The sequence below is a fragment of the Ixodes scapularis genome, unplaced genomic scaffold (assembly GCF_016920785.2).
Source record: "Ixodes scapularis isolate PalLabHiFi unplaced genomic scaffold, ASM1692078v2 PGA_scaffold9__187_contigs__length_104089568, whole genome shotgun sequence".
Lineage (NCBI taxonomy): Eukaryota > Metazoa > Arthropoda > Arachnida > Ixodida > Ixodidae > Ixodes > Ixodes scapularis.
Window position 1 is genome coordinate 96,034,759 of NW_024609884.1, and position 144,179 is coordinate 96,178,937.

A 144,179-nucleotide genomic window follows, 5' to 3' on the forward strand; every position below is an offset into this window, starting at 1 on the left:
AAAGACCAGTCACGTGATAAATACAGACCACTTTTCCGCGGTGCCCGCGGGCGCCAACTACAAATTCGTTTTGCGCCGTAAATATAGCTCTAAAAATTTTTTTTCTTCGTTGTAAAATCGTTTTATGGCGTCCTTTTTCCATCTAAGTCGTTTAAAAAAAATGTTTTTTTCCTTTGCATGTGTCCTTTAAGGGGTGTCCAAACAGGACACTACAAAACGCAGGGCTCCGACAAATTGGAGTCGAGGCGTTAAGTTGTCAAGTGCCTTGGATCCAGAAATGGAAACCAGTGGTTTCTGGTCAGTTTCGAGTTGGAAACTTGTCCCGACCTGAAAGTCTCAAAATTTTCCACATGCCCAAACCAGGGCGAGGCCTTTCTTTTCAATTTGTGTGTAGCGGCGCTCGGTGTCAGTGATGACTCTCGATGCATAAGCAACAACCTTGAAGTATCCTTGAAGCGGGCGCGTCCGCTTCAATTTTCACGATTTGTCGGAGTCGTGCGTTTTGTAGTGTCCTGTTTGGACACCCCTTAACGATGTTCTTAACTTACGAACTTCTTAGCTAAGAAGCTCTTCGTGAATCTGCACTTCCGAAAGTCGCAGGAAAGGTAAGACAGACGCAGACGATGTTGCGAGCAGACGACGTTGCAAAGGAGCAGACGACGCTGAGATAGGGGGTCGCGATCAGCCAATCAGGGCTCGGCGTTCTGACGTCACCGCTACTTCGTTTCTCATGCGCAGAAGACGAAAATGAGCCCACTTGCGCCATGCTGAAAGCGCCGATGCCGTGTTCGCGCTAACAGTGTCCGACAGTGCACATAAATACACGTACGAAGCGGTTTAAGCACCGTTTTTCACGCCACGAATTCGAAATAAAAACGCAGTAACTGACCAATTATTTCGTCTGCGTAACTGAGAAATGTTCGAATGTACCCAGTACCATAGCCTCCTCTGCTCGACCACGCCCTCTTTCCCCGTATTGTTTTCTTTAACAGTCCGAAATACCTGCAAGGGGAAGAAGGAAGCTGAAGCACCCCCCCCCCCCCCCCCCCTCCCCCTTCGCTACCCTCTTTCCCCCGTTTTTCCTCTTTCGACGCCACTTGTATGGTAGAACGCTCCTCGACCTCGAGTTGTGTCGGCTTTTGTGCTTTTTGCGAGGCGATTCCTCCGTCCCAGAAAATAAACCCCCAGGACAATTATAAACTTCACCGGATCGGATTACTACCAGCGTGCAAGGGGTGGCGAGCTAGTTTGCCAAGTCGCATCAAGGTTTTTCTGAGCCTCAACCTCCTGCTCGCCCCTGGCCGTTTCGAACTGGTTGAGTCTCGTAAAACAGTGGGTTCGTGCAATCACTACTGCGTGATGCAGGTTGAAGACCCCCCCCCCCGGGCTGGCGGTCACAATTCTGCACTGGCAAATATTCTAGCACGTCCGGGACACTCGTCGTCTCATTTAATTGCCTGACCAACTTCGCAGAATCTAGATATCACACCCTAAGTTTTCTAAACTTGATTTTGTGAAAACCAGTGAGTCGTGAAAACGTTATTTGATACTGAAACTGTGGAAAAACTTGAAAATCGGACTTCGAACTTTGAAAACTTGGATTAGAGAAAAAATCAAAATCTTCGAAGTTTTTTTTTTTTTTTTTTTTTTTTTTTTTTTTTTTTTTTTTTTTTGAATTTAACGTTAAAAGAGAATCGAAACTTTCGAACTTTATGCAAAAAGAAATTCGAAATCTTCGAATTGTTCGAACTTCATGTCTATAAAAATTCGAAACGTTCGAAGTTTTCGAATTTTTTTTTACAAAGAATTTCGAAATCTTCGAATTTATCGAACCTGAAGTAAAAAAATATTCGAATATTCGAATTCGAAATTTTAGAAACCGTGAAAGCTTCGAAATTTTCGAATTCGAAACACCGCTGTGGTCAAAAGTTGCGAATTTTTCGAAATCGAACCTCGGTCGGTACGAAAATATCGAAATTTTTCGAATCGAACCTCAGTTCGCTTCGCAAATATCGAAACCTTTCGAAATCGAACCTAGGGTGGTTCGCGACATCCCTAATTCTAAACACCAACTCATGTTTATAAACAAACCGGAGCGCCCCTAGCGGACGCCACCGGTGCCGCGCATGCGCGATGGGGGTGTGGGCAAGAAGCTCGCCGTCGCCCATAAACAAACCATTGAAATGCGATGTTGTCGGCGTCGGTGCGAGTCCCCCTGCCCTTTTTCGCGTTCGCATTGTTGATTCCACGTCTTCCTGGCAAGGTCTGACTACTTCAGCGGCGTCAGCGAAATTACCGAGGCTCGTTACACCGCAAAACTTCGCGTGAATAATGTGACATGCGGCGACTCATACCGCGTGGACGCCGCAGAATGTACGCTAAAGCCTGAGTCGCATGATGAGATTTCGCTCACAATTCTCAGTCCGGACGTCGGTCGGGCTGCAAAAGCGTGAACCGTAGCTGAGATGGTCGACGTCGATGCTGAAAATCTCAAGCGGAATCGGACCAAGTGAATCAGGCATAACAAGTCGGTGATGGCCACTGGTAACAATTATCAATGCATCCTTGTATCTACTGTTTACATCCAGCCTGGTACCAACCTTCAAACTTGAGTCTTTTGAGGCCTGCACTTACTTCTTGTCACAAGTACCGGACCCACGTTTGGTCAACGGGCCGGTGTCGTCTAAAAGAGCAGACGACAAGCAGAAATGTTTGAAAGAGCAGACGGCAGTTTAAACAGTCAAGCGGCCGTTTGAACTTGAAGACGCACTGAGCGTAGTCCGCAGGTGGTCCGTACAACCTCGCGGTTTTCCGCCGTTCACGTTTTGAACAAAACAAATACATTTGATGACCAGAAGTATCCGTGAATTCAATCCAAAGTGCTTCCCGCCCAAGCAATCGTGGTCGGCGGCGTCTGGTTTTCCCTTTTCACGGCACATATCCACCATCTCGGACGAACCGAGCACATGAAAACTGGCCTTCAAACCTTTCTCGACTCTTTTAGTACAGCCCCAGTCGCGGCGTTTTGACGAGAAGGCAGGTTTTTGTCAGGTTCCTTTCAAAACAACACGTCTCGCATGGGGACTTCTGCCCACAGCTCCAGACCGGAAGTGCGACTGACGCGCCACCACCGCGCCATGACGTAACAGAGATGAGTTCGTGTAGACGCGCGCGACGCGTCCTGTGTAGAATTTTCGAGAGGCGTTCACTCGCGCCACCACTGCCACCGCCACAACCTCTACCAGCGCTACGAGCGCCTCATTTTTATGGTTATCGATTTTAGCTGCCGGCCTTGTTTGCGTTGCATCCACTCAATATGGTGGAGGATGGGCGGCATGTGAATGCAAGCGCAGAGTTTATTCACCGTATCAATGCCAAAAACTGCAAAGTTGTCGCATGCTTCGTCGTGACCGGGTTCATTGTCTACCACGGCATCATACACTTGACGTACGGTACGGAGTGTCCCTCACGTTTGCTTGTGTTCTTTTGTGTTTTTTTTTTCCTCTCGTTTCCGAATTTTTTGGGCGCTGCTACCATGTCTGTGGTTTTCTCATTCGTTTCTTTTAGTCACCGACCACCGGTGACTGCTGCCGAAAAGGTAGCGCCAGTTGTGTGCCGTTTGTGGTGCCGAGACGCGTGCATTTACGTAGAAAAGGGCGCGCTCCTCGCGCATTTACGATCACGCTATGGCGCACTGCTGCTTTCGTCTCGCGTAAAGAAAACTTTGGATGTTTGTGGCAGAAACGGAGGTACTTAAGAGGCAGCGCCTCAGCTTTTTTTTTTTTTCCTTCGGTGCAGTGATTGTGGTGGGAACATGTTAATGGCAGATGGTGCTGTTTTTGTATTATGCTGTCCAGCAACTGTGATTCGGAGATTCAACTCGGCCGTCTCTTCATAGTGAACCCCTTTTCTTTCCTAGGCATTGACACCTGCAAGTGGCTCCTGAGTGATGGAAGGTTTCAAGGGTATCATGTGTGGCAGCCCTATGGGTGCATGTTGCACACCTACAGCAATGCGTAAGCACCAAGTTCTCGTTCTATGTTGTTTTCAAGTTCGTTTGGTGCGTTTAGTTGTCTTACCTGCAAGTTGACAGATACCAGGCAGCTTCTGCATTATGTGGTTATTGCTGTGTGGTTAGGATGCTGGAAGGCATGTTTTGAATCGACCAGTGGCGATGCCATCAATTTTGTTCAGGGCGGTCTGGACTTGCGAACAGTTCAAGTGCCTCATTGCGGAGTAATCAAACTCAGACTTGCCACCTCGAATCCCGGCAGTCAAATAAAATGTTCCACCAAGCAAGCTTGTTTGTATATCAGTGAACTTCAATGTATTTTCTGAAACTGAATGTACCAAACTTTTAATGGTTTAAATTTTTTAACAACTCTGCACATGTTTTGCTGGTAGTAACATTGGCATATGTTCCTCATGTCAACTTTTTTTTTAATAAAAAAAGGCTCCGCACTCTGGCCTTTTTTTAGCTTGCCCTTCCCCGCACACCAACCCATACTGACTGTATTCTACGAGGAGGAGATTGTATGATGCACATTAATTCAAAAGACTTTTCGTTAGCCGACACCTGCTCTCGTCTCACATCTAGCTAACATTATTAAGGTAGCAATTTGGGCCAGTTGGTTCATGATCACCTAAAGAAGCGCAAAAAATACAAGGACAAGGAAGTAGACAGACAAGAGCGCTTGTCTGTCTACTTCCTTGTCCTTGTATTTTTTGCGCTCCTTTAGGAGCTAACATTACTTTTGTTTCACATTGAAAAATTGGAGAGTGTATATTTTGGCCCCCTAAACCTTACCTCTGGGTTTTCCACTGGAATTGTTTATGTTTACCATATTTTTGTGAATACAAACAGTTGCCTAGAACTGTTTGCTTCACTTATGCTATTTTATGCCAGTGGATGATATGTTTTGCTGCCTCATTGGACCTGTCATCAATGCAACCAAGCTTGAAAGCTAGAACTTTCACACCCCCCCAACCCAATGCTATGTTTCCTGCACCACCCTAGCAAGGTGTGAACTGTAAAGGGACACTAATAAGGTATTTTTTTCGCTCAAAGTCTGGCTTTCTGTTTTATTTACTGAAACCGTGGGTTGAGTATCTGTTATCCGGCGTTCAGGTGTACTCGTGCTCCTTTCTGTGACCTCATGCTAGTGGGGACATGGTACATGAAATATCTTCAAGTTTGTAGGCGACCTAGGGCACATATCATTAATGAAAAAAATAGAGTTTAAAAATATTAATTTATAACGGCATGTAGCGACCTTTTATGAATTAGTGAAGATTCACTTGCCTTAAAGAGACATTGACAGGGTATTTATGCTCACCAATGCTTTTATTTGTACATGACATATTAGAGCCCAACCACCCAGAACACAATTTGCGACTCAATATTTATTTTCTTTCCGTCAAAAACCAGCGAATAAGAACTGTCCGGTTGGAGTTGCGCTCACTCTCTTCTCGGTATAGACCAGAGGTCTAAACCCATTTGAATGTGGGGGCCAGATAACCAACACTGTAAAGGTCGAGGGCCAACGTAAGACGGGGGGGGGGGGGGGGGTAAAGTGTTTTAAAGTGAAGAGACCTTATGCTCTATGCTTTTCGTAAACTCAGTTTTGCCAATCACATCTTTAGATTTGATTCGTTTATATGACTATTTTTGATCCTGACCTGATGGGATGAAAATAATTAAAATGACACCACCCCGCCAACGTTCTGTCATTTGTAATAAAACAAGAGAGCGAGTAGACTGTCGTCCCCTATGCTGAATTCACTCAGGAATTAAGCAAGCTCAACATGTCTCTAAAAAACAATCGGTAAATTTGACAGTTATTGCTTTCCTGAAGATTTTTATTACAACACTGAACACACACTTGTCTTTCAATTGGTATATTTTTTTAAAGCGAGAATCCCGAGGTCGAAGATTTATCCTTGGCAGTTGCTCCTGCTGAGTGAGAGTCTGCGCGGCTGAGTTGCATCCTTCAACGAAGAGCTCGCGCTAGCAGCCTAATTGTTGTACATTACAAAAAGGTGGGAGGCAACAAATCAAGCAAAACAAAGGGCAAATGAACACAAATAAGAATAAACTATGCGAATACGTTAGAAGAACAGAGCAACAATGAATCGACGAAATGAAATCACTATGGCACTTGCCAATTCTAGGGCTTGAGGCATGGGAACCGGGACTCGTAGCCAGTTGCCAGCGTGCCACGTCCCAGCGAGTCGCGGGCCGGATGCGGCCCGCAGGCTGCGTGTTTGAGAACCGTGGTATAGATGCACACACTGAATAAAGGCCGAGGCTACATCCACGCGCGGGGACGTAACCAAGTCGGGAGAAGATGAGGCTCCATCCGCGCAAAAGGGCACGTGACTTATGAGATAATTTGTTTTTATATACATATGCTTTCTTATAAGTAAATATTGGATATCAAAATAAAGAGGTTATATTTTATGGTTGTGTTGAAGTTAATATATCACGTGACCTTACAAATTCTTAAACAATTTATCAATTTTTACTGCTTTCTAAGACTAAAAGCAAATATTGTGCGTCATAAAAGTAGTATCAATAGGTATCCTTATAGTTATGTTGTTCAGGAGTCACACACGTGTGGGGGGTGTACGTGCCTTCCGTGCATGTGGGCGTGCAGCCATGTGGTGCGGGCTTGGTTGGTTTGTTGCGGCCTCCAAGGCCTTCGCCCATGTGTGCATCGCTGCAGAGGCGAGGTGGTGAGGCTTCGTGGTGTGTGTGGTTGGCTTGGTTCGAGGCGTTTTAGTGTGAGCTTATGTGCATCGAAGGGGACAAGTGCGAGCCCACCGCTCTGTACGTTCTTGACTTGCGCGCACGCTCGCAATCTCACAAAAATTGAGAGAAGGGAAAACATGCATTAGTCCTAGTAATAGCAAACATACTGAGAGCATTCAATCGAGGAAACTGGGTAAAAGATTCCAGAAACAGTTTATTCCATGAGAAATAAAACATTAGCCGATGTACAGAAGCCAGTCGCCCACGAGGTCAGATGAACCCGAAGCCTTTCTTGCGGCAGAACTCCTGGAGAACGCCCACGCAGGAAGTGACATTGCGCGTGGATGGAGCCTTATCTCCTCCCAACTTGGCTACATCCCCGCGCGTGGATATAAGCACTCCCCTGAATAAATCAAAGTCGTGGGTCATCAAAGGCACACACTCAATGTTAGAAATAGAAAAGAAGTATGATGGGGGGGATCGGTGGCCGAGTGGGCTAGCACACACCACCTCACCAGCTACGAGTCTACTTCTGCAACCAACAGTTGTAACGGCAGATATGAAATGTCACATTTTCGTGTAAAATTTAAGAGCCTTATTCTGTGGTTAGAAGTGAAGAGTTTTTAAGTGTGGCCAATATTTTTTCATCTTTGCGGCTGTTGGCTATTGGCATTTGCTTACTGTAGAAAGAGCTGTCAAGTCAGGAAAAGAGATTTGTGAAGTCTGATAGTATGCTTTTGTTGACCTTTCCGGCAGCCATTTTGCCTGGATGAATGCTCGCTACATGCCACTCTACCCCTACTGTCACTACATTTGTCTTCAAATAAGTTGTAGCGGAACATGACTAATTTCCCCCGTCCTGTGTTGAACTAAAACATCTGAGATCAGCTAACACGTTTGAAAAGCCAAAATAATTGCTTCTTTCTTTGACAAGCAAATCTTGTGAGAAGTACTTTGTGCAGCGCATGAATAATGTGCAAAAGGTACTTTTTGCTTGATGTGACAACAACTATAACTGTAAACTTTGGTAAAAAAAAAAAAAAAATTAGGAATCTGCAATACTATGCAGTCCTGCTAAACATACTGTATGTACAATGCTTCTTACCTGTATTGTTTTGTTTTCACAAGCATACCTGATAACAAGTGCAGTCAACCCCGTTTATTACTAACTGTACGAAACTTCCGATACGGATAAAACATTTTGGCGTGCTCGATGTAAGGGTTAATTTGCTGTACCCGAGTTTGTAATCGAGATTGATTGTATTAGGATGATTTGAATAAAAACCTTAAAAATGCAATAGAGTTGCAAACAGTATTACTATACGATTGACTTGGTAGTTGACAGATGTTATCCTTGTGTTTGAAAGAATGACCAATAGGTGGCAGCATGTTGCTGCGACACAGAAGGAAGCAGCGTCAGTGCAAAGATGGCCGCCATTGTCGACATGCATTGCGTTAGAGCAGCGATCTGTGATGCTCTTTTTAAGTAGTGAAGGTGTTAAAGCAGTTATATTTTATCGCAGGATGAAAGTGCTGTACGGTGATCTGCAGCAACTGTATGAGTGGACTAGAGGGTTTAAAAGCGTCGTAACTTCTGTGGAGGATGCCCCCCGACCGGGCCAGGCACACTGTGCAGTGACAAATGAAAAGAGTGCCGCAGCAGAAGCACTTCTGAAGGAAAACAGGCATATTACTGTGGAGGAAATAGCCACTATTTTCAGTGTTGGATAAAGTACATCTAAAAAGTACTTCAAGTAATGTACAATGTAAATGAGAGGTGATGTACCTAGTAAAGCTGCAAGTACACTGGGTGCAATGTACTTGTAAAGTATACTATAAGTCTTTTTCTTTTATTTATTTATTTGAAAATACTTTTAGCCCTCTCTTGAGGGCCATTACTGGGAAAATATCAGTCACTGTAACAACATAAAAAAAAAATGCCAACATAAAACATGGAAGATTCAGCAGATCGACCCTTTTTAAGAACAAGCAATGGCAACGAGGCGGAACCGTAGCATTCTAAACGTATAAAAAATAAACTTATCTTAAACAATCATTACAAAATACAGTTTCAAAACCTGTTGTTTTGAACCATTATTGGTTTAGCAGCTGTGCATCATATCTTAAAACGACACTTACCTAGGCTACACACAAATCATTTTTAAAGAGTTTAACATCTCTGCCACGAATAGCTTCGGCTATAGCGCGCTTCAAATATGGCACAAACGACAATCGTCAAAAACCTCTCGTCCTTCCTCGCTCCTTCGGGAATTTATTCCTTTAAAACGAGGTATGCCAGAACATTGAAATAAATGGCATTGTCTTTCGCAAGGAGTGCGGCACTGCACGTAAAAATTCGAAAGAAAAAAAAACAACTAATGTACCGCACTGCTTGAATCCAAATGAAACCGCCCACTGGTCTTTCGAAGTTCAACGAATTTATGACTTTTCAGAATTTGGAAGTCCGAAAATTTTCGAATTTTCTAGTTAAATAAGTTTGAAAGTTCGAAAATTATTGATTTTCTTTGCATTGGAAGTTCGAAAAGCTTCGAACTTTTTAGTACATGAAGTTTCAAAGTTTGAAAATCATCAAATTTTTTAGTCTATCAAATTCAAAAGTTTGACAAGCATCGAATTTTGTAGCGTAATAAGTTTGAAGGTTAGGAAAAACATTGCATTTCTGAACGTGCGAAGTTCGAAATTTCGAAAAGCCTCGAATGTTTTAGTTTAACAAGTTCGAAAATTCGACTTCCGTAGAATTTCTGATATAGAAAGTTCGAAAATTGGAAAACTTTCAAACCGCTTGATTCGATCATAGAAACTTCAGTTCGAAAGAAGTTTGCGGCATCCCTACTGGGGACATGTCAAGCTGTTTCTAACACTTTTTTTTCCTAGCCTCCACCAACCCTGTATGCTGTTGCTGCTGTTGAAAACATGCTATTATTAAAACGATGAAGAGGTGAAAAGTGAGGTGCGCGAGTGGCTACAGTCACTGCCAAAGAATTCTTATCACAAAATATCTATGCACTTCCGAAGGAGTGGAATATGTGCATTGCACGTCATGAGGACTACGTCGAGAAATGATATACCATGTCTATTATTTTTTATTATTTTTTGTATTTCCTCATTTGCCTCATAATAAATAAGTAAGGTTTTCATTTGAATCATCATTTGAATCACCTTTGTAGTATAAATTCAACTCTGCTGGCAACATGTCTGCTACCTTAAAGGGGTACTCCGCCGTTTTCTTCATAGTCCCCAATTTGCCTAAAAACTTGCTAAAAACAAAAAACAAACATCGCTGAAGTAGTAATCCAAATATTTGGACAAAATAACTTTTTTTCGCGAAGTTACAGAATTTACAATTTCGGTCCTCATCGTGTTTTTCAAAGTGAAAAGCTGTACTGGCAGCATTGAAAAAGTGACGTCATGGGAAGGCAAGGGTTCACTCTTTGGGCTGTAGACTTTGTTCCCAACTGATTCCAAACAGGTTCATGGTGTCAAATGAATGCTTTGGAAGGTCGCTTCAGCTCCCCCGCAGCAGCACGAAACAAATGCTCGGCATAGTTCATTTTTAGACTGCCCACTGAAACCGCTAGCCTGCCATCCCGTGATGTCACAGCAATGAAAAGTGCGGGTATATTCGAATCTTCTTTTTGACGTCATTTTCATTTGCTGATTTCTAAACTATTCTAAATTTTGTGATACTAAATAGCATACCGGAAAGAGTAAAGGATGGCAATTTCGAAAATATAGTTAGAAGTGGGTTGCTAAAAAAATTGCCAGAGTACCCACCTTTAAAGGGACCATGAAAGGATTTTCCAACTTTTTTCAAATGAAGACCCTAATTAATCTTCAATGTTTATGGAACCTAGAGCAGGAATCCGTCTTCATTTTATTGCCTCCAGTTTGCACACAAAAAAAAATAAAAAAGAAAGGTCACATCTGCTTTCCTCTTCCGCTTGACCGGACTCAGCCATCAATATGGGAAATCACATGGCCGTGACATAAAGTATGCCTTTCTACCCAAAACGAAAATTTCCCCAACCAAGCGAGGGAGCCGGGTCGGTCAAGCGTCGCGTTGTGTCGACTTTTCGACTCAAGGACGTCAGAACGACGTCGCCTCGTGAGGTTTTCATGAACGCCAATTGCTTTGTAGAATTCATTGATCCACGATGTTTGTGTGATCAACGCCATGATTATGGATACGTCGGAGCCGAGTGAAGTGCCTTGTTCTGTACGCCCGGATGCCCACATGGCGAAACGAGAACTCTCTGAACGAAGGCTGTAGGAGTTCGGTGCCGGAAGCACCTGGGAAGGAGTGGCGATTAATAAGCACGGAATGGTAGGTTCACATTTCAGCTGCAAACACAAAATGCTAGAAATTAAGTGATATGAGTAATATAAATTACTAATGGAGTTTCTCGTGTAGAAACCTCTCGTGTTCTCGTTAACGCTGGTGCATATGCAACCGGATATTGAACTTTGACGTTTCCGTCGAGAGCATTTATAGACAATTTCATTGTTTGTGAGCACAGCTCGAGTGACACACTGCTCGTATCCAATACGGAAGCTTAATTCAACTGGCGTGCTCGGAAAAAAAATGGGAAAAAAAGACTCCGACACTGTGGATGTTGCGGTTACTTTGCAAGGTGGCGCAAACGGACGCCCATTCCAGAAAGTTTCACCATAACTCCTTTATTAATCCACCCATTCATACACAGCTTCGTTGTGAGCGTTTGAGGGAAAGAGTGTAAGATATAGTCCGCTTTTATTTGCCAAAATATCATGCTAAAAATTTGAATTTAGTCTTCCTAATCTCGCGTGCTAGTTTTCTTTTGATCCCATAAACAATATGCGACCAGTAAAATCTGTCTAAAATCGTTTTATGGTCCCTTTAAGATTATGGTAGACTCTTGTTAGTTACACCCCAATAATTCATTGTCGTGGCTAATTCAAAGTTATCTGAATAGTTTATTGACTGGCTATCGTGTCAATGCTTTTGTAATCGCTCGTATATCTTCTCAAAGTTCAGCAGAGCTCTGAAAGCTATGAGAGCCGTCCCCGGTATCTACCCAGTCAAACCACCTTGGTGGCGCTACGAATGAGACACTTGCCAGAAATACTGTTCTAGAAGAATCCAGGCAGTTTATATTGCTCCTTTCATGGTTGCCAGATCCATAATTGTCGAGCCTCATTATTGATTCTGGAGTGTTAAGCTAGAAGCCAACTCTGGAAAGGTATTTCTGGCTCTGTGACAGGATTTGAATGTAGCATATATACATGCGGTTTGTTTCTTTGCATGCTTATGTTGGTGATTCCTTGTGCAGGCTGTTTTTTAAATATGTTGTTGCCTAGTTTTCGGATAATTGAGACAGAATTGACCACTCCTTCATACTTGAATCAATGAGTGTCTACTGTAATAGGGTAAAGCTAACTGCACTGGCATAAAATGGAAACATTATGACCCCTTGTATGGCATGTGCAAGCGCATCAAACCTTGTGCTTGTTTTTTGATTGAAGAGCCTGCGCTCTCTACTGTTATTTCGCCCTGTCGGTTCTCCAGAACCAACATTTTCAGCTCATTTGGATTGAAGGAACTGACAGATGCATCAGTAATGCCTGCAAGAAACAGTGCATTGCAGGCTTCCCTGCTTGTGTATGGTTCTTTACACTTGGGGCAAGAAGGCACACTTTCCAGGTGGCTGTTTGAGGAAATGCGCATCAGATGGGGAATCTGTTGGCTCTTGCAGGGAATCACGGATGTGCATGCGGTACATTGCCTACTGGGGAGGCAAGAACCATATTGTCTTCATGGGGGACTCCCGCATCCGCCAGCTCTACCTGGCCTTTGTGCATCAGGTGCAGCCGTCATCGTCGCTCCCAGAGGAGGACCTCAAGGAGAACATACACCACAACCTCAAGTTTGTGGACAAGGACCTCAAACTCACAGTGGTGAGACTTATGAGGCCAAACCGAATGATCAGTGAGAGGTGGGGATAGATTAAGAATGCAGCAGACGCTCGTTGCCTTCTGTCGAGCTTTGGCAGCATGTGTGCTGAAGTATTATCAAAGGCAGCATGCTTGCACTGGAGGCAGAGCATCTACTGCATTCTTAATCTGTCGTCGACTGTAGGGTCTTTAGGAACTTTAGACGGTTGTCTTGGCTTGGAATCCAGCTGGCAGTTTTCATTCCTGCTTTCCCCCTTTCCCAATGGCTGCAAACAAGCGAGCCAAATCTAAAGGCACTTCATCGAACAGCCCTGAATGCTGCTTTTCTCTCTCTGAGATTCTCCCATCCCCCCAGAGTCTGGACAATAGGTCCATCGACAACAGCAGAAAAGCCCATTCACACACTTGCATTTGTCTACGATGGAACGAGAAAAGACCGGTTTTTAAGCAGACGGCTTACGACCAGATGTGCGGCCAGTCGTAAGCTGTCACAAGAGGCTTAAAAACTGGTCTTGTCTCAGTCGGTCGTAAGCAGACGGCTTACGACCAGATGTGCGGCCAGTCGTAAGCTGTCACAAGAGGCTTAAAAACTGGTCTTGTCTCAGTCGGTCGTAGTCACACACAAGTGTGTGAACAGGACTTAAAGCAGAAGGGAAAGGCTTGCCATTGAAGATTTTTCAGGGAGGCCTGTGAGTATGAAATATACCATAATAAACAAGATGTGCCAGTCTTAAGATAAACAACAAGCGCTAGTGTTTGTGTGTAGATGTAAATAAAGGGCAAAATGAAAATAAATGCGAAGATGAAAATGTGGAACGTTGACGACATTTTTATGTTGTTGGATCGAAGGTCATGCGAGTTGTTTGCATTTGCTGTCTTTCTGATAGCATAAATGTAACTTGGCCGCCAACATGGCTGCCGCATTTGCCGGGATGGAAAAAAGTGTGGACTTTTGTTTTTAAAAGATCAGATCAGAATTATATGATTTAAATCATATTAATCTGATCTTGAATCACTGTAGCCAGGAAATGTGAGTCTTTATTACTAGATGTAGTTTTAAACATGGCAGATTGATTGGTCAACCTGTCCAGTCACTGAAAACGATACAGAAAAAATAAATACTAAATTTAAAGCACAGTCAACTGTCCAATCACTGAAAACAATACAGAAAAAAAATAAATAATGTAAATTTAAAGCACAGTTAACAACCTTTTATTCTTGTTAGCTCCACCATGCTTGAACAAAAGCTTTATTTACTTTTTCTTTTGCGCTATGATTTGCTTGCAATACAGTGAAACCCGTTTAGAACGAACCCAGGTACAGCGAATTATTGTTAATATCGAACTCGTGGAAAATTTAGATAAAAATGCATGTAAAAAGTACTTTTTATAACGAACACCATATTGGGTATATCAAACTTTTCCCCCGGGAAGGCTTCCAAAAACGTGCAAACAATCGCCTTCTAGCCTGTCCCTTCCCCTCCACAAAAAAATCTAGGAAAGAAAGAAATTCTAAAAGCTCAAGCCGCGAACAAAGTTGACAAAGAGAAGCGATTAAGAAGGGGAGAAAGCACCAAAAAAAAAAACTGCACGCACTGAAAGAAAAAAAAAATTCATCCCAAAGCGGTTGCCTACGAAGAGAAGTTATTCGGAAGGGGAGATAAGCTAAAAAAAACTGCAAGCATGCAAAAAATACAACAAAAAAAGACATTCCAGCGCTTTGTTACAAGGTGAAAGGGAAGAGATGAAAAAGAAAAAGAAGCTCTCGCCTTACAGCGAACGCATCGTGGAAGTTCGTTGTATATGGTTTTTTGCTATATCGAACTACTTGCTATATCGAACTGATTGGAGAGTTTCCTGCTGTTCGTTATAAATGGGTTTGACTGTAGCACATTACATAACTGACCAACCAAGTAGAAAGGTAAAAAAAAGAGCTTGACATTCTGATTTAAGAAAAATGCCGCCTTTTGCTAATGTTCATCATAGTATATAAGTATTTCTTACTTGATTATTCTTTATTTGTATACGAAACAAATGCCCACAGAAAGTGTGAAATGATAAAAGAAACAGTAAACAAATTATTTTCAGGATTAGTATTGTGGGAAAAGTTTGATTTAAAGGGGTACGGAAACGAAATTTTAAGGCTGAGTTTATTGCTTAGGCATATACCACGTCGCATCAGCACCTGAGAAATACCAGTCTTTCGTTTGTAAACACAAGAAAAGTAATTCTAAAAGAAAGGAAACAATTTCCCACTTGCTTCTGGGAAGTGGGAGGCCAAAGCTGTGTTGGGGGATTTGTTACTCCTCCCGCAGTGGCACCACCCTCGGCAGTACACCATACTCATATTGATAACCTAGCCGGGAACGAACTTGGCGAGTTGGCCTGTAGATGGCTTGCGCTGACTCGCGTGACGCACGACTGTTTGGTACCGGCGAATTGTTTCTGCGTTTATTCATCACATTTGCGTGCATGCCACGCTGTTGCGCCAAGAGGGCTGCAGCAACAGCATGCTGAACTGCAAGACGCCGACCCACGGGGTTCCGAAGGATGAGAAATTCTGAAGCGTGTGGATGCGTCTATGGGGCACCGGTGAAAACCGATCACCTTGTATGGCAACCGTTTTCGTGATGAGGACTATGAAAAGCGACCCACTGTCCTCGGGAGTCTGGGTCTTCCTATCAAGAATATTCAGTTGCTACCAGGGGTTGTGCCGACCATTTTTTTTCCCCAGAAAAGCAGAAGAGCTCGACAAACCGCACAAAAAGTGAAGGATAAATAGTAAGTGAGCATGTTGTTAATAAAACACCTAACAGCGCATACCCCCAAGCTGGTGAATCATTATTAAATGCGAGGCATTTCTCGATGACCCAGACCTCCTTCACATTTGTCGGATGGACGGTCGGTCTATTGGGTGCTTCGTACGGTTCTAGCCCGAATCGCCTGTCCGTCAGCATGTGCGAGAGTGACTGCTCGTCCTCTCTGACGTCTACCGAGTCCCCTTGGTAGTCGAAATCCTCGTCCTTTCGAGTTCATAGATCATGGCAGAACGCACTGCGAACTACAAGTGCCGGAATGAATGTCACGACGGTCATCATGCAGCTGTGCAGTCCTCCGCCACTCCGAAACGTGAGATTGTAACACGCAAAAGCCTCCGCGTGGCGGCGCTAATAATCGCGCCAGCCTTTGGATGTGATGATGAGCCTGACGTCACGATTGCAACAAAGTTCCCATGACGCATCGCAACCTCTATGGCTGATTTAAAAAAATATAGCTATCCACTCAAAATACGAATGTGCAATTGTCATTTACAGATATCGCAGGTCGTATTTCACCCATTTCGGAAAGGTTTCCATACATTTTGGTTTTCGTTTCTGTACCTCTTTAAATCATCACAGTAAACAGGTGTGATTTAAATCACAATTTAAATCATGATATAAATCACAATTTAAATCATGATATAAATCACAATTTAAATCATGATATAAATCACAATTTAAATCGTCTTGATTTTTATTTTTCACCATGCTTCTGCCCATATGGTATTGCCTTGTATCGGCCAAACATGTACTCTCTAAAGGGATACTACAACGAAATTCCAGCTCTTATTTTTTGGTCTACGTGTTCAAAGTAGTAGTATCACATCGGACACACACAAGAAAAGGAATTTTAAGACAAATGAAAGGACTAGCAAAGAGCACCTGGTGGATGTCACTAAAGCCTCATTTGTAATGCCCGTCTAGGAACCTTGGCAGGTAGTGACGGTAACTGTCTCGCCTAGGACTATACGTGCTTTGAACCTGACGTCATCCCGACAGTTCTACGGCTAGCACAAGAGAAGAAGGGAGGGAAGAACTCCAAACTTAACGGGACTCTCTTTTGTGTGTCCCAGTTGTCGCTATTCTCCCTCAACAAGAATATAGAATATTAACCCGTCACTCAAAATTCACACAAAAGCGGCTTTGCGGTTATAGTCAGTTACAGGTCAAGAAGGTAGCGGCAAATGCCCCTCAAAGGGAATCAGATATCCCTCCGCCACCTCTGCATCCAATAGCATTCCGCCGCTTCCGTGACGTCGCTGCCAACGCGCGAGGAAGGGCTTGCCTTTCTGTACATATTTGCTTTATCTTTCTACTTTTACTTAGCATTGTGGAAGGCACGAGAGGGAGATTAGAGTTCTCCCCCTCGGATGGAAACAAATACGACTTTCGGGGATTAGCTTCCCCCCCGATGGATACAAAGGCTGCTTTCAGGGGCTCGGTTCCCTCTCTGATAAATACGAAGGTCGCTTTCTTAAAAAGTGGGATTGAGGACAGGTTGGAATCCATTGAAGCGGAACAAGGAGTGTTTTCAGTGAACTCTTTCGACTGCGGAGAGATTCGAAACGGGCGCATCACGCTTGTGGGAGGAGCTTCTCCTACCTTCTTGACTTGTAACCGACTATAGTTGCATTGGCCCGATCGATGGCGTGCTTGACCGCTTCGGTGGCTGGAACGGCTAGGGCGTCCTGAAGCCTCGCCGCAGCTTTGCTCATCCTGAGACAAACTGTGTCATGATTGCGTCGGATGTGATGTGTTTTCCGCTGGCTGCGGGATGGATGGATGGATGTTACTGGCTATACCCTTTGTGGCGGGCGGTAGCTTGCGCCACCTAACCTAAGTCTAATAAAGACAAACATTTGATTCCTGCCGGCCTTCTGAGCCAATTTTCTCCCCCTAACTATCACCAGGTAGTGTGGGATATCACCTGGATGACCTTTGGGGGATCAGGCAAAAAAACTAAAAACATCACCCCCCCCCCTCTTCCCCCCAGCGAGGGAGTCGCCAATTTTCCTCTGGTCAGGCGCCAGCGTGCAGATGCAAGTACCTTACGGGCCACGAACCTTGACCCGGATTGTCGGAAGCTCGAAATGGTTTTTGAAGCCGAGATTCTGTGGACAATGAAGGCTGTGTCGTCTCACTACTCCTACAACTCCTGTCGGGACGTTGCCTGCGTTTTTCAAAGAATGTTTCCCGATAGAGAAGCTCCAGGTGTAGCGAAAAAAGTGTTCTTACTCAGCATGACACTGACTGCGGATGTTTTTTTGCTTCACAAGTGCAGGACCTGGTTAAACAATCGGAACACTTTGTGGTGCTCTTCGATGAAACCATGAACGTGTACCTTCAGAAAAAGCAGCTGGACTATCATGTGCGGCTTCGGAACAATGGTGAAGTGGAAACCAAATACTTACGTCGTCATTTCTAGGTCATAGCAGAGCAGCTGACCTTTTTGAGAAGTTGATGGAGAGCTTTGCGTCTCTTTTGTTAGACAAGGTCACGCAGCTTTCAATGTATTGCCCCAATGTGAATTGGAAACCTTTTCATGACTTCCAGCAGCACTTGAGGAGCCCCTTTCAAGTACACTGTTTAGATGTCGGATTGTGCACAACACATACAAAACAGGGTTGCAAGCTACAAAGTGGCATGTTGTCTGCTTTTTATCTAGCTTGTACTCGCTGTTCCACGATGCACCAGCCCACTGAGAAGATTTTGTCGCGGATTCAGAACGCTGAGTGTTCCCCCTTCCGTTTGTTCCGCACCGTTGGGTGGAGAATGTGCCTGTCCTTGAGAGGGCCCTTTCATTATGGGAGTACCTGGAAAAGTACATTGAAGCCACGAGAAATTGCAAGCTGCCCCTGCCTAAAAGCAGGTCGCACGAAACTATCGGTGCATTCATGAAGGACCAGCTCGGACTCGCAAAACGCCACTTCTCCTTGAATGTTGCTATGATTGTGCAGCCATTCCTCACTCTTTTGCAGAGTGATGCACCCATGACATTTCTCCTGGCAAAAAATCTTGAAAGAGTTCTGAGGACCCTTGTGACAAGGTTTGTGAAGTGTTCTATGATCACCCAAGCCATAAGCATCACCAAGCTGCTACAAATTGATGCCAAGAATCCTGGCAGCTACGCTCAACTGGAAAATCTAAATGTTGATCGTGCAGCAGAGAACATACTAAAAAACAGCAAGGCGAGTCCTAATTGCATCCTTGAGTTTAGATTTGATTGTTTCAAGTTTCTGGTTGAAATGACATTGAAGCTTCTTGAAAAAACTCCTCTTAAGTACCCAATTGTCCGAGGGCTGTCCTGCTTTGATCTCGGAGAAATGTTGAAAACAGAAAAATGCCTCGGGAAGCTCAAAGATGTTTTGAATTGCCTTATCGATGCAAACCGTCTTTCTGAGCACAAGGGAGACCTGGTTTGTGGGCAGTATATAAATTTTTGTCACGAGTTCCGACATGAACTGCAAGGCTACGAAAGAAGTCAAGAGCGTAGTGATAAGTTTTTTGTTTGCCTGACGAAGTAACACTTCCTTTTCCACACTGTGGGAAGCATTAAAGCTTTCCACAGTGTGCTCAATCATGGCCACGCTTCCCTCGAAAAGGGTTTCAGTGTTAACAATTAGATTGCTGTTGAAAACTTGGCAGAGATTTCATGTTTCTCGTCGGATCACCTGCGACGCTATCAAAAACCACGGTGGCCTGCTCAATACTCCACTGTCGAAGGAGGTAAAGTCATCTGTACGCCTAGCAAGGTAGAAGTACGCTGCATACTTGAAAGAGCGCAAGAAAAAAGCATCCAGTGAGTTATGAAGAGAAAAGCAGTTGAAATGGAGCTGGAGGGAATGCATGAGGAGGAAGTTGAAACTCCAGAAAACACTGAAGTGCCTGCTTGAGTTGGCGGATTGCTTGTCAGAAGATGCTGAAGTGAAGAATGACTTGACACTTTTGGTCAAAACCAATAGTTTTTGACAGACAACAAAAGAAAAGGAAGCAGCTATAGCTGCTGTAGAGCGAGAAATCCTTGCCAAAAAGGAGCTTATTTCTTAACTCCTATTTGTGAATAAATTTCTTTGAAGCTTCCTTGAATTTTGTCTTCTGATGTTTTTGAAATCCTTGAAAAGTTCTTGAATTTCGCATAAAAAATCCTGTATGAACTCTGATCATAATGTTTTAAGATTGAAAAAATTATCTGGTTACTCCAAATTGGCATGGAGGCTTTTTTTTTTTAAGTCACAAGTGTTTTTTAGTGGGACAGGCATAGCAATAGGCAGCTGTATGTTCACTTTACTTTTCATTGGTACTAACTTCATAGTAACTTGTCTCACTCAGTGTTAATGACCACACTAAAATAAATGAAGTACATTTCCTCAGCTGCCATTAAAATCTGCTGACATCTTTCCATCCCCATCTCTTATTTTTAAAGGAATGCGGAGTGAAACTCTAAATTGTTTTAAAAATTATTTTTGACTTTGTTCATTATGCGGAGTAATCTTCATTTACTTATTTTTGCTGACAAAAAATTTGTCATGGTGCAGACGAGCTGGTGAATGTTGATCATGATGTAAAATCATGAGTCTGGGAAGGAAATTTGAAAGAAAAAGTGTAAGAAAACAGAAAAAAGGGGACAGGACAAATGTCTGAAACTCTGCTAACAAATTTTATTCTGTCCACAGCTTTTATAGCCACCTCCCAAGGTCACCGCCAACTCCCACTGATACGCTTCTCCCTTTCCACAAAGACCTTCTAAACCCCAAGAGTTCAACATTCTACCCTGTACGTACGTTCTGAACAAAAGAAAACAAACGTCCAAAACCGAATCTAGAACTGCACACTTCATACAATGACCTTTTGAGAAATACAAAAAAACATTCCAGACAAAACTCACACAGAAAAAAAACAGCGTGACAAAATGTTATCATACTAGCGCACACAGATATGCTTCTTCCTTTCCGTTACAACCACAAAGACCTTCTAGTTTCAAGAGTTCACCAATGTACTCTGTAGTGATGTTCTGAACAAAAAACGCAGAAGAAAACAGCAAGCGTCCAATACCTAATGTAGAACCGCACGCTTCATGCAATGTCCTCCTAAAGGGTAACTGCAAGGAAAAAAAGTGTTTTTTTAAACAGCCTAATTGCGACAAACATGTCACAAAACAAATCTTTTGCGAAAACAAAAATATGTTTTAGCAATATTTACGGTACAGGACTTAATGTAGTCGGAGTCACAACCTCTCCACATTTGAAACTCCTGCTCTTTACGACCCGCACACAGGAGAAGTACGCCCTGCCCCTCACTCTTGGATTCTCTTGGATTGACTTGGCTGTTGAGTACGCAGCGTCTTGACTTCCGGCCGCGGATCGGGAAAGGGGGGGGGGGGGGGGGGAGGAGGGAGGAGGGAGGAGGGAGGGAGGGAGGGAGGGAGGGAAGGGAGGGAAGGGAAGGGAAAGTGCTATCGATGTAGGCTGGAAGGTAGAGCCGGTTTGCTTTCGTTGTATTTGTTTGGTTGATGAAAATTTTGGAACAACGCACGTTCAACATGGCGCCGGTATTGTCTTGGTTTGACGGGATGCGAGAAGCCTCCGCGGTTTGCGAGCACATGTATACGAAGACGTGACCTGAGAAGTGCCCCTGAGATGTTCCCGAAAGACGGAAAGTATCATTTGTAATCGTCGTGTGTGCTTTGAAAGCGAAGGGAGTCACAGGGTCCTCAAGCCAGCGTTTGGTGCGGCACCTCGATGCGACAAAGAACTGAAACTTTCGTGGTGTGTGGTGTGGGGCTTGGAAGTAGAAACCCACACTAGCACGGAGCGCAAATTGGTTGTTGTGGGGTTGACGTTCAACAGCTTCAGTCCCGTCGTCGTCAGCTGATCCCGTCCAGCTGGTCCAATAGGACACAGTGAGCTGTGGCAGCGAGCGTTTTTAAAAGTAAATCTTCCTTCGTTTCGAAATGTGGAAGATTCTCAACGCATACCGTGAGTGAAATGCTGCAGGGCGTTTTCAACAAAATTACGTCGTTTTAATTGAACAATAATAATAATAAATAATAATAAATTGTTTTATTTTTCTCGTGCCCACAAACAACCTCTCGGTTTACAGTGTGGTTCACTAAACATACATGGAGTAAACCCTAAAAATACAGGAAACAAGAAAGTTGTATCAATAAAAGTCATGCAACATTATCGTAATGCAAAAATTGATTATTGATAAATTCACAAACATCCAGTCACAAAGATTTAACATAAACTCCTGGATGGATAAAAAGATGTCGAGGTTGAAATTCTTTAAATCAAAAGCAATTTGTAACCTTGACAATGGGTTTACAGTGGACATGCAAGTTGGATAAAAAGTTGAAATGTTTCGACTCGGGCGAGCGGGAACATGAAACTCAATAGTTTGTAATAAAGCCGTCGAATTTACCCTGCCATGAACAACTTTGTGAAGGAATAAAAAATCTCTGTATTGCCTTCTCAAGGCCAATTTATGCAGCGAAAATTTACAAAGCAAAGTTTCGTAGTGATAAAAACATCTCCTTCTAGTGTAGCAGTCATATAAAATTCTTACCATTCGTTTTTGCACATTTTCAATACCTAGCTTTTGCGATAGAGTCAATGAATTCCAAATGATTGAGGCAAATTCCAGTCGCGATCGAACTAGAGACTTAAATAAGAGTAGCAAGCAACGGTGAGTTGAAAATTGACAACAAATTCTTGAAATCATTCCTAACGTCCTCAACGCTGCATTTACGGTAGTGAAGACATGATTGTTGATAGAAAGTGAGCTGTCAATATACACTCCGAGGTTCCTGATAAAGGAGAAAGAAGGAACTAATACGCCATCCAGGTAATATTCAAAACAAATAACATCACGCTTCCTAGATACCATTGATTTGGATTTCAAGGGGTTAAGGAACAAGCTGTTTTCTAAACACCATCTCGAAATACGACTTAGATCTGCTTGGAGAAGAGAGCAGTCAGATAGTGACTTCACAATAGACTCCAAATTGTTGTCCTAAATCTACCGTTTTTATGCTTGTTGTTAGACTGCGTTTGCACAATGACGTGTTTGCACAATGACGCGCACTGCTCGAGTAGATGATTCGGTCCTGCAAACAACCGGTTATACAGAATTTCAGGGAAACTTAAGTCACCACCGATATTTTCCTGTAAATCTCATGCGAGTTTGTAGCGCTCATCATGCGGTGTGAATAATTGGCAAGATTTCCTACCCACCAACAGATGCATGAACTGAGACCATCTTTTACGTAGTGAACAGAGTGCTTTTTTGGGAAGAGGTGTTGGTGCATTTATTATGGTACAATCACTTGAGAGTTCAGAAATTGGGTAGGGTGACCAAGCTTTCCAAACATTGTCTCTTTCCTCTCTGGCACTGCCCCAATTTCCAGTTTTAGTAGGCATACCTACTAGCAGGTATAGCTGCAGTGGAAAAAGAGTAGCACAAGTGACCGATGACCGGAGCGGCAAAATCACGACACGTGGTGCTGTTGCTCCCGATCACGCCGATAGCGAGAGTGCCAGTCACATTTCATTTCTCAACGCAGTGGGCGGCCGGCAGAAAATTGAGGGATAAGATAGCTTTCAAAATGGCGAGTTTTAGGATGGGCTGCTTTCTGCCGGCCACCCCCGTGTTAAGACGTGAAACGTGACTGGCACTCTCGCTATCGGCGCGCTCGGGAAGAATTGTGCCGCGTGTCGCGATTTTGCTGCTCCGGTCGTCAGTCACTTGTGTTACTCTTTTTTCGTTGCGGCTGTACACACTGCTCTAAAGCAGGTAAAAGACTGGGAAGTCGGAAGGTGCGGACTCAGTGTTTCACAAGATGACTGGGGAAGTTCTTTTGCAAGGTATGCGGAATATGCAAACGGTTTTGTTGTGCCCGTCGTTTGCGTCTCTCCAGCAAAACGAATAAGGTGATCTACAAAGATGTAATCACAAGCCAAGATTTACGATAACAGTACAGATTCAATTCAAACAACCTAAGTAAGATGGTTAGGACGCCGAGAAAAAAAAAAAAAAAAAGATATGTCGTCTAAAGCAGAATTTTGACGTCCGAAGGCTTCTGCGGACAGCTGTTACGTAATAACCTGGCCAGGTTTTTTACGTAACAGCTGTGTCTCAGTTGCGGACGTTCGGTGCACCGGGTGCGAATCTCGAAGGCCTCCGGAGTGAAATGATGAGAACATACCTGGACTCGTTTGTCGTTACGCGAACTTCCGATTGCCTGCAGCCAAATAGCATTCAGCTTGTGACCTTTCGGGGCGACATGGCTGCTGGAATGCTCGCTGTCGCGATCACCGATTTCGCAGCCAGGGTTGCCAGGTAGTTTCTAGATCAAACTGCCAAAGGCCAGACGGTGTAGCCCAATGCAAGAGATTGATGTAGCCCAAAAGTAGGCATATTTTGCAGGGCCCAAAAAATTGTGCGCTCGAATGTGCGAGCTCAATTCGAAGGCACTGCGGCTGTACATCTAGGGTTTAGGAGCACCTTGTAAGATCTACGACATCTTGAAATGTATTGAACGTTTTATTTCAAACGCAAAAGCGCAAAAATTTTCCACACATGTTTTTGCAGTCACGTAGCTATGAAACACTCGCTCGTGCCCGGTTGCTCGCCCCATACATGATTTCCTTGTTAAAACGGGCAAAAACTTCTTCAGTAGGGTTGATGTCCTTACAGCACTCGTTCTTCCCAAGGAAAGCAAATTTTACATAAAGAACGCTTTGAAGGGTTGGAAGGGACTTGTTCTTCCTTAGGCCTGACCTTGTGAGGGACACGTGACTGAATACTCTCTCCACGGCGGCATTCGACATGGGCAGTGTCGGGAGCACGATGGCAAGCTTGGATAGCAACGGAAACAGAGCTGCTCCTGCGCATCGATCTTGGCCTTGTTCGGAATATTCATTGTCCCAAATCTGTTATCTTTTTTATGGCTCATTGTGCTTTAAGAAACTTCCATGTTTCGCGGAAAAGCCTCCTTTGTTATATCCGGTACAGCACTCGTTATCGGGCGACATGAAGTTCTGCAGGATGTCTTGAGTTGCCCTTAGTATCATTTTTCCTCGGATGAGGTGCCTCCTTTAAGAGTATGGTGGGAAACTCGAGGAAATAAGAGACGCCAGTGGGAAGCAGAAAGAACTAGGAAGCATAAAATAATAATTAATACAAAAACAATGTCGTCGGAGCTGAATTTAGGTCACGATAGCTCACTTGAGCTAATACGTTCTGGCATCACGCCCACGAATCTTCAAGCAGAAAATCTCTGAAAGCGGGAATCCAGAAAGGGTGGACTGTCGCTTTGTGTCCATGCTGAAGTGTTTTTGTACCTCTACTCTATGCCAAGCAAAAAAAGAAAAAAGTGCCGCATTAGGATTTAAAACAGCCCAAAAATAGCCACCAAGCCAACTGCCAAATTTTGACGCCCAATGGATGACAAAGTAGCCCAATTCGACTATTAATAGCCCAACCTGGTAACCTTGTTCGCAACACTTAGCAACGGCGCCGCTTTACAGGAACCGACATCTCCGAAAAACCAGCATTTGCCCGCGGAAGAAAAAAAAAGCACGCTAAGAAAGCAAAGACGAAGACGAAAGTAACAAACCGTGCTATGAAAGCCAAAACCCCGCGTCGCTTCCTATCGCTAACACTGGTGACAGCTGCTAAACACACACTACTTCACTTCAGGAAGTCTCACTCAAGCACCTGGGTCAACACGAAACACTGATCACTTCGGTGAAACGACTAGTCGAGGTAGGCGAGACAGGTGGGAGCATAGACTTGGGCGGCCATGAGAGAATGGCGAAGCTTTTGTTTGTTATGGTATGAATCGAAATGGAAGTGCCCGTCTTGTAAACCTTTTGTAAAAAATAATAACTCTCATTACATGGGTTATTCTTTAAACGTAAAAATATGCCGCTCAAAAGGAAATTACAGTATAAAGTAAAGGTTTAACAACCAAGACCGAAACTGTCAATCAAACTCTTAGCCAATTAGAAGTATAGCAGCCAATTGGGGCTAAATGTCACGGAACACCAACTTCGTGGCGCGCGATTTAAAACGGATGAAATAGCCGCAAACCAAAATCATTCTAGCGCAATAAATATTGCTGTAAAAAAATTGTTTTCTCGCGCAAAAATTGTTTTTTTGACATGCTTGTCCAAATTAGACTGTTTAAAAAAAACTTTTTTTTTTTCTTTGCAATTAACCCTTAAAAAAATTATATAGAAACGCCGTTCCAAACAAAACACACAAAAATAGAGCGTGAAAAAAATATAATACATTCATATTTTGAGAACATTTTTGATTGGTTTCCTAGCTGCATTGATGATTGACTTACGCAATTGCCCGACGTACTTATTCTAATTGTTTCTTTCACTATACGTTTCATGTCATTAGATTCCCTTCATAGCACTTTTATTCCCGATCAGACGTTCCTGAAGTCAATTCCGAATTTGACACTTTGTTTTTCACGTTCCGTTTGTGCTGAGTTAGTCTATCATTGATGCATCCTTTTTGATGTTTTTCTTTTCAAAATTTTTAGAATTCTATTTTTTGTTACGAGTTACAGCAGAGGACAACTAGCAGAAACCCTTAAAGGGTTACTCCGGCGATTTTTTCATGGTGGCTGATTTGCCTCATGATTGCCTCAACACACCGATAGACATGGCTCTACGAGTTCCCCAGGTATTTTCTGAAAAGAGACAAATATTCGCAAAGTTATTGAATTTTCTAATTTCATTTTCATCGTGTTTCTCAAACCGTTTCTCAATCTGTTTCTCAAACCCCTACTGGTAACATTGAAGTGTGACGACAGAAATGGTACAAAGTGGGCAGTAAGCCATGTTCCCAACTGATTACAAGACGTTTGATGGTGGGAAAAGAATGTTTGGTAACTGATTCACTGAGAAGCACGCAAAAAACACTCGACATACTCTGTTTAAGACTACATGAACGACCTGAAAGTCTGTACCATGTGTGGTGTCACACCACTGAAGAGCGCGCGAAAATTTGAATGCTGGTTTCGGCATCATCTTCATTTCCGGTTTTCTCAATTGCTATTTTGAATTTCGAGAAACTAAATAGCATACCATGACGACTGAAATCCGGGTAGTGTGAAAATGCAATTTGTTTAGGTAGCTCAAAAAACGGCCGGAGTACCTTTTTAACTGAAACTTTCGCAGAGGATCTCGCAAAGAGAGTGAAATGCACCATCACAGTCAAACTAACTGCAAGCCGCTATATTTTTTTAGTTCAGCGCACAATGCATTTACATCTGTGTATTTATATCTCTTGCATCATCTTCATTACGGCCTCATTTTTCTTGACAGGTTCTTAATTACCCCTTTTGGGAGTGACCACTTTACTATTGTTTTAGAGAGTGATATTTGTCTTCCTACCCTTTCAAAAAGAATGCCTTAGTGGTGTAGACTGGTGTGAACTTCATCATGAGACAGAGGGCGAGTAAGGAAGACGAGGGGACACACGAGATGAACCTTGGACAGCATGGCGAGACGGGCTTATGCCACCTCACCCTTATTTCTAATGACGTCCTGTAAATAAACAGTTTATTTGTGTAAACTACAGGTGAAAATTGGATAAGGCAGACTGGCTTTTTGTAAGGTGAATTCCATGCTAGATGCATTCCTGTTTTCCTCAATGACTTGAGAGGAGGCCACTTTATACGTGACAGAGCAGATAACTGCTGCTCAGCACTCCATTCCTCAAACTACCGGTGCCCTGTCACAGAAATGCAAACCTTGGTGGTACAATCGAATCACGTTAATTCAAACTCGAGGGGACCGAAAATTTGTTTGAATAAACCAAAGTTTTAATTACCGGGAGTTTCCTCGCATAGAGACACATAGGATGGGACCTGCATGTTAGTTTGAATTCTCCAGAATTTTGTATTGACGAGATTCGACTGTATAAGCCACCCCACATCGTTTTTGTTTATCTGTCATATGAAACGACTAGTATGCTATAAAATGTGTAATGATTATATTGAGTATAGTGGTTATCAGCAGTATTTTTTTAGCCCATGTAAAAGTCTAATGTACTTGAATGTATATGCATTTTATTGTCTATTTTGTACAATGTTGAGGCACTTTTGTACTAATGTTCACTTGTTTTCATATTTTCTCTAAAAAATACTAAAGTGCTGGTTTTTTTTTAAAGTTTTTATTTATTTATTTTAGGAAACACTGCTGCTTGTATGGGCCCTTCGGACACCCTCAAGCTGTCTTTGACAGATTTTTTTATTTTTTTTTGGTGGGGGGGAACAAATTTGATTGAGGCAAGTTCAGGCATTATCTCTCCTCAAAAAATCTAGTGAAGTTAAAGAAAACAAAAAAATGAAGGCTGCTCGATTCATAGCAAGCAAAGAGGAAGACCTGGATGAAGTATATGTCCTCTCTGAACAGCTTTGTGCCTACTAAGGACGTCTGGGAGAGATTAAGAAAAATTAAGAGGGACTACAGGTTGTTTTTTCTGTTTTTAATCCTCCCTCTGCATCACTGAAAATATGGCTAATGTTCTTGGGAAATACTTTTATTCTGTGTCCAGCTCCTCTGGTCATACCAATTCCTTCAAGCTATTTTAATGACATGCAGAGCAACTTAATATAATTACAACAAGATCAAACACTGCATTTTAAACTTTCTCACAGTGTGAGCTAGAGATGACCCTTCACATCAACAAGCTCTCTGCTCCTGGACCTGATGGACTGCATTACAAAGTGCTGCGTAATCCCTCTGCAGAATTCCTCGAATCCCTTCTTTATTTTTTTCAATTCTTTGTGGAAAAGGGCTTGTTTTCCTTTTCCACATTATCTCTCTTCTGAAGCCAAGTAAAGGTCCATCTCTGTCCTCTTATTGCTAGCCGTGTTTACATGAATGCGACTTGATCGTGTTGAATCCAGTTGTCGCATTCAATGCGGTCATGTAAACGGCATAATGTGCTGAGGAAGCGCATCGCATTCAAGTCGCTAGACAGATGTAGATTGAGACGGCATATGCGCATGCATTCAGCCCATGTAAACGGAGATTGCATCGCATTTTGAAACGGGGAGGATTATGGGATGGCGCTCGCTGCGGGAGCGAGTAAACAACTGAGAACATGGTGGCGGCCAACCTTGTCGGCGGCGGCGGAGAGCGGTTCTGTGTGGCCGCCCGCAGTTCCTCCTGAGAAGAAACACGAGCTTTCATTGCCAAACTAAGGGCCCGTTCACACGATGCATTTTTCTCGCGCATCTAGTGTCGCGAAACGTAGTTTCGCGAAATGGTTGCGCCGTCTGAACGAGTCCGAAAAGGACGCGCGCATCTAAAAAAAGTTGCGCGCACACCTCGCTTCTGGAGGGAGCTTTTGCTGAAACTTTGCCGAGTCCTGTCAATCACTCTGAGGGCACCGCCAATGGCCGCTCAGAAACGCTCTCACGTGGCCTTTGAGGGGGGAGCGAGCTGTTTGAGAAGACCACTTCACTGCCGGTGTTGCAGCCGAGCCAAATCCGAAAAAAACCGAAACCACGAACGATGGATATTGCCGGCGCTTCCGGAAGCACGTCAAGCACCACTGAAAGAAAAGTGGGTAGCATATCGAAAAAAAATCCAGCGATGGACGAAGACGTAATTGGTGATGATGATAATTCGCGTCTATTTTAGTCACAATTAAGAAATAAAACCTTGAGACAAGGAAACAAAAAGGGACGTACACAGTACCGTCTCAAAACCAGCAGAGCGTACAGCTCTCATTTACTCAACACAACAGTCTTCTTCTTTGTCAACCTCCATCCAAATTATACATATTCAACAGTAAATAAAGTAAATGGCAGTAAATGACAATTCAACAACTAGTAAATGACAATTTAAGAGTAAATTAAGTAAATGGAAGTAAATGACAGCTGTATGCTGTGCTGGTTTTAAGACGGTGGTGTGTATGTGCCTTTTTGTTTCCTTGTCTTAAGGTTTTATTTCTTAATTATGATTGTTCACCAGCTCGCCTGCGTTTTGACTCCTAGAATGTGGCGGGAGATGGAGATCACGACGCTGAATGGCTAATGGTGATGATGATGATGTTGGCTTTCAACTGAAGCGCCACTTTATGGTCAACACCCAAACTATTTTCGCGAGTCTCAACGTCATCGTTGTTGCATGTGAAGCGGTACGTGTGAACGAGCACATTTCGCGAAACTTGAGTGTCGCGAAACCGTTGCGTGCCTAAAAGATGCATCGTGTGAACAGACCTTAATTGAGCAGAATATCACTGCGCTACTGGGAGAGGGTGGCCCCCGTCCAACCCTTGCGATACAACTTGCGCGTCCGAGGGAGCTTCTAGAGACTTCGGCGCAAGCACGAATGACGTTGAGAGTTCGGAGCACGGTATGGTAGCGCAGAACGAGCAGCTCCTACCTCGGTGCCGTTCCTGGCTGCGCCGGAGCCTTTCGGCCTCGGGGTCGGGTCGCGATTGGCAAGGTTTGGCAAGGCGAAGCGCAGTGGCGTTCTCAGAGTGGTTGGAAACAATCTCGGCCGCTAGGCCGTGCGCTCGCACGTCACCTCTGATCGTGAGTGGCCCAGCATCCTGACCCAAAGCCCAAAACGCTTAAGTTTTGATGTTTCTTCCGTCTGTCAACTCCTCGCACAGCATCAAAGACAGTGGACACGATCTTAATGCTCACCGAAAGCGTCGAAAGGCCTTCACGTGCTATGCACCGGAAAATGTCACGTGGTGCGGCCGACGCCGGAAACGCAGCTTTAACTTTGAAGTTTGACACGGCGTGGCGCCACCTTCACGCAGGGCTTGGTGCGCATTCATGTAAACGTTGCCGCGTCGGCTTCCTTCGAAGGACGATTGGAGTCGATGGGCTGATGTCATACTCATGTAAACTCGACTACTGTCCGATTGCTTTAGCCAGCTTCTTTGGTAAAACACACGAAAGTCTGATAAACAAGCGGCTGTTTTACATCCTGGAGAACATTTGAGATAACAACCAATGCGGCTTCCGCCAAGGATGATCGACCTTGGATCATTTGGTGCACTTAGAAACTGTTGTGTTTTGTACATATTCTAACATGCTTTATTTAATAACAAGATAAGTGGCCGACGAGGAGTTGGCTTTCATACATAGCTGCCGTTTGTCTCCCGTCCATTGGTTGTGCCGCGCACGGGCTTGGGGCGCGACGGTGACGCAATGGACCGGAGGCGCCATCTCTTAGCAGATTGTGTAGTCGATACACTACACTACTCCGTTTTAAAGGGAAGCTGAAGCGATTTTAAATATGAGAAACAACACCTGAGCCTAGTTAATGAGACCTCAGCCATCACGAATATCGTATTCGTTTGGTCATTTTCTGCGCGGATTAACCGGAAAAGCGCCTTCAAAGTAGCACCGAAGTCACGCCTCTCCGAAGCAGAGGGAAAGGGGAGAGAGAGGAGGAAGCCTGTCAGCCGGCATTATAAAAGGACAAAAGGACCGGCTGGGGGACCCCGCCGCGGATGGCTGCGCTTTCCTCGTAGGCTGCTCTAGTGTCTTTTCGAGCCGTCGTCGTTCTGCCGCTGCATAGCGCTTGCTTTTATCCGTTGACCGGTCATGCTATTGATTCACTCGCCTGACATGTTGATTGTTCTCTTGTTTGGTCACGTGTTTGCAGAATTCTCGTGGAACCGAACCAACTGACTCATGCTGTTGCACGATGCCGTACTCATGTGTAGCCGCCAGCTTTATCGAACAGCACTCGACGCAGTTGTTCTTCCCGCTTACTGTCTTTTCCACTTTGTCACCGAGATTTTAAAGGGGTGGGTGGGTTTGAGCAAATACACCGTTTTTTTGTTCGAAACGTGTTTCGGACGGCGCATATGAAAACTGTGTACGTATGGGGTTTGGGTCTGAAGAAGGCTCGCCTGAACCCGACAATCTGCCGACCATCTTTGAAGGTAAGAAGGCAATTCAGCGCATTAAAAGGCACAAGCAAAAAGGAAACGTAACTAGGTAGGAATTGTAGGTCGACTGTTCTAGAAAAAAGATATTACGTTATTAGAATTGTGCAGTGTGCTAGAAAAGCCGCGATCATTTAGCCGAATAGCGGGTTTCTACTGGCTCTGTGTTAACCGCCTTATATTAGTGTTTTAGCGTTGGTTTCTTATATTGTTGAAGTGACCATATTTTCCGGACAGACTCCGGTGCGGGAAGTCTGGGAAACAAAAGAAAGCAATCTTGTGTAGCCCAAGATTATTTTCTTTTGCTTTTAATCTATTCGGCTACCCAGTCACTTGGGAGAGAAGGGCTTGCTCTAATAAGTGGTCATGCAATTCATAATGCAACTTTCACGGTGCAACTTGTTTTAGCATAAACTTTTTTTTACAGTTGCTGACATTATTTGAGGTCACATATTTTTTTAAATGTAAACATAAATTTTGTTAAATTTTCCTTCCAAAGGTTTATATTCTTACAGGAGAGCTTTGTAGAAATACTAAGCATGTGACCTTCTGTTCTGAATCAATTTCTTTTTTTACAAGTAAGTGTTTTCCGTATAAAGTTTGTCATGCAACAATTCTTTGTGCCGTAGAAATTCGATCGGACGATGATAATGCCTGGTGCTGGTGTGATGCAGTCAACAAATCTTGGTAGAAATATGTGAATGTAGAGGCCCAGGAAGCTTTCACGATTTCGACATCAAATTAATGGCTGCCGGGCACATATCTCTACTTTTCCTAAAGCTATAATGGCGTAATAGTTTGTGGCAAACATACTAAATGCAGCAGAGGGTACCGCTATCACAAGGATGGACCTTCTGCACAGTTATTTGCATAGTGCGCAAGGACATGGCGGTGGCAGAACGACGACCCTGTCTCATCACCCGTTTGATCTCAGGGGAAGCTCTCCCGTCGCCCAAAGCCGATTATACTATCCCATCAAACCACTTCAGCCTTGATGAACAATGCAGCCTGCATGCTCATGCGTTCAGCAGCTGGCAAGCACGAAGGCCGATGTGTGCGGATTTCTTGTCTTCTGACAACCGTTTTGGGGAGGGTCACGCTAATCCGGTTTGAGGCGTCTCGTCAATAGCACTCCGTTTATTGTCAACGTTTTACGTTACAATGAGTAGCAGTTGGTACGTTCCTGAAGGTATGAAGCCGGCCATGTCGCGTCTGCACAAGTGGTTCCTAGTGTCTGCGTTTATTACTGCGGGGGGTCATTTTGCTCATTGCCAACGGCTGGAACGCGTACTTTGTCATGTCGAGGGTCGTCTGGACATATTTCTCTTTCGGATCGACCGAAAGATTTCGAAAAATCAGAGGCCGGACCCGATGTAGAAGAGCAGAAGACCCGGCGCCGGCTACTTCCGCAAGCGACGGAGCAAACGAGAATCGAGGTGGTCCTTTTATGACGTAGTGGCGTGTCACGCATCACTAGCCACCAATGGCGTGCCGCTGCGGCGATCGCTTCTGATTTCTTTGCTTTTTTTCGCCTTTAGGGATTATTTCGGGTCATGCGGTTGTGATATTTGGACTCAGCAGGCACAAACACGTCAAATCAACCATTAACTCATTTTTTTCGAAAAGCTCTCATCTTCCCTTTAAAGAAGACTACATAAATCTTCCCGGCTTCCGGTCAGTTCGTGGATCTTCTTATTGGTGTACTTGCAGTGTCCACTGTCCTTGTTTTGTCAGTTGCGTAGCCCTGGTTCTGTTTGACTTGGTCATTGTGACTCCTTGCGACTCCTTGCAGAGTTGACATTGTCATAATAGATGTTCCGCTGGTGTCATCGATGTCACCCAGCCACCAACGCGGCCCTTTACAAAAGTTGCAAACTGTGACCTTGTCATCCTTTTTGTTGCGTGATCCATTCTTCTCTCCTTTGGGCCATTGCACGGGCTCTCTTGGCAACTGCTCCAAGATTGCCTACTCACCTTTTCTGAGAATGCAGAGGTCCAGTCTTGCTTTCATCGGACAAGCCAGCATGTGCTCTGCAAAGACGTTCCATTTGGACGGGGTGCTATGTGGTACATGAGCAACCATTGGGCAAGTCGGAGCTTGAGGTCTCTTCCTTGTGTTTTCTTGGGTCCGTCCTTCACTGTGTGAGCAGCTCGTTCTGCCAAGCCATTCGACGATGGATGAAAAGGAGCAGCTTGGAGGTGCTTGATTTCATTTCTCTGGACGAAGTATTGGAAAGGCTGACCAGTAATGGGAGTTCTATTGTATACCGGATCTAGTACTGCGTAGCTTTTAAAATTACCATTTCATAACTCATTAGCAATAGCAGCTTGATTTTTTAATTTTGTTTGGGGCGCGGATGGCCTTGGTTGCTGTTGAGCCATGAAGCCCTCAAACAAGAACGCGCATCACAAACGACCACGCGAACCGGCGTCTGGTATATGTTCCATCTTGGGCAAGATAGCGACGTGCCACTTTAACTTGGCCGCCTCGCTGCCATTTTGCTAATGGTACATCAGCTTCATTGAAGAGCACTCTCTCCACTCGAGGGATTCTTTATTTAAGCTCTTCTGCTCAAACGAGGCGTAGCTGCAGTGCCTGGAAGGCGTCTCCAACTAGCATGTTTACCGCCTCTTCATTTTGTCTCTCTTGATTTCTGCCTCGTGACGTCACCACTGGCACGTCTAGTTGCTGCCCACGATCCTGGCAGTGGGTACGGTAGATGGTTGTTCCTCCACTCTACAGTCTCGGCCAGCTGGCAGAAGCCAAAGCAGCCTCGGGTTCAGAAGTTGCGTTGACAGTACTTCCCCTCGCCTTTTTTGCAGGCACTCGTTGACTATTTGCCAGGATCTCGGCGAGCGACTAAATGTGCCACGTGCTTTCTGTTCTGTCATTTGTTGCCATTTTGGGACCACTTTGGATGTGTGGGTGGAGTAGGATGCTCAATGCACAAGGGGATGCTGCCTTCCAGGTACCGTAGTGTGATGTTTCTCCGCAGGAGTTCCTCTGGAACCCGATGGTGGACGCGGCGATGCGCGCGTCGTGTGCGCGCTGGCTATCGCGTGGGAGTGCCGAGCGGCCGACGGTGCTGGTTTTGGGCAGTGGCACCTGGTCCATCAAGCTCTCCAACGGCAGCAGCCAGGCGGTGACGGAGTACAAGGCCAACGTGACGCAGCTGGTGCCGTCGCTGGACCGGTTGGCCAACACGACGCGCATCCTCTGGCTGCTCCAGGACCCTGTGGTGCCCGAGAAGCTCCACCCCACCCGTCGCATGATCACCAACGAGCTGATCGACCGCTACAACGAGGCAGCCACCCACGCACTGTAAGTCGACCGCGCTGTTGCGTCGCTGGCGAGGACCAAGACAAGACGTGTCGTTTGCAGAGATGAACCAATGTATGTTTGCCTTTAAGAATCTAGGTCGATTGTTGGTAGCAGTTGGTCTTGACCGTAATGTTCCGGGATCACCTTAAGGCGTTGTGTGCGACCGCTCATTGGGCCGTGTTATGTCGTTTGCTTTAGCCTTGATGCCGCCCATTTCCCGACAGGCGTTACAGCAGCGTGGAGCTGTGGAGCTCGATTCGGCTCATTTCCGAGGGGTACCACAATGATCAGGAGGATGGCCTACACACAGGAGCATTTGCAGTCAACTACGTGAGTCCTCCTCCTTGCATTCAAATATCATTTTATTTTGTGTTTCTTTCTTTTTTATGCAATTGATGTTTTCCATAAGTTGAAGCCATTTTTGAGTGGCTGTATGAGCCAGGGAGGAGGCCTTTTGATGAGGAGGAAAAGGAAGCTGGAGGGAGCCTCATCAATATAAGTGAAGAAATGGTGGCAATTTGGGAAACCTGATAGATAACTAAAGTCCTCAGCCCGGAGCCGCGACTGAGAAAAGGGGGATCACTGCAAGAATCTGAGTAGTTGGAATTTCATGCTTTCCACATGAGGACCCGCAGGGGGCTTGGGATTGCCTACCGTTTATTCTAAGCCCACGAAATGCATTACTCAATCTCAAGGTGTTGAGATATACAGGGTGTCCCACATAACTTGCACCCAACTTTACCAAAAGAACGGAGCGCTCTACGGGAGTGAAACCAATGTATGGTTGTTAGCAAGTGTCTTGGAAAAGTGCGCACATTTTTTTTAGTGCCTAGTTATTTAATTAAGACCAATTAGCCAACCTTTTATTTGTTTAAAGGGACACTGAAGGGAAGAAACAAATTTAATGCGAGAGTGTTAAGGAGCTCGTGTCACAGAAAAGCCGGCGTCAGTGGGACGAGAAAATCCTGAGTGGTCGACAGTCATGACATCACAACCACATGACCTTATGCGGGAATTTCAAACAACCCACACTGCTCACGGGAAACGTGATGTCACGAGTGGAATGAAAGTGATTAAAACATGGCATGTAATGCGAATTAAAGGTCACTGCATGTTTCAAATGATTTCACTTTATAAAGTAGTTAATATGCCTTAAAGAAAAAACTTGAAGAATTTTAGGCGGACACACTAGTGACTAGGCCACGCAGACACACGTGCATGGCTTTTGCTTTCCACTCTTAAAGGCAAAGCTTAACCGTCTTGAAATTTTTTTAAAGGGCTTAATTTTTTTATTTTTTGACCACTAAAAAAAAAAAAAAAAAAAGCTTTTATCAATGTTTGCATTGTTAGACACAATTTAGTTGGAGGTCACGGCATGCCCCCGCCCATTTCTACTGGATTGGGTTGGCTGCTCGGCTGAACATGCTAAGAAGTCTAGTGTCTCCCTTTCGCGACGTCCGGTGCTCTACTCTGGGGTCTGACACTGCTTGCTTGTCGTGCGAGCAGACGCACGGCAGCCACTGGCATCGTCTGCTATTCCACCACCATCTATCGTCGTCTGCAGTGCCTGTGAGACGCGGTCCCGAAAGCTGCTCATCGGCGTCTGTTTTTGCCTCTCTCCATTTCCTATTCTGCAACACTCACAGGGTTCAGGGGCTTGGAGCGCTGACGCTAGCGGGTGGCCTTGTGATTGAGGCGATCCGGGGTTCTCGGGGCTCGGAGGGTTCGGGGGTTTGGGGTGAGCGGGTGGCCATTGTGTTTCTCTGGTCGGGCTCACAGGGTTCTCGGGCCTGAAGCCCTGACGCTAGCGAATGGCCTTGCGGTTGAGGTGATCCGGGCTTCTCAGGGCTTGGGAGCCTGGGGCGCTGACGCCAGCGGGAGGCTTTTTTGTTGTGTTTCTCTGGTGCGTTGTTTCCCGGGCTCTCTCCAGCACACTCCCTGGCACTTTTTTTGGCGCATCTTCCCGCTCGGGCTCGCTTCCCCCGACGCCCGTCCCGTCCCAACTTGTTCCCCATGTCCGGTTTCTCCGCTCCCCCTCTCCTATTTCATCTTCTCGCCTTCCCTTCTCCCCTGGGCCGTCCCGTCACTGTTTACACTATCCGAAGCGGCCTGCTCACGTCATATGTCCTGTTCCTTGCCCCCACGAATGTCACAAGACCACGTGGTTCGACGCGACGTAGCCATGACTCTGACGACACGAGACCAATGTTGCCTGACGCAACCGAAATTTCGGTTTCGGTATCTGCTCATGTTTAAATTAGGATTACACAAATAATGTTCCACATTTCGTGAATCCAAAGACGTAGGGATGTTAGTAGTGCTTTGGGAAATGGAATCGCATATAAGCCTAAAATTTTGGGAATTGAGCGGAGTTGCCCTTTAAGAAACTTCTTGATATATGAACAGTGAGCAGCTAAGGAAACCAGGCATAGCTTGAATTTCTCTCCCCAACTTGCAAGCCAGTCTGCCAGTAGAGAATGTGACACTAAAATAATTTTGGTGGATCGGTAGTTTTCATTTATCCAGCAGAAGTAAACTGAAGGGAAATACCAACCATGTTTTTCTTGCCGCAATAATACCGTATTTACTCAACTAATAGCCGCACTGTTTATGAAAAAATCCTGAGGGTTTGCTTTTCCGCGGAGCACACAGATTGCCAATCACTGCAATTGACAGCATGATTCCGGCGGTTTACAGGGCAGAGATAATGTCTTCGCGCGAAGATACCATCTGTGAAGATGGCATTTGTATGGAGAATTGTGTCCTCGATCTAGTTAGTCACTATGTTATTTATGCGGAACGCGATGATTGGCTGTATATGTGTTCTGCGGGAAAGTCGACGCAAGGGCCTTCTTCATAAGTAGTTCGGCTATTACTCGAGTCAATACGGTAAACTGACCATCATCGAACCTTCAATCTATGTCGGAATGGAAAGCTAGCTGTTGGGTTCTGATTTTATAACTGTGCGTATAAGCCTGAAAAATGCATGAGCATGAATAGCATCTCCTTCTAGGAGCAGGCAATTTTTGCATTCAAAATTTCCTGACATTCCTCTTAACATGTATAACGCCCAGTTCTGGATTTTGGCACCTCATCCGAATCTCTAGAGCTACATTCAAATGGCGATCGAGCTGACTGAACATTCGCCTATAGTTTATTTTTGTTGTAGCAGCGTAGGCGAGTAGTGTTTCAGGCTTGCCATTTGTGTTGAACACAAAGAAACACGTCACCACTACATGACACCTTCCAAGCATTTCAAACGACCGCAGAGCTGATAAAATGGCGTGTTGTCATAAAAACATCACTAGATAGTACCGTGAGCAAGTAGCCGATGCCCCACCTTGCCAGCGCTGCGCTAGTGCTTGGGGAAACTACACAAGTGCCTCACAGCGCCATCCGCTTGGAAGGCCTCACGGAGGGCGCGCTGCATTTGCCACTACAGCCCTTCTAGAACACTGTAGTAAAGGGGAGGGGGGGCTGCGGGGCGGGCCACCATTACAAACTATGCAAAAGGGGAACTGATGATGGGCCAAACTTTTGCTAAATTGAAAATTCATTGCTGAATCTTGGGATTCGGCAAAGCTGAACTTTTCTAAACAGCATAATGGAAGACATATTGCACTGGGCTGCAAGCTTCTTGGATTCGAGGTTCAGGAACACATTTGGCAACTACACTGAAGACCAGGCAGCTTCAAAACTGAAAGGGACTTAGGAGCACCTTATTCGTCAGATTGAGGAGACCATGAATGCTCACGACAGCATCACAACAGCAACCTCGTCGCAGATGTCAGCGCAACCGTGCAGTACATCGGTTTAAGCAGTGACCCCACCTCCAGCTGGAGAATTCAGCCTGGGGTTTTCCAGCTCGGGCAAGATGGGACTGATCCAGTCACAAGCGCGGTCAGGTCATGCACCACCCCAGCATATGCCCAGGACAGACAAGCTGACAGTTATGAAGTGCAGAGTGACCCAGTGCAATATTGGGCAACAAAGAAAAAGCAGTGGCCTTCTCTTTTCATAATTACATTCAAGCGCCTGGCATGCCCCCCAGCCAGTGTTTACTCTGAGCAGGCATTCAGTGCAGCAGGCATGAGTGTAACTGAAAGGAGGGACCGACTGCATATGAAAAATGTTAGCATGCTGGCGTTAATTCGGATGAACAGGGCCTGGATCGACAAGACAGCTTCCCCAACCACTTCCATGCTGGACAGCTTCGGACATCGTGTGATCAATATTCAGCGGGAATCGCGGGGTGGGCGATTTTTCGGAATTTTACAGCAGAGCTGTTAAGGGCTAGGCTCCCTAGGATCGTGTCCGTGTGTGTCGACACAAACCTATTTGGACAGCTACCGCCATCTATAAGTGACGGCAGCAAGCACACAACCAGTATGGTTTCCGCCGTCGCTCGTAGATGGCGGCAACCTTTCCAGCTATAATAAAAGAATGGATAGTTGGGCGCGTTGGTGGGAATTCATCGTAGGAAACAGCGCAAAAAACAGACGACGAAGAAGCACACAGTGTATCGAGTACAGCTCCACTTGTCTTCTTTCTTCACGAGAGTGGAAAGGCTGAACGTTTTTTATGTTGCGGATATGCAGCCCACAAAATGGGAGGGGCAATCTCTCGGGGGCAGGCGTTCTCTCAGAACTTTAAGGTATACATATAGAGGTATATCTTCCACCGTGCTCTATCCCCACAGCATTGCTTACCCTCCCGTTCACTATATTTTTTTTTAAATGAACGGACTGTCCAGTATACAGAGTATTTCAGCTGTGCCAAGGCAACTTAAAAAAAGCTGATGTAGGCTATGCAGGTGGAACCAATCCAGTATTGTTTACAGTCCTATGGAGCTAGTGAAGAAATTTTGGACAATGTACCAAACTGGCTAAATAACGCAGATTATTTAGCTAACTACAGTAAAACCTTGTTATAACAAAATGGGATATAACAAACTAATGGATATAACAAAGCAATCATAATTCCCCTTGCTTGCTAATAGTGGGAAGAAATGGACAGTGGCTATAACTAACTAATGGTTATAACGAAATAATTACGACCACTCCTTCAGGTCTGTTATAACGAGGTTTTACTGTATTTTAAATATTAATTTGTGTGCAAACCCGTCAATGGTAAGCATACCTGCCAACTCTTCCGAATTTTTCGTAAAATGTATGAATTGGGACTAATTTTACGATTTTGCGAATCTTGCTTTAAATTTTGCGAAAAAATATATATTTAAAACAGATTATTTTTTTTTTTTCGTAAAATTGTTATTGGTGGTAACTTGCACCGCCACAAGAGGGCGATAGGTGCCGTCCACGGCAGCGTCGTAGTTTTTACTATCCGTCTATCCAGTGGCCACGGATCCAATCCAAAGCCCAAAGCCTTTGTTCGGCGTTCGGCGGCGCACATTGGTTCGGCGTGTTCAGACGTGGTTAAAAGCCTTTGTTTCGGCCAGTTTCGAGGCGAGAAGTGCGGCGTCTGTGTTTATTGCACGTGTGATCGTAGCATTCCCCTGGTCACGGTGGCTTCGTGGCGCGATGGCGAACTCCAAACCTCAAAAGAGGTACTTTCATGTGTTCCTGAAGTCCTACACGTCGGAATTCCCGTGCTTCGTGCCGGCCAAAAAGGGATAGAAGTTTGGATTCTGCAGCACGTGCACGTGTGATGTAAGCGTTTCGCACGGTGGCAAGGTTGACATTAAGCTGCACATCGCTTCGCAAACCCCGCCCACGGGAGTTTTACGAATTTGAAAGTCCACAGGTTGGCAGGTATTGTAGTAAGTTGTGGAGCGTGCTGAGAAATACCCATCATGTCGTATCCTCAAGGTAGCCTTTCAGTGTCTAATTTTTTTTCAAGCTTTAAAGACAGTGTGCAAGGTGGAAAAAAAATCTTACGTGACTACCTTCCAGTGATCTGCGATGTAAGTGCCCTTAGTCACTTGGAATTTTGTTTAAAACTCGCATGCTTTCTTAAAAAGACGCTAAAATGAAAACAAAGATTGTTTTTCTAGGTACTTATTTATGTCACAACATAAATTTTTAATAAAGAAAAAATTTTGGCACAATAGTTTTGCTGTGAGATGTAATTTAGGCGGAGGTCTCGGCCCTCTCTAAGCCCCACCCAAAGTCAGTGGCTCCTCCCATTACTACTGGATTGCCTTGGCTACTCGGCTGAACACGTACACAAGCCTAATGGCTCCGTTGCGACATCTGGTGCGTCTTGTCTGCTGCCTGCTCGTTGCGGGAGCAGATGTGCGTCAGCGTCCAGCGTCGTCTGCTGTCTTGCCACCATCTACCACCATCTGCAGCACTTGCAAGACGTCGCATGAAAGTGGCCCTCTAGCATTCCTCATGCACAAACCATGGTCCCATACAAGTATCTGTCGATGTGCACTAAAAAGCAACCGAAAGGCCTAAAAAAACAAAATCAACAAAATAAATATGCAGTCCTTTCAGCTGTTCTTGTTGTATTCTTGCAAAGCATTTGCGAGCAAGGTGGGCAAGCATTGTAACGCACAATAAAAAAGCAAACTAAAAATATTTGCTTTGGCAAGCCAGGTGCATTGCTCAAAACTTCAGAGCTACAGACATATCTGGACATACCTGATGCTAGGCAGGCACACAATTGCTTCCAGCCAAATGGCTCACAAATTCTTACCTGTGTAGGTATCCTCTCATTACTGAAACTATGGTCTTAATCACGACAATTGCATGATTCACAGAGCAGTGAGGCCGCTATTACAGGAACCGGTGTCTTTATTCAGCATCAACTCATGCAAACAAACAAATCAAGCCAAACAAAATAGTTGACATAGCACCCTAGGCTTCTGCCAGTCCCGCTACAAGAATAAGCACCCGCAGAGCACTTGCGAAGGCGGGTACTTACGACAGTTAGTTGTTTGCTGCAAACTACGTTGGTTCAGGAGACCTTTCTTTAAACATTTTGGTGAACGTGGAGTAACTCACACTTTTTAAAATAAACTAGCTCAAGCAGTGTATGAAACTGCTCGCCATATCTGCCGGCAGCCATGTTGATTATTGTTTGAAACCGAAGCAGAAGAGGCAATTGCATGATAATTTTGAAAGCAGTAACTCTATCTACATAGTTTGTTTCTCAAGCATGAAAATATTAACTATGTTGAATTACCCTGAGACTGGGGAAAACGATAGACATCAAGACTTGGAAGGAACAGAAAATAGACGACGTCTGAAGTAAAGAGTGTCTGAAATGCTAGGGCTCGATCTAGAATGGGCCGTAAAAATCGGCACTTGCACGTAGCAATTTAAACCTTTTGTCAAAGGTGGATTTCACAGGTGGATTTTACCTTGTAAAACTATAAGGCGTAGCTTCCTTTCTGTAAAAAATGGGGCCAGGGTCAACGACGGATAGCGATGCAGACGACTAAGTCGAGTGGCGGGGCGTATTTGGCGCACATGTTGATGGATGGCGTCGGGAGCAGCGTCGGTAGGTGTAGCCGACCAGCGAAAGGAAGCAGGCGACACAAAGACGAAATCCGTCAGCAGCAAGAGCGCCGTTATGCAACCGCGTTACGACGAAAGGACAACGTCTCTCGAGATGCCGTCTATTTTTTTTTTCTGTTCCTTTTATGTTTTAGTGTTTCTCTTCTTCCCCAGTCTCCGTTTAATTCAAAATAGTTAATATTCCCAGCTCGCCTGCACTCTTACTATAAAAATGTGTTGAGCGAAATTGCAGAGAAGCAATTTTACAGCCAGCATTCCACACGTCATCTCTCCAGCCAATGAGAGCTGAGAAGTGGGGTCTAGAGCTGGCCTACCTCTTCCTAAATTGTGGCTCGTAATGTAAATATTATGCTAAATTTTTTTTTTTTTTTAAGTTGATTTTGTAAAATAAGCTTGAAAAAAATTGGCACACGGGTTTCCTGGATGGAAATGACACGATGACATGTTTCTCGACACGCTCTACAACTTTTCTGTTAGGGGCACACGAATTAATATTTAGAAAGCAAATTAATTTGCGTTAATTAGCCAGTTGGACACACTGCAAGAACTATCTTGACTTGCTCAATAGGACTGTGAACAGCTTTGGTTTGACATGTGTAGCATGCAGCAGCTGAGCCTGGGCATAAGTTAACTGTGAGCCCTCCATTCCTGGCACATTGTGAGGCTGTGCAGAGACCATTCCTTTTTTGTGCAGGCGATTCAGATCCTCACCAACATGTATTGCAATGACCACATGAACTACAATGACGGCACCTGCTGCAGCAGCTCGGAGCCTGTGACCATGCTGCAGATAATCACCTTCTCTGCTTTTGGGGTGATGTGAGTGACTTCCCTAATGCATTTCTACATAGGGATTTCGTATCCGTGGCATGTAGCCTCAAGGACGTCTCCCCAAAGGTGCTCTGAATGCTTATAGGTCCTCTGTGGCATCACGTGACACCAGCACAACATCATGTCGCACAGTGAAGTGAAATAATGACACTGGCATTACATGATATCACGATGACATGTTAAGTCACGTAACTCCATGTCGTCCCGTGACATGCTGAGGTCACCTCGAAGGCATGTTGCAGTGTGACATTAGTTGATACCGTGATGTGGCACCATGGCGTGACAATGACATTGGGTGACACCATACGTAACATTGGGACACTAACAGCTCTGTATATTTCTAAAACCCTCGCAGTGTGCCCGCAAGAGGAGGAGCGCAAATAGGCCCTAGAAGTGCATTTAGAACACCTTCGGAAAATGCCAAAGCCAATTTTGTGTATTGGAAGAAATGTCTGTTGGATTGTGTGTATATTTTTCTGGCTCCTGTTGCATGCACCAATTCCAATGCGCCGTTTTCTTCAAGATCAATTCTAGCCCTCGCTATGATTGTCCACCGGCACCTTCAGTTGAGAAGGGCCCGAGCATTTCGTGCCGATGATGTCCAATGTCTCGTCAATGGTGAGTTTTCCCTTCACAGGCCTGCTATCATTTTTGGGAAACTCTCCTTGTTTTATGACTTAACTTGTTTCAATTTCTCAACATTGCAGGTTCCATCAAGCAGCAGAAAACAAAGGACTCGTGGTACATCCTACTCACCAATCTGTCAAAGCTTGGCTTGATCATGGGCTACTTTTTCCTGTGTGATCGGTGAGGGTGCTGTTTTTTAATTAGATGGATGCAGCTTTTTTCTTGGGTTTCTACTGCACCTGAAAATTCCTCTGCGCATAGGTAGTTTGCTCTGGGGGATGTGGTGTGCCTATTGTTGCAATGCATGGAAATGGGATGCCACGAATACACAGGATGTTTCACGAAACACTGACTGAATCGCTCCTACCAAAAGGATGGTCGCGGTATGCTTTCAATTGGTAGAAACTTTTATTTATTCAACCCTTAAAGGTCCAATGGGCATTACATAAAGGGGGGGGGGAATATTCGGGGCATTATTGAAAATTCCTAAATCACCACACTTTACGAACATAACTAATGTGCAGCATTTTGACAGCATTATAAAAATTAAAACACTCAGTTGGACGTGTGTTTTGGTTTCCTATTGAATGCATCCCGGTGCCGGCAGTCCTGCTCCCCCATGGCCAAAGCACACAAGTAACGTGCGCCACCACTAATTCTTTGCATGACAAAGGTGAACCCAAAAATGCAAGCTTATTCTTGCAATGTCATTTGAACAGTAGCACGTTTTCTCTGCTACGCTGGAAGTGAGGCGGTAGTGTCACGCCTTAGCCACGGGGACCAGGACCGCTGGCACGGAGCTGCCTCGGTGGCTTGGAGGCAAAGGCCTACGGATCCCCAAGTGGGAGGTCTGAATCCCGGCCGAGGTGCCCGCAATCTGACGGAGGCTCACGGCAGGGAAGGCAGAGATTGCAATGGTAGGTCAAAACATCCCCGGGTGGTGGAAAGTAATCCTCCCTCCTCCACTGAGGCATGCCAGATGCCCCTCGTTGGTTGGGCATGTAAAGCCCTCAAATCTGACTTTGCTGGTACGGAGGTGTGTTCCAATAGGAAACCGAAACTTAGAAATGCATTTGAATGGAGTGTTTTTTCGGAATGCTGTAAAAGACCTCGCGTGCCTTGTTTTTTTTATAAAGTCTGCTCATTTAGTGGTTTTTGACGATGCCCAGAAAGGAGGGTGAAGAATAAAAATTAGTGTGACTTCAATCACAATTTAAATCTTGATTTAAAGTGATTTAAATCACACTGGTTTTCACATGATGACTTAAGTTGAATGTTTCCCGCTGAAATAATCTCAAACATATTATTTATTGCATTTGTGCATCGTTCGGTTCTTTTTGTGTACATTTATTTGTACCATATAACTGAATCAATAGGCAGCCAAGATGCTCCTCAGTCGGAAGACAAGCAAAAAGCGGTTAATTGGAGCATTGAGTCGTCCTATTGCATGGAAAGGAAGAAAAAGTGTGCACACAACCAGCAGAGAGGGAAAAAGTAGTGATGTGATTGCTGTGCCATTTGCGCTAAACTGCGCCGAAGGGCATACCGTGCTACATCCTGCTATATTTTACAAAAATGTGAGGAATTGGCGCCAACATTCTGCCAAAACTTAATTTCACTTTAATAATACTGAAAATAAATGGCTCAGGCCTCGCTACCCAGCCGGATTGTTATCATGTGATTGTGCAGGTTTTTTAGAACTTTCACTAATCGCCTCAAGTAATGTGCTATTTGATTTGATTTCGCATCAAACACTGACAGTACTTGGAAGTTTTGCAATAATTCTCAACTTTGTGGCCTGCTCTGGCGGGTTAGTATCGTTGAGTGCGCTTCTCACCGTACACTGATGTACTGCAATGAAGCAACAACTGCCAAGTAGTCATTGCTGTTTTTGTGTGTCTTGCTTTGCCGCAGCACACTCCTATGCTCCGGGGAAAACACTTCTCCAAAGCGAGACTTGGCACAATTTCTGAATGAAACGGCTGGCCGCTGCCATGCTTCTGCTCGTGTGTGCACGTCCGTGCAATTCCAACCTTGTCAAAGCTACCTTCACGCGCACGCCGCACGTGCTTGCACGCATGGGGCACCAGTCGGGCTCCATGCTTGCAATTGTCTATACACCGTTCTAATGTTTACAAAATCACAACCCATCGTGGAAACAGCCCAGCACGCGCGTGGTCATCGCTTCGGAAAGCGATGACCACGTGCACGAGCTCTGAATATGGCACCGACCAGTAGCCCATTTTTGGAATGGTCTATGCAACGTTCCGATGTTCACGAATCCACATATAGTCGAGCCCGATTATATCACACCCGGGTATTTCGAGTTATTGTTTAAATCGAACAGTCCAAACATCCTCTTGAAAATCACATGTAATAGTACAGGAGCTTTGTTTTTCTTTATCGAACTCCCGTGGCGAGGACACTCGATATAGCGAACCAAGCACGGCCGCTCGCACGGCCGCCCGTCGCTCTCCCGCGGTCGAGTTGCACCGGATTGCGCCCGTGGTGAGTAAATAGCTCGCGTTGCGGGGCTGGCAAACCGCCAAGCCAGCATACGCGCATAGGGATACGCTGCAGCGAAAAAGCAATTGTAAAAAAGAAAAAAGAAATAATAATAATAAACGGAGGATGGCAAAAGGAACGGGAAGGGCACACGCGCGTGTAGGGAGGGCAGGCAGTGCTCGCTGTTGGAACGGTAGCGTGCGCTCTTTCCCCGAACACCGCTGTAGCTGCACGAGTCCTTAGCCCCAAAATAAAATAAGCAAAAAAGAAAAGAGAAAAAGAAGTCTGCATGAAGTTGAAGGCCCGTTCACACTCTTGCGACCGAGTAAGACTGAGAGAGACCAGACCGGTTTTTAACCCTCTTGCGATCTCTTAGGACCAGCTCCACTGCTGCGCATCCGGTCCTAAGAAGTCGCAAAAGGCTTAAAACCGGTCTGGTCTCTCTCGGTCTTACTCGGTCGCGAGAGTGTGAACGGCGTTTGAGTGTGTCGACAACAACCAATCGCACTTTGAACCCCTTATCTTTGTTTACCTTTTTCTTTCGCCATTTTTACTTTGCCCGTTTTGCCTTTCCTTTTTTGCTGCCTGAATTTAGTGAGGTTTCTTTTTTGTGTTGCTTGCTTAAAGGGGCCCTGCAATCATATGTAAGCGTCTACCTTTTTTGCGGTTTCCACGTCTCTTGGGGTTCGGGCAAGCCAGCAGGCACGGAGAGAGTAACTAAATATCAGCGCATCATATTTTAACCGGACGACGCAGAAACCTCCTCCACCTACGGGGGCGCCCCACAGTGCCGAAAGCGCTCTATATGTGACGTCTCTGGTCCTGGGCTTACTACTGGTCAGAGCCGCTAAAAGCTTCTTTTTAGTCGAAATACAAAATATAAGTGGCGCGAACCGTTTCAATTATAGGGTCTAGCCTTGTCCGTCCGGCGTCCGTGTTCACATCAATCTTTTTGGTGCTCGTGCTCGGGATCGTGGTGACTGTACTCGTGAGCTCACGTGCTCGTGTAGGGGAAAAAAAAAAAATAAATGATGAAAAAATAAATAAATAAATAAATGTTTGCGCAGTTGACAGGATTCGAACCTGTGCGGGAAGACCTCAATGGATTTCTAGTCCATCACCTTAACCACTCGGCCACGACTGCGGGATGAGTAGGGGGCTCTGAGATGTGGTAGTAACTCAAGAGCTGGGGATGTCATGGATGAAATGTTGCATGTAGCCGCTCAACGTCTATACAGGAGAGGACGCTGCAGTCAAAGCGTATATAATCGCGTTAAACTTTGCATGCATTGGCTCAACGTTTATAGATGGGAGGGCGCTGCGGTCAAATGCTCAAATGCGTATATAACCAAGTTCCATACCACACATTCTCTTTCTGACATGGATGAAAACGAACGAAAGGCTCGGCATGCTGCGGCTCAGCGTCTACGCAGACAAGCACCACCAGAGCTTCGCCCCAATCAACATCGTTCACCACGTGGAGATGCGGTCATTTTTTTTGTTCAGTATTTTAGATCAGAAAAGAAACGGATGCAGTTCATAAAGTACGGAAAGAAGAAATGACCCATCAACATCCCCGCCACCAAGCGGTGGAAAAGGCGGTGCATACTAGAAAGGAGCAGTGAAACCAGGCGCCGACACGGAAAGGTCCCGGATGTGTGCTGCGGCGCTGCGGTCGTATGGACAGGAGGATCCGACCGGCTCCGAGCGTTTTAAAGGCCTTCGGCGAGAAGCTTTGGCTTGTGGTTTGGCTGTTTCGCGGTATGGCAGCGCAAAGTGGCTCCCATTCTGAACTGATCTTTACCCCGTGTTTGCTGTCGTTTGTGGCCAATGAAGTGCCATGCCGAATTAGTATTTAATCGCGCAGCAAATGCAATGAGAGCCTCTCTGGCTGCCGGCTGCATACAGCCTACCCAGAACATGCTTTAGTGGCGCCCTCTCGCGCCGTCAACACAGAGTGCTGCAGCCGTGAGCGCTCGATAAGCTCACTACCCCTTCTCTAGTTCACGGCCACTCTCAAGCAACCAAGGACGTCATGAGGGAGGTTATTTTTTGCTTGTTTTTTGTAATTTCGATTTGCCTATAACTTTTAAAATAAAGCGAAATTCGAGAAAATAAAATTTTCACTAAGTTACCAACGTTCAGTGCACTCAGGTTCGGTGCAAATTAAAAACCTGTAAAAAAGCCTTTGCTAAGGCTGCGGTCCCACGGCAACCATGACATATGACGCTTTCCACACGTTTTCGTAATGCCATTATGGCGTGTTCAAGCTTGCTAAAATTATGTTTTATATCATCTTGTAGTGTACAACATTATCTTTCCTCTGATGTAGGATTTGTTTTCCTAATGCAAGAAGCTAATTGAGTGGGCACCCACGAATATTGGCCTTTTCGGCAAAACTTGGTTTTGTGGTACAGTGGTGCAGGGTGCACTATTGGAGAAATTTCGTTCACATTTTAGAATGTTATAGAAGAAGAGTGCGTTCATTGTCATCCGAAGCCCTTTTTTCGTTTTTTGTTTTATTTTGACAGATATATACTTTAGAAAAACTGACTCCGCGGAAGCACATTCAGTCGCAAATTTTTTGGCGCCTACTCGGTCATTTTATTTGAATCTTTTTACAGGTGTTTTTGAAAGAGCTACACTAAATTTTATTGTAATATGACCAAAACGTTTTTTGGAATGCTCACGTGAAAATTGACAAAAACAGTTGATTTTGGCAAACTTCGTTTGGTAGTACACTGGTACAGCGCTTAGGGATTGGCACAGTTGAATAAGATTGTAGGCCCGCAATGAAGAACATATTCTGCTTTGTCAACCGAGGCCCATTTTCTAAATTTCACTTTGATTTTCCATAAAAAAAGATTGAAAATGGGAGAAATCACCAATTTTTGATAGTCAAAAACGAGTATTTTGACCTCTTTTGGCAGACATTTAGGCCAGTATTTTTTGTATGAAATAGAGTTTACTGTCCCAGGTCCTGATTATTAGCCCACATTTTCGCTAATCGTGCCTAATTATTAAAGAAATCGTTAAAAGTACAGAAAATATAAATTGGATGTGTGGTTGCGCCCTTTGGGTGGTTATCATTTGAGCCCGTTCTCGTTTCGCCCTTCTCACTTGGCCCTTCTCAAAACAACCATTCTCAAAAGGACCTTCTCGCTTTGACCTGTCGCATTTGGCCCTTTCCCGTTTCGTCCTTCGTATTTCAACCCCTCTCATTTGAGCCCGTTCTCGTTTCGCCCTTCTCACTTGGCCCTTCTCAAAACAACCATTCTCAAAAAGACCTTCTCGCTTTGACCTGTCGCATTTGGCCCTTTCCCATTTCGTCCTTCGTATTTCAACCTCCCTCATTTGAGCCCGTTCTCTTTTCGCCCTTCTCCCTGGGCCCCTTTCAAAACAACCATTCTAAAAAAATATCTTGCTTTGACACGGCACATTTGACTCTTTCTACTCCAAATTTGTTTTGTTTTTTGGGGTAATATATATTCATAAATTCACTAATATTTCCTGTTGTGTGTGTGCCACGCTATTGGCTTAATCTCTCTGCCAATGATTTTAGCCGTGGGTCGTGGTCGTGGACAAAAGCTACTGCCTGACTAAACAACAGACCAACTACTTATCGCAGACAGATCACAGTCCGAAATGTCACTTTCTTTGAGGTCGCACTTTGCTTGGAAACAGAGTTTCCAAGCAAAGTGTCCATTGTTTTCTTTCTTTTCTTTGTGTTCGTTTAGAGAAAGAGAAGCAGGCGACATTGTACAAACGTATTACGTTATCTATAGTGTTTGTATTTTTGGGGGGTGAGAAGTGTGTGTGTGTGAGGGGGGGGGGAGTGGGGAACGCCGGATGGGAGAACAACATAGGTCGAGAGAAAGTGGGGACTGTGAATCCAGTTCTTTTGTTGTCCGGGGTGGGCCGTGGGTGGTGGGAGCTGAGTCATAAAACGCTGAACCGTCAACTTGCACCCGGAATTCCATGATCGAATCGTCGCTTCACTCGACAGCGAGACGTCAGTCAGGGAAGATGGACAAGTTTGTTCTAAGCGAAACGCAAAAAAAGAAATTGTGTCTTCACCTTGAAGGCTACAAGTATTACAAACGACGACAGAATGCAAACGGAACGATCGCGTGGCGTTGTTGCCGTTACACTTCATCAGGATGTGTGGCTTCGATATTGACCGAAGAAGACAACGTGAAAAGCAGATCACGTAAGTTGCTATATTCGATTTGCCTTTGACGGTCTGTTTCAGCATGATAGAAATCGCTATTTGTTTTCGTTCCTTACTTACTCTTATCAGCACCACTTAGTACAAGCCTAAAGGCAGTTAAAGTGTCATTGACCATTCACGTTCCTATTTACTTATAGACGATCATAACCATGCACCAGACGAGGCGACGCTTGTGAAGGACCAGCTGCGCGTGGCACTGAAAAAGGCAGCAGCAGCCAACCCCAATACGCCCGTGCCAAGGTTGTTTCAAGAGGAACTTCTCCGAACTTGTTCTGCAGTAGGTTTTACATTATTACATCTATCGCGTATAAAGAAGTATTATTCAAAGTTAGCTGAACCAAATCACTAAATTTATTCTAGGTGCCAGATGAAGTCGCAGCAGAAGTACCCACGTTTGCCACCCTCAAGGATACGATGTATCGGGAAAGGCGTTCAGCGCAGCCACCGCTTCCATCATCAGCCTCCACTCTGCAACTCAACGACGCCCACAAAAAGACAGAAAGCGCAGAGCCGTTCCTGGTCGTCGACGACCGCAGTGATCCCTCGTCTTGCATACTTGCCTTCGCTACACGAGATGGAATGCAGCGGCTGTCGTCAGCCAAAATTATTTTTGCGGATGGGACGTTTTTTGTTGTACCGCACATCTATGACCAACTTGTAACCCTGCATGTTGTAACCGACGGCGTGCATAGCGCAGCGGTTTACTTCCTGTTGTCGGGTCGGTCACGACAAACCTATGTCCGTGCTTTTCAAGGGCTCAAAGCTGCATTCATATCGGCTGGGATTTCATTCTCGACCCCTGATATTTTCATGACGGATTTTGAGCAGGCGCTTATTGGTGGTCTGCGCGACGTGTTTCCTCAAGCTGCTCATCGCGGGTGCCATTTTCACTTTGCGCAAAGAGTATGGGCTTCCGTTCAGAGGGCTGGGCTCCAAAGTGCATATTCCAGTGATAACCAAGTAAGGGCTCTGATTCGTAAGCTCGTGGCACTTTCCTTTGTTCCGCCTTGTGATATCCCTCGCGCCTGGGCGTTTCTGCATCAGGAGGGTCTATTGCTCGGTATACCGGAGCTACCTGCTGTACTCGATTACTTCGACGCGACGTGGATAAGTGGCATTTTCCAACTCGAACAGTGGAACCACCATGGAAACAGGGGACCCAGAACCAACAACCACATGGAGGCATGGCATCGAAAAATCAAAGGCATGTCAGGAAAAGCGCACCCGAATCCCTTCGCGTTCATTGATTTAATCAAGAGAGACGAGGCCCAAACAAGAGTCCTCTTGCTTCAAGTTGCAAACGGGGGAGCCGTACGTGCGCAAGGCCGCAAGTGGGCCAATAAAGACAGAAAACTGGCGGAGCTTGAAGGCCGTTTCAACAGCGGCGCCATTTCGCTTTTTCAATTTCTAAACTTGGCTCAAGCTTTTTCTGGGCTGTAAGCATTGTTCAGAGCTTTAGCCGGAAAAATAAACGCGCGAAAATGTTGCCGTTGACTCGTTGTACGAATGTGAAAATGTGTGAAAAATAAAACCAAGTTGTTCGTCCGTAAAAGATGGTATCCCTTTCTTCGAATGCAGAAAAATGAATTCGACAAAGCTTCATATTGCCCGTTCGCGCACGGGCAATATGAGAATGGGCCCAGTTGCGAAAAACCGATTCGGATCTTATGACAATATTCCACCGAGGCGGACGAAGTGAGAATAGGACTAAATACGTAAGGTTCAAATGCGAATGGTGCGTTTTCAGATGGCGGGCAAAAAGAGAAGGGGCCCAGTTGCGAAAATACTGATTCGGACCATATGAGAAGGTTCAAACGAGGCGGACCAGGTGAGAATAGGACGAAATCCGCAAGGTTCAAATGCGAATGGGACGTTTTCAGATAACGGGCAAAATGAGAATGGGCCTATTTGAGAAAAACCTGATTCGGATCTTATGAGAAGGTTCAAACGAGAAGGACCAAATGAGAATGGGACGAAATGCGCATGGTTCAAATGCGAATGGGACGTTTTGAGATACACCCGCGCCCTTTATATGATGGCGGCTAAAATGTGACTACACGAGGTTCAGGAAAGTGGCAAGGATGGCGCTGATTCTTGCGTTTCTTGCAAAATGACGTGCTAGAAAACTTGATCGAAACTCGTGTGGGCCTTTATAACACGGTACTTTCTGCTAATATAGCTTTTAGGAAGATTTTCAATCGCTTTTTATATTGTCAAACAATTTTTTTTTATGCCAGGCTCCACCAGTTCACAGTCTACTGAATACAATCGTTCACGCAATCGACATTGAACTTTCAAATCACCAAAATACCAAAATCGCCAGTTCCATGTCGATACGCAGCGTGACACACGTGCTTCTGGTGCGTGTGCACGTACGTGTTTGCTGCGTGGTTCTTCGGTTGCTGCGAGTTTCCGCGTATTTATTGTGCATTGCTTACCTTCGTCTGCACATGCCTCTCATCCTTGTAACTATCCCTGCTCTGTGTGCCCAGCGTGAAGTTTGTGTCTGTCTTTTCGTTCGCTGACTATGCTCATGTCGGTGTCCTTCCTACTGGCTGCTGTTCGTGTTTGCGTCTCGTGTGGGTCGCTTTGATTACTCTTTAGGTCGCCTGTTTATGGGGCGGAGCTAGCGGTGGGCGTCGCATCAGGGTAGGTCGTAATTGGGGAAACAGCATAGTTGGCAACGCCGACGTTGGCGTGTTTCTTCTGCGCACGCGCGTACTGTCGTTGGTATGGCTACTTTGCGCCATGATGATGCGCTGATCTACAGTCCGGTCGGCGCTTGCGTGATATTTTTGAAAATTCTCGGGCGTGTATTTACGTGTCGAAAGCCATAATAGAATTAAAGTGGATATTTGGCCGGCAGCCGGCATACTGTGGCTCTGAAAACAAATTGCCAGGAGTGCCCTCTCATTCGCTGGTTCTACGCCGGCTGCGCACAGACCGTGCTTCTGGCCGCCCCGGCCACCCAAATACGTTTTTCTGATGCTTGTTTTGTTTTGAATAAACAATAGATTTCCGCTGATATTCTGCTTTCTAATGTTCACTCTTGACAACTCTTTAGTGTTCGAAGGAACTCTGTCAAATTTGATGATAATGCATGTGTAAGTACAACTGGAACCCCATGGTTGCAAGAATACTTTTCCTGGATGGTGTGCATCTTCTGATAAGATGATCGGTCTCCATAAACTGCACTTCCCCGCTTCGGGAGCACGGCCAGCGGAGGTTCTCTGTCGATCATCGAACCTCACACACGTGGAGCGTTGCAAAGCTGTGATGTACCGGGCGTTTTATTATTCTTTTTTTCTGGAAGCAATGACACTTTTGGTAAAGAAATTATTCCTACGGGATGACAATATCGGCTGTGGCAGATGTGAGGGAACGAGCGTAAATTGACAGTTAGCGGCCTAATAAACTAAAATTTGCCATTTAACTTTTTAATTAGAGGTTCTACGGTCCATGTTGCAGTTGCGATTTTCAAGACCACTAGTAAAAAGTTTCTGACAATGTCGCCCGTGTATTTACGCTCGTGCCCTTACGTCCGCCGCAACTGATGTTATCCCGTAGGGATTGTATTTTTATTGCCAGTGTCCTTTTTTTTAATTGGTTTTCACTCTTAGAAAAGGTCAGTGCTGTTTATCAAGGAAACTATTTTGAAAATTCGTGGAAGCGTTAGCTGCTGCCGTGGGGATCCGAAGAACATTCACAAAAACAGCACGCCGCAGGAATTCAGGATCGTAGATCAGAGGCAGTTAGCGCTGAGCCAGCCGAGCGCCGCGAGCTTTCAGTGCGCGTCTCGAGGAATCGAGTGATGGGTGTCCTTTGGAGTACGCCGCTGCCACCCCGTTGGGTCGCCCCACTCCGTTGAGCCAGCAGAGGCTGACCAGCGGACCATGTGGGGCTGGTTACGGTGCCTTCATGTGGGCTTTGCTAGAGTGATGCCAATTGCCTGTTTCCCTTTCCCAGACCCTCTTCCACCACCATTTTGTTCCTTCCATTGCTTCCTCGTGCGCCGGAAAGTGGCCTTTGTGTCTACCGGTCCCCCCATCCGAGGGGGAAAACGCTAATCCACCCTCCGTGACTTCCACAACGCTGCTCTGAACTTGTGTGATAAGGCATCTCCCTAGAAAATGCACATGAAGGATCCCTAGGGATGGGTAAACAGAACGGCGCAGGGTGTCGTCAACGCTAAACTGCCGCCATGCAATTTTTTTTTAGGGGTGAGGGGGGGGGGGGGGGGGGGGGTGGAAGTGAAGTCGTGGTTCGTGGCTCTTGCGTGAGCCGTTAGTGGCTCACGCAAGGCTCATCAGCGCACGGGTGCCACAGTCGCCTAGAACGACACTCTCAGCTTGATTCCCCGAAACCAGCACTGTCTGCTGGCTCAGCAGCGATTGCCGCTCCGTTGAATAATGCCATGTTCCCGTCAAATTCGTAGTTCTCGCAACGTTCCTAGTTGTAAGCAGAAAGAAAAATTGGACTTGGTAACGGTGTCCAATTTCAGGTGAGATATGCCATATAATTATTACACGAATGGAAGTGCCGCAATGCAGATATTTTAATAAAATTGTGTTTTTTTGCGATGAGATATCAGGGATGGAACAGCTGCGCCATTTTGCGCCAGACGCTTTTGTCTGCGCCATTTTGCGGAAACTGCGCCACGGCCAATACCTCGCGCCATTGTGCTCCAAATCGCACAACGTGCACCGAAAAATTCTATTTCCTCTTGGTTTCGGTTTTTATCGACTCGATGGGCAACAATGAGCGCATTTAGCTTGGTCGGCCTTGCAATCCTTTGTTCCGTCTATTTTCTCCGTGTATCCCGAGTCAGAAGCGCGCGAAAAAACTCGTGGGTCAGATTCCAAGCGCTACATCACCTACGACTGTATTCTTATTCTTCAACCATAAGCGGTTAAGCAATTCAAGTCGTTAAGCGTCAGATTGCCTGAGGCTCTGCGGCCTGGGTTCTAGAAGTCAGCCAGTTGAAAACACATTAGCAAAGAATTCCTTTTAGTGCTCCATCATTAGAAGTTGGAACCGCATTCTTGCAAGATCAATCGTGATTTGATTGAACTGAAACGCGGTCCGATCGGAGACCTGGCTGGCCAACAGCTCTCACCCGAGCGGTAGATCTGCTCGGCGTACTTTAATCTTGCTGCGGCTTATCGCTTCGAATACGGTAACTTCGTTAATCGTAGTCTGCTGCTTCGATATTGAGTTGTACAATTGGATAAACTCAAAATTTGTTGCCCTGTTCCTCCGCAAAACTGCACGTCTGTTGCTTACGCACGTTACGTGGCTCGCACATATAATTACTATGTCGAGCACTTGTGGGTTGTGCTATAAGCAGTGCTGGTTTGCATTTTGAGCAGCTGAAAGCCACTCAGAAAATATCAAGGACACTGTCTTCAGAAACATATGGTACTTGCTTTTTGGTTCTTACTAAGGCCAAGTTTTTGCATCTGTTACACTGTTATCCCATCTACCTATGTTCCTAACCACTCATGTTCATCTGTGCTGCTAAGCACAATTGAAAGTGCTCCCGTGTTCGTCTATAAGACACAAGCTGAAGTGCAATGAAAACTGATTTGAGCTGCTCCTAGCCTGCTCCAGAATGTAGTTTTAGCTGCTCCCAACCTGCTCCAAAACAGCTGTTTCAACTGCTCCCGTGGCTGCTCCCAAGTACATTTCATGAGTTCTGCCCCTGTATATATATAAAAAAAACATGAGATCTTTTACACAGAATTATACAAAAACACCCCATGAGGTATACTAAAACTTCAAATTTTATTGTTCAGAAAGTCGCATAGAAACGAGAGTCAACCATATACCCTATGATTAGAGTATCTTCATAAATTGTTTCCGCCTCCCCGTAACACTCCCCGCAACTGGGTCCCAAACTCTGCAGGCAAACCTAGCGCACCTTCATTGCTGGCAATAAGCCGTAATGTAACAAGAAAAAGTAGAGAAGGTGCGAAAAGTCCTTTACTTGTGGCCAAGATTGATAATGCAATGTTCCCCTTCTCCAGGGATTAATTTCGTCACTAGTTGCGAATTCCACTGGTCATTTTGGAGCAATGGCGAGATAGAGCTGAGTCATGTATTGAGTTCTTCGAGATGGAGAACGCAATGCGCGAGGAGTTGCTCCACGTATACACCAGTCACCAGTGAAAAACAACCTATCCTCTGAGGAGGTCGAGTGAAATGCCGGCGGACATGGGGGTCGGCCACCTCACCACCGTCTGCCGTGCCTTCAAAAGCACGATGTGTTTTTACAGCATAACAAAAAATTTAACAAACAAGGTGCAAACTTTTATTTTTTTCCTAGGTGTGGTTCGCAGGGCTGAACAAAAGACAAAAACGATACGCCGTGCTGGGATGACGTCGACTACAATGGTACACGATCATAACAAGAGCACAAATCCTGTCACATTCTTTTGCTACAGTGATAAGAGCATATATAATTTTGTCCGCGATGCAGCTGCAGAGACATTATTTCCAAATTAGAGTTCGAAGTAAGCCTTTGATGCTAGCACTAACCAACTCACTTCACTCACAGGATGAAAACGTGAAACTTTGTATCTTTCGGACAGAGATAAAAAAACAACACCCACAGCTTGAGCTTGGACACACAAAATAAAGAGTTTTAGTGGATCGTACGCAATAAAATTGCCGGTCAGAAGTATGCATGCGCAACCAAAATCAGCATATGAGTCATCAAATGATGAAGAAAAAGCAGGTGTGAGCGTGCCAAAAATATTTTACATTTAGTGTTGTCAATATTTGTTTTTCTATCCACGTGCTTATGCCGCAGTGGAAAGCCGTGAAACTCCACATAAAATTATTTGGAGCAGTCTTTCTGACCGTATTTCTCGCTCGATCGTAAAATACCGCTTTGTTGCTACTTTGGCAAATCAAACCAGGAAGCCACGTTCACCCACAATGTCCCGTTCACCAGAAGGGAGATCGGAATTTCCGCTACATTACAAGTATTGCCGTGAGTCGTGACTAAATGACGTTATAAAGTTGCTTCTCTGCTTTTTTTTTTTTTTTAAATATTGTTCTCTTCTGCACGACATCGGGGACAGATTATTATCCTTCCCTGCACTCTCGCTGTGACGAACAGTCTGATGGACGAGTCACCCTATGACGTATATTCCTATGCAACGAAACATCCTGTTACCAGTCGGCCTGTCTGACCAGTGCGCATTTGAAGAATTGCCTTCGTCTTTCCTGAACCCTAACCAAAACACCCTCATAACATTTTTTTACTGTTCAGCTACGTTGGCATAGCCTGTAATCGACATAATTTTCGCGAAAGCCTACTTTTATTTTATAATTATCTGTAACCAATTTTAATTGAAGAAGTGACAAGTATAGTAATTATATTATGATATCATAAAAATTCGACGAATTGGGAGATGTGAAATTCGATGAAACAACATTTCAATAAAATATCTGGTGCCCGAAACTTGCTTATATGAAAATGTCTAACATATGTGTGTGTTCTAACACAGAAGATAAGTGCAATGTGGCAACTGAATGGCCTCACAGACAATTGTCAACGAGTTGGAATTTTTGATGAATTACCCTCCGACGAGTCATCCTACTACCGTAGTACCGATTGGCCTATTCAATCGAATGCCCGTCGACAGATACTGTTCTTGGTTTATTTGCCATCTGCCACAAAAGGGGAGTGTGGGGCTCGTCAAGCCGACATCTGCCAGCATTTTGCTCACACCTCCAGCGCCTGTACCTACTGACGCCGACAAGTTGGCCCAGAAATAAATACCTACAGACAATTGCATAGCCGCTAAACATCTGTACACGAGCATGAATTGTTTTCAAAGGGGCGCCCACCTGTCGGTGCTTCTTTGAATTATACATTCTTCGCGGTCAAAATGTTTCGCAGCTAATGAGTGGAGGCCGACCAACCTATTTTGTCCAATTGTCCGTGTGTGGGAGAGGAGAATGCCATTGCGTCGAAGACAAGCACATCGTTTACATGTGCGAGCATTGCGAAAAAGAGAGACAACTATTGATGTTTTAGTATACTTGGTTTCACTTTTCGTCAGAGGGCAAACAAAGGCTAGATGTCATGGAAACACAGACACAAAGACAAAAAGCGCTTTATCACGGCGCATGGGGTGCGTTGTTATATTAGTGGATGGAAACACCCAAACAAAGATAGTGAACGCAGTGGCCTTTAGGTGTTGAGCTGTTGGTGATGCTTGATGAGCGTAATGTGTCGGCCGAGCTCCAACTGAGGGTGAAATGAGGCAGGGCAGTTCTGTGGTTTTACTTGTAGGGATACCGCGAACCACCCTAGGTTCGAATTCAAAAGGTTTCGATATTTTCGAACCGAACTGATGTTAGAATTCGAAAGGTTTCGATATTTCCGACCGTACGGAGGTTCGAATTCGAAAAATTCGCAACTTTCCAAAATCGTGGGGTTTCGAATTAGAAAAGTTTGAAGCTTTGACGGTTTCTAAAAGTTTGGGTTAGATTATTTCAAATATTTGTTTACTTGAGGTTCGATAAATTCGAAGATTTCGAACTTCCCTAATTTGAAATTCGAGAGATTTGATTGTTTAGAATTTCTTTAAATCTAAAATTCGAACGTTTCGAACTCTTAAAGACATAAAGTTCGATAAATTTGAAGATTTCAAATTTCTTTCTACATAAAGTTAAAAGGTTTGATTCTTTTTTAAAGCTAAATTCGAAAAAGAAAAAAAAAAAAAAATTCGGAGGTTTCCAATTTCTTTGAAGTCCAAAGTGCGCAAAGTTCGAAGTCCGGTTTTCATGTTCCGCCACAGTTTCAATTTCAAATAACGTTTTCATGCCTCTCTGGTTTTCACGAAATCAGGATTACAAAAGTTCAGGTGTGATATTTAGTCTGCGCGAAGTTGGTCAGGCAATTAAACGAGACGACGAGTGTCCCGGATGTACTGGAATATTTGCCAGTGCAGAATACGGTAACTTCGTTACCGTAGATCAGTAATTGTGACCGCCAGCCCGAGGTGGTCATTAACGTGCATCACGAAGTAGTGATCCTACGAACGCACTGTTTAATGATACTCATCCAGTTCGAAACGGCCAGGGGCAGGCAGGTGGTTGAGGCTCAGAAAAACCTTGAAGTGATCTGGCAAACTGCCCCCCTACCCCCTTGCACGCTGGTAGTAATCTGATCGAACGCCGCCCAAGTGACGCTGGCATATAGTAAGTTTAGTTTGTACATGGTGCAAAATCCTAAGACTGGGAATGAAATTTGAAAAAAAAAAAAAAGTGCAAGAAGACAGAAAGAAGGGGACAGGACAACGCCTTAAACTCGGCTCTGGGAATGAAATTTGAAAGAAAAAGTATAAGAAGACAGAAAAAAGGGGACAGGACAATGTCTCAAACTAAACTCAGCTGAAAACTCGGCTCAGGACAACATCTCAAACTCAACTCAGCTGAGTTTGAGATGTTGTCCTGTCCCCTTTTTTCTTTCTTCTTACACTATTTCTTGCGAATTTCATTCCCAGTCTCGGGATTTTGCATCATGATCAACATACACCAGCTCGCCTGCACCTTGACAATTCTTTTGTTTGTAATTGCTTTGGAGGTTTATTTTCTGGGGTGGAAGAAACGCCGAGCAAAAAGCACAGAAGCTGACGCAACTTGAGGTCGAGGAGCGTTGTACCATACCAGTGGCGTCGGAAGAGGAAAAACGGGGAGGGAGGGAGGGAGGGAGGGAGGGAGGGAGGGAGGGAGGGAGGGGGGGGGGGGGGGAGGAGGGAGGGAGGGAGGGAGGGAGGGAGGGAGGGAGGGGGGGGGGGGGGGGGCTCTAGTCTCTCCCCTCCGCTCCCAGATATTTAGGACTGTTAAAGAAAACAATACGGGGAAAGAGGGCATGGTCGAGCTTATTTTAATCTGAAATTATTTATGCATATGTATAGCTACTGTCGCTCTTCACTGCATAAAAGATCGCGTAGATGGTCATTTTTAGAAACTCGTTGTCAGAAGGCACTACTCGTCACATGCTCGGTGGCTCGGAAGTTCAAGGCTATGTCTTTTCGACCTAAATATTTGTGCCATTGGTAAAAAATAATCAATAAATAAACATGACAATAAATGCAAAAATAAAAAGCTGGAGAGAAAAAAAAACTATCAAGAACCCGGCCGGAAGTGTTGTATTCTTGCATATTCAGAGGCCCAGAACTATGAAACAAGTTTCTCCTACTAAAATGTGTACAGGCCAAAAGAAACACGTCCCAAGAATTTAAAATGAGAAAAAAAAAATATATTTTTTTTATGACGTGCTGAACTTGAACAATTTTAGAAATCTTCCCCCATCAGTTAATTTATTCCTCGACGTGAAAAAATCAATAAATACATTATTTTGTATTCTGCAGATGGTAATGATATGTACTGTCTCTGGTGTTAATTTAAATGCGATACCTCAAAAAATGTAGGCGAAAAAAATTACCAAGTTTAGGGCATAATTACCCGTAGGTACATGTTTGAATATTTCTTCGAAACTCGTCTTGAACTACAATAATCATATCTTAAGACGACACTTACCTAGGCTATATATAGATCATTCTTAAAAAGTTTAACATCTCTGCCATGAATAGCTTCGGCTGTAGCGCGCTTCCGATATGGCACAAACGACAATTGTCAAAAACTCGTCGCCCTTTTTCGCTCCTTCGGGAATCTATTTCTTTAAAACCAAGCATGCCGGATGATTGAAATAAACAGCATTGCCTTTCGCAAAGAATCCAACACCGCATGTAAAATTGCAAAAAAAAAAAAAAAAAATTACGAATGTACCTCACTGCTTGAATCCAAATGAAACCGCCCGCCGGTCTTTCGAAGTTCGACAAACTTTTGACTATTCAGGAATCGAAAGGTCGACAATTTTCGAATTCTTTAGATTAATAAGTTCGAAAATTATTGAATTTCTTAGCGTAGGAAGTTCGAAAAGTTTCGAACTTTTTAGTGCAAGAAGTTCGAAAGTTTGAAAATCTTTGAATTTTTTAGTCTATCAAGTTCGAAAATTCGACAAGCATCGAATTTTGCAGCAAAATAAGTTCGAAATCTTTCGAACCTTTCGAACCTTTCGAACCGCTTGATTTGATCATCGAAACTTCGGTTCGAAAAAAGTTCGCGGCATCCCTATTTACTTGTTGTTTATTCTGCTTTCTTTCTTTTATGCATGAAATATCGCGGCTCACAACAGCTTGGCATCGTCATTCGATGAAACTCTGTTTTATTGATTGGCGTTTCATCGAATAGTGGACATTTCATCGAACACCGTTTCATTGAACGCCAACTCATCAAGTAGCTTGACAATGCTTGATCGAATTACGTTTCTGCTATAAAATTATTGGAAATATAATAACTACGCTCGTCATATTTTGTAAATAACAGTAGCCTTTAGCGAAAGTTATGTTGCTTAGTTTCTGCCGTCACCAAATAGTGAAAAAAAAATGAAAAAAATTATATATATATTTATATTTTACTAATACAAAGACTGGACATTTACACTCACCAAGTAAACATTTTCGGCTGTGATTTGATGCTGTTTTGTGTTTATCCCGCTCTTATTTATTCAATTTTGTTTCTCCTGTTTCTGGCCTTTTTAGTATAAGCTTCCACCAGCTCGCTTGCACGTCAACTCTAATTTCAAGTGAAACAGGTTGGTAAATTAGGGTCACACAGTAGTTTTGGAATCCTATGCCAATTTTTATTGCCATTTGGTGGGCCACGTACAAATTTTAAAATATATCTTTTCATACAAATAATCGATTATTAAAAGGAATGGTGATTGGGACGAATTTACTATGATTGGTAGAACGAATTGGCAAATCATACGGCAATAAGGAAATTTCAGCCATTCTTGGTTTTCGATTGATCGCGTTCAGTAGCGGCTCCCTCAGCTCCACACGGAGGAACTCAAGAGTCACAATTCTTAAAGTCTCTACTGACCGGCAAAAAAAAAAAAAAAAAAATGCGGCGCTTCAACTGCTCCTGCCCAGACAACTTGATGTATTTGTATACACCCATGACATCGGCTGCGATCAGCGATTGAGGTTTCGTTAGCCGACGCAAGCGTCAGCGGACATCTCATATTTCGATACTCTGATCTAGCTACAGAAACAAAAAAATCACCCAGATCATGTTCACTATGTTCACCACTGACAAGATAGTCGGTAATCGACGAGTTTCCGTGCAACGCCGATCAAAACGAGGCACCAGATCAACTTTTAGCTCACTTCCTTTGACGACTGCCATCAGGAAAGATCTGGCTTGTCGCGTTCCGTCAACGTCACTCCGAAAATTGTTTGTGCCCCGCGCACCATCCTGTTGTAGCAATCTTTTTTATTGTGCCCATGTGATTTCTTTTTTATGTTCTTACTGGTGTTTGATCATAATTCGTGCATTGAAATAGTTTTTGCTGCCGACCCTACCATCCTTTTGACCTTCGCACAGCAAAGGAATATTATGCTGACATTACACACGAAATAAGAATGTAGACACTCCGTCCCATATCTCAAATTACATCACAATGTGTTTACACAACTGTAGTGCAGAGGTATGATGAGTAGGGTCTGAGAAAATATTAGTTTCAGTATTTTCAAAAAGCTGACAAAATAAAATAAAAAAAAAAAAAAAAGAACCGCCAATCGGCAGCGCATGCAAACAGAGGCAGTGGTGACAGGAAGTGCCAGGTGTGTCTTTCGTACGGCCGGCATCCAGGGCGCGCTCAGATGTATACTGTTGCGCTCACGAACTCATGACTGTGAGACGTTGACTCATTGTCGAAGGTGTACTCTTTTTTACTCGTAGGATTGCAACTCTGGGGAATGTAGGCGTGTGATTTCAGAAAGCGCTTCCTACAATTTCTATGCTCTTGCAACCCAAGCATTGTATACAGTTATGTCCTCGTGCCCGTGTCTTAGCCAGCCCTGTACACAACTTATGCAACATCGAAAAAGCATAGTTCAAAATTGGCGGTCCCACTTTTCCATACTACTTCAAAACTCCATCTCGCTCAGATAGCGTGACCACCTTCCTGCTAGCGAAATGCGGGACACTGAGGGGAAGGGGGGGGGGGGGTGTAGAGGAAATTTATTAACACACACACACCACAAACCGAGGCTTTGTTAATGCATTTAAAATCATCTGCTGTTTATACACCTGCTAATTGTATTGCAGCAATTAAGCTAAATTAATTTTTACTAAAAGTAATGTATAAACATAAAAATCGACTGTAGCAGAACTCAATGCATCAGATAAAAATAAGAAATATTAAATCTCTTTCAGGTTATTGTTTCCTGCCAACGCTTACTTTTATCAACATAATCATACACAAAGTTTTAACATTATATTCTTTTTCGACCGTTGCGAGTTGCAGGCTTTTAGAGGCGAAGCTCCTTAGGGGCTAGCCACGTCCGTCCAATGTCCGGCGTCGGGTGCTCGTGCTCGTGAGCACACGCGCTCACGAGCACGTGAGCATGTTCTCCCGTGCTCGTGTAGGGCAAACAAAACAACGACCGCGTTTTCACGTGGCGAATGATGTTGATTGGGGCGAAGCTCTGGTGGTGCTTGTCTGCGTAGACGCTGAGCCGCACCATGCCGAGCCTTTCGTTCGTTTTCATCCATGTCAGAAAAAGGATGTGTGGTATGGAACATGGTTATATACGCATTTGAGCATTTGACCGCAGCGTGACATGGATGAAAACGAACGAAAGGCTCGGCATGCTGCGGCTCAGCGTCTGCGTAGACAAGCACCACCAGAGCTTCGCCCCAATCATCATTCACCACGTGGAGATGCGGTTGTTGTTTTTTTGTGCCTTGTGTGGCTGTGTTCCCAAAAACAAAGTTCCACAGGAACCCTTTTGCATTGACAGAGCGATTTGAAAATAATCACAATATTTTATATTGAAACCTTTGGCAAGCAATCTTTCTTAAAATATTTTGCCACCAAGGGGAGGGGCACAACGGAGCATGCGCGTCGGTTCTCCTTCAAGAACGACGGTCGCTTCCCGGAATGCTTGGATAGAAAATGGTGTACCATTGCGATTCACACAACTACCACCGACCTCCAAGCTTCCCCGTGCCCCATTGTTCGGCAGCGCCATAAGTGTGAATTTTGCTACAGTATGAAATGCGGGACATCTTGAAGATTTGGGAATTTCTTGCGGGACGCGGGACACAAGCCCTCAATGCGGGACAGTCCCGCGAGTCGCGGGACGGGTGGTCACCCTACGCTCAGATCACTTGGCAGCCGGACAAGTTGGGGCAGGGGGCCTTCAGTTGGCGATTATCCGGTACATTGTCCTCTAAACAATGAATGTATGCGCGACGCGCCAGAGGTGAACACGTGAAAGGAGGTGCGTAAGAGCGGAGAAGGAAACTCAAGGTCGCAAGCGACGGGAAAAACGGTTTCGAAATTGGCGCGCAGATTCCGCAGTATTTGCTCACACGGACAGCCAACGCCGCCCTGGTGGTTCAACTAATGTCTTGTTCAAGATGGCCGCCGTGGTACCGCAGCCTTAACTTTATTCTTTGGATCGAGAGTCTTGTTTTTATGTGGTTCGCTTTTTCCGTTCTTACATTTATTTTTGTAATTATTTTCATGTTTTCTTGCCGGCACTGCACACATGGGGTGGTGTCTTTCGGAAGCGAGGAAAACACGCGCCATAGGTAGAACATCTGAAGACGGCACCTGCCTGAAGTTTTTTATTGAAACGGTCTGGACGCCATATTTGAGTGCTCTGTTTTTAGCAGATGCTCAGAACAAGCTCACATTAATAGGCTGCTAAGACGGGCAATTTTGATGGTTTGGATTGCACGTTGCAAGAGGCTCACTGTCAGCATGCGCTCAGCAGTCGCACACACAGTTATGGCCGCGATATCCTTGCAGCATCTTTTTTACATTTGAGATTTTAAGGATACTTTGGTATTGCAAGAAGATTGGTATGGACTCTTTCATAGATTTCTTTTTTTTTTATGCTTTGTTTTTAATCTGAATTGAGAATTGCAGGTTTTTTTTCTTTTTTAATAATAAAAAGGTTTTCTGACTGACTAATCCCAACCTCAGAACTTGGAAAAAGAAAACACACAGAGATTAGCTTAGTTGCTTAAAATTATTTTATTCTAACATTATTTCAGTGGGATTTCATACTTAAAATTACCATTCGCGGCAGTTTGTGCTTCCTCAGTCATCTTCTCATTACCGTGTCTGGTGCTGCTACATGCAATTGCTAGTTCTGTGTTTGAAGTAATCGGTCCTGCTGTGCAATCAATGCCAACAAAAGGTTACACATACCGTAGAATACCGCGCATCTGCCCATTCCACACTAAGTGCCCATTGCCAAATTCGTAAGATCTGAAAAAACGTGCACAGTACATTGATATGTAAAATGAATGAAACTCGGGGGATTTGAGCTCATCATTTGACAGTGAAGCTCCGTCAAATACCTCCGGTTAGGAATCTGAAGCCACTGGCGTATCGCAAAAGCGGATGTGTCAAAATGAAACCGAATGGAAGGAAGGTGACAACTTTTCACCGTTAGAATTTTTTTTATTTGATGCTTCTAAACTTAAACAACTTGCAAGCACTGTACGTGCTTGCAAGTTGCTGCCAGATAATAAAAAAAGAAAGAACCCATGCACATTATCCTTTTGTTTTATTCCTTTGGAAAGAAAACCTGATATACTGTGAAACATGTTTTGGGGGAAAAAAAACTCTACCCTCAAAGGGTTAATAGGTCCTTTGGCAGAGACCAATAGAGCCTAGACCTTTTTTCCATGCAATGCATACTTTTTGCAGGAGCAATTTAGCCAGTGCTCCGTGAAACACCCTGTGCGAGGCCCCGATCAGTTCTGGGCCTGAAAGTAGATAACTGTTTTAGTCTGGAGACTTGCACGTGCCTGGTAGTTCACTGTCCTTTTATAGATTGGAGTGGTTGGATCTCCACATGCCGTGCAGGGAAGTTTACTGGTGCTTTTTCTCTGGAGGGTGTTGAAACTCGCTCGCATCTGTTTTGTCTCCAACCAGGACAAACTTCTTTATGAAGGAGAACAAGTACTACACGCACCTCAACTTCTTTCTGCCCGTCGCATACGTGTTTGCATTGGGCCTGTTCTTCACGGAGGAAACGCAGCACGTGAGTGGTTGGCTTTCTCGGGCCGCAGTTCTGCTCGGCCCACCCTTGGGCGGCGTTTGGACAACTGCTGCGCCGGTCGTTGCAGACCCAAGTGCTGCACCGAGATCAGACGAATGAGTGGAAGGGCTGGATGCAGCTGATCATCCTCATCTACCACACAACCGGAGCTAGTCAGGTGAGTTGGTCGTCTTCTAGGCGGACAGAATTCTACCCATTTAGGAGGCAGGTTTTGGTGGTTGCAGCGGCATGTTTCCAACAGTTGCAGCTGCTTATGCTGTATTGTACTAGTTTCCTGCTGTGGCCTCATTAAATACTCAAGGCATCATAGTGCACCACAAATAAATTGCTTTAAAGGATTTTTCCCATTTCCATCTGCTTCTGGCCTCCAAAGTGAAATGTGGTTGTCTACTCACACTAACTCTTCAAAACCAGACTGCAAGCATCTTTTCACATGCTCAATATTCCGTAACTTTGACCCGGGTGGGGGCTTGGGGATCTTTTGCGGGTGCTGAACTTTGCAGATGCAAAGGAGCGGAAGGGGCCAAGTTTGAATAAGTCGAGTCTGTTAAGAATGGGACTTCCTAGGCATTCGGCGGCACTTCAGCAAAGTCCCAGGTGTTTGCTTTATGTTATTTTGCAGGTGCTGCCCATTTACATGCACGTGCGTGTGCTGGTGACTTCATACCTGTTCCTCACTGGCTACGGCCATTTCACCTATTTCTGGCACAATGGCGACTTCGGCCTGTATCGACTCTGGCAGGTAGGTGGGGAGCGCTGCGTGCCTGCACTGTCTCTTTTACTTTGCAGCTGGCTATTTACAGGCTATAAAACATAAGGAGGAGACACAGGCGATTTAATGAAAGTTATAAATAGCAGTTACCTTGACCGGAAAATAATAATGGACCTGCTATGACCAGGAACAGCTGATAAGGGCAGGATACACATTGCCACCCTTTCATATGACTTCCAATGCTTACAGGCTCTCTACAAGCGCATAGCGAGACAGAATTGATGAAATTATGGAGATTTTTTTATGCTATTTATGTACACGCAGACGTCTTGGAATTAAGAGTTAAATAGGATTGAGTTATAATTACATGGTGAAAGGCCCAGAGTTTATTCTACGTACCCCTTTCATGGGTGCGCAGGTCTCCAGTTCCTGCTTACATCTTCACATTCTTGCGTGACAGTGGCTTCTCGGCAAACGCTTTTGTAAACGTCACTCCTTTTTGTCTTCGAGTGCGTCCTAGCGAGGCAGTGCCCTCTCGTGCTGTGCAGTGGGAGAGGAGGAAGGGAATGAGAAAGACGACGGCCCCCTGGGAGCTTATTGACAGGCACAGAGTATTTAGGAAGCCTTGTTACTGCCAATTTCCCAAACAGCAATTGCCTATTTCGTATTGTAGAGGGTTCTCAATGCAAACAAGATATTGTGCATTTCTGTAGCAGGAAAAAAAGCTATATCTGTGCAACCTTAAAGGGGCCCTGCAATCATATTTAAGCATCTACCTTTTTTGTGGTTTCCACGTCTCTTCGGGTTCGGGCAAGCCAGCGGGCATAGAGAGGGTAACTAAACATCAGTGCGTCATATTTTAACAGGACGACGCAGAAACCTCCTCCACCTACGGAGGTGACCCGCAATGCCTAAAGCATGCGGTATGTGACATCTTTGGTCCTGGGCTTACTAATGGTCAGAGCCGCTAAAAGCTTCTTTTTAGTCGAAATGCAAAATATAAGTGGCACGAACCGTTTCAATTAAAGGGGCAGTGCAACGGTTTTAATGTTGAAAGAATTGCCGTTCTGCATTTTTTATATTGTTTATACAAGCCCAAGTGACCAAAAATGCGTCACCTTTCCCCCAAAACACGGCTATTCTGCTGCGTAATCGCAAGGCAAAAAACGAATTATTTGCCGATCCGCAGCCGCCAGTGGCGGCTACGGGAACTAAAATGATGGCGTCTCTGGGGATACGCGGAAGTCAACAAACCCTGTCCCCCTCCGCTGCTGCACTCGCCGTCAGCCCCGTGGCGAACCGTCATTTGTGTCCATCGCTCGCCACGACCTTCGACGAGGCTAATCCTTTGAAAGTCGACAATCGCGGAGGAAGCGGCTGGGGTCTCTGAAGAGAGGGCCCAGGGGAAACCACTTGAACCCCCAGAGACATCACTCGAAAGTCGGCGTGGAGAGTTGAGAGGCACTTTGACCTTCGATTTGTTTCTTTTTTTTTTTTAAATAAGAACTCGCGCTCGCAAGAAAATGCGGCTTTCGGTTTTTCGTTCCACAGTTAGTTAATTGGCCAAAGTATGAAAATTGTTGCACAGCCCCTTTAAGGCCCGTTCACACTCTTGCAACTGAGTACAACCGAGAGAGACGAGACCTGTTGAAACCTCTTAAAATTTCTTACGATGAGGAAACACACTGGTCTTCAGGCGCCATTTATATAGTGACCCTGGAACTGCAATTTACAAGAGCGAAGGTTTTCCGGGATTTCCGAGGTCAAATGTGCGTAATACCTATAGGAAAGGCTCGTTTATATCGTTGGCAAAAGTTTTTCGAGCCAAGAAAGAAAGGATAATGCGCGAGAGAAATAGAAAATATGCCGGACTGCCAAGTTTACCCTGCTACCCAATAGATGGCGCCAGTGTGCCCTCTCGTTGTAAGAGGTTTCAAGGCGCCGAGTTCTAAGAGGTCGCAAGAGTGTGAACAGGCCTTTATTTTAAAAGTAGTTTTTGTTCTGTATTTTAGATCAAAAAGGAAACAAATGCAGTTGAGAAAGTACGGAAACAAGAAATTACTCGTCGACATACCCGCCACCAAGCGGTGGAAAAGGCGGCGCATACTAGGAAGGTGTAATGGGATCAGGCACCGACAAGCGGCAAGCGTAGAAAGGTCCCGGATGTATGTGGCGGCACTGCGGTTGTATGGATTGGAGGATCCGACCAGTTCCCAGTATTCCGGAAGCCTTTGGCGAGCAGCTTTGGCTTGCGGTTTGGCCTTTTTGCGGTACGGCAGCGCAAAGTAGCTCCCGTTCTGAACTGATATTTACCTCGTGTTTGCTATCATTTGTGGCTAATGAAGCGTCATGCCGAATTAGTCTTTAATCACGCAGCAAATGCAATGCGAGCCGTCCTGACTGCCCGCTTCATACAGCCTCTCCAGAACATGCTTTAGTGGCGCCCTCTTGAGCCGTCGACACGGACTGCGGCAAGCTTGGGCGCTCGCTGAGCTCACTACCCCTTCTCTAGTTCACGGCCACTCAAGCAACCAAGGACGTCATGAAGGAGGTTATTTTTTCTTGTTTTTGTCATTTTAATTTGCCTATAACTTTTAAAATAAAGCAAACTTCGAGAAAAGAGAAGTTTCATTAAGGGAGGAGGTGGGGATGGGCAATAACTTTTTTGTTTGTAGGTGGATTTTTACCAAACTTTGCACACATAGTGGCAATGCTTATGCTATAAAACAGACAAGTTTACTTTGGGGATATCTGTGCTAACATTTTATTTACAATATTTTACTTTTTGAAAGTAAGTGGAGGGCCTCCAGGTTTTTCAAAACATAATACAAGGTTGTTAGGACCTTAAGTGCATGCCCAAATGCATGCTACACATCATGACATTCCTGCTTTTTGAATTTTTTTTTTCATTGTTATTTTTAACTAACATTGTTTTCCACCAGGCTCGATGAATGCGCACGTGGCACCTTCTGAAGACTGCTTTACAAAGTTTCTGAACATTATTTTAGAAAACTGAGAATGTCATGACGTATGCAATAGCCAGAAGAGTAATACAAAACAAGCAGAACCCAAATAGTCCAAGTGGTTCCCAAGATATTGGCTCCATAAGCCGAGTGGATAGCCAAATTTATAGTTATGAGAAAAAAGGTTCAAAGTTCCATTGTACGTCCTAAAAGCCTCCCTAAAAGCCTCCTTTTGAGCGCGGCTCTTCTTGGCCCTCTGTCCTTTGGCTTGGAGAGCTCGTGAAGCCTTCTTTTGCCTTGAGACGTCTTTCTCCAAGGTACTGCGGAGCGCGTGCTCCTGGTTGGATCCCGAGAGAGTAGCACAACTTTTCGTAGGTGCGCAGGTTACCAGAGTTGAAGCGGCAGATTGCCTCGCTGACAGCAGTCTCTGCTGCTATCAAGGAGGCATATGCTCTTCCTTGGGTAGGATAGACCAAATGACAGAATGAAGGCTCTCAGCTGCGTTCTGGGTCTTTCCTCCCTTGCACCGTTCGAGGAGTTGAGGTTCCGAAAGGCGCTGGTAGACAGGTAGGAATGCGGCGGCAACGTGGCTCGCAAGCTTGTACTTGTGTACTGGTTGAGGTCGCTCTTCAGCTTGTGCTGCTCGGTGCCTGCACCAGCTGAGGGGACCGGGAGGACAGAGGTCGTGATGCGGCTTTTCATCCGTGGACGTGATGTGGTAGAACGTCGCCATCACTGCCCTTTGCATTTCTTTTACGTCCGAGTTGTTCCATAGAGCCATCCCATAGTAGCTTGTGAGTCGCTTGATGAGGTCCTCAGTGAGGCCCCCTCTTCCGCCGAGCGGCTCTCCCTTGGCTTTGTGACGAGAGCTTGCAAAGCAGAACCCATTCTCTTTTGAACGTGATTCGCGCAATCTTCCTTCGTGAATGGGATGAATCCGTACGTAGCTTCCTCATTGAGGGCCGAGAAGGTGCGGCTGTCCCCATCACAAACAATGTTTGTATACCGGAGATTGTTTTTGGCCAGGGAACGGCGAAACAACAGCAGCGCAGCTTCGACCTCCATTTTTCCTGACTTCACATCAGTGTTCTTTTGGCAGACATGCTCTTCGTTCTGGCCCAGCGTGCACCCAAGGCACAAGTTACAGAGGACAACACAGTCTATGACCTAACCTGTGTAAAATTCGATGATAGTTCCTACCCCGACGTGCGAGGTGTGACTGCGGGTCATCCACGTTCCGTCGTAGACCACGGTCACATTTTTTTGTGAATGTGGGATCCATGCCTGTGTAGACCTTGCGTACAGCTGCCGCAGCATCAACAAATACACTCGCTGCAGCTGCCTCTGAAGCAGGCTTGAAGCTTGCCTTGAGGTGGCCCTGGAATGTCTTATGGTGCATTCCTCTATGGGACACATTCATAATAGACCAGAAGTCTGTGAGAGCTGTAGAACCTTTCTCAATACTTTTGATGGCTTGGATGGACTTCAGGTTCACTTCAAATGTTCCGCCTTCTTCTCTTCGTGGCGATGACCATTCGCCCTCGACGGGATTGCACGTGGAGCATGCGAGGATTATTTTGAAGGCTAACCCGAGCCTTGTGCCTTGCTTGATGGTCAAGCCGGGTCGCGAGCACTGTTGGCACGGCGTGTTTTTCAACAGAGCATTGATTGCCGAGATCTGAACCAAAATAAGTTCTTCATCAGCTGACTCTGGTCTCGCGGGTAGCTCTGGTCCCATAGCATTTTTGCTCTGGCCGGTAAGCAGCATCTTTCGCTCCATTGCGGTCACTGAACTGAGTGGCTCGCGAACCGCCGTGGTGCGCTTGGAGGATATTTCCGGCGACAAAAACTGTGGTTACAAGTAAATTTGAACAGTGCGATCGCTGTTCGTTGAGTCCACTACATCCAGCATACCCGTGGCATCTGCAGTGCCAGTCACTGGACACGCAATCTCAGAGGCAGCATCTAGCGGCGCTCCAACAAAGGGCTCACTTACGGGCGTTGGAGGAGCAACTACTTTCCGGCGTTTCTTCGCCATCGGAGACTTCCGCTTGCGGTTATTGAACCGATGTGTAGTCCAATACTTCTTTTTGAAAGAGCCCCCGTCCATGATCGCAAGTCAAAGTCGGAACTAACGCAAGTAAACACTGCGATAGAGCAAACCCGAAACTCGCGTGTGATTCCGAAACCACCGCCGGGAACCAAAAAGCAAATGCGGCGGGAGCGGTTGCTAGGGGCAACCGCAGCGCGAGCCAATTACGAAGCGGGACACAGCATGTAGCCAGAGGGAGCCAGTTGTAGCGCGCCGTTCGCGTCTCCCCATGCTTCGCTCTTTTCTTTTTGGTGTGTTTACTTCTTTCAGGAGAACAGCGCCATCGCAGGAAATGGAACGCTTGCGAAACGCGCCTTCCATCGATACCAAAATGGCCGCGCCCAGTCGCTGCGTTTCAAAGATACGAGGGCTTGAAACGTGCGCATTTCTCGCGTTTTTTAGATCATTTTTTCGCCACCCGCGCTGATATAATTGTTCATGAAGGATGTATGTAGTTTGTTTTTAGATAAAAAAATTTCGCGATCGCCTACATAAAGACCTGAGGATGCCGAAACTTGGAATTTCTAAAAACCAATTTTTTTAACATATTTTGCGATTCGATCCCTGTGTCCCCCCTTAAGTTACTACGTTCAGTGCGCTCAGGATCAGTGCAAATTAAAAACCAGTCAAAAAGTTGTTGCAGGGAACCTTTAAAAAGAACTATTTTTGGTACTTCTCTTTAGCTTTTGAGAATGGAACCAATTCAATACCGTTACTAACAGCACCACAATCACCTCATTCCCAACTGAGATGCTTTGTTGCATAAAGTTGTTTAATCTAGGATAACTGGTTTTATATATATTTATCAGGGTGTCGAACCGAACCGAACCGAAAACCGGAACCGAACCGGTATTTTTTCCGGAACTGAACCCGAACCCGAACCGTTATATTGTTACGCGATGAACCCGAAACTAATTTGAGTTACCGAAGGCTAGTTCAAATAAAGAAAGCTGTATTTTCTCCCCACTGTTCCTTCAATTGCTTACACGCCGAGGTGGCGGGATAGTTAGCGAGTTCTACTTGTAAGTGGGTTTGTAAGGAGGTCGCGGATTTTACAGCTACTGCGTCAGACCCAATTAGATGAAGTCCGAATGCATAAACGTCGGTGAGGTAACCTTTGAGTGCACATGAAGAAACCATTCCTGGTAGAAATCCCTGAGCCTTACACTACGATGTATCCCATTTCGTATGTGCTGATTTCAGATGTTTTATTTCTAATTTATTTTGATGTTGCAATTTGTCATTTATAATTTCCGAACCGGTTCGCGAACCGGTTCAGCGCCCCGAACCGGTTCGCGGATCGAATTAATCTAACCGGAACTGAACCGGAACAAAATTAATTTACCTGAACCGTAACTGAACCCGTATTTTTTTCGGTTCGACACACTGGTATTTATATTATGTTTCTCTCATGCATAGCAACATAAAACAAGGGTTGGCCTGCAAGCCTTTATTTTGTTATTTTGGGGTATGACTGTTTTAACTCTGACTTCTTATTTTATATCTGTCTAAGAAAAACTAGCGTTTTATGTGTATGTTTTGATGATAAAGTATAATTTATAATGCATGCAAATGTTAGTCCATTCCTGTTATAATCCCTTCTGAGATTTGTAGTATTTCTAAATAAATAAATAGAGTGTGCCTTACTCTAGCAGAAGTCTATAAACAAGAAAGAACCAATATGACTTGTTGATTCAGGAGTGCTGGCTTTTCACAAAAGCCATTTTTTTTCTTGTGCTTGAGACAGAGAGCACAGGCCTGTTTCAAGCAAGAGAGAGATGTGAGAAACCATTGGGCCCCAGCCAAATGGAAAATAAAAAAGTTTGACTTGCTCCTATACATACCGTCCTGAAAGAACACCCACCCAAAATGGAGAGATAAATGTTGAAATATATTTGGAGATGCGACAGCAAAATTGTATAAAAAATTGATGATAAACCTTGAGGCCCCACTACAAACCACATGAAATTGGATTGGTACCATAGATCGCAGACATAGCACATTTGTGTTCCATGGTTTGATAAACACGTCTGAATTCCCTACCAACTCCTACGGGAACGGATAACGCGGACGCAGCAGATTCGTGCACAAGAAACACGCGAGAACCCGCTGGAAACTCTGGTTTCACGGGAACCGATATTGCACGCAGATCGCAGGCAAAAGTGTGGAAACCTGCTACGAACTCGCATGTCATGGGAATGGATACTGCGGATTGCTGAAGCAGCAGATTCACATTCCACGGTGCAATAAACATTCAGGAAACTGCTACAAACTCGAGTTATCACGGGAACCCATATCACGCGGGCAGATTGCGGACAAAAAAAGCCCGGGAACCAGTTAAGAACTTGCATGTCACGGGAATGGATACTGTGGATTGCTGAAGCAGCAGATTTGCATTCCATGATGCAATAAACATTGAAGAGACTGTGCTACAAACTCGCGTTTCAGGGGAACCCATATCACAGACAAAAAAACCCGAGAACCAGTTAAGAACTTGCATGTCACGGGAATGGATCCTGCGGATTTCTGAAGCAGCAGATTCGCATTCCACGGTGCAATAAACATTCAAGAAACTGCTACAAACTCGCGTTTCAAGGGAACCCATATCGCGCGGGCAGATTGCGGACAAAAAAGCCCGGGAACCAGTTAAGAACTTGCATGTCACGGGAATGGATCCTGTGGATTGCTGAAGCAGCAGATTTGCATTCCTCGGTGCAATAAACATTCAAGAAACTGCTACAAACTCGCGTTTCTTGGGACCCATATCGCGCTCGCAGATCGCGGACAAAAAGCACAGGAACCAGTTAAGAACTTGCATGTCACAGGAACGAATACTGCGGATTGCGAAAATAGCAGATTCGCATTTCACAGTACAATAAATGCTTGGAGAAACCACTACAAACTCGCATATCATGGGAATCAATATCGTGAGCGCATCGCAGACCAAAAAAGCATGGAAACGAGCTACGAACTTGCAAGAACGGACATTGCAGATGCAACAGATTGGCGTGTCATGGTGTGATAAATGTGAGGGAACTGACTGTGAATGTGCTTCTCACACGTACTGGTACCGTGGATCACACAATTGATGCAATTCCCGTCGGACATCGCGTGATCGATATCCGGCGGGAATTGGGGGAGGGGCTAGGCAATGTTTCGGAATTTTACAGTAATGCCTCTGGATATGTAATTTTATGACATGAAAAAATTAACCAATATTTCAAGAGGCCCGAATGTCTACCGTAAAGTTCCGAAAGAATGCCCACCTAAAATGAAGAGATATGTAAATGGTGAAAAACATGGGATGGGCTATCTTTGGGGATGCCGCAGCAAAACTTTATCAAAAATTAATGATAAACACCCTGGCACCAGCCACAAACCATGTGATGCGGGAACTGATACAGCAAATCACGGACATCGGAAATTCGCCTTTCACGAAGTGATAAACACGCAGGAATTCGCTACAAACTTTTTTGTCTCGGGAAAGGATAGCACAAGTGGTGGAAGTAGCAAATTTCACGGTGCGAAAGACCAGTGGAAACCTGCCGAAAACTTGCATCTCACCAGTGCGAATACAGCAAATCTTGAATGCAGCAGAATTCTATTTCACGATGCAATACATGCGGGACCAACTGGCGTCGAATCGAGGTCGCGCGAGCAGATCACTGGAATCCGCTTTAAACTTTGTCACAGGAACGGATACCGCAGATTCACAACAGTTCACGGTGCAACGTACACGCAGAAGCAACTCGCGTGTTACGGGAGCCGATATTGCGCACGCAGATCGCAGACAAAAATGGGGGAACCCACTATGAACTCGCTTGTCAGACATGCCGGTATGGCAAATTGCGCAATTGATGCGATTCCTGTCGGACATTGCGTGACGTCCCACGGGAATCGGAGGGGGGTGGACGATGTTTTGGAATTTTTATGTTGCAGATATTTAGCCAAAAAAACAGGATAGGCAATCTTTCGGGGGCAGGCATCTCGGAACTTTATGGTAGATGGAAAATCATTGCATTCGATGGCGAGGAAGAGATTTATGCAGCCCACTGAGTATACCAAAGGAGTGCAGTGTTTCCTCGAATCTAGCAACAGAGTTTGAACGTAGTGCAAAGAAAGCTCACCATTCAGATTTACAAAGGAAACCAGCAAATGGCAAGACAGATGACATTTCAGCTCAAACTTGTGACCTGTGCTAGAATTTTGAGCTAATATCGATGGCCTCAGAATCCTGATGTAGATCACATATGCATCCCAGTGCATTCTTAATCCGATCATCCACTAGTGTCCCGTGAATCTCAGTGTGGAAAAATAGATGCGTTGGCTTTGTCCATATAAAAGGTGCACGACGTTAAAAGAAATGAGGTGGGATAAATCGTTGGGATGTTTCCTGAATCGGTAGAATATATTCACCCGTAGGAAAGGTATTACAAGGCATAAAAAGCGACACTAGAAGTGCAAGAAAGCTTCTTAGTGTGATTTGCCTGTCCTTGTGTTTTTATTCTTTGTTCCAACTTGCCCAACTACCGACCCGATTACACGTTAGCCCTTTAACCACTTGCCTACTAATTTTTTTTCTTCAGGAAACGCGCAGAAAATTTTCATTTTAAACGGGCTATTAGCATTAAAATAAGACAAGAACATTTCATTGACTTCCAGGTGTCGTATCTTGCTCTAAATCGGGACTTCTGGTCCGAGTCCCACTGATGTGCAGATGCTAAAGTTTATGGAATGCTTGCAGGATTCGCATTGTTTTCATCACTCTTGTCACTGCCCATCAGACTAACGTCTGATTCCTAAAAATCGGAATGGCCAAAGGATTTGTCGTCACATATGCCTGGGCATTAATCTTTTTCAAAAAGAAGGTCTTGTAGTATCTCTTTGTTGGCTAAAGTGGAGCTCAGCAGCAAAGCCACGTTGTTTTAGCGTGAACGCTCACAAGTAACTGCTTTTTCTTTTCTTGGCTAAACGGAGCATTCTCTATCTGTCAAACAGCACAACAAACGAGTAAACAACCCATGCAGCAACAGGGCTGGTTTTGCCATCTGCCAGAGAGCGTGCTAAACGAGCGTCGAAACCAAAACACGAGTCACACTCGTAGTCTGGCTTTATGGTCCTCCGTAATAACGAGTGACATTCGTTATTAGTAGGCAAGGGGTTAAAATGGTTTTCTTAACATTACGTGCATTTTGAGAATGGAGATTTTGAAAAACGATGCTGGTGCTAGCATCCACAAAGAGCGTCGGATTGACTGCAAGGGGACGGTTGCCACCACCCATTGTTTGTTGCATGTCGTTTGCAGACAGTTGCCGATAAAAAGCATTGTCATACTCCAGTAAGCTCATTGTTTAGAAATGTTGATATGCAGTCATTTACTGGAGCTTCTGTGGTGAATCGTAGTGCCATATTGATGCAGTCCATTGGACCATATGGTCCACGCTGTACAAATGTTTCTACATAAGTGACATTTGAGTTCTACGCTCGTATTTTTAGACCGCCTGCTTGCCTGTAAAGCAAGCTTGTATTGACGCAGTATACTTACCTTGCTCTTTTACTTTCTGTCCTATTGGCTTTCGCCCTCTAGCAGAGTCGGAAAAGTTTGGGTCGTAAGTGATGCAAGCCGATTGCCAGAATGCTTATGAAGCGACTTGTCGGTTAGCTCCTTTCGTAGTGGCCAACCGGAAATGCGTCTCTGTGCATCCAGTAGGCGGCACATTGTTGTTTCTTGCAGATGCTCTTTCGGATGAACCTTCTGGTGGTGGTGCTTTGCCTGAGCATGAACCGGCCGTACCAGTTCTATTACTTTGTGCCATTGGTCTCCTTCTGGTTTGTGGTGGTGTTTGTCACCATGACCAGCATACCCCAGGTGGTGGCAGCTTCAGCCGAAGGTGAGCGCTTCTCTTGTCGACGCTCGACTCGGCTTCTACTCGAAGACCGACGGGCAGCCGGAGTGCGAGAAAGAGTCTTGGCTGCCTCGGCTTGGAAACTCTGAGGGTAGTGAGGGAGGATGTTACCATACTTGCATACAGTCCTTGGGATATTTCAGGAATAGACCTTTCCGGAAAATCCCACGACCCCTCCTTTCCACCGGGCAGTGCGGGCAATAGACCAATCTCACCAGCCACTTTGACTACGCCACCGATGCCGCAATGCATCCAGGGAACTTTAGTCTTTCTGCACGTGCCACAACCTCACTGGAATTCTGCGCGTGTGGAGCACGAGATGGCACGAGCCCTCTCGTGCACTGCCGTCTGCCTCCTGTCAACTAAAGTTTTAGCGTCGCCGTGCATACGCCGAAAGTTTAGTGAGATTGGTCTATTGTGTGGCCATTCCAATGTGCGGCTGATTTGTATGCTCCGTACGTCCTGGAAGGGGCGAGATTTTTTCTCTCTTTCCACTGTGAGTGCAGAACTCTCAGAAAACAGCATACACAACAAAGCCTACACATACCTGATTTCTAGCGTCCTGCTTACTGTACAAAATACTAAGCCGACGTTAAAAGCTTATTCTATTGACAGGTACACCTTCATGCGCCGTACGTCGGATTGCCGTAATGCATTGAATATGTCCCGAATGGTCTCTTGTGAGGAGGACTAGGCCGTAGCCTTTTGGGTTTTAGCGAAAAACATTGGTAAACTTCCAGTGTTATTGACAGGTACACCTTCATGCGCCGTACGTCGGATTGCCGTAATGCATTGAATATGTCCCGAATGGTCTCTTGTGAGGAGGACTAGGCCGTAGCCTTTTGGGTTTTAGCGAAAAACACCGGTAAACTTCCAGTGTTATTGACAGGTACACCTTCATGCGCCATACGTCGGATTGCCGTAATGCATTGAATATGTCCCGAATGGTCTCTTGTGAGGAGGACTAGGCCGTAGCCTTTTGGGTTTTAGCGAAAAACACCGGTAAACTTCTAGTGTCAAGTGTACAAAAGGCTGCTTTTCCACGTCGGTTCGTACAATGATGGTCCAGATCGTATTTTGTATATTTATGTAAAAAACATATGTTAAGGCCATGTTCTTGAGATTCAGCAATATGCAAACGGCATAGCTAATTTTCTTCCCAAGATATAAAATTTCGAGCCGTGGACATTGCCAAGGTTTCGCTATGGTACTTTGCACGGCCATCAGTTTCTCACCGAAGCATTCACGTAGTAATAATTTTTTCCGTTTATTTTACGAAAAGTTTACAACATGCACACGGAATGTTAAAAATTATAATAAATGATTTCTCTGCAAAAACAAAAATTGAAAAACACATCAAATAAACATATTTTTGAGATGCGTTCACAAATTATTTACCAACTACTGAGAAAACTGTGCTTAGCATTATTGTAGTTGTGTTTTAATGCAGAAATGCAGCTGATTTCTCTAAATGTGGCTAAATTACGTGTCAATATTTAAAAAGCTCCTCTTTTTATTTTCTTTAAACTCTCCTTAACCATTTACAGCGACATGAACTAACTTGTGATGGCAAAACATTGAGTAACATATAATTCGGGTTTCGTGGTTTTTGATAAATCCAATAAAATCTGGAAAAACGCTCGCCGGTAAATTTTTTGTCAATTCGGATTTATCCGAAGAACTCGGAATTTCGAGGTCACAACGACAAAATAAAAACCAAGAAAGACGGTGTTTTACAAATTAGCTTTATAAGAGCACAGGGTCAGTGGTCCTGGAGAGATGTCGCTTCAGTTTTCTTTGAAATCTAGTAGTACTCACACAAGAGGTTTGTTTAGGAGGCAGTGCAAGGAAACACAAATGTGAAGCTGAACTATAGACATCGTAATTTTGAGAGTGAAGCTCTCACTTAGGCGCTCGTTCCCGTGTTTCGCGGCGTCACTGTCGCCAGCCGCCTCGGTGGCTCCGAGGCGAGAGCGCCGGCCTACGGATCCCCTGGTGGCGGGTTCGAATCCCGACCGAGGTGCCCGCAATCTGACGGAGGCTTATTGCGGAGAAGGCACCATATAACCGAGCTTTCGGTTGCACGTCAGAAGATCCCCAGGTGGTCGAAATTAATCCTCAGTCCTCCGCTGGGGCGTGCCAGATGCCCGTCGTAGGTTTGGCACGTAAAACCCCCAAATTTGACTTTGTCACTGTCGGCATAAACGCGCACGTTACATTTTGGGACGTCACAGACCTGTACACCAATTCAGTTCTCTGCGAAATTTAGCTAAAAAATTAATTTGGTGTGTCGGTCTGCAACATCCCGCAATGCAGCACTATGCATTCAGTTTCCCCGCTAAATCTAGCGAAGAAACCGAATTTGTTCATAGGTGATGTGATACAAAGTCATGTGACGTCATTTCCCCACTAAATTTAGTGGGGAAACTGAATTGGGTGTGGATGTCACGTGGTGTCAGTTTTCCAGCTATATTTAGTGGGGAAACTGTGGAAGGAGGAGAGGTTATGGAGGAGGTGGGGAGGAGGAGGGGGGATCTTAAAGGGGTTATGACACGCCAAAAATAAAATATTACATAACTATACTGCTAGGACCCATTGTATGTTCCTATAATCCTGCTAAATTTGTTTTGAAAAAGGCGCGATAGTTTCGTGGATAAATCGATTTATATGCGGGCCCCTCGGAGGGGCAGATCCGGGCGGACCTGGAGGCTGATGACGTAGCCAGCCTCCAGCGTGGTGTCTAATTGCACGCTCTCACAGACTTGGCTCTCTTGGCGTATCGAGCCTCAGCTTCCTCGTTTACCTTCCACATTTCCAGCATCCGGTCTGTGACGATTACGTCTACGGCATCGATCGCCTTGTCGAAGTGTTCGACATTGATCGCAGCAGCGATGAGAGTGATTGCTATCAAGAGATGTTGGAAGCTGTTCATTTTGACTGCGACCCGCTGGCGACGAGTTCCAGCGACGACGATTTTGCCGTGGACACCGTCGTTCGGGAATGTCTCCCAGGCGCATGCAGGCTGGAAGGTCAACCGGCCGGGGGGCGAGAGCGAGAATAGCTTTCAGTTTACCGAGCTGTTTGAGCGGTTTTGTTCGTACCGCGACGAGAAGAGCTTGGGCGATCATGGGGGCGCCTAGAATGAGAGAGTGCTCATGGTCAAGTGGTTTATGGACACCATGGTGTGACTAACTTGAGCAGTGTTGCCTGGTCGCCAGATGAAAATTATAAAAATTCGTAAATTGAATATTACAATTATCAGCGCTCTAAAAATTGCGTAACTTGGTGTATATACTAAGTAGCCTTTGAGCATTCCATTTCAAGAATAATCTATCCGTTTAATTTTCGTGTCATAACCCCTTTAAGAGCTGCGCTCTAATTTCGCAATACAGGGATTTGTAAACGTCTAAATTTCTTTTACGCCCTACGATAGAGCAGCATTGCTGTACAGCCTTTGTTGGTCTTAGAAAAGGCTCCTTGGAGCTGACATCATGCGGCAAAACCCCTATAGCGAAGACAAGCTAGCTCAGTTTCGGTTTTGAAAGGTTTGTTGTCGTTTTTCTTTTAAGGAGGTTGTATGTTACTACTCAATGTTTCGTCATCACAAGTTAGTTCAAATCACTGTATATGCTGAAAGGGGTACTCTGGCAATTTCTTCATATTCACCAATTTGCCTGAAAATTTGCTAAACATGCCAACAAAAATCACTGAAATAGTAACCCAAATATTGGGCCAAAAAATGTTTTTCTCACAAAGTTATTGAATTTAAAATTTTGGTCCTCACCGTATTTTTCAAAGTGAAGGTCTGCTGGCAACAATGAAAAAGTGACGTCGGGAGAAAGCAGCGGCTCACTCTTTCGACTGCAGACATTGTTCCCGACTGATCATAAGCAGTTTCATTGTGTCAAATGAATGCTTTGGAAGCTCGCTCCAGCATCTGCACAGCAGCATGAAACAGATGCTTGGCATAGTCCATTTCTAGACTGCCCACTAGACTTGCAAGCCTGCCTTCCCCTGATGTCACGGCACTGAAAAGCATTTCAAAATAACTACTATTCTGAATTTCGCGGTACTAAATAGCATTTTGCAAAGGATAAAGGCTGGTGATTCCGAAAACATAGTTAGGGGTTGCTCGAAAACTCGCCGGAGTTTCTTAAATATTGATGTGCAATTTTGCCACGTTAAGAGAAATGAGCTGCGTTTCTGCATTAATAACATAACTGCAATAATAGCCATGTATATTGTTCCTATATATTCATAAAATGCTTTTAAAGATGATAATTTTGATATATTTTGACTCATTTTGTATGAAGTAGTTTGCTTGTAAATAATTTGTGAATCTGTCTCTAAAACTTGTTTATTTGACGTGTGTTGTCTTTTTTTTTTTTTTTTTTTGCATAAAGCTTTTTTTTGTAATTTTTAATATTTTGTTTACATGTCGTAAACATTTAATAAAACAAGTAGAAAAATGATTACTACTATGTGCATGCTTCAGTGTGAAATTGACAGCTGTGCAAAGTACCACGCATCGAGCTTCAAAATTTTATATATTTAAAAGAAAATTGGCTACGGTGTTTGCATGTAGCTGAATGCTCGTCCCAAGAGCATGGCTTTCACATGTATTTTTTACATAAACACAGAAAATATGACCCGGACCATCATTGTACGATCTGACGTGGAAACACCCAAAGTTGATTAAAACCGAAGGACAATTTCTAGAAATGTTTTGTCTAAGCGAGGACTGGTTTTTGTCGAAACACTCCCTCAGACGTTAATCTGGCATATACTCTTACCTGGAAATGAGCACCTTGCCAGTCCCGAAGAAGTGGAACCACTGGCTTTGGACGACAATAAGAGAGTTGGGTAACTTTGTCGGTCACCACAGATTCTCACAATATCGTTGTTATATTCAAGTAAGAGCTGGTCGAAAGTGCCTGAAACTACACTGGCAATAGTTATCAGTTGAATCTTGCAAAAAATGCATGATCAACTTGGTTTCTTCGTAGCAGAAAGAGTTTGCTTGAGAACAATTTAATTTCCGTCATCACAGGGAGCGGAAGGTTAGAAAGATTCAGAGAAAACGAAAAAGCTTTGGATGGGTATGTTAAAGAACACTCAGAGTTTATAGCCCATAGATCGTCCGTGGTTTGTAAGTACTGTTGCATTATGATAAGTGTCAAGCTTTATAAGGGCATAAACAGATTGTAAAATAAATTTTAACTCTTTGTTTTTTATTAATTTTTCCCTCGTTCTTAACGTCCGTACAGAATAAATTGTGGGAATACACCGATATTTGAGAAAGAAATACCTAGTTTTAACTTGTACGGGAGAATGCTTCATGGCAAGGTAGTTTCCTCCAATACTATTATTGCAGAGTCCACTCACAATCTGGCTGTGAAGCCACTATGTCAGGCTCAGAGGTTCAGAGACTGGAGTGAACGCAGCTCCACAGAGTTCCTGCCCCCTCCCTACTCCCTTTTTATGTAGCATGACTAAAGGTGCATATCTCAGGGGTGCGACATCTGCGCCAATTGCGCCATTTTGAAACAAACTCGCTATTCTGCGCCCAGTTGTGCCAAAAGCGCGAAATCGGTCGAAATTGCGCCACACTGCGCCAAAGTAACTCAAAAACTAAAAAAAAAAAAAAAAAAGTTTGCTGCGACGCTAGATTTAGCGGCAAATGAGAGCTTGGTTGGCAACATTCAATGTCGTTGTAGTAAAGTACACGGCACGGTTACACGGTGGCGCAAGCAACTGCCAGATTCAAAGATTTCAGCTGTAGGACCCTTCTATACCTATGATACGTGGTCTTTGCCTGACGCTGCCATTTGTGACTGCTTGCTAACGGTGCGCTGTCACGCGGTCTCGCTGTCTGGCCGCGGGAGGTACGACGCACAGGCTATCAAGACGAGCAAACCTAAGTATTGCTTTCGTTTTGAGAGTAAACCTTTTCTTAGAAGTTCTATTGAGCACCTCCATTGTGTAATTGTTCATCCGTGTCCGTAATCTCGTCACAATGGACGGTGCCCTCACCGTGACTACTTTTGATTATCACACGTGCTTCCAGTGCGTGAGCAATCGAATGGATCGGTCACACACTCGTATTTAGCGTGCATGTGGTGCTCATAGTTTTTCTACCAATTCACTACAGTAAAACCTCTTTATAACAAAATGGGATATAACAAACTAATGGATGTAACAAAGCAGTCATAATTCCCTTTGCTTGCTAATAGTGGGAAGAAATGACAGTGGCTATAACAAACTAATGGTTATAACGAAATAATTACGACTGCTCCTTCAACTTTTTACTGTATTTACCTTGTGACTCACTTTTGTGGGGAGATTTTTTCTATCTGCACGTGCTTTCTACGAGCATCCGATAGATTTGTGGTTGTAGTAAACTGTGCTTCCCTGTCCATGCTCTCGAATCGCCACTTTAAAAAGTTCTTCACTACAGTGCGCTTTGGCACCAGTTCGTATAAGCTTGAGGTACCTGGTGCTCACCTAACTTTGCAGCAAGCCTGTGTTTCTTGTCCTCATCTATGCGCATGAAACTCGCGTTCACCTTTTCCGTTTTTTTTGTTTTTTGTTTTTTTTTCTTTTATATTTTATCTTGGTGCGTATCGGCGCTGATGACCTATTTGAACCAGGGTGTACAAAATTAATGATTCAAAAAGAACAATCTGATTTATGTGATTTATATCAGATTTTTTGTGATTTAAATTGCTGATAAACTGCTCTAACATTATCTGCTCCAAACTGTAGACTTTTGTGCTTCGAAGTCGCTCCAAAATGCATAAACTGCTGCTCAAAAACAAGAATTTTGTGCTCCTAAGCTGCTCCAAAATCCAGATTTTTCTGCTCCAAAAATTGCTCCAAAACCTATTTCACCTGTCTCACCCCTGATATCTCCACTCTGCCTTTCAGCAAACCCCCTGCAGTACTTATACATAGTTCTCAAGTTTGTGGGCCTCTTTTCGGTTGTTACCATATTGTACATGTCTGAGGTGAGATATATATATAGATATATTTTTTTTTTTTTTATTAACCCTTTGCAACCAATTAACCTTGAATCTGACATGACTGCGTGTTCATTTAAAGGTCTTCTTCGAAAAAATTTTCGTCACTCGCCCATGGAAAGCGCTGTTCGTCACGACGGATGATTCCATCAAAGAGTGGTGGTTCCGATGGAAAATTGACCGATACGTATGTTACAAATTACTCGCTTGTTTGTTGATTTGATGGGCCTCATGAGTGTTGGATTGGGGTATTGCATGATGAAAATATCTGACTTGACACAGACACATAATGTCTCGAATCAACACACTTTGGTATGCAAACAGTTTAGTATGCAATAAAGTCTCCACAAATTGTGAACAATTCTTAGTCAACTAGATTATTTGTTTAAGCAGATGGTGACGCAGTATAGAAAGTATGTGGGCCTGGTCCAGTCATTGAAAGCCAGCTGTCTCTTGTTGCACACCAAAACACCTGCCTCAGAAAACTTGATTTCAGTTGCAAACTTTCCAGTATGAGGCTGGACTTTATTGAAATGTCTGATAATAAAAGGGATTCCATGGGAATGTGGGGCACTGCTTATACTCCTTTCCAAAAACGCACCTAGACCGCAGCCATGTTGCTGATGATGATGCAACTGGTGCCACTCTTGCGCCTCCTATCGGCCATAAATTTTCTGCCACAAACCTGCTCAGCGCGATTCTCCACCCATGTTTTGCGGTTCTGCATTTCAGGTTTTCCGGCCCCTCTTTAAAGTTTCTAGTTTTCTTCTACATGCTGCATACCCCTTTTTGTGTTATCTTCCACTGAGAGAACTAGGATTGATAGCCTAAGTGCCTTCCATTGAAGCGTTTCTGCTCGACATTCACGGGAAATGAAGGAAGAGAAGAAGGTCGAACGGCCCTCTACGCAAGGTTTCGAACAATGGCAACTCTTCTTTAGACTTCCAGAGATGATCCCCAGAAAGTCCTCAGTCTTTTCCAAAAATAGCTGTTCGGTTTGGGGTGGGGAATAGGTCAGTCACGTCAATTCCTTTGTCGTGGTGCTGTGAAAAAAAGGAAGCTGTCTCCAAAACGTGGCCCTAAAGGAGGTCCTCTTTGACCCTGTCCGATCGTCAAGAGGTGACTGTCGTTGACACTCTGAACTGGATGTTAAGTGTTATTTGAGATCTTTCTCAAATAATCCCTTTTTTGAATGATGCAGCACCCTGTGGTACATACAATTTGATGCTCGAATCTTGACACTCGCTGAATTTCATGTCCAACTCCTGTAAGTCCAATAGTCATGTTATTTGTGTGCAAGCAATCTGCATGCCTTTCGTCTATATTCTGTTGTAAATTATTTTGTATGTCTAAGCGCTTTGTCGATCGACACGGCTGAGTGGGCAGCGCAGTCAAATCTCACCGTGAAATAAAACAAACATTCCAGTCGCATTCGTTCTGTTGCGCAAACACACAACAAAAATAACTTAGTTTGATTTTAGTTTCCAATGTCATACAATGTTTTCTAAATGTCCCCAGGAAAGTATATACATCATAAAACGCAAAAAGACAGCAGGAAAATGCAATAATTTAGCTGCCAGCAGCGTGAAATGGTGCCTATGCAAGCTGCACTTATTGAAATCTCAAGTTCCCTCGGTTAGGGTTAGCGGGGACGCCGGTGAGAGGCAAACCTAGTGAGTGAGCTCCAGAAATGTTATCTGGCCCCTGGGGCCGTTTCTTGGAAAGGTGTATAAACGCAAGAAGAGGATGAAAATGTTAGGCCTGGTGTGGTGGCAGGTGTGCCTATTGTAGAAAAGTGCTTTTTCAGTCTTGATTGTCTGTGGTCCAGCTGATTTATGCAACAAGTTAGGAGGATGTGTCCTGAAAGTGTTAAGCACATGCTCGATGTGGTTGGAAAGTGCAGCCAGTGTTCTCTTTTCTCACCCCCCAGAGTGTGGCGAGTGGCATGCTGTTTGCATTTGCCCACTACCTGCTGAAGCAGTACAGGGTAGTCGACGACAATCACCATGGAAACCTGTTTTCGAGGGGTCTCTCGCTCACCGTCACACTGGGCTCTTTGCTGGGCCTCGGGGCAAGTGCTGGGCTCGACCCTACTCTTTCTGACCAGCTTTACCTTTCCAAGGGGGTGCCCTAGCCAATGGACAGGGGCGCACCAACCAAGGGGGCAAAGGGCGTGCTTGCCCCCCCAGCTCTCAGAGCGGGGGGGAGGGGGGGGGGGGGCAAGGTATGTGTTTTGCCCCCCCCCCCCCCCCCCTGAAACAGCCGCCACTGGGCAGGGCAAACACTGGCCGGTGGCGCCTGAGGGGTACCAAGGACACCGCCGCCCGGCCCGGGGAAGGGGGGGGGGGGGGTTGTCTCGTTTCCCCCCCCCCCCACTCAAAAACAAGTTGGTATGCCACTGCCAATGGATCCCCGGTTAGCCGGTCTGAATCCTGGCTCAGGTGCCGTCAGTTGGATGCAGGCTTATTGCACTCTGTAGTGGATGTAGAAAAAAATGTTCACACCTGTTGATTGTTCTTAGGTTAAAGACTTTAAAATCAAAGATGAAGGCATTAATCAATATAGTATTGCAGTGATGGAAGTGCTGCGCCATTTGCGCCATGAACAAAAGTCTGCTACATCTTGCGTCAAAATGCCATTTTTGCTACAAGAGTTGCTCCACACCTGCGCCGAGATGGGCAAAAAAATTAATATTTTATTATTGGTTGAATATTCGGAGAAGTAGAAGGAAAGAAAAATTGTACAAATAGGAATTTCACAGCGTCTCTACTCGCCGTATAGTTTGTTTTGTCTTAGGTCAGAGCACAGTCGAAGGCTCGAACACGTACAGCCACAAATGCACATACTAAAAGCGCAAGTCACGAAACATTTGTTGCACTTGGTTGGTTTAGCCGATGAAAGAACACGTACAAGGAGATGACGAATGCCATGACGTCGCGCTTTGATATTGCAAATCAACCGACCAGAGCCAGTGATCTCGGGCATCAACCGCTCTGGCCGGTTGATGCGCTGGCTGGTTGATTGCCGATATTGTCTAAATTTCCAGACACTCGTCGATGTCAGGAACTAAGGGTCCTGAGAAAACTTTGCAAAATAGTAGGAGTGCGCACGTCTGGCTTCACCGCTTTGCACCGGAGTACTAGGAGCAACGGCTGACCAGGGGGTGCGCTTGACTTAGCGCGATAGGCACGCAAATTATGGTCAGGATTTTTACAGGTTGACGTTCTTTGTTCTAATTGTAAGTTAAACCCTAATTTAAGAAAAAAAAAAAATCTGAGCAGAGAAAAAGAAAACACAAATCTGTACAGGGTGTTTTTCTTCCTTAAAGTGGCGCTTAATTTTTTTTTTTTAAAAAAGGCTGTGTAAGCTTTACTTATGCGGTTTCTGCGGGTGAGTTATACGGCCAGGGAGACATGGTATATGGGGCTAATCACAATGATCAGTTGGTTAATTAAGTAAAATTTTTTAACCACCTTTTTAATTCGTGAAAATAGACATATGATTCCAATTAGAAACTTGCTGAGCCTTATTGAAAACCAATAAATCAATCATTTTTAGCAATCCTTTGAGCGCGTGGGAAAAGTAGTAGTGCACTACAGATGCCACTCTTGCAGCATGTACAAGGCTGGGGCTATAATAAGAGAGACACAAAAATTGGGCGGGCACCTGATCGCACTGGTAGCCTTGCTCCTGTGGCATGAACTTGAGCGCACTACTGCACTTCTAGTCTAAGAAAATCTTACTGATTTAGGAGTCTTCGATGACGACCAGCAAGTTTCTAATTGGAACCACATGTCTATTTTTGCTAATTAGAAAGTTAATTAGTCATTTTCAAATAATTAGCAAACTAATTAGTAAGTATTACATTTTCTGACGTCCACCACCACGAGTGATGAGGTCCCGAGAAAATTATTCTCGAATGCACTAATTTTAGGAATTTTTGTCACTCTTACGTGAAACACCCTGTATATTTGAATACAGTAGTCACGGTAGTTCCCGTGCAGCTGTCAATCGAAGGAGCAGCGGACTTGCTCTAACTCTGGTTCCTACGCCGCTAAAGAGCAGTGTCACCTTTAAAGCACAAGTGTAGGCTTTTATCATATTTTTGGGTGGCTGTTTTTGCAGTTTACGATATTAAAGTCTCGATTCTACCAATTTTTATTGGTAGTCGTTTTAGCAGGTATGCTGGTTCTTGCTGTTATTTTACAGAAATTATATTTGCAGGCTAAAAATAAACTACCGAGTGGAAAAAAGGGGGGCGAGAGGATTTATCCCAATTAAGTGTTGTATGATTCACTTTTCAACCATTTTTTAATACCCATTGTAAATGAAGCCTACTCTGACTAGAGCCTTATTTAAGAAGACTGTGTTCCTTTTACGTCCTTTCTATTCTTATCACAAACAATATTAAGTAATATCATGAGGTATCAAAGAGGAACCCTCGATCACTATCATAAATGAACTCATTTAAAGAAGCAATCCCTTTTTTATTCTCAAGTCATGTGCTAACAGATGTTGGCATCTGCTACAAAAGATCAAATGCCGCTTCCATCACTGGTATTATTATTACTACTTGTACTACTAGTAGTAATATTACAGTCTAACCTTCTGGAGTGAAATCAGTTGGCAAAAAAATATCTGCTACCATAAAATAGAGGAGGTGCCTACCCAAACTTTTGAGATACTCTTGAAGAACTAAGTGATGGGTCAAAATGCAAACGGGGCACATGATAGTGTCGGTTTCATTGCTTTGCACCGAGGGGCTTGGAGAAGCGGCTGACAAGGAGGAGCGTATCGGTTAGCTAGGTGGGGTCAGAAGTCTGGGTGGGTGCACATCCTTTGCTTAGTTTTCAAACATTTGAAAAGTTTTTGGGTGGGCACTTATTGTGACATGGGCGCATGCTGGCTATTCTACGGCACATCTCTATTTATTATATCAGTGCCTCAAATATGCGTACCTGTATTTCGAGCTTCAGTTTTCGTAATTTATCCATATTGCTATGGTGATGAAGAAAATGGCAGCTCTTGTACTGCTGTTGCTCATGGTGTGCTTTTGGCGTTTCAGTTTTACACAACGTTTGCCTTGGTTTGTCGAGCTAAACCAGACTGTAACGAGATTCATGCCTACGTCTCGTTTGTGCCAGTAAGTGGACGTCCAGTGCCCCCCCCTTGACGATGGCTGTCTATTGAAGTTGCTCGCGTTACAGATCATTTCATACATTATCCTGCGGAACATCAGTGGCCTGCTGAGGACCAGGTACAGCACCTTCTTTGCCTGGTTTGGCAAGATCTCGCTGGAGGTAAGTACCTTGGCAATGAGGTCAAACATGAGGCCTCGTGTGGGGGACCACACCCAACGAGGGATGGGGGGGGCAACTTTTATAGCTTCAATGGAAGGCTAGTGAGTAAGGCTCCATTTCTTGATCTCAAAAGTGATAGGGAGCCATCTAGCTTTTTGGGCTCTCTTTTCCCTGGCATTGACCGGACTCGTTTTCCCTTGTCAACAACACTCTCACTCACTATTGCAGGGTTTCTTTTTTACTAAAACCAAAATTTTTAAAAAAGGTGTTCTTTTTAGCCCTGGCTAAGTGGTGGCCACGGGGGCCACTAGAAAAAAATCAAATTGCTTAAGAGCGGACACTACCCAGAAAAAACTATTTCTGCAAGAAAAGTTGAGTTTGAAAAATGTCATATATTTACATCCACCAACATCTAGACCAGGGGTGGCCAGGCTGACCCGGCCTAAGAGCCACAAACAAAACCACGAAACTTCCGAGAGCCGCGGGGGGGGAGGCTTTTGCCCAGAGCAATAAACCAAACTCGAACTGCTTTCAATCTATCGGAGGCAAGAACAGTCCAACAGTACGTAAGGTAGCAGTAGCACGAGACTACCAAACCGCCAAACCGCAACCTCTGTTTCGATTTAAAACGCGTTCCATTTCTCTTTCTGGGGAAGTGTGACCAGGAGGGGAGGGAGGGGCAGGCGAGGGAGCTGTGAGCTGCACTTGAACACGCAAAGAGCCGCAGCTTGGCCACCCCTGATCTAGACTCTAGAGTATTCCCAGAAGGTTTCATTAGTTTACACTGCATAGTTAATTATTTATAAAGTATTTTCGGTCCACCAGTGCTAAAGAAAAGGTAAAGAAAGGTTGGAGCACTTTGAATGCATTTTTCTCTGCTCCACTTTTCGGCATAAATTTCACTTTAGGAAATCTATCATTTTGTTATTATAAGACTTGGAATCATTTTTAAGTTTTTCTGGGGTAAAATTTGAAGGGGAAGATAGCTATGAGCTTGTATTTTTTATTTTTGTCATTTTTCATGCTCAAGGACTAAAATTTTGGACAAAGGATGGAAATCTAAAAAATGGTATTTGTTTATATGGCTTTTTTGTCATGAAAGATGGTATAATGTAGAAATATAGTTCCATAGCTATCTGCTCTGAACTGTCCTAAAGCAATATAACACATGAAAATGACAAATTTATAAATAATTTCAAAACTAGTTTTCCTATGCGAACATGCCCACTTTCATCTTTGAACATTTGCATTTTTTTTTTGTACTTCACCCAGGTTAACAAAATTTGGCAGAAATTTTCTCAATATTAATAGAAACAAGCCTTGTAAATGACATTTAGATCAGACAAGTGGTTCAAACATTCACTTTTTTGGGTAGTGTCCCCCCTTAATTGGTTAGCTAATTAACTAAGAAGGTTCAATTAACTTTCTTAATTTTCACTTTTTGGGGCATAATGTAGTTGGAGAATTGGCACTCGAATTCATTATAGCCAAGTAGGTAAGCGCCAAAAAACCACGGGAACAATGAAGTAGAGAGACAGGGGGCGCCCCCTGTCTGTCTACTTCATTGTCCCTGTGTTTTTTTGACGCTTACCTACTTGATTATGAACCAACTAGCCCAAATTGCCTCTTTAAGGGAGGACGCGGGCTTTGAAAACCGAAAAATCGCGAAAAAGTCGATTTTTAGAAAACCTTATTTTTCGGTTGTATATCTCATAAACTACCTTCTTTGTAATTATCAGCACCAAATACAACGGGGAAATATTTAAAAACAATTATTTACGAGGCCTGAGTAGCATCCAAGCGACGGTCAAACGTCAAAATCAACCCCAACTTCGCGCGCTCGCCATTTCCGACGCGTTCGGCCGACAGCCGCCATCTTAGTCTTGTTTTGAACGTGAATTCTTTCTCTTTTTTTGCCAGCTCCCAAAATGGCGTCGGCCGCGTGGTTTCGGCGTGGTCGCCGTTCTTCCATGTCGCAATCGCAAGAACGCGATTGGACAGAGCGCGCGCTGGAGGAGCGTGCGGGGGAGCGCGCGACTGCTATTGGCTGGGACGCGATTTCTCCGCGCGCGGAGCGCTCTCCTCCTCTTCCGTTTCTCCTGCTGTTGCCGCTCGCGTCGTCTGCTTTTGGTAGTGGTCTGCTTGCACACGCTCTTGCTTTGTCAGCTCCGCTTCGTTTTTCGCCATCTTTACGATCGTTTTCCGAACTTTCTTTGAGTAGTTTCGTGTAGCGTGCCCGTCTGTTTCGTGGTCGCACACGATGCGGGGTTCGAAGTACAAGACGGTGCGCGCGTTTGGCGCGCGGAAGCGGTCCATGAAGTTAGTGCGGATGGCGAAGTTGGAAGTTTCTGCACGGCGTGCCGTCAATGATGATCGCGTCAACACTTCAAGTGATGGATTTTCTGTGCCATCGGCTGTCGTCGAGGAAGAACGCATCGCCCCACTCACGTCTGGAGTACCGAGCATGCCGACCGTTGTGGTTCCTCCCGAGATCGCGGGTCCCAGCGCCCGTCTTCCGCCTGCCGCGACAAGTGGGAGCGCGTCTTCCAGCACCCATCTGCGGACACATTTCCTGACACGTGAGGAGATCGAAGCAGGAGCTAGACATCGTGATACCGTTCAAGCCAAACTTGGAGCTATGCCAGCAACCCAGAGGAAGTTTGAAGCCATGCTGCCCGATCCCACGCCTGCCTCTGCTACAAGCCAAGGTGAGAAGTTCTGCCTTGTTCAGATCGACGTTTTGAGCAACCTGCTCTGCTGCACAGTGTGCAAGCATTGCTCGGGGACTGGATTGACTGTCCAAGAAGGCACCAAACTCGGACTGGCAGCAAAACTCGAGGTTGTATGCCCCCATTGCGGCATTATTGCAAGTTCCTGGACTTCGCCACGCCAGCAAGACTCGAGGGCCTTTGAAGTCAACATCCGCTCCATCATGGCAATCAAGCAGATAGGAAAGGGGCAGACAGCTCTCAATGACTTTTGGGCAGCTATGAACGTCTCCCACAGAGGTCTCCACCACAAAACGTTCCAAGAGCACCTGAAGAAGACCTTCAGAGAGCCAGAGGCCCTGTGCGTGGAAAAGTTTTATGCCGAGTCAGCTGTCGCGGTGAAGACAGCCTGTAAGAAGATGGACCCGGGGTTCTGCAAGGATGTCACCGTGGTGTATGACGGCACATGGCACAAGAGAGGGCACACATCTCACATCAAAGTCGGGTCAGTCATAGAATACCACACAGGCCTCATCTTGGACGCCGTGGTTTTATCCAACCTGTGCCTTGGGTGCCAAACAGGACCCAAGCCTGGAGATCAAGGGTACGACAGCTGGCACATGCATCATGTCTGCCAGAAAAACACGGACGCCAAATCTGGGAGGATGGAGGTCGAGGCGGCCCTGACCCTCTTCAAGCGCTCTGTCTCCAAGCACGACCTGCGGTATACAGCACTTGTCTCCGACGGGGACAGCAGGACCTTCTCTGCCCTTACAGAAGAGAACGTTTACGGGCTAGTCCCCATCGTGAAGGAAGAGTGTTTGAACCACGTTCAGAAGAGAATGGGAACGGCACTGCGCAACCTTGTCCAGAAGAGCGACAAGCCGTTGAGCGGCAAGGGCAGGTTGACGAAGGCCCTTATCGACAAGCTTACCGACTACTATGGCTGGGCCCTCCGAAACAACTCCAAGGACGTGGCAGCGATGCAGCGTGCTGTTATGGCCACCTACCATCATGTCACGTCGACTGACCAGGAGCCTCACCATGAACTCTGTCCGGAGGGAGCTCAATCGTGGTGCCGTTATAGAGTTGCCAAGGCAAAAGGTGAGCCACAGCCCCAGCACAAGCACAAACTCCCAGCCTACGTCGCTGCAGCTATGCTGCCCGTCTACCAACGCCTGTCGCAGGTTTCTCTGCTTCAACGCTGCTTGGGAGCAAAGACTCAGAATGCATCTGAGTCTTTCCACTCTGTCCTGTGGTCTTTGATGCCTAAGGAACAGCATGCATCGCTGATCGCTGTCGAAACTGCACTGCATGAAGCGGTGTTGAGGTTCAACGCCGGCTGCTACAAGGCAACTGCAGAAATATCGGTTGCAGTGGGACTTCAGCCGGCCCATCTAGCCCTCCAACGAGCTGCCAAGAAAGATGCCCTACGTCTGCACAAGGCCAGCAAACGACATCAAGACAAGTTGGAAAGGCGGAACAAGAAGAAAGTGCGCAAGAACACTTCTGACTATTCTGCAGGGTCATTCTAAAGCTAAAAATCTGTGTGCAACTTTCAAGTGCTGTTTTCTCAGAATGGATTTTTTCACTGCCGTGGCTGCTTGTCCCAGCGATATCTCAGGAACTGATGAATGGATTTTTGTGCTGTCTTTTTTATTCTGTTCTCTAATAACTTTGTGAGGGCATAACAGAGCCCTTTTTCTAGAAAACTATGCTAAAAATTTATAATAAAAAAATTAAATTTGATGAATGTGGGTTTCATTGATTACACAAAATTCAAAGTTGCGTTAAAATCTTTCAGCAAAAAATTTTTAAAAAAGGGCTCTGTTATGCCCTGGGGAACCTATCCAGGGGTCATCATAACAAATTTTACGTCGCTACTACCTTTTTCAAATTCTCCAGACCTGGGATAAGGAATGCATATGGACAATTTTGATAAATATTTGTAACTTGAGAAATAATATGCACAGCTCCATGAAACTTTGCAGTTACTCTTATGTCTGTGCTATAAATACACCCTGTAAATTTCGTTCAGATATCTCTAGAAATAAGAAAGTTCATATTTATTCCCCACCTCCTCCCTTAATGCTTCTTCTAGCCTAGCTGTGAAGTGAAATTTTTATTTAAAAATTTGTGGTTACTACGGAGCTAGAAATAGGATCCTTTTACTCGGCTTGAAACCGATACTGAGCCAACAAAGCATGCCCCTGACGTGGATCCCTCCACTCTGCGCTTGCATTGCACTGCTGACTTCACCTGCAGCTCGGATGCATGGATTGTGGAGCATGCCCAGGGTGGAGGGATCCTTGTCATAAGCATGCTTTGCCAGCTGACTTTCGATTTCAAGTCGTGGACAAGGATTACATTTTGTCGACCTATGGTGCCGACGACACGTTTTTAAAAGAAAATGTCATATCACGCCTAAACTACTCGAGGTGGAGTGCCTATTCTCGAACTGTACATTGTGCCCCAAAAACTGAAAATTTAAAAAGTTAGTCAAAACCTTTTAGTCAATTAGTTAACTAGCCCATATGGACTCTTTTTTAGTATATCCCCCAACGTAGCCCAAGAAATAAAAAAACACTAGTGCAAGTACCCATTTTTTTTTTTTTAAATTCTGGTCTCCCTAAAAAGTGGATCTCGACGACCCAAGCCTGTTTCTAGCTGAGCTGAGCCCTTCTCATTAAACGCTTGTTTCTACTGATGGTTATGTTGTATCGTTTCACATGCGTGGAAATTCAGCAAAGCGATTATTATTACGTCAGAGGCTTCCATCATCTTAGTGTTGTGGTTTGTATACAACCGATGGTCCCACATATTTTTGTTATCTCGCACAAACCATAGCTTTCATAAAACGTTGAATGTTGATTGGAGCAGTGGTTTGATTTAAAAACTCATCCGACTGATCGCTACGCTTTAATATACTAATCGATTCATAAATTTGTTAGTTGATTTTTTACCGGTCGATGCATGAGTCGTTAAAACTACTTTTTTTTTACTATGTCATAAATGGAGTATTGCATCCCATTTTAAACTTCATTTTGTGACGCATACAGAAATATGAACACGGGAAAGCCTTTTAAAGTGAAGACATCTTTAAGTTATTATTTAAACAGCATAATCACCCTCAATGACAATCACTAGAATGCTGAAGTGGTTCGCCTAAAGTTCCTAGATAAAAAGCTTCCTACAAGTAGCGATATTGTTTGAAGCGCCGACTGCAGTGACGGTGCAGGTTTTAGGGAGCAAATGGCGGTGCGCAGAGAGGTTTGAACTGAATGTTGCCATTTTGTTCCAGCGGAATGTGCTCTGTCATTTGTATTGGTTGTCCTTACTTGTAAAAGAAGTAGTAAGGGACTTTAGGCTTGCCATGCAAGGATGTGTCCTAAAAAAATAAAGACATGAGAAATGTATTGAATTGAATTGTATTCTGCGGCGCAATCTCTTTGAAACGAGTCTTAGTTGGACATGTTTGTTAGACACATAGCAGGCATTTTTAAACATTTTCCTGACTTTCTCCAGAAGGCAAAAACAAATATCGCAATGAAAGCACCACTCGAATTATCTAAAGGTTAATCGATGAACTGCCCAGTCCCGATATGCGTTAGGTGAGGGCGGCGGGTGATCGGAAATCTCGTGAGAGTCGCTAGCCCTCGCTGCGGTCAATGTTGTCTGTGTCGTGGTCGTTTGTTGGAGTTGTAGAGTCTGCTTTGTTTGAATAGAAGATTATTTAGCCAGAAATTTATAATATTAGCCTTTTGACATCTGCGGCCCTCACTGAAAAAATTAAAGCGGGTGAACCTAGACCACCGAGAAGAGCATCTAATAACACGCACACTACTGCGTTGCTCAGTTACACCCGTTTGTTCCACTGGCGGCAGATATATTAGCATAGTTTGTTTCACTTATTTTGGTTGTCCTGCCAACGATCAGTTTCCGGGTAGTAACAAGAAGAGGCGCTCTCTCCTCATCGCAACATAGTAGAATTGTTCCGACTCCGAAAAACTTGCCCACACCACGGCACAGTAAAGGGAAACATTGGCTGCAGCGGAACTCAATAGCACGGTAATTTCCGATAGAGCACTAACTTCTCTTCATGATAAATATTTATATTACTGCAAAAGCTAAAAGTTGCAAAAGCAAAAAATACATAGAACCTGCGATTTTACAGTCCACAGTAACCATATGATGTTATCCTGGTTGGAATTCATTATTTGTTGAATTCCCACGCTGGTGAACCGATACATATATTTTATAATAAACAAATATTTAACATAAATAGTGCAGTTCATCCGGAGACAGGCATCCGTCGTGGTGATCCATGCTTCCCAACGTCTGCCTAGAGTAGACGACGCATCCTCACGAGCAGTTATTTAAAATATAGACCGTACGCTGGTAACACGATTTGATCTTCACTGAAGCTCTGAACGGTACCACACCATTTTCCACTAAAATTGTTTTCCCGCCGATAGTGTGCAACAAAATAAACGCAAGAATCGACACCGTCTCACGCGCAAACATGGAGAGCCTATGGGGCGACCATGCTTCTATCCCCACTTTGATGATGATGATAGCACGACAGTAGCGTCACCTCTAGGTAGATCTCAAGGGTACTTAGAAGTGAGTTTGAAAGCCTTTGGGAAAAAAGGGAAGTAAGTGGCATTGAAAAGTGCAGGTACGTTGAAGGAGTGAAACGTAGCTTTCTCCTCTGGTGTGAACCTCAAGCAGCTGTACCAACGAGTAGCCAGAGCCCAAACACCGTCAAACACGCCAACAAGTTCATTCTGTGTGAAGAAGGTGCATTCGATACCCTCTAGCTGCAGGTATCAGCACATAGGCTACACTGGAAGGTGTATCACCCATGGACTTGGTGAGCATCACTTGCAAGTTTCTCGGACCTCTGATCATTCATTCCATTGTTGTCCGTGCCCGCAATTGCAGTGTCTGCTCTCCCTGGGAGACCAGAATTTGGGGTAGACACAGGTTTGGGAGAGAAACCATCATTTGCCTTGGAAGGGGTGCGCAGCAACCCTCCTGCTCTGTCACTGGTCCTGACCAAGTTTGAATTCTTGATACTTCAGTTGCTTTAAATTCCCATCTTGTCCTCCTCTCTTTCCGTCTTTCATCATCTAGGTTGCGTGCTCATCAACACGTTTGGGGTAGTATTTTTTATTGTCATTGCTAGTTGAAATGTGTGTCTGTGTTGTCTCTTGTCTTAGATGATTCTTCGTTGGCTTGTTTAGCAAAAAGGCGCAAACATGTTGCACAGCCAATGCAGTGCATGTGAGCAAGTTGCAGTGCAAATGAAGAAGTGTTTAGCCGACATGGTTACTTTATAGGAAACAAGCGAGATGGTGACTACCGTATCCACCTTGCAAAAACTAAATGCTGAGGTTTGGGAACACAAAGAATTTTGATTGCAAAGATAGCATTGGAATACTGCGACAGGCAGTCTTGGGTAAGGTACTTTTAAAAAGTAATTCGTTACAGTTACTTTCAGAAAAAAAGTAGCGAAGTTACCGTTACAGTTACCGCAACAAAACAGTAACTTGTTACGGTTACTTTTAAAAAGTAACGTTACTTTTCAGTTACTTTTCTATAACAAAAAAATGAGGAAAAACCAGAAAATGCCTTTCACCAAGTTTTTTTGCATAAAATTAAAAAGTATGCTTTTTACTTTATATTGTAACTTAGCAGAAGTTGCTTCTGGAAATTAGTGTTGGAAAAATTTCCACGCCAGACTAGTGGCGCAAATCAAAATACGAAACATGCGCAGTGCGGAGTACTGGCGCTAATCAAAATACGAAACATGCGCAGTGCCCTCCGCGTGTATTGTTGTTTCACGGTTAATTCACCGGATTAAAAAGCGCTTTCACAGAAAAAAGAAAAGCCACAACATAGATAGTGCTTCAAAACACTAAGACGTAAGTGTTCAGTCACAAAGTACAAGTGCGTGCGTAAAGATAACTAGATTTTTTTTTCATGAAATCTACACGTGGCTATATTCAGGTCGTGACTCGTGAGAAAGAAAGTATTCACAAGTTTGTGCAAGGCCAACTTGACACTCGAAATGTCGGAATAGATGATTTGAAAAGTGCAAGGAATATCTAAATTGTACTCGTTCAGTGATATATTATTCACAAAACACTGGAGAGTAACGACAAAAGTAACGTCGGTACTTTCATCGTTACCTCAGAAAAAAGTAATAGAACTACAGTTACAAGTTACATTTTAAAAAAGTAATTCGTTACAGTTACAAGTTGCCAAAAAGTAATAAAATTACAGTAACGCGTTACTACCCAAGACTGGCAACAGGGAGAAGCAGTATGGCGCCATGTGGTTGATCAAACCAAACAGCCTCGTTTGTATACAATCTGGAAGCCTGCAGCAGAGTCCTGTGTCGTTTGCTCCGCAGCTGTTCATCGCGCAATACCACATCTGGCTGGCGGCCGACACCCATGGTGTGCTAGTCCTGGTGCCAGGCTACCCTGTTCTGAACGTCATTGTGACCTCCTTCATCTTCGTGTGCATCTCGCACGAGATCCACCTGCTCACGGGAAAGCTGGTGGTGTTTGCCATTCCAGCCGACTGGAGGTACATGGTCCGCAACCTCTCCATCTTCTTCCTGATCCTCATCCCCATCGGCATCCACGACGGTATGTTCTGACGTGGGCGACAAGCAAACCGCGGCATCACTGGTGCGGCTTTCTCGCGTCCGCCCCTGGCGGCACAATGGCCCCGTTCCATGGCAGCCGATATAAGTCTCTCCAAGCGACGATGACGAGAGTGGCCTACCAGGCCTCCCAACAAAAGCTTGAAACACGAGCAAAGGGATGTTCCCTACGATGGGAGGAAGCAAGATGGCAGACAATGCAAGACCTCTGAACACAGCGCGTTTTGCCTTGTGTCATTTGAAGAGATTTTTCTCCATTGTGCTCACTGGTTTCCTCCCCCCTTTGCAAAACAAAGTGCAAGTTGAATGCGGCCACGTGTTTTTGGAAGGGCGTATTTTGTTTACCACGTTGTGATAAGCTGCTTGGGGAAGGGCGAGCACTTGAAGACAGGCGCCATATTCCGGATGTGTGGTTAGTGGACCAATCGTTAGACTATCCTAGGTTGAGACGCTCTAGGCAAATCGGGATGTCTTCGAGGTTGGAACGTACTGATTGCATAGTTTAGAAAGGAACAAATGCACCCTGACTGCAATATTTTTTGTTTTGCCCATTATTGGTCTGGTTTTATGCTTGGATTGGCTCCTTCAACGGTTCCTCCTTGTGTGTGTTGTAATTTTAAATCATTTTGGGTAGCATTGTATGTGCATGGCGAATGTGTCGGTGGGATCTGTCGTTTCTGATGTCATGTACAGTGGCCCAATTTTTTAATATCAAGCGAGCGTCGACCACCGGAACGGCCAGCGCTGTGCTGCGGAAAAATGCGGCGTCACGGGAGAGATTAAGCGCGTGCGCACAAAGCCCTTTCTGGTGGGAGCGTCGTCTACTAAGCTATTCCGTTGACCGCACACAGCCCCTGCTCCGTAGCGAAGGAGGGCAGGGCGCTTGCAATGTCAAAGTGCATCGAAGTGCATCAAAATCCTATTGATGTTAGCCTGTGTAACCTTGATTGTTGTTTCTATATCCCTTTGCATCATGCCGCCCATCGACATTCTCACAACACGTTCCTATGTTTCTATAGGCCCTCGAGGAGACATAAAAATGTGCGCGCGCCTGCTGGTCAAAGAAAACTGTGACTACCTGGCTACATAGGCTAGATGACGACCGCAACAATGCAGTTGATAATACAAAACACCAAGCCCAAGCGGAAACCCTGTCTACTCCGTTTCACTTTGTGTTGTACCGCAGCCGACGCTACGAGTTATCTTGGCCAGTCCATCACTAAAAGTGTGTCATGTGGCTTTCCCGTTGGGTACAACTGCACGGGGAAGCACGATGTCACGTGGCAGGGTAAAAGCTATTACGAAAATTAAAAAAGCGCAAAAGACAAGGACAAGAGGGAGCGACAACACAGGACAAGCGCTTACTTGCAACTGACGTTTTAATTCGGAAGATGAGGAAGATGAAGAACCCTAACGTTAAATGTTAGAAATATTTATGAGAAAGGAGTGAAAGGATCTAAAAAGACTGAGAATTGAAAAAGAAAAAAGAAAAAAATTAGTAAAAACAATAGGAAATGGTGGGCATGATTAAAGTAACCGTGAAAGAAATGACAGTGAATATATTAAGAAAAAGAAAGAGGAAGGTAAAACAAATTAAGAATATCTAAGGAAAATATTTCATGTACTCTAATTCTTTTGATGATAAAGTCACCGAAGGAGCACTGATGCAGGCATCTCCTTTGGTCGCAATCACTTCAGCCTCAAGGATTTCTCGAGTTCGCTTTTCTGGACGCCTCTTCAGGATCCTTGTGCTGGACAGTAGCGGGGCGCATCTACAGTCCCTCACATGTAGAGCGAGATGTCCCGACGGAGAGGATTTTAAAGATAGCGCATGTTCTCTGAGCCTTACGTTGATGCATCTTCCCGACTGTCCCACATATACCTTCCCACAGGTGAACGGGATCAAATATACTACCCCGCTGCAACAGTTGACGTATTTGTTGCAGCGCCTAACACCGCATTTGTCAGGCTTTGTGCGCGGGGTGTTGACTTTGGGGCAGAGCTTTTTAAGCTTGTCGGGGGCTGAAAACACAACTGGCACTTCGTATTTAGAGGCGATTCTCTTGAAATTGTGAGAGATGCGGTGTATATAAGGGACGACCGCAGGTCGACTTCTTCTTTCTCCACTTCTCTTGCTTGTTTTGTTTGGTTTTATCATGCATTCAACAACGTCAGACAGGATGGAGGTGGGGTAGCCTGACGCCTTGAGCCTTGATACTTGCGCGTCAAAGCTTTCCCTTGCTGAATGAATGCAAGACTTTTTCAGGGCAGCGCTCAAACAACTAGACACAATGCTCCTTTTGACTAGTTTTTTTAATTTTCGTAATGTTTAACCAACTAGGCCAACAAATCATTTTGCTAGGGTAAAAGCACTGGATTGGTTTTGATGCCTCATAGCATTGTCTGCGGTATATAGTTTATGTTGCGTCACCGTATTTTTCATTTTTGTTGGTGTTCACAAAAGTAAACGCAAACATCAAATTAACAAAAAAAGTAAATTAAACTCGAGATGACGCGCAGTTTATGCCGTGCCTGAGCATTATATCACGCAAGCAGGCAGTGTTCAGATCTTTGCTTAAAGGCGTTTAGCTATGCCAGCAGATAACGAGTAGGGGCTGTGCGCGGTCCGCGGAATGGCCTAGCAGACGACGCTCGCAACAGAAAGACCTTTGTGCGCAAGCGCTTAATCTCTCCCGTGACACCGCATTTTTCCGCGGCACAGCGCTGGCCGTCCCGGCGGTCGACGCTCGCTTGATATTATTAAAAAATTGGGCGACTGCACTTGTCAACTGAGTTGTGAAGAAGTAGTGCACCCCCTTGTCTTTTATTATAAAGCAAAGCACAATGGTGCATTTAATCTGCTGTGTGTTCATTTGTACCATCCAATTTTCATTTTGTGAGGAACTTCCCTAGGCCTTGCATTTGTGTAAGAGTTGTGAACACTTGAGGGATGTTGCTGGTGTTGCCTCGAGATTCAGCAAAGGCTGTATGTAGCTCTTGTGAAGAGGCAGGCCCATTACTCTCTTTTTGGTGGTTGAGCTCCAATTGATTTCGTCCCAGTTATTCGGCTTGGACGAAAGACGTACAGCTCTTTGCCAACAAAAGAGAAGCGAATATGTATGTTCGATTTTGCTGACAAGCCGTAAATGTGGAGCCTAGTCCTGCTGTGTCATTTATGCTCTTGTTTCTGCTGTCGAGTGTTAGCTCATTCAACTAAAAGCTTTTCAGGAGCAATTGCACGGGATATTTGACCGGCCGCTTTGTAATGTAAAGAGCTCGTGCTTCACTTGCCAAACATGCTAGGCGATTTGGAGGAAAGTGTGCAGGTGGTGAAGAGGTACCAAAAGGTTGAGGTGCCAGAACTGCATATCAGATTTCTAACAAGTTGATAGTGTTTCAAGTCTACCAGGAACAAAGAGCAGTGATGTCTAGAATTGTGTGCATAATTTCTTTTTACTGCTTACCCACTGTATGAAATGCAAGTTTGGAAGTTGAATCCTGTGGAACTACTGTGCAAAGTCTGTTGCATGTTCGAGGACGTAAGAGGTGCCAGCTGTTAAAAATTTTCTCCGCACCTTTGTTGAAAGTGGTAATGCTGCTTTGTATTATTGGAGTTTTCTGCTCACACAAGATCTGTGTATGGGCAAAACTAGCCATGGAGTATGGAATAAATTAATGTTTAATGTTTGAGATTTGTATTGTGTTTTGTTATGTGAGCTGAGACTGTGAAAGTTTTTCACTGTCAAGTTCAGAAGTTTATTGGGGGTGAATACACAAAGGAATATGATACCTAGGATTTAGTTATGAGAAACTGAGCAAAATCCTTCTTTGCATCTCACTATCCATCAATTAGATCACAACATGGGAAGCAATATTTCTATACTCTATTCAGCCCTAAGCTGAGACTGCGGTGGAAGTTGCATCCTCATTGGACCAGTCATACTTCTCTTTGGCCACGGGATCACTCCGGGAACCAGACAAAATGGTCCCAGGCAAATTTTGAGGCATAGTTTGTTCTTCTGAGGTTAGTTGATTGTTTGCACTTGCTGCAAATTGGACACAGAGAAAAAAATTGTAAACACTTATGCAACCCATAGGGTGAAACACGGCGACAGCTGTTGGAGCCACTAAGCTGTCATTTCGGAACAAATGGACTGAACGAATTGTAAAGGTGCGTGCGCGCACCGTAGAGCCTGCATAGGCGTTTTGTATTACTAAACCGAGGAACACACCGGACGAAAATTCCATAGCGATTTTGAACCGATGAGGGTGTATTAAGTAGAGAGCATTTCAGCTGTCAGCTTAGGGGGGAGGCTGGTCTTTAACTTTTTGGTTTTTATTTTTCATTGATCCTGCTGAAATGTAGAATACTGATGTGTTTCTCACTGGTGATTTCAAATATACAACTAGTTTTCAGATGGCTTTACTACATCCCGAGTTATTAACAAATTTGTAATTTTCAATAAGTCATCCTTACGGGCTTTTAGCATAAAATTGTTCACAATATATCACAAATTTTTATAGGATTGCATTCACCAAGACATGTTTTGTGCGGTGATGCTATTTTAAGTCTAATCTAATTATATCACATTGGTAAAACACATCTGCAACCAAGTTGCACAAAACGGGAGGTTATATCTTTTTGAGACTAATTAATTAAAATTATTGTATGAGATAAAAAGCAACAAAAATAGCATCACCGCACAAAACATGTCTGGGACAATGCAATTCTATAAAAATTTCCGATATATTCTGAAGAATTTTACGCTAACGACCCGTAAAGAGGACCTAATTAAAATGACTAATTTATTGATAACTCAGGATGTAGTAAAGCTATCTGAAAACTAATTGCATATTTGAAATCACCACTGAGAAATACATCAGTATAGTAAATTGCAGCACGATAACTGAAAGATGAAAAACGCAAAGTTAAAGACCAGATGGACCAGAACCGATGTATAAATGTACAGGGGAGCGTGTTATCGTACATCACTTCGGTACAAATAGTCGCACCTGCTAAACGAAAAAGAGCCAAATACACAGGCACAAGCAAGTAGACAAGACAAAGTGAACTCTGAAATAAACTATTAACATATATTTCTTATTTTTGTAGCATTTTTTGTTTATATAAATTTATGCATATATACAGGGTGTTTCACGTAAGAGCGACAAAAATGCCTACAATTAGTGTGCTCCAGGTAAAAATATAATTTTCTCGGGACCCCGTTACTTGTGGTGGCGGACTTCAAAAAATGCTCGATGCTTACTAATTTGCAAATTAATTGAAAATGACTAACTTTTCAATTTGTGAAAATAGACATGGTTCCAACTAGAAACTTGTTGATCGTCATCGAAAACCACTAAATCAGTAATTTTCAGAAAGACTGAGCGCGTGAGAAGCATAGTAGTGCACTAAAGTTGCCACTCGTGGAAGAGGTACAAGGCTAGCGGTTGCGGTAAGGTGCCCGCGCGATTTTTCCGTCTCGTATGAGAGCCCCAGCTTTGTACCGGCTCCACTTTGACTTTTATTCCGTCATTTTTAAGTGTACTCTCTGCGTATCTAGCGTTCTTGTGTCTAGCCTTGATTGTTTTTGTAAATTAATACAACTTTTTTTGTGGCACTTCACTCTTTTTTCTTGTGCGATTTTTTTCGCCATTAAATTAGATTTTTTTGTTTTTTTATCATCCCACAGCTCCTGGTTTGCACACCCTACTTTTGCCTGTATATATATAGTAGTAGAAAAAGTGCACCAGTATGTACAGTGACCAATCACAGCGCAGGAGTGCGGGGCCAGACCCGATCTGACCGCAGCGTAGCGCGGGGCTCCTTCCCGCTCTCCCATCCCAGTGACCGATGACAGGCCGTGGGCATCGATGGCCACGCCCACAGTGATCACTGACATAGGAGGCCCCGCCCACAGGGCATTAACCAGCAACCAATCCGAGCTCGTCAAGGTACCGCCCTCAAGGCACGTACGCGGTATAGGTGTGAAGTCATGTCCGCGGCGCGTGGGAAAGGTAACGAGATGTCATTACCAAATGTTGACAGCCGCTGTCATCACCTGTTAACAGCCACGTGATCTCACTGGGTTCGAGCTGCATCCGACGGAGGGCACTAAGCACTATGGGATTTTAATTGCGGCGCGGGAAAGTGGATTTGCAGGGTGTCATGCGCTGTGGTCACATGACGATGAAGATCATGTGATATTATTTGAATCGCCGCGCAGTAAATGTTTTATTCGCTAAAGAACGCTCTGCGGCAGCTGGGAATCTACCTCGGTACCTTGTGCACAGCAGTTCGACACACTACCACTATAGCTACAACACATTGCTTTTTTCTCTTTCTTTTAGTTTTTGAAGCATTTATTGACATCTATTTACACAATATCAACAGTGTTCAATTTTGTACAAATTATATACCATATACACAGGTGACAAATTTTGTCAGTGACGCAAAACCTTTAAGCAAACAATACGTAAATTGACTAAGATGGTAGGGCACCTGCGTGACCTTAGGAAGGGAGATATCTTGCTATGGTAATATTTTCTCCACGAGTAGCCACATGTTATTTAATATTGGGCGACTGGCGGGTTTTTAACTATTTCTTTCCATTCATTGTCCTCTTAGCATGCAAGTATGCTTTGGCCAACTTCAATTGCTATGTGTTTAAAATTTACCCAGGAGGGCTTTGCAGCTTTCGCGTCTTCCATAAGGTATAAAGTCTTAGTACAACTAAAACATTTTGGATTGTATCCAGGTTCTTGGCGAAATGTAAGTCGAAAATTTGTTTCGACCACTTCAAAGTCCTTTTTCAGTGTCATTTTGAAAACGTCCCAAAGAAAGACGGCGTCCACAGATAAAATGAAATTGTGCATGAACGTTTCAGTTGTTTGGCAAAGTCGGCAATTGGTGGTTCCATATATTCCAATCCTGCGGGAGTCGAGCCCTTTTTTACTGGTATGGTGCTTGAATAAAATCTGAAAAAGAAAGTCTTGCACTTGGGAAGAATAAGCATTTTCATGACTCTTTAGAACATCCGTTCTGCAATTCTGTGGAGGGTCATAAGGGTACAGGCGAAACACTGGGTCCGGAAACAGCAAAAGCAGAAGTTACCTTACCAGTGACGTTCTTGAGAACGATGTTAAAAAGTTTAGGTCAAACCTTGCTTTTAGGAAATCCAACGTGTCTGCTACTTCTTTATCATATCCTCGTAACATTATTTTACTTGTGGTTAGTGTATCATCAGGTGGTGGTACCAAGTATTTTGCCAAGAAGAACTTTTCGCACATCTCCAAGAAAGGATACTGTTCCTCTCTAATAAAAATTCCATCTGGCAATTAGCTGTATCACAAAGATGGGGCCCAGACCAAGCCCCCACGTCTTGAATTTTCCGAAATAAGTTTGATCTGATTGGCTCATACGGTGACCTCCAGATAATGTCGCAAATATCCTGTTAAACACAGGAGAGTCAAGAAAGTTTATTACGTTTGAGTAAAGTATCTATATGCTCCATGAGCTTAGATGGAACACTGGTAAGAGAGATGGGATGGTAATTACTTATTAGTTGGCGATCACCAGTTTTGTGAGCAGGTATTACGTTAGCTATTTTCCAGGCTTAACGTTGATATTTAGTTTTTTATCACGAAAAAAGTTTTTTTTTTTTTTCTTAGCTTAAAAATACAACATGTAGTGCCTATTGACAAAGTTATTACTAAATGAGGTGATATTCTGCAAGATAATTGTATCGGTGTCGCTTTTGTGTGTTTACTTGCAATTTTAGTGTCTGCTTCCAGAAAGTGGCGTGATGAAGAGGTTGGGATAGTAGCTGGCGCAGTCACGAATCACGCTACCAGAGTTTTGATTTTGAGACTTCATTAACGCACACGTGCGAGTGTGTTTACATTGTTAAAATAAAGGCAATCACTGCGTTCTTACTTTCTCTGGGAGTCGTCGTTTCGTGCGCGAAAACGAATGCAGCGAATGCTGAGCCTTCACCAGAAGAGATAACAATATTGTAAATATGCATGTTTTTCGATTTGAGCCACTTGACGTCAGCTTTGCATGAAAGTGTGCGTTCCATATTCGCAATGTGGTGTTTTTAAGCTTTAAAATTCCGGTTTCTGGTGTCAGGACACACATGGACGTTTAGGAAGATGGGGAGAGTTAGGAATGTCGGATGTGCAACGTCGAGCATGATAGGTAGTTCTGTGTTTAGTTTTATGCAGATACATAAAAATCACGAAATAAAGCGAACTAAAAAGCAATATTATTCTGCTTTGGTACAAACTACTTGTGAGCCGAAAATAGCATTGTTATAATAATAATAATTTATTTGCACAAACTGGAAGCGGCCCATGTGGTGGTGTGCAACTCGGGCTAGGCAGATAGGTGAAAACCCTTACGCAGAGCGCCTGCTAGCCCGCCACCACATGTGAAAAAACAAAACCGATGTATAAATGTACAGAATATACACACTACAGAAAGTGCATAAAAAGGAAAGAAGGGGAAAACATGTATTACATTATGACGAGGATGCCATCTGCATCCCATACATTCTGGCAAGCTCTCGTGACTCTGCCCCGTTTAACGGCAGTGGGTTGCACACACTGAGCGTAATTGACAGTTGTCAGTCAACGTTTCAACTACCTCGTTTCATCAATGGAAAGGTCAAATGAAAACCAAGTTATCCAGAATGCACCACATCATTTGTCACTTGCGCAGTGGACTGCGTAAATTACTGGTCGATCTTCTGTTCTTGAGGCAGAAAATATTGAAGAGAACCACACTCGCGAAAGCTCACAAACGCACAGTTACCATGTCGCTTACTCCACACCTCGCCGTAACCGCTGGTTGTACTAAACTGTACGATGGTAACCGCGCGACTACGCGGCGTCCATTTGCAATCCATGGCCCCGTCGCGTTCGTGCGCACGCACAAACATTTGCCGAATTTTTGCCGAATTTTCGCCAAACTTTTCTTCTAAATTTCGGCATGTGCGAAACTTTGCCGAATCTGAAGTTCGGCAGATTCGGTCCATCACTAACTTTTACGGCACAGGTGATAGACCCCCTAGCAACGACGCGATTGACTGCTCGGCAACGCCGGGAACTTAAATTTCAGATTCGGACAGCGCATGTATATAACCTGCCCACCCCCTCCCCCGCTTGGGCGTGCGGCTGCTAATTACAAAACTATTAACCCACTAGCTGTGTGTGACAGTGGAGACAGCAGATATGCTCATCATAAACACCATCAAAGGACTACACAGAGTGAAAAGGATGTTCTTGAAAATTTCAGCTGCCGCGGCAATTTTCCAGCTCTACAAGGAGACAGTCCTAGCAGGAAAACCCATCATGGACATTTACCTGGGAAATGTTATTGTGACGATCTGGATCGGTCATCAAGATAAATGGGCACCGTGCTCAGGAAAGACACATCAACGTCATCAGCTGCCATGCCAAAACTAATTCTTTTATTTCGATTATGAGCGCTCACATGAGCCGCTTCAGAGCGATGTCTCTTTTGCAGCTAGTCACATGCCAAGGTTTTGAAGTGTCGACCTGATATCACGCTCCCACGCGACAAACACTAAACAAACATTAAACAAATACTGCGTTGAGCAATTTGCACATGATTAAATAATGATATACATACGACGTGATAAATGAGAAGAAACTGTATAAACAAGTTTACATGCTATACATTACAAAAGTTCAGGCCCCAGGTAGAGGCTGCACAAATTTGACGGCCAGCTTCAGCTTCTCCACGTGCACTACACGCGGTTAGTACTGTCCACGAGGTCAAAATAGTAGTTCACGAGAGAGAGCCGGCTCACAATTTGGCGAGGGCCAGTAAATCGTAGTGTTGCCTTGACTCTGATGAGTGAGGTCTCCTACAACACGAGCTAGTCCTTCTCAAAAACAACATACATGCGCCACTGTCAAAGTCGCTTTCTTGCTTTTCTTGAGCAAGCTTGATTTGTCTGGAGGTCAACTTCCGAGCTACGTACCACTGTTGAATGTGACACCAACGTTGGTGCTGAGGGTTGACAACTTTCCAAGGTTCTGAGACAGAAGTCCCCTGGCAAAAGAAGGCTTGATCAACGCAAAATAGGCTCAGTGTCCGCATTGCTAAGCTTAATTGTCTTGATGCCCACTGCAGCACCAGAGGTGATGTGACAAACTACTGATTACACTTTCCAGGCGGTAGGGGCATCAAGTTTTCACTTTCCTCCGTCAACAATGCAACAGACTCAAAGTGCCGTTGCCATTCTAGAAATTCTGGGGTCAGCTCTTGCCGGCATCGCGTGACCAAAGTGGCCGCTCCTCTTACAAATGAGACGGAGCGGACAAACTTCAGGGTATTGGGACGAAAAACACCGAAAGTCCCGTGAAGTTTTTGACGCATGCTGAAGCGACACATGCTGCTTCTTTTGCTTCTCTGTTGCAGAAGGGTGCTGGTGACGATTGCTGTCGTCAGCGTTCCGATGAGACGGTGACCGGCCCTGCTTCGAGAGCAGGAAGGAGCGCACTTTCTTTATCCTTGCACAGCTTGCACTGGCTCTGCAGCGAGAGCCAAAACCGGTGTCTTTGGTTGGCTGAATACAACCTGGTCAAAGCAAAAGAAAGAGTTCAGCAGCTCATTCAAAGAAGCGAAGCGCCTGTCGAAGCATGCTTTCGTGCTTTGTGGAAGAGTGTGGCCAGGATAACCTTGCATTTCTCCGCCTTCGTCTCTGGGTAGCTGCACTCGTGGATGAGCTCCAGTTTATGGAAGGCGAAGTCGGTGCAGGACTCTCCCGAGTGCTGACCTGTGCTGAACATCTTTTGTTTCGCCCCAGCTTCGTTGTCCAGGTTGTAACGACGACGGAAAGCTTTCTTCATTTGCTCCTCTATTGTTAGTTTGACTGTTTTGAGGTGGTACCTAATCCACATGGAGTCCTTAGATGGTAGCTTGGATACAATCAATGGGATGGCCTCACCTGGTGCAACTTTAAACGTCTGGAACCAGAAATCCATCTGGTGAAACCAGGTGATGATGTCCGTGCCCAGCTGAGAAACCGAGCTGACAGTCATGTTAGCCAGCGACTGCAGTGTCTGCGGCTGACTCGGCTTGAGCAGGAACCTTCTTCCTATAGGCGCCTTGGACCTTTTTTTCTTTGCGGACTCTTGGAGCAGTTTACGTCAGAGTCCACGCTGCACGAAAACTCCGAGGACGAGGTTTTCGGCATCCTTGCCTCGACCTGATCAAGACGATCCATGATGATGACAGGTGCCAGCAAGTTACTGATCAAATTCAGTGTTGCCTGCAGCTGTGCGTTGAAGAATCTGAACGCAGACATTTTGAGCAGACTGCCTTTCCTGCGGGCAGGGATGAGCCCGACCCTCCCACAGTTCTGCTCATGTTGCTAGCGTTGACAAGGGCACTATAGTCTGTAGCAGGTCAAGAATAGCATGAGAGTGGAGAAGTGGAAACCACCTCTACTTGTCATGATAGGTGGTTTGCTCCTCTTCAGTGTTCGCTCCGCCAATGTTGAGAGAGAGGGACAGAGACTTCTCCTGCTATTCTTGACCTGCAGCAGACTCTAAGTATGTTCCAGAACCTGGCAGAAAAGACCACATAAAATTTCACTCTTTCGCACGTGTCCGACGCAGTTCGGAGTAGAAATGTCGGAGGCCCCAGAGAGGATATTTTTGACCTATTCAAGAGTTTTGTTATGCTGCTGCTGCAGCTATTCATTCTGGGAACTGCAGTCCCCTGCACGCGCGATAACCCCACTGTGGGCCTGTGCGTGCAGCACACGAAACGAAACCACCTGTCTTGTGCACGGCCGTCTGTCCCCTGTGAGCAGTTATGGCGTCGCCAAGCATGTGCACAATAGCTGGTGAGATCAGTGTGCTGGTGACATGATGTTGTTTAATGCAGGGATCATGTGTTGTGATACCAATGGATCCACGGTCTGGGTCGCTGACTGGTGCACTCCATATGCCGCAGAATCATCGCCATGACAGCCTGTGCCAGAAGCTATATATGGGACGGCCAGGAATTAGTGAAAATAGGACAATATGGTACCGGACAATATGGTCCCAGAAAATATGGTCCCGGACAAAATGGTCCCGGGCAAAATGTTCCCGGACAATTTCATCCCGGACAATATGATCCCGAACAATATGGTTCCGAGCGCCAACCTGGACAAAATGGTCCCAAGTAAAATTTCCAACACTTTTGACCACTGTCTAAAATGTCGCTGATATCTGTAGTGATTACTTTTAAGGTGAGTGATAGATATGAAATACAGTCCATTCGTGACATGTCGATTCGTTATAGGGGGAATAAAGGCAATTTATCGTGCAGATACCGCATGTTTCGATGCAATGTTAGAAAATAAGAATGGAAAATAATAAACATGCTTTTGAACACACGACACATTCTATTACGTTCCCACAAAAGGTCTATTTTTTGATGCTGTTTGGCTTCAGCAGCCCTTGCGCCAGCGACCATTTGAGCGTGGGGGCCAGATAGCCCACACTAGGAAGGCCGAGGGCCAACGTTGACCGGGGGAGGCGGCGGGCGGGCGGCGTTATCAAACTATTTGAAAGAGAATTAAGAGACCTCGTGCTGTATGCTTTTTGCAGACTCGGTTCTGTCGGTGACATTTTTAGATTTCATTTGTTCCTATGGCTACTTTGGGCCCTGACCTGATGTGATAACAATAATTAAAATGACACCGCCCCGCTACCATGCTCGCATATTTAATAGAACAAGAGAGCAATTACACTGTCGTTCTTGTTGCTCATTTCACTCGGGAATTAACCAAGCTCAATATATCCCTAAAAACAATAAGTTAATTTGGCAGTTCTTGCTTTCCTGAAGATTTCTATTACAACACCTATACATGTTTTTAATGGTGATATTTTTTCAAGACAATAATCCCAAGCTCATAGCTTTATCTTCGGCAGTTGCTCCTGCTGATCGAGAGTTCGCGCAGTCGAGCATTCTTCAACAAAGAGCTGGCACTTGCAGCTTAGTAGCGGAATTGCTGTACATTACAAAAGCTGGAAAGCAAAACAAAGCGAAACAAAGGGCAAATGAACACTGATAAGTAAAAACTATGTGAATGCGTTAAAAGAGAGGAACTACTTTTCGAGCAAAAATGAATCGGCGATATGAGATCACGATGGCGCATGCTAGCGCTCGAGACTTCAGAACCGGTTGCTTGCGGGCCGCGTGTTTGAGACCCCTGCCTTACGCCATAAAAACCCAATCCAATCCAAAAGGTCTACGATCTTGAAATGGCACGTGGCTTACGCCCTTCAGAGCATAAAGATCATACATAAGGGTCATTCATGATACGGCTCCCTTGTACAAACTGTGTGCAGATTATTTGAAGTTGCTGTTGCATTTCTCGGTAGACTGGTTGAAACTCAAGTTGAACACAAGAAAAGTAGAACAAATGGTGAAAATTTAATTATGCGTGAAAAATATAAACTCTAGATTGACTAACGGCTCGCAATATAAGTATTTTGCGAATCACATTTAATAACATAAACCTGTGAAGACCAAGCAATAAAAAAAGGAACTTCAAAATGAACAATGGCTCATGTCACAAATGTTTAGCAAAAATAAATACATGCAATCTACAACCTGTGAAAAGCAAGAAAACAAAAAAAGAAAAATGCCGCGGAAATGACATGGGACCATTTTGTCCGGCCTAACACTCGGGACCACTTTGTCCGGGACCATATTGTCTGGGACCATAATGTCCGGGACCATTATGTCTGGATCCCGTTCTCAATGCCAAACAACCAGAAAACCAAGCTAAAAGCACTGCCACATTGAGATTGGCTAACAGCCTGGAATGAAATTCACATAGGCTTTGCTGGTTCAGTGGAAGGAAAAGCATTTCAGGTTGTTATACACCAAGTGGCTGGAGGTGTGAGTGGTACGCAGCATGTCGTCGAGCGTAGTAATCAAGGATCTATGGTCTTTGTTAGACACAATTGAAGTGTTAATGAAGGTTTGTTTGGGCAACGGAGCTGCTTTAAGTTACCATGATTTATTGCATGAATATCACCTGAGTCACCAGCGCACCTCATCACCGGCAACTCACAAGCAGGCTGAGCAGATAATACAGGAGCTCAAGCAGTTGCAAGGGCAACTACAGTAGATTAAAAAAATTTCAGGTTTATGATTGGTTAAATGTCATATAGGTAAAACAGCGCAAAACAAAGAGGACTAAGGAAAGGAACAAACACCATAGGATGAGCGCTGCACTAGTCCTGTGGAGCTAGTCCTCGTTGTTTTGCGCCGTTTTATGTTTAGCCTTCAATAAAATGACCAGACGTCTCCATTTAGGCGGGGACAGACAACGCTTTTCCAGCCAAGGTCCCACTGTCCTGCCAGTGCGCTTGTAAGACGGCGTTGTTGTTTTTTTTTTTGTTTTTTTTCGCTTTGGCTGTTTTGAACTTAGAATAGATGAAAGACACAGTTAAACGAAACTATCGCACCAGTGAGAGGTTGCTTTCCCTGATGAAGGGACAAAACATGCTTGGCAAAGAAGATGCTGATGCTGAAGGTTAATTTGCATATGACATCCCAGTTGAGAATTCCCGTTAGATTCCAGTTGGAATTTACAATTGGTACCAGTTGGGTTTTCAGACAACCAATTTATCCCTGCCAATGGAAACCAATGAGAGCCATTTGGAACGTTCCATTCAGGTTCCAACTGGAAAAATGATTCCAATTGGTGAGACCCATTGGCCAATGTGCTTCCGATTGGAACCCACTAAAACCAATCGATTCCGGTTAAAATCCGTTAAAATTCCAATTGGATCTAATGGGAATTTCAGCTGGGGATCTGAACAGTATTATGCATAGTATCTACAAAAATAAATACTATACTAAGAAATATTCTAACCAAATGTATTAGATGTGTATACCAAACAGTATGCAAATGCAAGGAAAAGAAATGTGCACGGTGTATACGAAATAATAAAAAGGAGTGATTTGTTACCGAAATTTAAACTTTTCAAGTCTCGCAACACAATAATTCCTCCTTCCCCCACCCCTCCCCCCTGCAACACTACGATTTACTCATGTATACACCGTGGCTCCGTGCAATGGCTTAAATGTCGGCTAAATATTGCTTTGCGGCACTTTGGAATATGTGCCTAATAACTAGTGCATGCCTACCCTAACCGATCTGTACCCGTGCACAATCATCTCCATACTACCTCACCCCCTTTTTCCTCATGCCTTCCATCTGTCAGTTGGAAGAGCTGGACCGCCCCACCCCGGGAAGCACAACTGACACTATGGTCTCAATTAGTGTCACACATTCTCAACGTCGCAGGGACCATGCTGCCGCCCTCACTACCAGCATCTTTTTGACCACTGATGAGATGCAGATAATTCAGACAAAGCATCATTGTAAATAAAATTTCTCTCCCTCTCTCTCTCCTAGCTGTTAGCCAAACGTCTCCAATTAGATAAAAGTAATTGGTTTTTCGGCTGAATGGGTACAAGCTCAGCATGTTAGATTTCCTCGCACCTTAGCATGAACTAACCACAAAAGCTGCGCAAATACGAGATGGTAGCCTCGACTGCCTTCACAGCGCTCGCACTGACAGAGCACTCGTGCAACCGCCATGGCGTGACCCAAAGCAATTGGCTCACACTTATAGAATCTGTGGCAACAGCCCATGCTAAGGGGAGACAAAGTATAGAAAACTGCAGCTCTAGGCAGAAAATAAATTCTTCTTTATGTTGCGGAGAAATGGTCATACTGGACATAGGCACGACATCGCAAGCGAAAACATGATATGTCAACCCTTTTCTTTGTCGTTCAGGTTTTGCTGACAGCTACACGCTCATCAACGTTGCCTGGTCATCTCCAAGAAAACCATCCCGTCTACCATGGCCTGTGCGTCAACTTGGACCATGTATCGGCAATCCCTTCGGCAGAAACAACGACCAAGCAGCCAGATTTGGACAGCAACATGTACGGCTTCGGGCAGCCTGGAACGGCACCTACCAGCTCTCTTGGCGCATGTCTACAAAAGCCCGCTTCTCAGCAGGGTCAGTTGGGGCATGGCATTGCAAACGAAACCATGATATGGATAGATAACTGGGCGAGTTGGTGAGAGTTCATGTTGAAAAACAGCGACTGGGACGAGGACACAAAGAGATGAAGAGAACACAAGACAAAGCGCTGACTATCAACTGGTTTGTTATTACAACATAAGGAAGAACGACAATGAAATGAAAAACATGGAGTCAAATGTTCGCGCAGTTGCTTGGCGCCTCATGGAATATGTCCCTTTCTTCTTTTTTCATCCGATTGTAGACTGGTTTTCTTCTTTCTTTCCTCAGCAGCTTTTGTTACCCTGAATCCAAAAACTTCATCTCGCTGGGAGTCAGAGTCACGGAAGGTTGGCTCACATACAAACTGTTGTTCTTCGTGGTGTTGTAGGCTGTAATCGCTGCCTATATAGCTCCAGCTTGCAATTTTGATGCTACGCGACTTCATGATATTATTCAACAATGTAACTCGCCAGTTTTGGTTGTTGGCGACTTCAACGCCCATAATATAGCTTGGGGTAGTGTAAGAACTACACGTCGGGGTCGTGAACTACTTGAGCTGGCAGATTCTCATGACCTATGTCTTCTAAACGACGGTTCACCTACATTCATCCGAGGCAGTCACTGTAGCAGTTGTTTAGATATTGCCTTCATGTCACGTGAACTCGTAACTCGAAATTCCTGGTTTGTTGACGTAGAGAGTCATGGTAGTGACCACATCCCTACCTACATCACAGTACGCGGCTTCCAAGCTGATAGAGCCAGACATGATCGAACCTCATATATAGACTGGACATGCTTTCGGGAGAGTGTCGAACAGCGCATACATATGACAACGACCTACGAAGAGTTTGTTTCAGTCATGAATCAATCAGCAACAGAAGCAACCAGGACAGTCAATCTTTCGGCCTCACGAACTGTTGTAGATTCAGAGTATGAAAAACTTCGAGCTATTCGCCGAAGGGCTGAGCGACGCGCACGTCGAACTAAACTACAAGCTGACATTAGGGAAGACAGGCGCACACAAAAACATATTCGCCGTCATTTAGATAAACTCGGACAAAAGAAATGGAGGGGAACCTGTGCGTCATTTGATCCCCGTGCTCCCCTCTCAAAAATATGGCATATTGCACGCGGGTTAAGATTTCCACCACAACAGAGAATGCCTTTTCACGCGATATCACTTTTCCTAAGACGCTCGCAATTGCACATTGCTGAGGAATTCTGCGCATCTCTTGTCCTATCAGCAGTGAGTGACAGTGATATCTCAGATATAGAGCATCAAGCCTCAGTTACTCCATTTTCACGTTACATGGATGATGTATTTAATGCCCCGGAATTGGATCAAGTTCTAGCTTCCCTCAGTCATTCTTCTTCTCCAGGTTCAGATAACATAACCTATGGCACACTCGCTCATTTGGGGCTTGACGCTCGCCAGCGTTTGTTGGACATATTCAACACTTCGTGGACAAGCGGCAATATACCACCTGACTGGAAAACGGCCTGCGTTGTGCCCATCCTTAAACCGGGCAAGTCCCCTCTGGATTTAAAGTCTTATCGACCAATCGCTCTAACAAGCTGTGTCAGCAAATGTATGGAGCGATTAGTTCTATCACGGATTGAATGGCTTCTTGAATCGCAATCGATATATCCAGCTACCATGACAGGATTTAGACAGGGTCGTAGCTCCATTGATAATGTCGTAGACCTTGTAACTCATGTTGACGACAAGAAGCTTCGCGGGAAAATTACAGTAGCTGTATTTCTTGATGTCTGCGGAGCTTTTGATAATATCAAACATTCGGCAGTCTTACGGGGAGTCCAATCTATCGGAATTGGCGGTCGTCTTTATGCATGGATATCTGACTACCTTAATAATCGAACGATCTACATGCGCACAAAGGAAGGGGAAACTTCTCGTCACAGAGTGACCAAAGGAGTGCCTCAGGGGGGTGTTCTAAGCCCGGTCCTCTTTAACATTGCTCTCATTGGGATCACCGAAATTCTCACAAGAGCTGTACACCTTACAGTCTACGCAGACGACATTTGCCTCTGGACGTCTGCAGGCTCACCTAAGCTCGTACATGCACGCCTACAAGATGCGCTGTCCAAAATTTCTCAGTTCCTTCACACACGGGGGCTTGAGATTGCGCCAGAAAAATCAACTGCCGTGGCCTTTACACAGATGAAGATGACACGATATCCACTTTCCATTAATGGAACCCCAATCCCATATGCGCCGAATCACATATTTCTTGGCGTTTCCATTGACAAAGGCTTAACTTGGAACTCCCAACTGAAACACCTAAAGACTAAGTTGTCCGCATTCACAAGTTTGGGGCGATTTATAAGTGGTACAACTTGGGGGACGTCTACCTCTGCTCTTCTTCGTTTATACAACAGCCTGTTTGTTGGCATCCTTCGCTATAGCTTGCCTGTTATGCACGGCTTAAGTCTGACCAACATGAAAGCACTCCAATCGCTCCAGGCCCAGGCACTCAGAGTATGCCTTGGGGTACCGCGAGCAACCGCGACCATAGACACGATTGCAGAATCTCATTGTCTACCTTTGAAAGCTCTGCGTACCCAAGAAACTCTACGACTACATATGCGACATCTGACACGGCATCACTCTCATCATCTAGCTGACATTCCGGATAGTTGTTTTTACAGCCGCATCTCTCAAACTATAATTGACAACAAGGATGTCTTTCCAACAGTGTTTCAAGATCCTGTGGTACTCAATACACCACCCTGGTCACTGCCTCCACTTCTAATCTACAAGACTATTCCTGGAATAACAAAAAAATCGACGCTCTCTTCAGTTGTCCTTCGGCAGCTTTTTTTGTCTTTATTGTACACACGGCACCGTTCTTCTTGCCACATATATACCGATGCATCAACTACGCATAACGGGTCATCGATTGGACTGGCTGCCCCAGTGCTTCATATCAAAGCTGGTTACAAGCTGTCCCACAAGACCTCATCTACGGCTGCTGAACCGGTGGCCATTCGAGAGGGGCTCCAACAGATTAAAAAAGCATCACCTCGCGCTTGGACGATCATGAGCGATTCACAGTCTGCCCTCCAGTCGCTTCAGTGTCTACGTAAAAATAGTCCAAACACACAAGTAATTTTAGACATATTTAAAGTTCACTCAGAAATCGTTTCCCTTGGCCACTCCGTATCATTCCAGTGGGTGCCCAGTCACTGTGGTGTCATGGGTAACGAAATGGCTGACTCTATGGCTGCAAAGGCTCACGAGTCTGCCCAAAAAGTCCTAGCTCCATTTACAAAATCGGACGTCTGTTCAAGAGTGGCGATATTGGGGAAATCGGCCGCAACGAGCCTCTGGAAAGAGGATATCAACCAAAGTTCCTCTCTAAAAAATATTGACCCGCATTTACGGTTTCGAGTACCTCGAGGCCTGAAGAGACGACGGGAAGCGGTTCTCCATAGGATTCGGCTAAAGGTCGCCTACACTAACTATTACCTTCATCTTATTGGGAAATTAAAGTCCCCAAACTGCTCCGTATGTGGAACTGTCGAAGATATTCAACACATTTTACTTCAATGTACAAGTTATGATGATCAGCGAAAACAATTTTTACAAGACATTAGGAAGACTCCGGGACCACCCCTTACAATACAGCACTTCCTGGGGCCATGGAACAGCGAAGACTGTGCTTTAAACACCACAAAGGCCCTCCTCCGTTTTCTTTCAGCAACAGGCCTGGATAAGAGACTCTAATGCTATGTACTGAACTCTCTTGTCCAAATGGTTGTGTGTGTGTTATGTGTGATTATGTCTCTTTTGTTCTTTATGTTTCTTTTCCTCTTTCCTAACTCTGTTATATCCCTTACCCCTTTCCCACCAGAGTAGCCAGTCAGGAGATTGTACTCCCGGCTAACATCTCTGATTTCCTTTTATTGCATCAATAAAAAAAAAAAAAAAAAAAAAAAAGAATATCTAAGGAAAATATTTCATGTACTCTAATTCTTTTGATGACAAAGTCACCGAAGGAGCACTGATGCAGGCGTCTCCTTTGGTCGCAATCACTTCAGCCTCAAGGATTTCTCGAGTTCGCTTGTCTGGACACCTCTTCAGGATCCTTGTGCTGGACAATAGCGGGGCGCATTTACAGTCCCTCACATGTTGAGCGAGATGCCCCGACGGAGAGGATTTTAAAGATAGCGCATGTTCTCTGAGCCTTACGTTGATGCATCTTCCCGACTGTCCCACATATACCTTCCCACAGGTGAACGGGATCAGATACACTACCCCGCTGCAACAGTTGACCTATTTGTTGCCGTGCCTAACACTGCATTTGTCAGGCTTTGTGCGCGGGGTGTTGACTTTGGGGCAGAGCTTTTTAAGCTTGTCGGGGGCTGAAAACACAACCGGCACTTCGTATTTAGAGGCAATTCTCTTAAAGTTGTGAGAGATGCGGTGTATATAAGGGACGACCGCCAGTCGACTTCTTCTTTCTCCACATCTCTTGCTTGTTCTGTTTGGTTTTATACAAATACGTCAACTGTTGCAGCGGGGTAGTGTATCTGATCCCGTTCACCTGTGGGAAGGTATATGTGGGACAGTCGGGAAGATGCATCAACGTAAGGCTCAGAGAACATGCGCTATCTTTAAAATCCTCTCCGTCGGGGCATCTCGCTCTACATGTGAGGGACTGTAAATGCGCCCCGCTATTGTCCAGCACAAGGATCCTGAAGAGGTGTCCAGACAAGCGAACTCGAGAAATCCTTGAGGCTGAAGTGATTGCGACCAAAGGAGACGCCTGCATCAGTGCTCCTTCGGTGACTTTGTCATCAAAAGAATTAGAGTACATGAAATATTTTCCTTAGATATTCTTAATTTGCTTTATCTTCCTCTTTCTTTTTTCTTAATATATTCACTGTCATTTCTTTCACTGTTACTTTAATCATGCCCACCATTTCCTATTGTTCTTATAAATTTTTTCTTTTTTCTTTTTCTTTTTCAATTCTCAGTCTTTTCAGACCCTTTCACCCCTTTCTTATAAATATTTTTAACCTTTAACGTTAGGGTTCTTCATCTTCGTCATCTTCCGAATTAAAACGTCAGTTGCGAGTAAGCGCTTGTCCTGTGTTGTCTCCCTCTTGTCCTTGTCTTTTGCGCTTTTTAATTTTCGTAATAGACTTAGGGTGGTCCAAGCTATTATTCTTTCGTCCTCCCGACTCACCAACTGAAACTTGGCGACAATTCAGAGGCAACCGTTTTGAATTTCTGTGAGCAGCGACTAGGCATTCAGGTAGATCCGAACATTGATCGGTCACATCATGTGGGAAAGTTTGTAGCAGATAAATACCGACTGAGAATTGTTAACCTTTTGCGTTTTAAAAATAAACAAAGCATCCTCTTGTTTGGTTATAAACTAAAAGATTCTGAGTACGCTGTGCGAAAAGACTTGTCTGAATTGGCCCGCTTCGTTCGAAATAAACTGGAACGTTTAAAATCCAATTTGATAAGCTGTATGTCAACAACAAGTGCTTTCGGTATGAATCTTCTTCCAACTCTGTTGTAGAACTTTTTAGTTGACTAAGTAAGGACATATTGTTTCGCCCATCTCGCCGCGCAAGGCAATCAAAAGCTTGGACTGCAATATTACTTTCATTAATATTTGCAGTGTCATCCCCAAACGGGCCAAGCTCAGTGGTTTTATATATGATAACAAATCCAGCATAGTCATTCTAACAGAATCTTGGCTGAAACTTGAAATAAAGGATAACAAAATTGATTCCCGTGATCTGTACTTTGACATTTACCGATGTGAAAGTATTCTCAATGAGGAGGAATAGTGCTTATCGCAATAAGAAATTCTACCTCCTCTTTTTTGAATTTGTGTGTGCCCCGGCATAGAAGCTGTGTTAATTTGCATTGCGTTGACATCTAAACAAACTATTGGGGAGGAGATCGAACAGCCACGCCTCTAGCGGCACGCTATAGCTGTGGGGACAACAAGCAAAATTTTCTTGTTTGTCTTTACGGTTCTGCAAATATTCGAAATTTCAAATAGTAGTTTCAAATAATGCACTATTCGATATTCGCTTCGAGAAGAACTGCACTATTCACATTTTTCGAAGTGTTAATTGCAGCGGGCTAGCCCCGTTGAGCGCGCTTCTTACCGAGCACCGGTGCACTGCGGAGAAGCAATACTCGCGGAAACAAGTTTTGCAGGTGCTGCTTCTCTGCATTACACCGGTGCTCGGTAAGGAGCGCACTCAACGGGGTAACCTGCCGCAATAAACACTTCGAAAAGTGTGAATATCGCAATTACGTGCTTGGAAAAAACGCATACATTCAAAGCGGGATGGTGCACGCGTGCCGGATGTATTTGAAAATAAATGGAAGCTTTGTGAATCTGTTATCTACATTGTAGTAAAAGTTTCAAAATTAAACTATTATGCAAGAGTATATGTTAGGTAGAGATGCCCTTTCAACCTGCACTCATCATGCGCAATTCTTTCTTTTTAACTCGATTAAAGAAAGAATATTTTATAAGGCAAGATTTGTAAATTCACTCAAATGGGTATAATCGGCCATCTCTATAGGATTCATTTTATATCAGATCCGTCGTTTACTTGCCATCCCATGACATCAGACCTTCTGAGGTCACAGTTCATAAATATTTGATAGTTAAACTTACCTTATAAATGAACAAGTAGAACAACCTTCATGATTTTAGCTGGGTTTTCGTCTAAGCATAAGATGTAAAAGTAGTGAAAGGCGTGGAAAAACTTCTCAATATACAAACTGAAAATATTTGGCCAAAACCACTATTCGCTTCAAACTCAAAATCCACTATTTTCACATGACTAGCTATAACTTAGAATCAACTGTTTTTCAAAATTGTCATCGGCCCACATCAGTTAATGTTTTTGTTTATTTTTCACTCCAAAACGAATGAGGACACGGATGGTCGCATAATTACCTTACGGGATATACTCGGAAGCAGGCCTGAACATAGCGGGTCAAACAGCTTCAAAAGAATATACAGGAAAGGAGACAAAGTGAGGCCTTCTGGTGCTCAACGAGAATGTACGACGACCACTGCGGCGTCTGTGTCCGAAAAGCCATCTGTGGTTCCACAACAAAGTGTCCAACCATTGGGGTATTTCTTGAGGCTATCAACGAAAAAGGCAATTTCATTTGAACCTGTCTTCACGTTTACTCGAGCGGTTCTGAAGAAAACAAATAAGTGAAACAAGCGCCGGCTTTCTGCACAATGTGGGGACGGCTTCCTTGAAAACTAATAGGGAATAGGAGACGGTAACCCGCTGGGTGTAAAAATGACAGCACGGACATATCCTACAAAGGGGAAGGGAGAGAGGGGTGCAGACACAGCCCAGAAGGAACACTTGGAGACATTGCACGAGCACCGACACCCGCAGATGGTCCCCACATGAGAAGATTGAGTGAGCCAAAGTCGGTGAAACGGACATTGTTTGCCGCCCCTACCACCGCGGGCGCCGCTTCCTTTATCTCCCGGTTTCGTGCTGACTCGTCCGTCAATTCTCAGTCGTGTGCTAAAGCAGACAATTTTTTGTTTGTTTAATGCATGGCCACTGGGCAGTTCCCACTGTATGGGTACCTGCCCACTCTACCACGGAGTGGGCAGGTACCCATTCAAATTCTATGGGCTCCTTTAGGGGTCTTTTGTTTTTGAGCACCTGCAGCGCTTTTCAGGACACCGAGCCCGACTGGAAGCTCCGGTATGTTTGGTGTGAGTCGGTGATTACCCTGGTTCTACCTGGCCATAGGTGACCCCGTCTTGTTCCGCAATGCTTCGACTACTCTTTTTGCTAGGGTATTTATGTACCAGTTTTATTTCACACAATTGTTCTCACTGTTTATATTACTGACCAGCACTGTAGGTGTCAGCAACCTGTCCGTTCATGTGTTGATCTTTTGTATTTTTCATGTCTTCCCTTCCCCTTTCCCCCCCCCCCCACTTCTTAAGTAATGCCCCTGTTGGGGCCTTTAAAGTTACAATAAATAATAATAATAATAATAATACAAAAAAAAAAAAAAAAAAACTGCCAGCAACATTGGAAGAATTTAAGATCGGGGGGGGGGGGGGGGGGGGGGGGGGGGCAGAGCGGGGGTAAGGGGGGTAACAAGTTTGGATTTCTGTTCCGGCGCAAATTCACACATAACTTGAGCATATCATATAACATTCCCACCCAATCTGATCGGCATTCCTAATCAGCTTTATTTTCATGAGTTCAGTGACAATGCAAACCAGTTTTAAATACTCTACTTTCATAATATTACTTTTCCGTACTTCTCACTGCAACATTTTCATGGCGAGCATACTATTCCCCAGATGGGTGTAGCACGACGGCCCCGCGTGCAGAACCCCTGTCGCAAAAGCCCCGCGTCATTAGCCCCAAGTTTCAAAAGCCCCGCATTCAATTGCGACGTTGCAGATTCCCCGCGTGCTAAAAGCCCCATCCTCACTGTCCCCGATCCACCCTCTTCGCGCTTCAAACATCATTGTTCCATGCCTTAACCTAATTAATCTGTTGGGGACCTTAACCTAATTTGTTGGGAATGTACAAAGGCTATTTTAAGTGAAAGGAACAACACAACACATAGCTTGCATGCGACATCATTCGTGGCATGACAGTATTTTATGCACTGCGAGCGTTCGATTCGCCGTGTTAGTTGCTCACCGCAGAAGTTGTAGTTCGAAGAAACCAGTTGGTAGAAACAACCGTCCGTACCAAACAATGGCGACACTTGCAAGCTATGTATAAGGTTATCTAGAATCACTGAAAAACTTGGGCGGCGGAGAAAAGCTCACCGGAGAAAAGCTCACCGCAAAACCTGCGGATGCGGAGAAAAGCTCACCGATTTTTTCTTTTTAACTTAGCGGATTCTGTGTCAATAGTTGCAATTTAACATAATTCACACTTGTCACTTCATTAAAAAGATGTCCACTTTTGTGTAATATTCTTGAAGTTCATTGGGCATATTTACTAATTCATCAGAAACTAGTAATCACTCATTTTGTATATTAATGAATCCGCAAGGGTATAAAATCAGAACATCTTACACCTGTAAAAAAGACAATAATTTATTGACAACTGGCAGTGTGCCGTCGGTAGCTCTATCAATAAAGAGGTTTGTTCTTTGCGAGCTAGTATGAATAGCGGTATGTGAACCGTATCAGTTCCAAATATTGTGTAGTTCCTAATAGATAAGTAGGTGTTTGTTAATGTAATCAGTGTCGGCTACACTGTTTTCTTTCTGTTAATTTCACTAACAAAACTTTAGTTGCGAGAACAGCTTCGTCCTGTCGTGTTTGTTGTCTTCACTCCATCGTCGTCGTTTGAGCGGTTTTCATCATGTATAACGTTTACCAACTCGCCCGATTCCCTACCTTACAGAACACTAGTTCTTATATAGGTCACGAGTAACAACGGTGCCAGTGTGCAGCTCTGAAGGACATGGGACATGGGTGGCTCGGGATCACACAAAGGCAACGTGTGGAAACACCAGCACGAACGGCTAGAAAACGTGCTTCTCCGTGCAAGAAAAAAAAGCCTCGACATCCTACAGACTGTTTTAACCCGTTTTCAAAGGTTAACAAAAGCTTCAAAGAGAAATTCAGGCACCCCGTTGTTGCACATGCACTTTCGGATTTTCGGCATTTACAGTTTTGATTTTGAGGTTTTAGGCGGACATTATTAGGTTTTCGAATTTTTTCCTGTTCTTTAAGTTCATAAAGTTTTGAGTTGGGCTTTCGTTACCCACAGAGTAAGCCACAAAAAACACTCGCCCGCTATTATTAATTTGGAAGCAACATACCCAACAACCTTAACAAATAATACAAAAAAGGACATTTTCTTTTTTACAAAGCTGACGAATTTTAATGATAATAAAATTATATATGTTACGCACGATCTGACAGCCTACATATGAAAAGAAGAAAGAAAAATGGTGAGCTTTTCTCCGCTTACGCTCAATGGCCGGTGAGCTTTTCTCCACATCCGCCGGTTTTGCGGTGAGCTTATCTCTGGTGAGCTTTTCTCCGGGATTCGAAAAACTTATGGTGACCTACAAGTAGTCAATTGCGCAAATCTCCACAACCAGCACTGCACTCCGCTGTCATGGAGGGAGCTCAAACGCAGATTTAGAATGCACCTACCAAAATAAATTAAAATATATTAGTTTTTAAACGACGCAAGTAAAATGGAATTGGTGTTTTGTGCAGTGATAAGTATGGAGTCAGGAGCAGCAGGTTAACAGTTTTGATAGAACCCCCTTTGTCGGATCTGTGAACCCACGCCTGCTTCATAGTCGACGAAAGTTTTGGTTCGATTTGTTAAAAGTCGTAACTTCAAATGTTTTGCCATGGGACCATTTTCTGCTTGTTTTCGATTCCAATGTCGCAAGACGTGAAAATGCTTAGCGCACACCTGAGGAACGAGAAGTTTCATCCAGTTATTCCTTACTTGAGTCCCGGGCACGGAATGATTACGTTTCATAAGGTCGCGTGCACACTTACATACTTTCTCTTATACCCGTGCCACACGGGCAAGTCGAATGCCATTTACAACGAATGAAATTTGAACGATCGGCCAATCAGCGCGCGACAGATCGCGCTCCGATTCGTCAATCACACGAATGCCATTCGTTGTAAATGGCATTCGAGTTGCCCGTGTGGCACAATGCTCCACCGTCAGAATGAGGACCTGGCCTCCTGACACGGGGGATTCGCGCCATGGGTTTCTAAAACTGGGGCTTTTGAAAATGGGGCAAAGGGGACGGGGCGTTCGCCGCAGAGCATTTGACACGGTGTTTTCGACATCAGGTGCTTTCGTGCTCCACCCCCCCACAGATCACGAGAGCCGCACACAAGTAACGAGCTTCAGTTTGGGCATTTAGGACGTAGTACGTAGCTGTTGTGCGTCTCGTACGCACTGCAAAATCTGCGTAAAACGATCCAAACTTCTTTCAGCAAGCGCTGTGACCCAGGGGGGTGTCAAAGGTCGAGCGTGTTAGTGCACCGCAGCTCGTACGGCGAAAGGTCCCGCTGCCAAGGATCCCCACCCCTACCCGTTTCAATCTGTTGTGAGGCAGACCCGAGGCTAGCAGTCGTACTGTAGTGGCTGAATTTTCTCATCTACAGCCTGAAACGGTGTCGCCAGAACCTAGACAGGCCGATCGCACGCTATTTAAAATAGTGAACGTCTTATTTTCTTCCGCTGTGCCCAAAATGACGACAGCGCATGCGATTGAAAGACCAGCGGACAGGGGGGCTACCACTCATGCCTTTGAATCGTTCGGGAGTCGGGCACCTGCATTTGCACCATGATCGAGGAAACAGAAAGAAGCAATGTCAAATCACATTGACACAGAACCACTCCAAGCTTCCTTGCTTGTGCCCTTCAGCTCTGTGCGCCGTCAGCCGTATCAACGCTATTAAAATTAACAACGCCTGCCGCGCGCGTTCCACACAATCAGGGTATTTTGCTGCAGAAAGCTGCTTCCGCCAGTTTTAGCGAAATGCGGAGCTCAACCTTTGCTCAACCAAAGCCGCCCCTATCTTTGGCTCAACCGACGTTATTCAAGGTGTGTTTTTGGGGTATGCTAAGAAGACTACGGTATTGACTACGGCGTACGCCGAAACGACTACGGTATTGATTTTGGCGTACGCCATAACCACTACCGTAGTCGAAGCAGAGGGGTAGTGAGATCAAGGAGTGAGATCGGCGTCCTACATAGCCGTCCATGCAGCCGTCCTACACCGGCACTCCACGAGTGGTTGTACCGGTTGTACTTTCCGAGTTCGTTTCAGCGCACATGTCTCAGCGCCGACACAGCCGACACCCCACGCATGCATGCACTCGCTGCGCCTACTCTTCAATTGTGCTCGAAAGCAACACTGTGCATCTAGCTACATCGAAGCGAGAAGTCTGCAAAAAGACATAAAGAGACTGGTGCACAAATCACATCGGGAGTATGTCACCAGCATTGCAGCCCGAGCAGCCAAAGAGCCCAAGCTGTTTTGGGCCTACGTCAAATCCCAAAGAAAGACCTCTTCATTTGGCCAGCCAGTCTTCAAACACAACCAGAACCTTGTATCAGACCCCTCCACTATAGCCTCTCTGTTTAGTGAACACTTCTCCTCAATTTGGTCTCCCCACACGACTCCCGCCTTACCTCTACCCCGAATGCCTCTCGTACCTTCCCAAGCCTCACCTTTCCACCCAGCTAATCCCGAGTCGTCCCCTCCACCTGGAGCCTCTCCGTCACCCCTATCCATTACCGAACAAGACTTAGAAGAATCACTGACCTCCCTTCGCCCAGCAGAGAACCCTGGACCAGACCGAGTGCATCCTGCTTTTCTCCAGCTCTCCGCCCCTCTGATCAAGCCCATCCTGATCCACATGTTTCAACGCATGTTTCAACCCTGGACCAGACCGAGTGCATCCTGCTTTTCTCCAGCTCTCCGCCCCTCTGATCAAGCCCATCCTGATCCACATGTTTCAACGCATACTCGACTCTGGCACTGTACCCCTTCAATGGAAGAGATTTATCATAACGCCCATCCACAAAGGAAATGGACTTGACACTGACAGCATTGATTCATATCGCCCCATCGCCTCCACTTCAGTTGTGAGCCGCACACTGGAAAGAATAGTAAACAACAAAATCCTGAACCACCTGGTGGACAATGGCCTGCTAAATCAGGCACAGCACGGATTCCGAAGGGGACACAGCTGAGACGTCTGCCTTGGCAGTAGCAGTTCACACGCTCAGCTCACACCTAGACCAGCGCATCCCCTGCCAACTAGTACAATTGGATTTTTCAAAAGCATTCGATCGCATCGACCACACACTTCTCCCTAAAAAGCTCCAGAAAGTGGGTATTGAGGGTTCCTTGGCCAACTGGCTAATGGACTTCGTCAGGAATCGAACCCACCGAGTCGCCTTCCATGGTCATCTCTCATCCCCCTGTACTGTGCTCGCCGGTGTGCCGCAGGACAGTGTGCTTGGCCCTACACTTTTCTCGCTGTACATAAACGACATCACCGATGGACTGAAATCTAAGGCAACGCAGACAACCTCTCTCTGATACAACCAGGAATCTCCAAGGATGCGGTCACCTCCCTTCAAAACAACCTCGATGCCTGTTACAGGTGGTCCATGACACACAGCCTCCCACTAAACCCTACAAAATGCCTTAGCATGACAGTCAGCCTGTCCTTGGCCAAGCCAACACACACCCCACCCCTTGCAATAGGTGGCACCGAACTCTCTCATGTCACTCACAGAAAACTGCTTGGAGTCGCATTTGACGAGCGCCTCGACTTTAGTCGCCACGTCCAAGGAACCGCTTCACGTGCGAGGCGGACACTGGGTTTTGTCACCCAAATTACGCGCGGCATGCCAGCCGCACCGAAGCACCTGTACACGTCGCTGGTACTCCCGCAGCTGGAATTCTGTTCTGCTATCTGGGACCCCCCCCCCCCTCAACAACGCATAAGAAATCTGTCGAGTCCATACAGCGGAGGGCAGCCCTTACTCTGTACCGACGAGATTCCCCCTTGTCACACCACACTGCCACCAGAGATATTCCCACTAACAGACTCCTGCAGTACGCCCAGTGGCGGACTCTGCAACACAGCAGAGACGTAGCCTCGATCAGGCTCTTCTGCCTAATGATGGGTGCTGGGCACCCCGACGTGCCTTCCGCCACCTCGCCTCAACAAGCGAACTGGCCGGCTACAACCTCCACTGTCACGAACTTTGCGCCACAAGACATTGCGTGTAATGCGTGCTGCAGAAATTTGGAGGTCACTCCCACACCATTTCACAGAGTCAACCCCCTGCAACCGAGACGACATCCACGAGCTGTGTAGAACAGTTACTTGGACCATAGCATAATCACCTCTCTTGCCCCCTCCCCCCCCCGCGTGTGTTTGTGTGTGTGCATGAATGTGTGTGCGTGTGTGAGGGTGTTTTCCTTTTCTTTTTTTGTCTAGACTAGTCCTCATAGCGCCGTCCAGTTGGTGAAAGGGGCACAATATGTGTATGGGTGCATGCCTTTCCCTCCTCACCTGCACACCGAGCGGCACCACAAACTTTGAAGTGCAATAAATACTAACACTATCACTATCAAAATCGGGAGTGCGCCAAATTGCAATCCCGTCATGCCTCGCTCCGGCGAAGCCGGCGAGGAGCGGGAGCAGACGACGAAAGTTCGTCTGCTACGATGTGTCACGGAACCGAAACAAAAACAGCAGATTTTCTGATAGAAATCGCCTCCCGTGGGCAACGGAATCAAACGCGAGCTTGAATTGTGAGCGTCTGCTACTTTATGAAGGAAGCACTTGACAAACCGTGCTTCATTTGCAGGTTTTAAGTCGCTCTGTTGCCATACAAACGCTGAAACATACCAGAGTGTAAAGAAATGCTCAGAACAAACGCATCAGCGGGCCCCCGAGATGTTTATCACCATCCGTGTGCGAGTGAAAAATTGAACATTTGTCGACGAAACTCCCCCAGCAGAAACCTGTGACTGCCTAATAAGCATCAGAGAGAGCTAACCATAGTGACTTTACCCGAGGCTTGGGCAACATCATCATGTTTAACATTTACCTACGTCAGCTAACTTGCCCCGTCGTATTTTGTTCGAGAAAGCTCTTCTTCTCGACGCCCTCACCAAGGCTAATATCTGATCCACCTGTAATGACGATCGCAATCGAAAGTCCCACGAAAAGTTTTGCTGGATATTCCAACAGACTAGTTTTACGCCGTACCCTTTCAGTGGTTCACGCATCATACCACATAGAGATCAGTGCATCATACCATGCTCAAACGGATCAAGCTTCTGCTCAGACAGCATCATCAAGATATTGCGTCCGATTAGTTAGAGGCTCAAATGATGAAAGTTCCCGCTTTCATCATTTGAGCCTCTAACCAATCAGATGCGATATCGTCACTTCCATCACTTCCCTTTCTTCTTAGGAGAAACAAGAAATTTGTCGAACATTGCCCCCCTGCTCAGTTTTCTATGAGATATGTTGGATCTAGCCAGTCAATTTTTTCAGCACAATGTTTAGCTGTTAGGTTCGATGACAGCGCGCCTTTACAACTCTCAGTCTCCTGGTCTGCCTAACGGGGCTACTGGCCCTTCGACAAAAATATCACCTATCATCGACAAACCGTAAGCACCTAGGATGCCACTTTCTGACTGCAGCGTCACCATTGAACATTGTCGTCCATGAAGCAACCTCCTGGCTGAGCATTCTTCACTCATCGCCCTCGCCAATAACCTCACCTTATCTCGTTATTGCTGATCACTGATGAAGCACACCCGCCGGCAATATGAAAGTGAACACCTTACCTGGATTCTTGCCCGTTTTACGGCTCTCTCTAAAGCTATATTAGCTCTCAACGTCTCAAATAGTATGTGCCTTGGGGTCTAAACTTTGCGTTTTAGCCCTCTTCTGGAACAGAGCTTGTTCCAAAACTTGCAGGAGCGTCAAAAACAAGAAGAGGGCTGTTCACCTTCATATCGCTCACGGGTGTACCTTCAAACTCCGGCTCGCGTCCCACCTGCCCCTGCTGTTTCCTGTCTGTCGACAATGTCGGCACTCTCCAATGCGACGTTTATGATTTGTGGTTCCACCAGAAATGTGAAGATGTATCTCTCGCTTTGTATAGACGCCTCTCCTCATTATCAACCGAGTTGCTCTGTGCGGCGTGCCAGCTCGCACCCCTGGCCGATGACCTCTTTCCATCCCCTAAGCAGCACGGAGCCCCTGTGTACCCCACCATCATCGCCAACTCTACGAAGTAGTTCTCCAACCCGCCTCCGGCGAGCGACATCGGCAGCATTCACCGTTCGCATGACAACTCCGCGTTTGGCATAGTTGTCGTGTGAAAAGTGCGCGATCGGAGTCTACAGACTCCCATCCCGTTTGGTTTTCCAACGTTTGCTTCCTAAAAAACAACCTTCCTGACTTTAAAGCGCTGAAGTAATCTTTCCCGAATACAATATTCGCTTTGTGCGAGACATGGCTGGACGCCTGTCTTCGGTGCGTAATTAATGGGGAATAAATCAATCTCACACAATTCTCTTTATTCCAGCAAGACTGTCCCTCCTTGGGGCGAAGGAGTCCGTCCTCGCCATGCCATAACACCTGCCCTGCCAATGTCTCGACCACCTCACCCCTCCGGGTCTAGAAGCCATCTTTGTCGAGGTATTTTGTGAACATGGAAAGCTTCTTCTGGTGTCTATCTACTGCCCACCCTCCCTCCGTGAACAATCGTACGCCCTCCTCCAAAAGAGCCTACAGCGCGTCGACCTCAGCAAGTTCTCTGCACTGTTCATCTGATCCACTTTATGACATGCTGTAAGACGTACTGGAAACTGCTGGCCTCAGCCAACTTCATGACGCCTCATTCTACATTTCTCAAAACAGCAATGCTACATTCCTCGACCTCGTCCGCACCAATAATCCCACCTTATCCTACCGCTGCACAGTGAAATCCAGCCTACCAGGCAGTGATCGCAGTGCTCTCCTCACCAATATCCATTGCCCTAAGCGAGGTCATCAAGCCAAGAAGTTCCAGCAGTTCTAAAACACAGATTTCCCTCATCTCAATCAGCTCATCCACCTCGCTCCCTGGTTCATCGTCTTTGATCACCCATCGGCTGACGAGGCCGACGACCTCTCACTCAACATATCAGCAATTCAGCACAAATGTGTTCACCCTAAGGATCAACAGAAGGCACGGCAACCTTCCATGGATGACAAAGGAGATGCAGTCTTAATCAGACGTAAACACTGACTATTCAAAAAAGTGCCTCTAAATCCCACTAATCTTAACCAAGCCCACCAGGCACGTACCTAAGTCAAGCATCTCATCCATATCTCCCATAACGATTACCTACCAACTAAGAGCAAAAGCAACCTGCCAGCCCAATGGGCATGTTTTCACTATAAAAAAAAAAAAAATGTTCCACGCGCCGGTCTTCACACATCACAGCAGGCCCTATTCTAATCTTGACGACATAGCAGAGCTCTTCTCTTACCACTTTTCTCAGGCTGCAGCATTACTTGACCCTATCGCACCTAACCTTTGTCCCACCCAACCCACAACTCAGCCAATCAAGGCCACACCAGCAATCACACTCTCTTCCATAGTCATTCTTCAAAGTGAAACCTACGAAGCCCTCGCCTGTGTCAATTGCTCTCAACGCCCTGGACCAGACAGCCTCCACCCTGCATTGCTTAAATCCTGTGCTCGCCGTATCTCCCCCGTCCTCACTCGCCTCTTCAACGATTTTCTCTCCCACAGCTCTGTTCCTAAATCCTGGAAAGTTGAGTCAGTAACGCCTCTCAAAAAGGGACACGGTGCCCCCTCAAGTCTAACATCCACTTATGACAGAGTGTATTACCGACTCATTCGGTGCTGTGCGTGCGGGCATGTATGTGTGTGTGTCCCACCGTGGCGTTTGCGCCAGATTACAAAGAATCCTCGCCTCGCGGCTTGGGGAAGAAAAGAGGACAAAGAAGAGGGACAGCAAAAAAGGGCGGTTTAGCCATCGCAAGCCTTCGGACGGAGAACGTCATAGCAGTTGTCTGTGTCGCAAACTTAAGCCGAGTTTAGATAAAGTTATATGTGCCGGAACTAGTGCTGGGTACTGTCTCTCCTCAACGTCAGGGCCCGACGTTGAGGAGAGACAGTTGTGTTAGTCGTGTCAAAAGGGCTTTGAGAAAACTAATTGAAGAACACTTTGTCCAAGCTCAAGAGAAAAAATTTTGTTCTTGACCACTGGCTAACACAACATGATGGCAGCAACTGGTTATTGTTGTTTTCTTCCGGTGACTTCAAAACGAGTTCTACTGGCACGACAACCAGCTGTGGTTGTCGTGCTGATGGGAACAGTTTCAGTATTCAGGAGCTTGAAGTTACAACTACCAGAACTGCTCCACAGCTTGCATGCCAAATGCTGAGACCACTCATACAAAGCAGGACTTGATCTAAGTCGTCCTCACAGTTTGCAACCTGGTTCGCAGCTCGCAACTCCACAAGGTTTTTCTTCTTAAGTGTCTCATAGATGCCAGAAACTACTATGCGTCAGTGGTATACCAGAAACTCCCTTTCAGACTAATGACTTGAAAGGGGTTTTCAAGACAGCCCTCCCTAAGACAGATCGAAATGAGGAAGAGCTAGAGCCCTCCCAGCCACAGTTTCTTCCCAGATATGCAGAACTACCTTTACTGCACTTACCCAACCATTTACGCAGTTTGTCATATGACGAGTTGCAGATTATTGTCAACTGACCACTTGTGGCTGTGACATTCATAATTGCATAAGAGATCATAGAATAGATGCCAGAACCCTCATGAGGAATGTTATGCCGCAATGTCAATTTCGGTGGCCCTATTACAGCTGTAATCTGCTTCAGCCTAATTTTACAAGGAAAAGCACTGCCGCCCTTTGGAGCTAATCAGAGCAACGAAGCAAGTATTGAGAGAGCTCTCCGTAGGAGCTAGGAGTATACTCCCACAATATGTTGTCCCGTCCCTCAGCCAAATGCTCCGGTTGTCTCGTTGGTGCCGTAGCATTGGTAATGCCCTGTAAGCTGCAGGAGGATGACTCAACCTAGTTCCAGTAACAGTTCACCTCACGTACGAATATGACCAGAAAATGCTCATGCCACCCAAGGATGAGGTCGACAAATTTCCCAGCATACGGTCTCCGATTTTCTTCTTGTGGCCCAGATGATGAGCTGCCTCTTGAGTTTTCTCACTTCATCCCTCAGGTTACTGATGGTCCTTGTCTCTGGTGTCCGGCCCTTGCAGCTTGCCTCCACATGTTTGTCGCCCTCGTGGTATTCTCTGCGATTCTCCGAGGAACCATCGTACTGGAACAAGAAAGTAACAGCATACAGTGAATGGATGAAGTGAGACACACCTTATACTCAGGGGCAGATCCAGAACACCGTTTGGGGGGGGGGGGGGGGGGGGGGGGGGGGCAGAAAATTTGTAAGGATGCTATTCTCCCCTTCTTTCTTGTGCACCGGGGAATCCAGCCATGTCAAATTGCCCTCCGAGAAGGGGGGAGGGGGTGGGTCTACTTTGTTTGGGAAGGGGGGGGGGGGGGCGGCTGCCCCCGTCGCCCCCCCTTGGATTTGTCCCTGCTTTTACTTCTAAATTAGATAAGTACTGTGGGTCTTACTGCACGACGTGCCAAGCGGAGATAAATAATGTCTGGAGCTTGACGGGGAAAGGAGGGGTCTCGACGCATGCTGGATGACAGGTGCCAGATGCTGCCATACCCACAGGGTATCCTGACGAGAGAGAAGACAGGTGTGAGTCCAGGAAATTGGCATGTTTGAGCAACACTTTTTTTTTTTAGGTGCCTTCTGTTAATTCCCTTTAAGGGACATCCATCTGACTATTTAATTCAGAATTATGTTCAATGTGCCCAGTCAACTTGCTTAGCCTGTTTGCAAATATACAACAAGTGGGAAATTCACTTTTTATAATGTTGCGCGTTTTTTTTTTTTTTTTTTTTTTTTTTTTTTTTTATGCTATGATGCCAACTTTTTTTTTATGATTTTACAGATTAGTATAAATCCCAGGTTCGGTCCTGATCCGCGTCATTTGCCACGATATTTATATTTCTCTAGTAAAGTGGTGTGCAAGCTTCGATACGTAGAGGTTGCGCGTGAACAAGCAATTCATTACGTTTGACCGTTTTACAAGTCACGTCCGACGTACATACGACTAAGAAATTAACCGAGTCACATACACTGCGTTGGAGAAAAGACGATCGTGCCATGGCCTGACGCGAAGGACAGCACGAGCACTTTAAAATGTTTACACTCACCAGCAACGAACTTGAAGCGGAATCCCGGAATCTCGAACGGCGAAGTGAGTCCCCGGCTTTTTGGCTTCATGCCTGAGCAGGACCATTTTGAACACATTCATAGCGTTATTCGGTAACTCACGTGACATTAAAACGCCAAGCGAGGATCCAACCGAAAGGGAAATGTACTAGGAAAGAGAAATTCGCAGAACAGCAACACCGACAACGCGCGACAACGCGACCGGCGACGTTTAAACACATGGCCCACATGGCTACATGGCTTCGTTTAGGCCAACGTTACTAAAACACTCAGTTGGGAAACTCCCATAGAGACAGCTTTGAAAAAATGGCCCCAATCTGTCTCCGAGCACCGAGCTAATGACAAAAACAACGCCACCATTTCTCCCGCAGCGGCCAGGCGGCCACTCGAAGAACTGCACGTGACTTGTGTTTTGGCTTTAAGAACAGAAACAGCGGTAGAGGTTACCAGAGGTTACAGGAGTGCCACCTCCGTTGCCTCCGTCTGCACCTAGGGCGGGACGCGCTACCTGAAAGGCCCGCTTAGGAATGGTTGTATGAAAACAATACTAATTGTTCCGCAAAAGCCTGCGAACTAAAGATGATAAAAACATCACGCGCCCATCATTTGGTACTAAACTCCAATAAATTTCATACAAAAAGGGTCTTTTCCGTTGGTTTTTACGCAAAAACAGGCTTTCAAAAAGCTCGAGGTGACCATAGTACAGACAAACGAAAAAGAGTGGCGCTGTTGTCGCATTTAGCTCAGAGCCGATTTAGCTCGGTCTCGATGGACGTCAGCGGCCCAGGTTTCGACGGCGAGTTTCCCAACTGAGAGTTTCCCAACTGTGAGAGTAACGTTGGTTTAGGCAGTTTAGGGCAATGAACTTTTTGAAGCTAACGGTAACTGCTCGATTTTTTCTTTCCATGTTGGTTTATCATTATTACCTAGCTTATTATTTTTCTAAAAATATTAACATTAATGCACTCAATTTAGTCAATTGCGATTCTTTTTGACCCTCCTTTTTGTTTTTTGTTTTATAACTTCAGTTGTCGCCATCCACCAGAACCGAGCTAATGGCGAACACAACGCCGCCTTTTCTCCCACTGCGGCCACTCGAGGAACTTCTATTTTGGCTTTAATCGGCCATTTTGGCGCCGAAACAGATACAGCGGAAGAGGTTACAGGGGTGCCACACCCGTCTCAGAGGAGAGCAACCATGGAACGCAAATTGGAAAACCCTGGGAGGCCGCAGCGCCTTTTGAATCCCCTGATATCTGGTGGCTGTACTAAAATCAACATGGCGGCACAGCGAAACCAAAACCGAAACTGCACAGCAGCGTCATTGTGTTTGGATGGATGGGCGGTAGCTTGCGCCACCTAGATTCTAAAAAATATATACATAGTAGCTTCTTTTTTTTTTTTTTTTGCCCGGTTTGCGCGTTGCTTTGCGGCTGGTTTTCGCATTTCAATGCTGGTTAATGTGCGTTGAAACGCACACAAGCCAGCACTGAAAAGCGAGACCAGCAGCAAAGCAGCAGAAACCTGGCAAAGCAACGAAAGTGACACATACACAAAAAATAGGCTATGCTTGTCCTTTTTATTCAACAGACAGTAGAAAATACAGACGAAATTTCTCACTATTTTGCACACAAGTATCAAAGATATGAACAACAAAACAGCTATAAAACGTAAAGGTTACGTGCGACGAAGGTGATGATATGCGTCCTTGCAAAAACACTTCGCTAAATTTACATGAAATCTCTAGGTTCGTGATCATTTTCGAGCTTCTTGGCGTATACTCACAAGCCTTACGCTGTCCAGCCACAGGCGTGGAGCCTAGAAAAAAAGAGTTAAATTGCTTGAATGGCCATTACGTGCCTGATAGGGTCATATGAAAACAGCGAGCACTTTCTGCGCCTCCTTTCAAAAAACGGTACTTGAAGTTCAACACTGCGACACTAAAAACTCGTGTCTCCTCTATTTTTCTTCTCCTTGACTTAAATGCCTCCACGCTAAATTGATTTCGAATTTGATTATATCAGTAAGCATATAAGTAAAGACCGACGACGGTGTCTTGCAACTAAAGGAAACTAAGATGAGGTCAAGAAAAACAGCTCAACTCTTTGGTATTGAGTCTTCATCGAGAACCTGCATTCGTTTTAATATTATCACTTACATTTAGGAGTGCGTCACTGCAAAACGAAACGGGAAACCAGAGTGGATCGCTCCATCGCTCATCCTCAGTTAATCGAAAAATATTTAGGCTCATTTTCACTCCTCGCGAACAGACGCGTGAACCGCTGACAACAATGCCAAATAAACAGGTCACAGCAAAAAGTTTCCCATCTTTTAAAGTGAGCATATATGTGCTCGATCTTGATATGACACAGAAGTCTCCAGTAATTAGACAAGGACATATATTTCTCGCGGCAAGTGAAGAGCAATCCCGAACAATGATAGGATTTGGTTTTGTGATTGGAAACCATCCTAGCTATTGCCAAAATCAAACAATTAATACTCACTACCACTGTGACAGTTACGTTTTGTTGCAAACATCTAATCGGAAACTTAAGCATTCGAGTTCCGGCTTTCGGCAGTCATTGTTTCCCCACTTGGCACATCAGGTGGTGTGGTGATGACGAAAATCCATGCTTGACCACATTACACAAACAACGAGTTCCCACGAAAAAGAAAAGAAAGCCGCGCGCGCACGAACGCGGCATGAATCTCGCGCTGCGACGCACTCCCAGAAGCGAAACGGCTCGCCGGCTCGCGTCCCTCGCGCGTTCCCGACTTTCCGGCGCCAGCGGCCAGCGAGGCGCGGGTTCGGAGAGAGAGAAAGCGCGTCCAGACACGTTGAAAGAGTGAAAGAGAAAGTTACGATAACAAGCTTCAAACCCATTCACACCTTCAAAACAACATCACTTTTATTTCACTTCATTAAATATATGAATCATATTTATTTAAAAGAAAATAACAAGTGCCAACAGCCGCTGGGAGCGCGGCAATCGGAAGCAGTTCGCCAGACCGGACGGAAGTAGCCGAGGGCTTCACCCGCTTCACCCCGCTGCCCGTCTCTCCGGCGGACGCGCCGCGAATTACTACCGAAGTTAAAATGCACCTAGGTCGGGACGCGCTACCTGAAAGGACCGCTGAGGCATGGTTGTATATAAACAATAGTAATTGTTCCGCAAAACCTTGCAAACTAAAGATTCTAATAACATCACGCGCCCTTCGTTTTGTACTAAACTCCAAAAAATTCCATACAAAAAGAGTTTTTTTTTGTTTGTTTTTACGCAAAAACATGCTTTCTAAAAGCTCAAGGTGACCACAGTACAGACAAATGATAAAGAGTGGCGTTGTTGTCGTATTTAGCTCGGTCTCGGTCAACGTTACTAAAACACTCAGTTGGGAAACTCCCATAGAGACAGCTTTGAAAAAGTGGCCCCAATCTGTCTCCGAGCACCGAGCTAATGACGAACACAACGCCACCATTTCTCCCGCAGCGGCCACTCGAGGAACTGCACGTGACGTCTATTTTGGCTTCAAGAACAGATACAGCGGAAGAGGTTACAGGGGTGCCACCCCCGTCTCCCCGGCGGACTCGCCGCGTCGAACTACCGAAGTTAAAATGCACCTAGGTCAGGACGCGTTACCTGAATGCACCTAGGTCGGGACGCGTTACCGCTGAGGCATGGTTGTATAAGAACAATATTAATTGTGCCGCAAAACCCTGCAAACTAAAGATTTTAAAAACATAACGCGCCCCTCTTTTTGTACTAAACTCCTATAAAGTTCATACAAAAAGAGTCTTTTCCGTTTGTTTTTACGCAAAAACAGGCTTTCAAAAAGCTCAAGGTGACCACAGTACAGACAAACGATAAAGAGTGGCGCTGTTGTCGCATTTAGCTCGGTCTCGGTGTACGCCAGCGGCACAGGTTTCGACGGCGAGTTACCCAACTGAGTGTTCTAGTAACGTTGGTAACAAGCGACTGTGGTGAACCTTTGAGTCTTTTTGGTTATAAAGAAAGCGGTTATAAAGAGATCACAACCAGCTGGTTTGTAGACAGCTGGTTGCGTAAATTTACGCCGTCTGTAGAGAACTCGAGCGGTTAGAAGTACTAGGAGAGGGCACGTTGCAATATTGGTGAAGCCTAGTCATAAAAACTTTAAACGATGTTGTGGCCAACGTGACCGCAGATATCTCTGGCGATTGGTGCGCGTGACATGTCACGTGTGAAATAGATGGTTGATAGTAGAAGGACTCCTTGCAGGCTTGCGCGCGCTCCCTCCGGTAGGTTTTATCAGATCGAAGGCCAGACTGTGGTGTATTCTAGTACCCCATAGCTAGACGAAGGCGAGCTACGATCACGTGATGTGATCACGTTGGCTTGAAGCAACGTTGGCTTAAATGAGGAGAGTAAGGAGGAAAATGAGAAAGAGGCGAGGCGTCAAGGGAGCATGGCTTGTGGAGGCTACGCGGCAGGCGTCATGCCCTCTCCTACCCTTCTATCCTCCTTGGTGTGAAACGAACTCGCTATCAATAAACGGCTCTGGAGTAGCGTGATGAGTAGCGCAATCTAGAACGCCATCTTTCGGCGACTGGCGGCGAACGCCCGGGGGTTCCAACTCAGATCATAAATGCATGGGGAACGTGAGAAAATCGCTGTTTCTTCAATATTGTGGGGATGTACGGAACGTCAATAGTTTTTGACATAATAAAGGAACATTTTAGAATAATTTGCGCTAAGTTGCGTGCCATGTAAAAGCGTATTAAAAATAAAAAAAAAGCCTGAACGGCATTATGCAGCAGACGACGTGGCGACGTCACGGAGACGTCGCACCGTCCACGTGACCCGCTCCGGCCAACCCAGGAAGTCCATCTCCGCTGCGTACAAAAATCGTCTGCTTCAAACGCCATTGCCTTGGAAATTGCCTTCTCAAATTTTTCACACGTATCCGATATTATGAAAACTTTGATAAAGTGTTTAGTCCTTTACCAACTTCACGACAGACTAGTTTCGAAAAGTGTGAACTTGGCGTTTATTTTTTAATCAGCCGTGTTGAGTCGATCTCCATGTATTCTCCCATAGGGCGGGCCGCCTCCTACAACCTCGAGTACCACGTGATTCGCGCCGCGCTGCTCTGTCGGCCCCATGTTAATAATAATAATAATAATAATAATAATAATAATAATAATAATAATGATAATAATAATCTTTATTTGCACAAGCAGGTGTTTTCCTGGGGGCGTGCGAGGCGAAACAAAAAGGCGAAAGCTCGTACGCTGGTGCGTCTGTTGGCCCAACCCCCAGGAAACGAAAACAAAGCTAAACGTAACAAAACAAGAAGTACGTAATATACAAAAAAAAAAAGCTACGCAATCTGTGGCGTTCGCGAGGCCCCCTAGCACGGCCCGCTGGAAGCGCGGCAATCGGAAGCAGTTCGCCGGACCGGACAAACGTCATAAATATACGCGGCCGGACGGAAGTAGCCGATAGGTTCATCTCCCTGGTGTCACGCTATAGATCAAGGAGGATAGAAGGGTAGGAGAGGGCATGACGTCGGCCGCGTAGCCTCCACAAGCTATGCTCCCTTGACGCTTCGCCTCTTTCTCATTTTCCTCCTTACTCTCCTCATTTACCATGCCAAGGTGTTGTGCCAACGTGACCACATCACGTGACCGTAGCTAGCTTTCGTCTTGCTATGGGGTACTAAATACACCACAGTCTAGCCTTCAATCTGATAAAGCCTACCGGACGGAGCGCGCGCAAGCCTGCAAGGAGTCCTTCTACAATCAACCATCCATCTCACACGTGACATGTCACGCGCACCAATCGCCAGAGAGATCTGCGGTCACGCTGGGCACAAAATCGTTTAAACTTTTTATGAATAGGCTTCACCAATATTGCAACGTGCCCCCTCCTAGTACTTCTCACCTCCTTGCTGTAGATCACGCTGTTTAGGGAGGCTCAAGTGAGGGTGGGTGCAACTGCTAGATCGGCGATCACGGGACATGGACGCCATTTAATTGCTAAAGTTTGCTGGGAGTCTATGGGGCAAAGGGTCGTTTTCTTTCCTAACTCGGGTCATAAAAGCCCATTAAGGTGCTTGAATAATTTACAAGAGGTATAAATGATTACTTTTCCATAGCCACCAGTTTTGTTGCGATAGGTTAAGTATTTTTTTAACGCGAAAAATGGTAAATTCCGCCATCTTATAGCGAGTTCGTTTCACGGCACTCGTGCCCACGCGTGCCCACTCGCAGCGTGGAACGGGTTCGTTTCGGCCGGCACTCCACGAGTGGTTGCACTCTCCGAGTTCGTTTCAGCGCTGACACCCCACGCGTGCATGCACTCGCTGCACCGAGAAAATCGGGAGTGCGCCAAAATGCAATCCCGTCATGCCTCGCTCCGGCGGGGCCGGCGAGGAGCGGGAGCAGACGACGAGGGTTCGTCTGCTACGATGTGTCGCGGCACCGAACGGAAAAAAAAAAGTAGATTTTCTGATAGAAATCGCGTCCCGCGGGCCACGAAATCAAATGCGAGCTTGAATTGTGAGCGTCTGCTATTTCCCCAAGGAAGCAATTGACAACCCGTGATTTATTTGCAGGTTTTAAATCGCTCTGTTGCCGTACAAACGCTGAAATATATCAGTGTGTAAAGGAATGCTCAGAACAAACGTAACAGCGGCCCCCGAGATATCTATCACCATCCGTGTGCGGGTGAAAAATTTAACATTTTTCGACAAAACTCCCCCAGCAGAAACCTCTGACTGCCCAATAAGCATCAGAGAAAGCTAGAGATGGTAACTTTACCCGAGGATTGGGCAACATCTTCATGTTTAACAGTTACCTACGTCAGCTAACTTGCCCCGTCGTATTTTGTTTGAGAATGCTCTCGTTCTCGACGCCCCTAACCAAGGCTAATATCTGATCCACCTATAATGACGATCCAAATCGAAAGTCCCAGTTTTGCTGGATATTCCCAAAGGCTAGTTTTAAGCCGCACCCTTTCAGTGGTTCACGCATAATACCATACTCAAACGGATCATGCTTCTGCTCGGACAGCATCATCAGTTTTCTTCAGTGTAAACGGTTATAAGAATTGAAAGATCGCAACCAGCTGCTTTGTAGACAGCTGGTTGCGGAAATTTACGCCGTCTGTAACTATCTCTACGGCAGCCGAGCTGCTTGAAGTCATCGCAACTATAAACTACAGGTTGCAGCGACCAACGTTTGTAGATAAACGTTGGTAGCGACTGCATTCTCGCATTCCCACGCATCACTCCGATCAGAAAGGCGCTAGTTTCGGTTTGAAGTCGGTACCTGTTCTACAGCATAGATGGCGGCAGCATCAGTCTTCTGCACTCGGTGCATTTGGCGAGTTCGTTTGAGTCCAGTTTTCCGTGCAACACTCTGTGAGTGCGATGCATTCTGGGAGAGAACTCGAACGGTGCCAGTGCGTGTGAAACGAACTCGTTGCTGCTTGTCTGGCAACTTTGCTTTCTCCGCTCGACGTTTGCAATTCTCGGAGCGAGAAGGAAGCGAGAGAGGCTGCGCCAAGGCGCTCGTTGCTTGCAATGGGCGCGTTCAGTAGCGGCCCCGGAGTCAAGGAGTCACTGACTCCTTCCACTGGACGGCCAAAAGTCACTTCCGGTGCACGTAACTCCGGGGCTTCGGAGTCAAGCTCCGAAGCACCGAGTCCGGAGACGGTGCACGTAGAGTCAAAGGAGCTAAAATGACGTAATTTCCTGACTGGTGACGATTTCCGGCGCTAAAAAAGGAAAAAAACAAACAATATGGCGGGATAAGCTGCTTCGGTTCTGTCGCTGGTGCCCGGTTTGCTCGCTTTTGTTAATGAAAAGTGCTCAAGTTAAGACGAATAACGCGTTCGAATATCTTTTTCAGGTAAGGCTCTTTCGGAAAATGCATTGGACAGTATTTTGTTTGGTTTGAATATGCTAATAAACAACGTAAACGTTCATTTGACGCCGTGTCTTGATCGCCATTGCACGGAAACTCGGTGATTATCGACGATAGTCCTGTCCGCGCTGAACAGAGCAAGGCAGGGTATGAACGCGAATTCGGTAGCTGGTCGGAAACTCACGCAGAGCATGCTCCCGATTGATGTTGTGTTTGCGTAGCTAAATCGGGGTGCACGTTGGCTGACGCTCGCTTCGGCCGACAAAAC

The 144,179-nt window shown here is 45.1% G+C and overlaps 2 protein-coding genes across 2 annotated transcripts; both read left to right on the forward strand.

Annotated features, from left to right (window-relative positions):
- The first annotated feature begins 3,198 nt into the window (after nt 1-3,198).
- On the forward strand, nt 3,199-101,506 carry LOC8035685 (N-acetylneuraminate 9-O-acetyltransferase). Its single transcript, XM_029966601.3, has 18 exons — nt 3,199-3,452; nt 3,920-4,016; nt 12,505-12,706; nt 34,460-34,785; nt 35,010-35,115; nt 42,964-43,088; nt 43,624-43,718; nt 43,808-43,907; nt 66,509-66,617; nt 66,703-66,792; nt 67,258-67,377; nt 78,137-78,293; nt 85,236-85,315; nt 85,410-85,514; nt 87,258-87,398; nt 90,393-90,470; nt 90,535-90,627; nt 99,754-101,506. Exons 1-18 carry the CDS (start codon nt 3,317-3,319, stop codon nt 100,003-100,005), a joined length of 2,412 nt encoding a protein of 803 aa, XP_029822461.1. The 5' UTR covers nt 3,199-3,316; the 3' UTR covers nt 100,006-101,506.
- LOC120846491 lies at nt 50,152-52,015 on the forward strand. The gene is made up of 3 exons (XM_040218254.2): nt 50,152-50,442; nt 50,601-50,740; nt 50,824-52,015. Exons 1-3 carry the CDS (start codon nt 50,211-50,213, stop codon nt 51,901-51,903), a joined length of 1,452 nt encoding a protein of 483 aa, XP_040074188.1. The 5' UTR covers nt 50,152-50,210; the 3' UTR covers nt 51,904-52,015.
- Nucleotides 101,507-144,179: the final 42,673 nt, after the last annotated feature.

Bases quoted from the DNA above. Each gene is read 5' to 3' on its own strand.
- LOC8035685 (XM_029966601.3), top strand. From the start codon at position 3,317: ATGGTGGAGGATGGGCGGCATGTGAATGCAAGCGCAGAGTTTATTCAC. The intron at 43,719-43,807 runs GTGAGTTTTCCC...TCAACATTGCAG, and splicing joins TGTCCAATGTCTCGTCAATG to GTTCCATCAAGCAGCAGAAA. The intron at 43,908-66,508 runs GTGAGGGTGCTG...GTCTCCAACCAG, and splicing joins TACTTTTTCCTGTGTGATCG to GACAAACTTCTTTATGAAGG.
- LOC120846491 (XM_040218254.2), top strand. From the start codon at position 50,211: ATGATCGAATCGTCGCTTCACTCGACAGCGAGACGTCAGTCAGGGAAG. The intron at 50,443-50,600 runs GTAAGTTGCTAT...ATTTACTTATAG, and splicing joins CAACGTGAAAAGCAGATCAC to ACGATCATAACCATGCACCA. The intron at 50,741-50,823 runs GTAGGTTTTACA...AATTTATTCTAG, and splicing joins TTCTCCGAACTTGTTCTGCA to GTGCCAGATGAAGTCGCAGC.